The sequence below is a fragment of the Lissotriton vulgaris genome, chromosome 4_1 (genome assembly GCF_964263255.1).
Source record: "Lissotriton vulgaris chromosome 4_1, aLisVul1.2, whole genome shotgun sequence".
NCBI classification, from domain to species: domain Eukaryota; kingdom Metazoa; phylum Chordata; class Amphibia; order Caudata; family Salamandridae; genus Lissotriton; species Lissotriton vulgaris.
Genome location: NC_141691.1, coordinates 1,034,407,277 through 1,034,551,455, shown reverse-complemented (window position 1 = coordinate 1,034,551,455; position 144,179 = coordinate 1,034,407,277).

Here is a 144,179-nt window from a genome sequence, read left to right as displayed (position 1 = left end):
AGGCAGCACAATGCGCCGAGATCCGGATGGCACCGAGGTGGTGCCCAGCAAGTTGCACTAGTGTGGTCATCCTGCAATGCTGCGCCGAAAGACGGCGTGGGGTGCCCGGGGGGAGGCAGCGCAAACGGCCCTCTTCCGCCTCCCCAGGTGGAGGCACCTCATGTGCAGTGCGGTGCCCCTTAGCGTTTCACGCGCCTTCCAGCCGAGTTGCGCCCGCACTTGCTGCTACAGTAGGTCGAAGGCAGCACAACGCGCCGAGATCCGGATGGCACCAAGGTGGTGTCCAGCAAGTTGCCGCACTGGTGTGGCCATCCTACAATGCTGCGCCGAAAGACGGCGTGTCCAGCTGAGTTTCTCCCGCTCTTGCGGTACAGTGACTTGAACGCGCCGAGATCCGGATGGCACCGAGGTGGTGTCCAGCAAGTTGCTGCACTGGTGTGGCCATCCTACAATGCTGCGCCGAAAGACGGCGTGGGGTGCCGGGGGGGGGGGAGAGGCGGCGTAAATGGACCTCTTCCGCCTCCCCAGGTGAAGGCATCTCATCTGCAGTTTGATTTGGTGGATAATCCCCGACCTTCCAGTACATCCACCAATGAAGTGGCAGTGACAGAATCAGAGGCAAGGTAAATGGTTCTAAATCTTCAGAAGAACTTTGGACAAATGAAAATGACATGTTTAACTTGCGGCAAATTAATTTCATGTGGAGAGAGGAGTGTTATTCTAATCAATAGAGCTTATGAACATCATCATAGTCGCTGGTTGGTGGAGACATTTTGACTATATCCCTGACCTGTCCGGCCTCGCCCAAAATGGCCCCGGTATAAATGGGACTCGTAACTCCTTGTTGTGTACTGGTTGCCCAACCTTGATATCACGAGATACGTATGCAGTTTTGAAGCACATGGCGGGCGGGGACGAGAATTGATTGAACATTTTGACATCCCTATTGATATTAAGTTCTGATGTGTTATTGATTACTGTACTATTGAAAGTTCGATTTAACGTCACCCATGGTACTTGTCCGCAAATGTATATCTAGATAATTTTATTGTAACTGGCCCTGTCGTACTTTAATTATAAAATGTACGTCCACTGATTCCGCAAATGTTAGACACCTTAGTTCTTGCAACCTAATGGGTCGCCCGTTACGTTGTTCTACAGTGTAAATGTCCCCTCATCATATACGATTCCAGTTTGCTCCGTGGCCGGCCCAGGTGGTTATAGGCCCGTATTTGTATACTGACATTTTCACAATAAAGGTTTTTAAAACAAAACATGGTATTAGTACTTACATTGGAAAAGTTTTGAATAATAGCCTCTGTTTTCGAATCAGTAAAAGGCAAGTGAAATAAAGCAGTCCAATTACATGACGGTTAAAAGGTATAATACGCAGGAACGCAGTAAAGATAAATGATCAAGGGCTGTTGTGTTTTCTACTCCTGCAACATAAAGTGATCGATAAGAATCTGATATTCAGGCCTATCGGCGACTAAGACAGCAGGCCGAGCCTCTTTTGCTCAACGGCTCCCTCATGGGACGAAGAAACGCCCTTTTTCTCGAAATAGGAATATTTTACTTGCAGGACAGTTGTAAAGTTCCCAGGAAAATACATTAGCCTGGAACATTATAACATATATGTTTAAGAAAAAAAAATGTTCGAAAGCAATGAAAAGCGTTATTATGACCAAGCCTTTCATCATTAGAATAACAAAAGTAAAATGAACCAATGAAAAGTTTTATTAACAAGTCACATGACCTGTTATGCTTATGTTACGCGCTGCGCGCCGCACTCTGGATCGCTTCCGGGAAGCTGCGCCTTGCGCACCGGAGTACTTCCGGGTGCGCTAACGCGGCGCGTCATATGACGCATTACGCGACAACCAGGTCCAGAATATAGTCAAAATGTCTCCACCAACCAGCGGTCGGAACACAACCCCTTTCAGTAGTCCAAAAAGTTCTGTTAAATGACAACAGAAGGGACAGGACTATGCCTCCCCCTTTATCTGCTTGTTTGATCACAATTTCCCCATCGTTTTTCAGTTCATTCAAAGCCGTTTGTTCTTCCCTGGAAACATTTTGGAAGACCATTGAGGGCTCCGTGGACAACAAGCCATGGGATAACATAAGGTAAATAGAAATAAATGTGTGAGTATGGAGTGTGTAATCAGTATCTACAATCAAGCGGCCATATTCTATATACAAGTCTGTACTCGCTTAGCGAATGCGGGATTCGTTAGTAATAAAAGGAAAGATACTGAACTATCGTTTGTGTAAGGTGGATAACAGTTCTTTGGTAACACCCAGGCAATAAGTCTATAACCCGGTAAATGAACCACAGGTTCCATGAGCTGATAGAAGTATAAAGTCGCGTCGCATATTACCAACTAAATAAGACGCACTTTGGCTCCTTAATGCAATGAGCAGACACAGTGAAATCCCTACTGGATATATTAAAGGGGAATACCATAGTCAAACTCCCTTAAGAGAATCAATTTGTATAATACTTACTGTTTACGATGAACACTGGTCTTAGAATGAGTGAGAATTTTGCCAATCAGATCAATACACTAGAGTCTATGTGAAAGGTATGAGTGAGTTAACCTTATAAGACGGTGGTGTGTGTTCAGAAAAGTATTGCCATTTTCCAGTTGCTATACGAAAGAGTGCAGCATCTCAGCACAAGTAGCTCATTGTTTGTGTTTGTCCCACACGTAAAACCCCAATACCCTTGTCTTTTCATGTATTTTACTCATTACAGGTACCTACGGGACCACTAACAGAGAAGGACTAATATATCCTTCTCCAACCACTACACCTGAACATACAATTCTGTTCAATGTCTATAACTAGCACAGAGACGCCTTTGGTCTTGATACATTTCACCTGGTCATGAAGAAAGCCCACTCGACCCAAGCCGGCGAATCAGGGCTGAAACATGTCGACCTTTTAGAACAATAAATATCAGTGTGTGAGATACCTTAATTATCTCAGTACACACACCTTTAATTTTAAACAAAGTCTCGAACCACGGATTTATTAAAGTTGGAAATACAGGGTATACAAGCCTTTTTTAATCCTTTCACAACACTGAACTTCTCTATCACTAATCACTACTGCTGTAACCAAGGGTTATCCTCCTGGTGGAGGTTGCATAACCACTAACCCTATGATTATGCACACACGGGTCTAAGAAGCGGAGAATCAAGACATACCGCTTTCGCTAAACATCAGACACGTGCATGAGGGTTTTTTAATTGGGACAGAAGTACGTTACCTGCAAACCCAAGTTAAAGTGATCCGTTCTCATTTGATTGTTTGGTCTCACTCTTTGGGAAGGAATATGAGCCTAAGATAAGACTAAATTCACAAAGGATCTAATTTTGGATTGTCTATCTCTTGATCACAGTAGTAAAATTCCCTGGCTTGGGCATATACATACCCTTCTGGCACCCTGTAGGGTGCACATTGATAGAAAGAACCCAAAAGCAATTTTAGATTATATTAAAAGAGATCTGAATACAAGTTATATGATTGTTATGGAAGGTGCTAGAGAGGTTGAAGGTAGTCAAAAGCATAGTGTTAATTCCTACTGTGAAATCCTTTCTGTAAGGGGCACACAAACCTATTTAATACAGGTGCAATATATACAACACAGATTTTATTTCACAAGGATTAGGTATGGCACACTTCACTATTTAATAGCATTCCTCAAACAGGAAAAGTGGTGCCATAAACTTCTGAATTGCCAGTGTAACGGAAAGTCCGCCCAATCTACGTTTCACTTTTTACTTTTTTTTGTTTTTATATGGATATCCAGAAATTTATTTAAAACCTCTGTTTTTATCTAAGATGCTTTTTTATTATAAACATGCTTTTTATTTTGTATGTAGCCTGGAAAACCAGAAAATCATGAATGCAGTTATTTTGTATATACAACTGGCATTAAGGACAAGAAAGGTCTATGCACATCTGGACGCACTGTTGTATGAAAAACCAGATGACTGCACATAGTTATGGTACACAAAATATCACTATGCACTTTATATATTTGTATGACAAAGGCTATCCTGCTTCCTCTCCATTGTGTATGAAGATATGGAGACAGAATTATTCTTATACACGTGAACACCTTGCATTTTATGTACCTGAATGCTTATGAATCGATGATCGTACCCTTGGTTGTATATTTTCTTGCTATTGGTCAGAATGCATTTTTGCACTTTTTTGTATTGTAGATCAACATACTGTATGATTATGAAATGTTGATTTTATTTTTTGATTGTATATTTTTAGGTTTTTAAAATTGCAATTGTAACTGTTTCCTCTGAATAGAATGCTTTTATGGTGGTATTATTTACACTGAATAAAGCTAAATTGACTTGACTTGTACCTTTCATAATCTACATTTGGCACTTAAACTTGACATTCAAGGCTGTTTTGATTTAATTATATGCCACTTCACCTTCTTGTGGTATCTTTTTCGTGGCTTCTTTCACTCCTCCACCAGCCATGATCCTTATATACTTTATAATCTTTTTATCATATTTTTTGCCTATTGCATCTATGAAATCTTCAAAGCCTCTATCCATGCAGTCCATCTATTGCCAATATTGTGTATTTTGGCAGTATCAAATGCAGATGATGGTTTTAAGAATGGCACAGCAGTATATACATTTGTGGATAGTAGTGGTCTTTCCGGTGCTTTGTGTGGAATGTGATCAGGCACTGCTTTTCTAGTGCCTTGCGATATTCTTGCTTCAGGATCAGCCTTAATGACGTTTGGTACTTGGATTTTGCCATGGTTCTCCACTGGAGCTCCTTGCTTGGTGGCAATCTAGGGAGTTCTTCTGTGCTCCTAACCAGTAGCTTTGGTGGTGGGCAGCTTTTTTGGGGACAACTCCACTAGCACAAAGCCAACCCTCTTTCCGAGGCCAATCCACAGCACAAGGGGTTATGACTACTCTATTGAGTTGCATCGGTAAGTAGATAACTCTTGTACACTACTAGTCCATGAAAGCAGATATTGTTACTATATTTGGTTGGCTTTGTGATTGAATGTTTCATCACAAACACCTAGTTGATGCTTGCTGCATAGCGCATGAATTTCAGTTTCACTTGTACTGAACTTTTGCTGGGCTCTGCATCGTAACCTAGTTGCATCTGGCATTAGCATTCTTACTCTGTGTAGCCATTGGTATTAATTTGCAAAAGGGCACAGTACCTTTTTTTGTGGTTGTTTCATTCAGTTCTTGGCCACTGACATGTAGACTTTCAATGTTGCTTTCTTTATCATCAAGCATTTTACACAGGCTGGCATTGTGCTGAGAATCCACTGGTGCCAGTGTCAATTCTACACTGCTATTTATTCTAAGATCCTTTTTGTGAAGCTATGATAATGACAGTTCTTCCTTTTCCTTCACCTTCACCAGAAGAGGATTGCTTTGGAAATCCCCTGGATTGGTTTGGCTGTCTTTGATAGGATCCAGGAAATATTGGATTTTCACCACAGAATGAAATGAAAACATATTTATGTATCAGAAAGGGGAAAGTTATGACTACTCTATTTAGTTGCATCGGTAAGTAGATAACCCTTGTACACTACTAGTCCATGAAAGCAGATATTGTTACTATATTTGGTTGGCTTTGTGATTGAATGTTTCATCACAAACACCTAGTTAATGTTTGCTGCATAGCGCATGAATTTCAGTTTCACTTGTACTGAGCTGTTGCTGTGCTCTGCATCGTAACCTAGTTGCATCTGGCGTTAGCATTCTTACTCCGTGTAGCCCATGGTATTAATTTGCAAAAGGGCACAGTACCTTTTGTTGTGGCTGTTTCATTCAGTTCTTGGCCACTGACATGTAGACTTTCAATGTTGCTTTCTTTATCATCAAGCATTGTACACAGGCTGGCATTGTGCTGAGAATCCACTGGTGCCAGTGTCAATTTTACACTTTGACTGAGGCATGGGTAGCGTGCATGAGCAGTTTGCTGGACCATGGCAAACTCTAAGGAAGAACACTTTCAATGTACGGGCTTTGTATCCCCTAACGCATTGCCAATTGTAGTGTCCTACCAGTCCAGGTACTGGCCAATAACTATGCCACAGAGAGTGGTTCTACACATCTGTATTCTGCTGCATGGAAGTCAAAACGCAACATTCTAAGCCTACCTTCAACTCATCCCTCCAATGCTTATGTCACAGGCCTACAGCGTACAGTGGGAACCAAAGAGTTCAAGCATTCTTTTATTTGCAAGACACTACAAACATCACAGACAATCAGCCTCCTTGTCTGTTGCTTCTGAAGAGGGGCACAGGGAGGTATTCAGGTAGAAACCATCCACTGATTAATAAAGTGCATACAAGCCATAACGGGGGATTAGTCTCATTTTTGCTTTCTGCTTTTTGCATGGGTGAACGAAAGGGCTCGTATGCAACAAAGGACTGACAATCTGACCAATTAGTATTGGGCATAATCATACTTTTTGTAGAGAAAATTATATTGTAAGGGGCTATAAATGTGATTGAGCACTTGCATTGAATCATTATGAAATAGCCAGTCCATACTGAATATGAACGGATAGCTGATGTATTAAAACCATGGCAAACCCATGATCTATAAAGCAATCTGTTTCTGCTTAATTGTTTGATGGTAAGGGGTGGGTAATATTTGTATTAAATCTTTCTGACTCTTAAACTGGTATTTATTCTGAGATCCTTTTTGTGAAGCTATGATAATGACAGTTCTTCCTTTTTCTTCACCTTCACCAGAAGAGTCTTGCTTTGGAAATCCCCTGGATTCATGTGAGGCAAGATGGCCACGGACGGGTTGTGCTGAAAGGTCGCACTGAGACCTCTCTCCCGTTATCACCTATGCTAGCCGACTTATGAGTCGATATGACCCCTGATGGCTTCCGAGTGGGTGCGGCAGATATGAGCCTTTTCTTCTGTTAGCGGCATACTAAAAGTCCGGTTTTTGGAAGAGTATCTCTGGCTGAAAGTAAAACTTACCGCTCTGATGAGCTCCCTTGGCGCTAAAAAACAGCGGTCCTGACTTGAGCAGCCCAGCAGAGACGCGCTCAACGTTACTTGGAAAGGCGACTGATAGAGCGGAAGGAAGGCAATCAAAGGAGACTTCATTCCGACAGCCTACCCTGTCCGAGGTTTTCTCCGCTCGTTCCACAGGGCAAAGTGAGGACACTCCAAGCAGGATCAGCGATAACAAGTCGGGTGGTCTGGGCAATGGTGGAGGCATCCTCGAGGTCGCTGCAGACGCAGTGAACGCGTCCCCGGTTGTTGCTAGGCAACCGCCCAGCCGGAGCATGGCGTGCGGTGAGATCAGCGCTTCTGGGCCCCAGGAAGCAGGTCATCTACAGAAGCAGGAAGAAGTAGCTCCTGTCTCAAATTCAGGGGGCGCGGTGCCAGCACTGGTGTGGAGCACACTCAAAGGTGAGAGTGGGAATGCGGATATGCTGAGTGCTATTATGTCACTCGAGGAAGAGCTGCGTGCAACAAAAAACACTAAGGCCACTTGGGGGAGCTCAGTTAGTCTCGCAAACAGTGATCTCTGTACTGCTGAGAGATTAGGAACCCATGTAATGGAGAAGAAAGGGGATGTCGGTTCAGCTGAAGGGGAGCACTTTTATTCACTAAATGAAGATTCTGACTCGGTACAGCCTAGTGAAGAGCCCTCTGAAGAGGAGGATGACGCTGAGGTAGATATTTTGTCAGACTCCAGTTCTTCAGGCACATATATGGGTAATGACACCACCCAAAAGAGAAGGCAGACAAAACCGAGCAGACTAATGATGGGTTCCCCAGGGGGTACCGAGAAGCGGCTCCTCTGGGATTATTCAGCAACCTCTCACACATACCAGGAGGAAGACTCAGCTGGCTCCTCTAAGCACAACGCTCCATTTGATCTCTTGTTTAACATGTTGAAGCAAATGCCGGCTGAGGCTAGAACAGTCAGCCGGAAAGCAAGACAGGACTCTAAAAAAATTCAATTGACCCTAAAGAAAACAAATAAACTCTATGATGACTTAGTGGGGAGAGTAACAGAGGTTGAAGAGAGAACGGGCAAGCTTGAAGATGATCTTGGGAACTGGCAATCCTTTAAGTCAACACAGGAAAAGCTCTCGGAAGACCTCCAGTGGAAAATGGAGGACTTCGAAAATCGCCAGAGGCGTAACTATGTTAGACTGCTGGGTGTGGCTGAGGGGCTGGAGGGGCAAGACACCAGGCGCTTTGTGGTAAATTTACTTGAGGGGGCATTTCCGGAGTCCCAGTGGCAGTGGGACAAGGAGATTCAGAGGGCACATAGGTTCCCCTTCGTGCAAAGGAAAGCGCAAGGAGCAGAAGGAGGTAGTCAAGCATCGCTCCCCAGAGCTATTCTAGTTTATGTAGGGAATTTTTTGTTACGACAAGAAATTATTGACAAGGTAAGGCCCGATAGGAAGAGATCTTTTGAGGGTACTACATTTTTTGCCAGTCCAGATTTTTTTCACGTGACAATCGAAAGAAGGTGGAGGCTGAGGCAGCTGATTTTGCAATTTCAAGCCCTAGGATCAGAGGCCTACTTACTATTTCCTGCCAAACTGAAAGTAGTAACGAATGGGAGAGTCAGAACGTTTCTATCAGATATCAAAGCAATGCAATACATGGAAGAACTGAAAAAATAGGTAGTATAAGGAATAGAGCAGTAGCAAGAGTAGTAGTAGCTGGGGCTTGGTAGGATACCTTTTATTGGATCAGGCTGGGTGGTGCTATGAGTTGATGTGTTGTGATGGGGGAGGGGTGCGACTGTTGCAACCCAGAAACGGTCACACACAGGTCATTTCTGACCTATTTGCCGGTAGTGGGGGGGGGGGGCACACAGGGGAGGGGAAGGCAAGGGCGGGGGAGGGGGCTGGGGTTTTTAAAATGGTTTATTTTGTTGGTTTTTCTGTTGTTATAACGCACATTTTCACTGAGTTTTGGTTACAATATAAGCAGTACGGGCATTGCATAAAGAAAGTAGAATGTTGTTTTCACATCTTTTACACCTTTTCTATTCTAGGATGGTTTATGAGTAGAGACATGTTTGATGTTTTTTAATGTCTTGCAAGATTCTTTCAATTAATGTATGTGGTCTTAACGATGCAAATAAGAGAGTAAAAGTTGCAGGATTGTTGAGAGCTCTCCAACTGGATTTGGTATGTCTCCAGGAGACCCATATTGAGGCTAAGCAAGTATACCTTCTGGACCAGCTAGGTTTTGCAGTCTTAGCAGCCAGTAAACAAGGTACGAAGACAAGAGGGGTGGCAATTTTGGGGAGGAATAGAGATGTGGTGGTACACAGGAAGAAGGAGGACCAATGGGGTAGATGGGCGATAGTGGAAACATGTTTGAAAGGGGCGAGGTTTACTTTGGTCACAATATATGGCTCTACTGATGATGATCCTGATGTTTGGCAGTTTATGGATGTAGAACTGGCCCAGTGGCCGGAACCCATTGTTTGCTGTGGGGATTTCAACATTCATGACCCCGAAAGCTCCTTCACAAGGCCGGGTGGTAGATATGTAGGGAGGAAGAAAAAGACATACTGCGCCTTAGCCAATATGGTGCAACATAATTCTTTAATTGACCATGGGTAAAACAACACCCCTTTTTGGATGGTAGTACCTTGTTTTCTGCCCCTCATAAGATTTTGGTTAGATTGGATTATTTTTTAGTTTCAAACTGTTTAAGTTCTAGTGTGCAAGTCGAAAAACATCCTAGGATTATTTCAGACCACAGCCCCCTGGTGATAATATTTAATATTCCTAGGGCTCAGAGTAGGAACACACAGTGGACTTTTGAACGTGTTTTACTAAAAGATGGGGCTTACCTGAAGCATATGGAAGCTTGGATAAAGTTTTTTTGGGATATAAATAGAGGCTCTGCATCCCCAGGGGCGGTCTGGGACTGCTTTAAGGCCGGCATAAGAGGGGAGACAATGAGTTATATGCTGGCAAAACGAAAAAGGGAAAGAAATAAGATTGAAGAAGCTCGACAAAGGCTAATTGTAGAGGAAGGAAAATTAGTTATAGCCATAAGACAGAATGTTATGTTATGTTATGTTATGTTATTTGCATTTTAATGCGCGCAGCTGCTCCAGCGAAGGAGCGTCCTGGCGCAGGGAAAGGTAAACACAACACAACACTTGGACCAGTAACAAACAGAGCAATAAAAGCAAGAAACATTTAAAACAGGAAGGTTTTCAAAGCCCTACGAAAAGATAGTAAATCATTCGAGAGGCGGATTTCCAAGGGGAGCGCATTCCAGAGGGTTGCAGCTTTTACGCGGAAGGAGCGACCTCCCATCCGACTAAGTCTAAAGCGGGGGACAACCACCAAGGACTGTCCAAAGGATCGTAGTGAGCGGGTGGGAACGTAGGGAGAGATCAGTGTGTTGAGTATCCCGGGTGCCAGCTCTCTCAAGATTTTAAAAACCAGGCAAAGAGCCTTGAATTGAATACGCTTGCTTATCGGGAGCCAGTGCAGGGACCGCAGAGTGTTGGAGGTGGGACAGGTTCGAGGCAGACCGACCACCGCCCTAGCCGCCGCGTTCTGGACTCGCTGTAAGCGAAGGATCTCGGCTTGGTTCGCTCCTAAAAGGAGTGAGCTGGCGTAGTCCAGCCGCGAGATGATCATTGCTTGAATGACCAGCTGTCTAGTAGGAGCATCAAAGAATCGCAACAGGGGTCTTAGCCCGCGTAATACTCCGAAACAGCAGGCCGCCACTCTCTTCGTGTGAGTCACGAAGCTTAGCGTGTGGTCCAGCCATACTCCCAGATTCCTGAGTTCCAGGACAGGGGCCGGCGCTGATCCCAGCTCCGGAGGCCACCATTCGTCCCCCCAGTGGTCCACTTCCTTGCCAACGATCATCACCTCAGTTTTTGTCGCGTTCAGCTGGAGGCAGTTGTTATTCATCCAGCTGGCCACCTCTCTCAGTCCGCTACGGAACCTGAGGGCATCCTGTTTGGCATCCCCGCTGATCGTAACCGCCAGCTGAGTGTCATCAGCATAGGAGACCATGGTTAGGCCCCATTGCTTGACGACCTCAGCCAGCGGCTGCACGTACAGATTAAAAAGCGTGGGACTCAGCGAGGAGCCCTGAGGGACCCCCAGGTCCAAAGGATGGTGCTTGGACTGAAATGGAGGGGTGGCAACGCAGAAGGAGCGATCACTAAGGAAGGAGCGGAACCACTGCAGAGCTGAACCACAGATGCCAATGTCCTGCAGGCGGTGTAGCAAGATGCGATGGGAAACAGTGTCAAAGGCAGCGCTCAGGTCTAATAAAATAAGCGCTGCCGTTTGACCTGCATCGAGCACACTCCGCAGATGCTCAACCATTGCCAGAAGGGCCGTCTCAGTGCTGTGGCCAGCACGAAACCCATTCTGCGTGGGATCCAGGACATTCACTAGGGTCATATGCTCCGTGAGGGCCCGATTTACATGGGCCTCCATAACCTTGGCCGGCCAAGGGAGCAAAGATATTGGGCGGTAGTTTTCTGGTCTCGACGGATCCAAAGATGGTTTTTTTAGGATCGGGGAAACCACCGCTTGCTTCCATTTGGTGGGGACCAGGCCAGAGGTCAGGGAGAGGTTAATCAGAGAGCACACTGCTGTGCGTCCCTGAAAGGCAACATCCCTGAAAAGAGCGGATCTTACCGGGTCTGCAGGCGATCCCGACTTGACTCGCAGGGCCCACTTAGCAAACTCCTCATTGGAGTTGGTAGGAAGGGAGTGCAACGGCGGACAGCTGCCGGAACCGCTCCAAGGAATCACTGGAGTCAGTGTGCTCGGAAACGCCTGGTAGATTTTCCTGACTTTGTCCAGAAAGAAGGTGGCTAGGGCTTCACAGTGGGCGGTGGAACTGTCCGACTGTGGGGGAACTCTCTTAGCCATCAGGTCTTTTATGGTTTTGAAGATGGTTTTGGTCGGATTGAGGCTATTTCGGAATTCGGCTGCGTAAAACGCCGCACGGGCCCTACATATAGCTCGATGGTAAAGCTTAACTAGGGCCAGGTAGCTGGATTTCTTGTCGGCATCGTACGACTTACGCCATTCCCTTTCTGCCCGTCTGCAAGAGGACTTCATTGCCCGCAGCGCACTGTCATACCAGGGGCTAGCCTGCCGGGAACTGGACTTGCTGGAGATGATAGGTACCAGGACGTCCAGCGCCCTGGTGATCCAGTTACAAAACCGGTCATAGCCCGAGGTGGCATCCAGCAGGGGGCCTAGAGGCTCAGCACCCATAATGCGGTGAAGGTCCTCTAACCTGAGTTTGTTCCAGTGGCGTCGGGGTATCCGCAAAGGGGGAGGTATAGTGGGGTTGGCAGGAAGGGGAAGCCAGGCAGATACCAGATGGTGGTCAGACCATATCACAGGATCAACCGTCACAATCCGGACATCCGAAAGGGTCGTAAAAAACGGGTCAAGAGTGTGACCGGCCACGTGTGTAGGCTGAGAAACAAGCTGGGTCAACTGCAAGGCCTCTAAGTCGGCCAAAAAACCACTGATGGCCGGAGACTCTCGCCTATCAAAGTGGAGATTCAGGTCGCCCAAGATGGAAAAGTTAGCACAACCACTAGCCAATAGGCTCACAGCCTCCGGAAAGGCACCTCTAAAAGCTACATCGCTGCCTGGGGGGCGATAAACAACCATCCCTGACAGCGAGAACTGAGGGCTGATAGAAACCTTAAACAGCGCACTCTCACATCCAGCGATCTGCAAGGCCGTCCAGGAACATGTGAAGGCGGATTTGATAAAAAGGGCGATCCCTCCACCTCTGGAATGCCGGTTAGATCTGAAACATAGATAGCCCGGAGGACAGGCAAGATTGACTATAGCGTCATCACTGTCTTGTAACCAGGTTTCAGTTACCGCCAGCAGATCTGGTGTCTTATCCAGGATAAGATCAGCCACAGACAAGTGGTGTTTCACTAGAGATCTGGTGTTCAGATTTAAAAATCGTAGACCAGATCCCAGACTGCCAGGCGGCGGAGGGAGACCGGGAGGAGCACGTGGGGCGGGGGGAGTGGCAAGCTCGCGAATGCCTACAGGCTGGTCCAATGACCATCTGTTACATGCACACTGACACGGGCCACACAACGGGTGGTAGGGTGTGGCAAAGCAGCGTGGGAGAGTTTCTCTGATGGCAAGAAGCGAGGCACCGGAATAAGCAATCATCCTGATAAGCCAAAGATAAAGGCACCCAGATATACACACAGTAGAGATATGACATAAAATCCCCGGCGTACCGCGCGTACTTAGCGCGGACGGGCGCAGACGGGCAGACTCTGGCTCGACTCCGGCGCGAGTCAGGCGCTACCGCTGCGCGAGCAGAGTGAGCTTTAAATAGCAGCTCACCTGGGCTACAGAAAGCGCTAGAGCGCTCGAGCAAATGGCACAGAAGGCGGAGACCACCCCGAGATGGCGACCAAGCGCCACGAGGAGGCTACCAGAAACAGTGAAAATCCGCGAAAAAAGCGGTGGGGGCACAATTTAAAATGCAAGTATGTGGCCAAATAAAGTAAAATAATAAAACGAGTCACATATGCAGAGTTACTACACAAGTCAAAACGAGCGTTTTAAAACAGGTAAATAAGCGGAACTCGCTTAAATGCTAAATGCTAGCCAATACAGCGCGCATGCAGGCACCTTTCCCAAGAGTAAGTAGAGGGAGAGCTCGCCTTAAATAGCAGCTCACCTGGGCTACAGAAAGCGCTAGAGCGCTCGAGCAAATGGCACAGAAGGCGGAGACCACCCCAAGATGGCGACCAAGCGCCACGAGGAGGCTACCAGAATGCCTATTTGGAGCCCTTCCTGCTTAAAATGATAGCCCTCAAAGGGGATGCTATAGAAGGCCTCAGTAGCAAAGCAGCTTAGAATTATTTGGTAAAAAAACAGGAAGTATATGAACTGATCGAGAGGGTCGACCACATTTTGGCAGTGAGAACCAGGCAGCGGACAGCTGCAACTGATATAAAGGAGATCTTAGATTTACAGGGGACATCTGTTACAGAGTCAGACCAGATAAGGGAAGTCTTTAGGAAATTTTATGAAGATTTATATTCCGTGGGTGATGCAACAAGCCAAAATGAGATAGATAGTTATCTTTGCGATATACCTTCCCCCTCTTTGTCCATTGAGGAGAAGGAGGCCTTTGATGCCCCACTGCGTATGGATGAGTTGATTGGAGCCTTGGGCAGCCTCCCCTCTGGGAAAGCAACTGGGCCAGACCAAATCCCGGTGGAATTTTATAAAGTGTTTCAGAATGTTTTGTTGGTCGATATGTTTGACATTATGATACATACACGAAGGGGTGGGCTACCGCCACAGTCCTGGGGCGGTGCGGATATTATCGTTATTGCAAAAAAAGGGAAGCCCGTAATACATCCTGGTTCATATAGACCTATCACTCTGATGAACTCAGATGTTAAAATATATTCAAAAATGTTGGCAAAAAGGCTTGCAGGGAGTATTGAACACTTGATTAGCTCTTCACAACCTGGGAAGGGCACGACCCAGCATGTTAGAATGGTTGTGACTGTGTGTGACGCTGCAGGGGGCCTGGGCGACCCTGTCTCGGCACTCTTTTTAGATGCCGAAAAGGCCTTTGACAGGGTCGCCTGGGAATTCCTATGGGTAGTATTGAGGTGGAGTGGGATTGGTGAAGGCTTTATAACAGCTATACAAGCATTGTATAATGATCCCACCGCAAAAATGAGAGGAAACAGGGGGCATTCGGAGGCGGTTAAAATCCTAAGGGGAACGAGGCAAGGGCGTCCCTCATCCCCATTACTTTTTGCTCTGTATCTGGAGACACTATTACGCACATTAGAAAGAAATGAACGAATCCCACCAATGAAATTAAATAGCTACACAATTAAATCTTTAGCTTACGCCGACGATGTGGCTATACTAACTCCGGATCCAGATTTAGCCATTAGGGGGGTGGAAATAGAAGCCCATCTGTTTGGCCAAGTCTCGGGCTATAGCTTAAATAAGTCCAAGACGCAAATTGTTAGAAATCACTTCAGTAGGGTGGTCGGCTCTGCAACATAGTTGGGGATTTTAATTACTACGAACTTGGACACCGTGGTTGAGATTAATATAGCGCTGTTACTGGCTAAAGTTAAAAAAGATTTAGAGAGGATGAATAATCTCCATCTTTCGTTAGTAGGGTGCACAAATGTTTTAAAAATGTCGATTTTACCTAAGTTTCTTTATTTATTTAGATCGATTCCCCTGTTTTTTTAGGCCAAATGGTTTAACATTTTGGAAAGCACCCTAAATAGGTTTATATGGTCTCATGGAAGAACTCGGAGGGCGTACAGATATATGTCTCTACCAAGAGAAAGAGGGGGTTGGGGTGCGCCAGATTTTAGGTTGTAATATTTGGCAGCTGCACTGCACCATATGCAGGGTCTGATTGGACGGGGTGGTTTGCTACAGAAAACAACAACCATGTCTACAGAAATATATGCTGTAGTGTTAGGGCAAGAGACAGAAAATTGCTTTTTATATTACACCGAGTTAGGTCATCTCAGAAGGAAACAGTCAAAGACTATTAGTGCTGCGCTAAAAATATGGAACGCCTTTCTAAAAAAGTCGGGCTTGGGTAGATACAACAGGTATATTAAATTATACAATAATAAATCCTTTCCTCCAGAAATCTTTTCTGACTCTGTAATGGCGGCTTGGGAGGTTAAACGGATAAGACAGATAGGCGACTTAAGGAATCTGGAGGGAATAATACAGTTTGGGGATTTGGTAAGCAGATATAGATAGAAGAGATTTTTTTAAGTATTTACAGGTTATGAGTTTATTGATTAATAAGCAGGGGGGCACAGTGGGATATAATTGTAATGATTTCATGGAGAATATTATTAGTGGCGGGGAGTTTACGATTAGGACAGGATACGCATCTTTAGTAAGTGGCAAATTGGATGACATGCATATAAGTGGACAGAGAATCTAGAGGCTGAACCTGAAGCCTTTAAAGAGTCATTGGATCTGGGCCGCACTATTTTGTGCTCAGCCCTGCTTCAATCCCAGCATTAAAAGACATTATATTCGCTCTACCATACGCCAGCGAGGATTGCTAAATGGGGGAGTTCTGACGGAACGACTTGTCCTAGGTGCAATTCCCCTGATGCAGATATGGTCCACATGTTTGCTACCTGTCCACAGCTGCATACCTTAATTAAGGACATAGAAGGTTTCCTGGATAGGTCATTAGGAATACAGATAACCTTAACCCCGATCTGGATTTTGTTGGGAATTGGATCAGTAGGAAGTAATTTTGCACAGGCTGATTGCTTGTTTGTAGTCATGTCAGTTTTCAGATTAACACTAGCAAGGGCTTGGCTGGACAAGACCCCCCCGGCGATGCAAACATGGCTGGCGAATGTAATAGCAGCATATAATTTAGAGAAACCTATTTATGCTAGGAAGGAAAGGGCAGGGAGAGCCCTAGGAGTAAGAATTTGGGAGCCTTTAGCTCTCTGGAGGGACGGGATAGGGTAAAAGTCTATCTTTAGGATTTCCCTCAATCTGCGATGATGTTTTAAAATATGGGGTTCTATGAATAATGAAAAGCATAATGTCTCTTTTTGATTTTTCTTTTGCCTTTTTGTTTTCTTTTTCTTTGGTAAACTGCTTGGCTGTAAAAATATACTGAATTTTTATGTATGTGGAGTAAACAGCTATAGAATGTATAATGTGTGTTATTAAAAGTATAATAAAAACAGAAGAAAAAAAAAGGAAATCCCCTGGATTGGTTTGGCTGTCTTTGATAGGATCCAGGAAATATTGGATTTTCACCACAAAATGAAATGAAAACATATTTATTTATCAGAAAGGGGAAAGTTGATTAAATGAAACACATTACCAAAAGCTTTTCATTGTGTCAAGCAGCAAGAATAATTTTTGTTAAAGCCAGCCATGTCTTTAGACTCAGAATCGGATGTGTGTTCCCTTTCCATTTTTGCCCTTGCTCCCCTTTGTTCCTCTTTGTTCTCTTTAGTTCTTAATTACAAAGATAACTCTTTTTGGGGTTCGGTTAGTGCCAACCCACTCAACACCTAACTCCTTATGGCAGTTCTGTTGATTTACATTGTCCAGTAAGTGCTGGATAATTAGCAACTGGAACACCACCTTCTCCTGACCCATACAATAAGTCTCATTGCAGTACTCCTTCTTCTCTACTGCTTCCTCCAACTTCTGGATTCACCTTGTGTCTTTCTTCTCTTCCTTGAATTGCAACTGCCTTAAACTACTGTAGTACAGAGGAGATACACATTGTATAGTTATAAGCTGGTTTATCGATATAGCAAAGGGAGAACAAGCATACATGTATTTCCTGATAACTCTTCCAACCAATTGTCACCACCATCATGGTTCTATGGTCAGAACCTAAACCATGTCAGTAGCTGTGATATCCATCCCACAACACTATAATTTAGCAACACCACACACCTCCCCCTTTACAATAAGCAAACAACAACAGAAAAAACATAAAACATAGAATCACTGTATATCATACATAAAGAAAAATTGCAGAGGTAACACATAATACAACAAAGCATGAGTATAACATTAGCATGAGTATAATATTACCCCATCACAAAATCCTTTAAATTCACCGGAAATTCCACAGCCCTTCCTGACAGAGTAGCTCTAGGATTACCAGCAATGGCTACATCTTCTTTTGAAACTTTAATAGACCATGCTGTGGGTGGAAGATTGTTCCTGTTCTCCACAGTACTAGTAGATGTACTTATGTTTAAGGGTGGGATTCCATTCCATTCTGTGAGAGGGTGAAGATCCATTTCTGAATACCCCATACTCCTCCTCTTTCCACAACCATGGTTTGGAACTTCCAGAATCACCACTATTCCATGACAACATTTTATTGCATTTCGAAAGTTTGCTAAACTGCCAAACCTTCCCATTGCTTAGCTTGGCTGAACAAAAATACACGTTACTAACTGAGAATGGTTCAGAGAAGTCACTGTCACCCTTCTTTGCTCCTTTGTCCAGCTTAATACATACCCAATCACCTTCCTTTAGCGCAAACTCCTTAACACAATTCCTTTTATCATAATATTTTTTGTAAGTTTGATGTGCTTCTTCTAGGGTGGCTCTAACAGCTTCAGGTGGCCACGTATTCAGACTTCGGGAGACCCTGTGAGACATCCAAATAGACTTATCTTTTGTGAAGGGTTCACGTCCCTTTAAGTTTTTAATGGGCCTATAGCCTATTATTGTTTGTGTTTTTCTGTACACCAATACAAGTTCATCAAGTTCACCTTCCCAGTTTTTACCCTCATTGATTGCAACCTTATTATATCTCTATATGGCGTCAGTCATTCCTGGTGGGATGATACATCGGTTTCTTCTTTACTTTAATATCATTCCTCAAAAGGAAATTGCTTACTTTCTCGGCTGTGAATAGTGGACCGTTATCACTCAAGAGTGATTTGGGAATCCCTTCCCTCACAAATGTTCTCTCAAGGAAGGGAACAATACATTCAGCATCCATTTGTCAAGACTCTCACAATTCAGGCGATTTAGACTAAGGGCCTGAATTTGATGCAGTTAGGAAGGCCTGCTAACAGCATTTGCTTTGTCAAACTCTGATCGGGAATGTGTCTTTCAAACCGACTCTGAAAGGTTTCCAACCAACCGAATATGATGCAAGTTAGGCTTTAGGAATATCCCAATTGAAACCCAACAACATTTGGAATGACCAAGCCGTAAGGGGAATAATTGTACGTCTCCAAGGGCCACATTTCCAAACGACCGAGTACGATGTTGGATTTGAACTGCCTTTCTGAATCGTGCCGTCTAACTCAAATCAGCAGTTGGAATCAGAGTTTGGGCGCCCCTAGTGGGCACCCCTGCACCTGGAGCCTTTCCAATCGGGCCCATGGGTCCTCCCTTACCAGCCATGCACAGTGTGGCAGGCATCAGGGGGTGCCCGCCAGAGGTTGCCCAATTTTTCCCAGACACCTCCTTTCTTCAATGGGAGCAAGGTACAGATTCCCCCTTACCAACAAAAACTAGACCTAAAATATTAACGGCTAAAATTTCCCATGGGTTAGATGAAACTTTGCTAAAGCCCAAAGGTCATTTAAATACTATTTGGATTTATCTGCAGTAACGCAATGTTCACAATCCCTAACACATTTTTCCATTTCAGAGTCAATACCTGGCCACCAGTCAGAAACCTTTACTTTCTTTTTGGACTTAACAATTCCTAGGTGGCCTTCATACACTATCCCTAGAATTCTTTAAGAGAGTGCTTGTGGTAGTACTACTCTGTTTCCTCTTAGTTAGAGATCCGTAATTCTTCCTTAAGAACCCAAAATGTTTTACATTCTTTAGTCAATTTGCACTTATTAGGCCATACCTGTTAAACAGACTCCATCACCTTTTCCAAAACCATGTAATTTTCATAACCAGTCACCCATTCACTTTCCAAGATGGCACAATTATCACTGTCCACACTGGCTACGCTATAGCCATCCCATTCATTGATTTCCTCTCCTTTTCTTTGTGATGGCAATCTACCTAAATAGTCTGCTAATTTGTTTTTTCTGCCAGGAAAATACTAGGGTTTGGCGTAGTTCGCAAAGTAGCGCTAAGCAAAGCTACGCAAAGTGCACTTCGCGCTACCCGTAGCACTATGCGAACTGCGTAGTAGCCTGTTCGCACTCTGCAAGATGCTGCTTTCAATGATTGCACAGTGCACACAAGTAACCGGCACTGTGCAATCATTGAAAACGGCATCTTGCACAGTGCGAGCTGTAGTTTTCTGCCGCTCGAGTAGATTTTTACTCGAGCTGCAACTTTCTCAACACGGTTGTTTCTCAACGCGAGCGGTGAGAAACCTGGCCTCCCCGCGTTGAGAATCTAACTGGGAGGTTTATTTTGTTATGTTATGTTATTGAGTTTTATATAGCGCACAGCTGCCCCAGCAATGGGGCGTCCCGGCGCTTGCAGCTAAGAGGAATAACACATACAACAGCCTAGAACCGTAACAGCTGTCTAGCAACCAGAAACTACACTAAAGGAAAGAGAAAAGTTTTGATAGCTTTCCTAAAGGCAAACAGGCAGTCTATGCCACGAATTTGTTCAGGCAAAGAGTTCCACATTCTAGCAGCAAGGCAGCGGAAAGAACGCCCACCCGCACGGCAGAGCTTAACCCGTGGGATGACAACCAGATGTTGTCCCGCCGAACGAAGCCGCCGGAAAGGAACATAAGGGGTGAGCAGAATGCTCAATAAGTCAGGACTAGCAGATTTCACTATCTTAAAGGATAAACACAGTGTCTTACAATGAATCCGCTTCTTCATAGGAAGCCAATGCCGCCTGCGGATGGTGCCAGCAACAGGCAGAATTCTGGCTGCAGCATTTTGAACACGTTGCATCCAAAGTATTTCAGCCTTATTTGCCCCCAAAGGAAGGGAGCTGGTACAATCCAGGTGGGATAGAATGGTCGCCTGTACAATCAGCTGTCGTAATGGCGGATCAAAAAACTTCAGAAGGGGCCTAAGACCCAGCAGAAGGCCAAAGCACGCAGCGGCTACTTTCCTTGTATGGGCCTGAAAACTGAGAGATGAATCCATTCAGACCCCAAGATTTTTAACCACTGCCTTAGGCATGGGGATAACACCCAGAGCAGTCGGCCACCAATTCTCGCTCCACAGACTAGCGTTCTTCCCAACCAACAAAACCTCAGTTTTGTTTGCATTTAGTTGCAAGCAATTGGTAGCCATCCATTCGGCTACAGTCGTGATCCCTTCTCTGAATCTAGAGGCAATCGGAGAGGACTCTTCAGCCAAGGTAACAATAAGTGGCGTGTCATCCGCATATTAGACCATAGTAAGGTCCCACTGTCTGGCGAAAGCAGCCAAAAGCCCCGGAGTACCCCCTGATCGATGGAATGGGTCTGAGAGAGGATCAGGAGTCGGACACTCAGAAAGATCTTTCAGTCAAAAAAGATCTAAACCATTCCAAAGCTGACCCAAAAACCCCAGCTTCCTCTAGCCCCTGAAGTAGGATGCCATGCAATACCGTATCAAAGGCGGCACTGAGGTCGAACAAGAACAGAGCCGCACTTTGACCAGCATCAAGAATAGACCGCAGGTGTTCAGTAGTGGCCAGAAGAGCCATTTCCTACTATGACCCGGTCGAAACCCATTCTCAGATGGATCCAGAATATTGTTAGAGTTCATAATCTGAGTTAGCACGCTGATGACATGTGCTTCTGCAATCTTAGCCACCCAAGGAAGGAGAGACATGGGTCTAAAATGTTCAGGTTTAGTTGAATCCAGCGTGGGTTTTTTAAGAATGGGAGAAACCCATGCCTGTTTCCCTAGTGCTGGGACAATAGCAGTGAAAAAGAGGAGTTGATTATTTGACAGAGCGGAACCCGAAAAAATCGAAAGTGACTCCCTAAATGGCGTTGGCCTCAAAGGGTCAGAAGGAGAGCAAGTTTTAATTTTGCCACTCAGCCGAGTGAACTCCTCCTCAGACATGCTCGGAATGGCTGCCAAGGTCGAGCGAGACCCACTTTCTGAAGACAAGGAGATGGGATAGGAGGAGACTTGTGTAAAAGATTGATAGATGGTACGAACTTTTTCCATGAAAAAGGTCGCTAACTCGTCACACTGCCATGCGGACGATATAACAGGCCTCGTAGCTTTCCTATTCCAAAAATCTTTGAGAATCTTAAAAATGAATTTTGCTGGATTAGGACTCGACATGACTCGTTTATTTTCCACACTCGTGATCGGCAACTTGATGTTGCTGATCGCGAACGAGGAAAAAGTCTCGCCGGGATGTCATTTTGCTTGCTCGCTGTCGCCAACTTGACGTTGAGGACCGCGAGCAAGCAAAAAATGACCGCAGCACTACGCTACGCTACACTACGATTGTGTGCCCTGTGCTACGTGCAATTCGCATAGTGCAAAGTAGCGGAAACTTCGCAATCTACGCGAGCGTAGCGTAGTGCTTTGCCCAGGGTTACAAAATACTGAACTTCGTATGCATAGTCAGGAAGTTGAAGAGCCATCCTGGCCATGTGAGGAGTGGCCTTAGCCAAACCATCAGTAGTTATTAACTTAACTAATGGTTTGTGATCCGTGTGTAAGGTAAATTAAAAGCCCCATAAGAATTGCCTAAATATTCCCGGTCTCCCACACACAGGCTAGCAACTCTCTTTCAATGATAACGTTTTTTATTTCTGGTGATGCCAGGGAATGAGAAGCAAAGGATACCATACTTTTAAACCCATTGCTGGTAATTTGACAAAACAGCTTCCCACTGGCATTGGTGGTCAGAATTGCCCGAGCTTGGGGTCAAAGCCTTGTAATGAAATTTTTGCACAAATTTCATCTTTGATCCTCTTGAATTATTTTGGCACCGCTTCACTCCACTCAAAACTCTGCTGAGCTTTCCAGTCACGTTAAATTATACGTTATTGTCACAAAATGCCTTACAATTTAGAGGTTAACCCTGAGAGTCCTAAGTATGACATTTCCTCCTCTTTATATGTGGGGGCCGGAGCATCCCTGATGGATTCTGTAATTTCCCTCTTTTGAAACATCTCCTTCCCGCTAACCTCATGACCTAAAAATGTCCTAGACTGTCTGCAAAAATTGCATTTTTCTAATTCAGCAATTGATCCATATACCTTCAACTTCACTAACACCTTGATAAGCTTGATGGGTATCACAGAGCAATTCCTATCTGCAACCAGAGGGTGACCGGCTACATTAGATATTGCATGATTTGTATGTTCCAAGGAGCACACTTCTGTATTTGTCTGTAGGTCATCTTTATGAGGCAGGACATGGCTCATTGGCTCGATGGGGGATACACATATGCGCTTATTAGGGGATCTACTTCCGTGGTTAACAAATGTGAGGTTAGTCAGTCCTGACTATCTAGGTCGGATAAAGGCGAGAACCTATTGGGCAAGGTTAAAAAGGAAGCATTATTTGTCAAAGGTCTAGGAACCGGCCTATAGAAGTAGCTCAATGGCAATGTGCAGATGTGTGTGCACTTTAAAAGTAAAGGCTTCCTGTGCCCTCTGCAGTATTCTGACCATGGACGGGCTGTGAAAGTTAATCACTATGCAGTCCTCCTCAATATTATTTGGTGACACACCCACTCACCCAACTCTTCTAACCATAATGATGTTATGCATATCTGACATCTTAAATCTCCTGTGTTTGGATAGCCAATCCAAAAATGTGTTCCGCAATTGTAGCAAGGTTTCTCACTGTTCTTTCTTGAGATTTGGTACCCCGCCAACACTAAAAGGTATGGGCAAGCCTCTTGTGGTAATCCCAAAACCTCCACATTAGCGTCATTGTGACCCTTTCTCATAGTATTCTAAAAACCATAGCCCCTCTCTAGGTGCTCTCTAGGCAAGCTAAAAGCTAAGTCAGACAGACTAATAAAGGGCAGGTTCTGAGAGGTCCCGGTATATTATGTACGTTGGTAACCTGAAGCTGATTTCCTGGTGCTTCATTAGGTTTAGATACAAGAAGATCCTTAACTTTGCTGCAGGTTAAACATGTTACACAAGAATTGCCAGTTGGAACACCTGTAGACATTACTGGTAATGAAATCAGAGAATCGGGCCCTGTGCCAACATCTGGACCCGTAGGGTGCACCCCCGCAATAGCAACATTCATCGAAGATTCCCTTTGACAACACATATTATTCATCGCAGTTTCCAAATGATCTAAGCAATCTCAGAGGAAGGTGAAGTTCCTATCTAATAATTCCTTAAACCGTGCAAAAGCAGTGTCCAGGGCAGCATCTATTGTGGTGTCAAGAGTAGCATCTCCGGGGGGACTCACTCTTAATAGAACTTCTCTAACACCTTGAAACAGTTACTGTCATGTTCATCCTTGCTCTTCCCCAAAATCAAAAGAATCGTCCTGGAAGTAGGCTACCTCAGGAAGGTCTCTCAAAAGTTTGTGAAACAGCCTCTGAAAGACTGCAGCCAGAGGCATGCAGACAAATCTAAAACACCCCATGCGTGTTATAAAGGCAGTCAGGTTCCTACTCTCTGGATGTAGGGTCACTTAGTGGTAGGCCAATATTAAGCCGATTGTGGAAAATTATGTGACTCCTTTGGTCATAGTAAGCAACTCTCTGATCTTGGGCAAGTGAATTTGGTCAACTATGATGTTCTTATTCAAATCTCTAAGGTCAACACACAACCTTATCTCCCACTGACTATCCTAGCAACCACCAATATGCAAGCCACTCTGCGCTATCTATATGTTACATTGTTCACTTCCTTTCTAAAGTTTCCAATGCACAGGCAACTTTATCCCTGACACTTAAGAGTGTGTTCCCGACCTTTTGGAAAGTCAGTCCAGGACCTTCCGTAAGCACTATTTTATGTATGAAGTTCTTCAATTTGCCAACCTTGCCGGAAAAAACTTCAGGGAATCTCCTCTTCAATTTCTCTACAAGAGCCAGTTCTGATTCCTCAATATTAATACAGAGGGTCCTACTTCATCAGCATAGAATTTTCTAACAGATTCCTTGCCCTTAAACTCAAAGGGTAACACCATGTTGCCAAGCATGGGAATTCTTGCACCCATGAATTTAAGTGGATGCATGTCTGTTTCCTTCAAATGATCGCCTAATGCATCAGTAAATCTTTCTTCCCACACTATTTTGTTAATAATAGAGTAGGGCTCGCCTGAAACAGCAACAATTGCAATTTTGCCTCCACCGGTAGGCATATTACACATGGGTTTGTTCTTGGGTACCATGCCTAAATTTAATACTGGACACTCAACAAACCCTCAGTTTCATTTGAATTATCCTTATCTGAGTGATTGGAATGTGCTTTGTCTGATATCAATTTAAAACTCTATAACTTCATTACTCCTGCATACCTTAGCATAATGTCCCAGGACCCCAACAAAACAAACATTTGGCTTTGAGGGCACGAACATTCCTGTCCCTAGCAAGGTGATTCTTACTACCACACCTAAAACTGTCAAACTTCTTAACCCTAGAAGGCCCTTTTTTTCTGTTTTGCCCCATTACTTTCCTTGCCTTTATTAGTTCACCCATCTGAAATTTTTCATACTGACACATTCTCCCTCTCTTTAGGGGCATATGCAGTAGAAGCTGCTGCTGCATCCTTGGCACATCTCCTAGGGGGTTCGCTCTTTTTAACAATGACAATGATGTCTTTAAGAGATGAATCAACATTTGCCCAAACCATTTTTTGAAAATTTGAATAATTGGTATGCATGGTAATTTGTTCACAGATAAATCCATCATAAAATGTGGCAAACGTACAAAAAATTGCTAGTCTTTTGAGTGCAGACACATAATCCTCAATAAGTTCAGATCTGCCTTGTTTTCTCTGAATGAAATTATATTTATCCATGACTGCACATACAGCTGACTGATAATGAGTGTCAAGGTCCTCCAAGAAGAAACACACCCTGTCCGCCTCCTTTCCTGGTCTTTTTTTCCATCTGGTTAAACACTCATAACCCTTCTGGTCCCAGACTATGTAAGAAAATCTTCTTCTTTCTGGAAGAAGAACATTTTTCTAATCCTTCATCCTCTGTGGTTGAGGTGTAATTGAGAAAATATTCTTTCTACTCTGGCCATTTCATTTGAGATTCCCCCGGACAGGGTGGAAATGGCAGGGGTGGAGTGATAAAAAACATTTGGACACACAAAACTGTAACTGCTTAATAAAAATGTCCTTCATTCATAATCTAACAACAGTAATAGGAAGAGTGCAATGCAACACTTCACTCTATAGTCCAATAGTGTATGTATCACTGATATCTATTGTACCCATTTGATAGAAATCCAAAAGGGTGTCAACACAAGTGGGTATCACAGTAGCATACTATTCAACAAATTATGTGTGAGTATTACCATTAAATCCTTGCACAAAAGGTGTGCATATCACCTCTCACATAGCCGACATGCAGCACTTAGTATGCAAAACACCACTATGTTTCCTGTGCAGGCTTGCTGCAATGCGTGTCACTGCTATGTTCATGGAAGATCCGGCCTTAATGTGTGCCACACTTCAATTGGTGTGTGTATAAAGGCTATTTTGCTATATGCTCTGCAGGTACGCATGGTGTGCGTATCACCGTCAACTGCTTGGATTACGTTGCGCAATGAAGCAATGCTGGCCACATGCTGCAACAGGTGTGTATGTCACCACTAACTGCACCTCTAACCACAGTAGAAGAGAGCTCCCCGATGCTATGTAGAGTCATCCAAGTCTGCAAGTATGGTTTAACAAGGCTCTTAAGATGGCCCTAAGACGCAACATAAAACTTGCTTACATACAGATTGCCAGACTTCACACAATACTCCCAAGATGGCCACTAACTGTGACATCACAAGTTGCACTTGGTCGCACGTTGTACATAATATCTCTTCAGTGACATATGGGAATGCTCACGCTGAGCTCTCCACTGTGCAATAGTTCACATTTGGTTTGCGAGACCCAAAACTGACAATCGCTTGCTCTGCCCCTAAACTTTACCACCAAAAAATACAGGAGGGGTGTACCTGGACAGTACAGGAAGTCCCCAGCATAAGCCGTCTCACCAACGGGAGGAGGATGCTTTCAAGTTGGAACGCTCACAGAGAAATCTCTGTCTGCCGAACCGAATCTCCAAGACTAGTTTGCAGGTGAGTTCTGCATGGTACACAACTTGACGGCAATTTATAGTGATGAGGCCACACAAATTGTGTACTTACAAACTGGTTTATTGGGAAGGCAAACGGAGAGCAGCATACACGTCTTCCCTAATCAATGTCCTAGCCAACTGTCACCATCCTCATGGTTTCATGGTGAGAACCTACATTAACCATGTCAACAGCTGGGACATCCACAACATAATAACATTATAACCTAGCAACTCTACAACTACATCAGTGCATTTTGGCTTCCTTTTTGAAGACCGTTGAGTTCAAAATCTCTGGATTAATTTTCCTTTTCTGATAGGGGTCTAACGTCTATGACAGGATTGTCTCCATAACCCTTGTTTGCAGGGTCATAGTGAAAGTTACCCACATGTTCTGGAATGCAGGCAGATGGAATAACAGGTGTAATAGGCAAAGAGATGTAAGATAGGTCTGATTAGGATGCTGGTAGCACTGACATGCTCAAGGATTCTGTATTATAGATAATCGTTAGATCCAAGAATAACCAGCATTATGTCTGGACACACACTGTCTCATTGAAACTTAAACTCTGCATATTGTTAAGGAAGTGTTAGTCTGGGATCCCAGATTGGCTTAGGTAGGTACCTTAGGCCAAGGAGAGACCCGCATTCCTACATCAGAGAAAGGAAGGTCACCTTTTAAGATATCCCCGCTCACTCCCTCGGTAGCTTTGCACAAGCAGCAGGCTTATCTTCAAGGCAAATGTGTAAAGTATTCTCAACCACGCTCAAAATATCCAATGATGACACCACAAATAGATTCCACACGAGTTTTAAAAAACGAGTATAAACTTTATGTAAAAAGATATTACGAGAAGACCACACATTATAAAACCAACATATGAGGTTGTGTAATATTTCTCCTGGCCAGTTGTTAGGCCAGCCAACCCTTGTAAGTTCTGGCAATGTCAATGAGCACTTCTAAACATTCTTTTGTACTCCTAATATCATGTCACACAGTTTGTAATGCTAGAATCAGGTACTTTTGCAATGTAAAAATACTGTAATGCGTACCGTAGCAATCACACACTCTGCAATGCAAAGAATGCAATGCATAACGCAACAATCAGGCACTTTGCAAGGTAAAATAATGCAATGCATAATACAACCACCAGATATGTTGTTCTGCAAAAATAAGGCAATGTGTATACACTCATCAGGTAATTTGTTATGCAGAAATAATGCAAGGCGCATTACGCCAATCAGGTAGTTCGTTATGCAGAAACAAGCCAAGGCGTCATACGACAATCAGCGTAGTTCGTTATACAGAAATGATGCAATGTGTAATACATCAGTCAGGTACTCCGTTCTGCAGAAATGGACTACTATGTAGTACACTCAGGCCCGACCACCGGGTCTTAGGCGGTCTCTCCGCCTCTCTTTCTGACTTGCAGTCAGCTTCTCACAGTTGCCCCAATCCACGGTACGATGTAATCCCAAAGTGTAGCTTTGCACTCCGGCCCCTGTACCACCCCTTCCTTGGCAATAAGGGCCACAATACGAGCCAAAGCAGAGGCTCGTGCTACCAACACAAGAGAGAGGCCAAGAGCGTCTCCCTCCGAGCCTGCGCCCCTCCCCGCCCCAGGAGTCGACACTCTTTACTTGGGGGCGCAAACTCACTCTCCTCTCTTCATCCTGCGGCTGGGCCTCCAATGCAGCTTTGTGAAATGGCAGCGGCGGCTCGGGCGGCAACTCAGCCCTTCCGGGACTGCCGGTCCGGGCCGCTTCATTTACCAAGATCTCTGGCTGCCACAAGGCACACACACACAGCATTGCTGTGTCTTCCTTCACTCCGGGTGCACGCTCACTGGGCACTCCACACTCAGGTCTCAGGCTGCACAATGATCACACGCACAGCATCACTGAGACTCACTTTACTCCGGTGCACATGATAACAAGGCAAATCCTCACAAAGGTCTCACAGTGAACAAAGCACACGCTCACAGCGTCAATGAGACTCACTTGGATCCCAGTGCACATGATAACAAGGCAAATGCTCACAAAGGTCTCCCAGTGCACAACGCACCAGCACACAGTGGCAATGAGACTCACTTGGTTTCCGGTGCACACGATCACTGGACAATACTCACAAAGGGGTTCAGGCTGCACAAAGCAGACGCACACAGTGTCACTGTTCCTTGCTTAGTTTCTAGGTGCTCCTGTTTACAGGCCGACCCTCATGAAGGTCTCAGGCTGCACAAAGCACAAGCACACAGCGTCGCTGCGACTCACTTGGACTCCAGGCGCTCACGATCACAGGGCAGTTCTTACGAGGGCCTCAGACCGCAACATGCACGCTCACACATCACAGCTGAGACTTTCCTGGACACTTTTGTTTACCTGTGCTTCTGAACAGAGAGCCAGCTCACCTCAGGCCCTTGGGGATGTTACTTCAGGGCACAGCAGACAGCAAAGTCCTTCAAGCAGGGGTACACAGTAGACAGCAAAGTCCCTTTCGTGTTTCCTTGGTTGAAACAGCAAACTGCAGGCCAGCCCCAGATCACACAGCAAGGATCAGTCCTAAACTTCAGTCTCGTCAGTTATTTCTTCCTTGGCAAAGGTCCTCTTGACCACAAAGTAGCTCCAGTCTTGTTCACACTTGATCAAGCCATTCTCCAAAGTTCAGAGGCTTCAGCTCTCATAGTTATATCCCTCAAATGCTTTGAAGTTATTGCATTTCAGGGGGCCCTGTTCAAACCAGGTCTGAGGGCCTCCCTGCCATTGACACCTTTCTTCCTTAGATCAGTGGGGGTCTGGATTCTCAATTACTCAGCAGAAGATGAACCAATTGTTTTATAGCAGCAACCCAGGCCTCTTCACCTCTAGGGGCTTTTCCTCCCCCTACACTCCAGATGCAGGTCAGCCTGTTGCTGTCTCACCTCCTCCCCTGGGTCAAGACATTCTCCAGATCCTTTCGCTTTCAAATCCAGACAGTCAATGCACAGCTAGGCAGAGACACACAGAAATGTCAGAGCACTAAAACTCAGCCACTTCTAAAAGAGTGGCGTCTGAGCACACAATACAGAAACAACCTACTTAAAAAGATGTGTTATTACATTGTGAGTTCAGGCATACTAAACTTCACCTTTCCATCTTAAGCCTTTGGGAAGATAGGCTGGACAACATATTACACAGCCTTCCCATTCTGTCCTATGGGCAAGATGGCCTTTCAACAGTGAAAAACAAAATGGAGATTATTTCACTGTTAGGACATTACACATACCTTAGTACATGTCCTACCTTTCATATGCACTGCGCCATGTACCCTAGACCTACCAATTGGGGTGTCTGATGCGCCTAGAAAGGGAAGAGTAAGGTCTGGCACGTATGTGCACTTGACAGAACAACATGACAGTTTAACAAACTGCCTGCAGGCCTGAGTTCCCTTTTTAAGGCTACTTGTGTGGGTGGCACAAATAGTGCTGCAGACCCACTAGTAGCATTTGCATTACCAACCCTGGGACACATAGTGCGCTTTACTAGGGTCTTTACTTAGTAAGGCAAACCAATTAACATTACTTTATACAGGGGACACTTACACTTTTTAGTTTAGCAGTGGCAAAGTTTTCAAAGCATCTAAGTTGGCAACACCATGTCAGATAAAAATGTAGGGGAAAACAAAAAGTTTAGGGACTTTAGCCAAAAACGGCCAAGTCTTACAGGAAGTCTGTTGCTTGTCTTGACCATGGCTTATCAACATAAATTCCAAAGAAACCCACTATCAGGATTTTCGTGCAGCGGTCTACATAGGACTAGCAAGTTTAGGAAATTATTTCAAGACCAAGGATGTACATAATTAAGGATGATTACTATTTGCATTAATAAACAAACTGCTCTGTTTGAATATTCATTGAACAGCTACACAGTCCAAAAATGGGAATAGGACTTCTGAAAGTTCTGCACAGTTTAATTCAGTAAATTGAACTAGTCCAGCCTGCAACCTTCTGCACCAGTGCATCATTATGAGGTCTGCTGGAAGGAGGTAGATAGTTCTGTTAGCCCAGCTATGGAACTGTTAATTTTTAGACAGTAAATGTGAAGTATGCTTTTTGTTCAAGTGTGTTTTGAAGGGATTTACTTTGGAGTTAGAAAGGATATCCATTGGTACAGAGATCTAGAGTACAATGTTAGACAACACTGAAGCTGTGTCAATTCAGAATGTGGATCAAAATATGTACTTAGACAGCAGGAGTGTTTTGGGAGTTGACAGTTTGTTGGAGGGAAGAGTAAGGGGTTCCTTGAGTAGTGGTCTGTAATGAATGAAACAAACGAGTATTGGATATTGGACTTGATAACAAGCTGCACTTAAAGTTGCATCTGCAGTCTATGAAACAAAACTTCTGTGATATTCCATCACTAAAAGATAATGGAAAGACAGACAGGGCAATGTACGTAACCTCAAAATGCCATGCTCCAATCAATGGCAAAGCATGACTACCACATGAAATCACAATGTTGAAGGGAGCATATGCAAAGCACACTCCTTCTTAGTACTTCTTATTCTAATGTTTTAAAATAATTGATAATGTGATGCCTTCACATAGCTAAAGCTGTCTGTAGCTAAACCTGTAGTAACACCTAAGGAGGACAAACATTTGGCTGGCATAAACCTGTAATAACAACTAAGGAGGACAAACATGTGGCTGGCATATGTTTCTAGGAAAAAATATTATGAAGGATTAAGCACAAACTGCCCCAAATGTTAAAGCAAGGCTTGCTATTCTATGGGTCAACAAATGTAAAAACAGGGCTTGCTATTATATAGGTCAATGGCTTAGTGGCCAAGTGGTTACATGTTTCCTTGCATTTTGGATGTTATGCCTTTTGGCTATTTGATGAAGGAGCTCTTTAGGCTAGCTTAGCATACTTCACCAGTTGGGATCCAAGTTATTATTATAGCTGGCACCATGATATTGCAATGTTTGTGGGCTGTGTTTTGGGTGTGGTCTGAATAGGTTTCAGACTTAAGTAGGAGTGTTATGGGACTGGAGCAGCACAATTTAAACTCCATCCTTACATGTCACAGAGATGCAATTATGTATATGCATTTGATATTATAACCACAGTGTGGTTACATTTTATTTACATAAGGGAAGCATGTAATAGCATTACTGAAATGTTTTTACTGTACAAACTAGAGATTTCTGTTTGAGTGTGCACAAATGTTTAGTTTCAACATGAATTATGCCTTCTTGATTATGTTTTATAATTACTCTTTCATTTACATTGCATCTGCAAACATGTATTATTTTGCTCGCTCTTTGCAATTCATTTCAAGTTACACAAGTGCATGGATAACCATGTATTTGACATCAACAATAAATGTTGATTTAAGTTAGCCTGATTACAGGCCTATGTTGAAATGCTTTTTGGTTTGCCAGAATGTTTTCCCTTTTCCCTTATAGTTTCATTATCATGATTCACATTAGCTAGTGAATGGTTTATTGTCTGTATTCGATGGCTGACAGAGAAGCCTGGGAGAGACTTGGCAGTGAATGTGGAGGAACAATGGTCAAAACAAGCTTTCTGTTCACCGTGTACCAGAATAACAAGATGTTAAAGGCTGAGAATGGCAGCCTTAGTCTGAAGCATTGGTAACTTACAGCCATGTTGCAGAAAAACATAAATAGAGATTTTATTTTATATTAGTGGTGTGAGCCAGAGATTAATATGTTAAATCTCATGTTTATTTGTAATAGTGCTCATGTAGTTGTGTGAGAGGGTGGTTGGAGTTAGGCATTAGGAGGAGATCTATTTTAGACTTTGAGAGGTGCAGACGTCTCTGCTTGCCCTATTCTTGCAAGCGTGAATCTTTATGCTAAGCACTTATTTCCTTTTACTTTGGACTTCTACTGTAGTCTGATCATGCTGACAACTATTTCTTATTTGCTCCTGAATTAGAAACCATTGCTCGATAATTTTACCTTTGACCCATGTTAGAGTAGACAAGGACAGTTTCTTTTTGGAACACCTGTTCACTTTTATTTGCTGTAATATGCTTGTGGCCGTCACTATTCTGCATCTTATTTTATTATATCTCAAACAACTGAAATATTTGACTTTGTCTATTGTGCTAAAGTACTCATTGAATCTGCATATGGTGTGTGTATTGACTGTATTGATTGGTAATCCAAATATAATCTTTTTATCATAATCATTGATTCCTGGTCCTCATTGTGGAGTCACATTGGCATCACAAGTTAAATTGTACTTTTGATTTTTTCTTAATTACAGAGCTTCACATCAGCTATAAAGGTCCAGAGTGTCTTTGAGTAAAATCTTAGACAACTTGACTGAGAGATCACATTAGACCAGGATGTCCCAGCAGTCCCAAAATATAAATTGCAGAAGATTGTCTGACATACAAGTGGAGTCCAAAATCTTATTTACAAAAATACAACTCCATAGGAGTTAATAATAGAAAATCTATTCTAAAATAGGATTGTATTTTGTAAACAATATTTAGAACATTTTGTTGATGTGAGGCAATATGTCTGACAATATTATTCTGTGTCAATGTGTGCTATATTTGTTCTAGTGCAAATGAAGGTGATGGGATGAGGTTTCTGTGTTTAGATCTGAGTGGGCTTGTTTAAATAGCTGTCAAACATATGTGCAATGAATTGTTTGCTTGAGAAATTAACTTTGGGTCCTAAGCCCTCTTTAGGTAAGACCTAGGCTTGTTTCAATTACTTTTACGGGAGATTGTGCTTGGCAAGAATTCAGGACTAGAGCGCTGGACCTTTATGAAGTTAACCTTTTCGCAGTACCTGAATGTCATCCCCTGTAACCCAAGATAACCTTTAAGCAGATTGGGAGTAAAGGCATCTCACGGGTTTACAGGTTGATAATATTCAATTCCCTCAACCCCTTTTTGAACCATAGGGAAAAATGGAAGGTGTAGCTCAGGTAATTTATTCGATGATGAATAGAGGGGGAAAAAATGGTACCTCGTCTCCTGCCCATCTTGGAATGCCTTAGATTATTACAATTTAAATATTTACACAGAGTTTATTTCCATCCTTCTAGATGGTGGTAGATGATAAAGCTAAGTCTACTGTATGTATACGCTGTAAGAATTCTCGGGGTACATTCCAACATACTGTCTGTTGTTGTTCAGTTATCTCACAGTATTGATTGAGGGTACATGACTGTTTGTAGGGTGTGGTGGACCAGGATTTTCCCCCAATTCCAACATAGCATTGTTAGCAATAATTAACGCAATGCATGGATGGATTATTTGTTGTGATAGATCTCGAGGTCACGAGATAAGTTATAGCAAGAAAATGGAAAAGCACTAACTTGAAATAATGAAGAGGTGGACCAATGTGCCTTGACAGAAGAAAATATGTCCAAGGCTAGTGGCTGCCTGGTTTGAAATCGCACATAAAAAAAAATGGAAAAAAATGAATTCAGAACTAGAAGGTATTAGGGTGACGTTTTTTCCATTAGCCAGTAAATGAACGTGGTGGGTAGTTAAAATGAAATGCGTAGTCCTTATTGACGGGTACTTTTCCATTCATAACCTTGCAGGTGCAACATTGGGTGGTCACCTCAAGAGGGGTAAAATAGTAGTATTGATGCCACAATTATGCCAGATGCATGGGTTTAATACTTCTCTAGCTTAAATAGCAGTGAGGAAGAGCACTACTGCATTTTAAAACATAGTGACAAGCAAATGGGTCCGGGACATCTAGAGCTGTCGCCTCCGACTTTCGAGGAAGGTAAAAAAGTTTTCAATCAACCTATAAAGAACAAGGTATCTGGCGCAGATGGTGTCCTCGTTGACCTTTTCCTGGCGAATCCTGTCCTCTGGCTCCCACTGCTGACTAATATTTTAGACTCTTTAGCTTCCGAGGGCCCCCCAAAATCAGGGGCCACAGTGATCGTAGTATCCAGTTTTAAAAAAGGGGACAGGTCTGACCTGAGGTGTTGTCGCCCAATCTCGTTAATTGATTGAACATGTAAATTGATGATCGTAAACACCAGAGAGTATTTATTTACAAAAAATAGCAAAGAACTCTGTCAAAAGAGTGGTCAGGTAAGACAGTCACCAAACCCCCATCAGTGCTCCATGCAAATGTATTCACTGTGCCACAGACGAACTGTGAAAATACCAAGATGACAAAAGGAACCCTCAGGCACCCACTCAAGGCAGGTAGCCGTTTATCTTCATTGGGTTCCTAAGGTTAGTGCGTGTGAAATTACATCAAACCAAAAAATATATTAAGTGCAGATTAAAATGAGTATAGATCACTCCCTCAACCAACACTTTAAATGGAGAGGTGATTCGAACTCAGTTAAAACCAATGTGTGAAGGCGGACATACGGAGTTAAGTAACTTTGAACCCCTTGTCCTAAAAAACGGTCGACATGTTTCAGCTATTTGGTCATTTACGACCCAGCATTCCTCAGGACCAAAAAATCTAAAAAACTCACCACACGAGGCAGTACACCCCCTATCGTGTCTACTCACGGTGGATGGACATTCACATAAACGCGTTCATTACCAACTTGTGTACTATCTGTTGGTAGGCGTCTTGTGCATTACCTCTGTTCATAGAGGTTTATGGAATTTGTTTGGATTCCCACTTTTGTCTCATGTAAAATGAAAATCCGGCACTCTCTTTTTGATTTCTCTATTTTCAAATGCATGACTTCATGAGTCCGTGGTGGGGGACATCTTCACGACAGCATTGGTGTGCTGGCGACTCCCTGCGTAAACACCTAATTTCGGCTCACCATGGCTTGAAAAGTTATATTAAGCAAGGGCATGTTGATGTTCCGAAGATAGGCACCAGAAATCTTCCAGTGCTACTCTATGCCGATCATTGTGTGTTGATGTCTAGAACTGGTGTGGATCTGCAAACGCTAGTTACAAGATTCAATGATTTTATGTCTGATCTGAGTCTCAAGACCAATATGACCAAGTCTCACACCATGGTGGTAGGCAGTCCCCCCTTTCAAAATCATGTTTTATTACTAATGATAGGATGTCTTATGTTCTAACTTTTTCATTCTTAGGTATCTCTTTTGACCAGAAAGATACTTGGCATAATTTGGTCGAAACCAGGGTTAGCAGCTTCAATCAAAATTTGGAGGCTTTATTTAGGTTTACAAAGAAATTAGGATCCAGACCCATTTTTTCAATAATTAACATCTATAAGGCTCACTCATGTTCTGTAACCTTGTATATGGGGCTGGAGTATGGGGCTTTTGCAAGCTGTCTTGCCTGCAGGCTGTGGAGAACAACTTCCTTAGACGACTGATGACAGTCCCAAGTAGTCTCCCAATTATTTTTTGTCATAAAGAACTTGGTATACCTCCTTTAACCCACTGTATACAAATTGCTCCAACATTGCTATGGCATTCAGTATGGGCAAAAGATGAGCCAGCCCTAAATCATGCAATAATACTAATAATCACCCTTTATGTTTTTATGAGGGCCAGCATGTCACCCTAGGTGACCTGCAAATCACAACAGCGTACACACAGTTGAAAAACTTCAAATAACTTGAAAGTCCTTCATATGGTTAGAATTTGTTGCATTATTCTGCTGGGGTGTGCCATATTTAGACAACCCTCCCTAGTGCTTTAATTGAGAACAGAATGTATGTCTATCAATTTAATGTATTCCATCACTTTGAATTTCTTAAGAACTGTAACGCTAATTTTTGGTTTGCTAATGCGCATTATACTTTGTAGAAAGTGCTTCAACTAAATAATTAGAATTCTTAGTCTTCTATTATAAAAGGATTTATCTACATGAATAAGGGAATTAGCTGCAATGTTCTTAAAAGTCTCTGGAAATCAGGAATTAATTACCAGGAATAATGATGCCTGCCTCTTCTGCATATTTGACTCTAGAGCACGCATTTATAAAGTAAAAGCGGCACCCATAAACATTTTTTGAGAAATGCTGCCATACTACAAACCAACAAATCAAATCACAACCACATTTTATTACATTACTCAGGAGTGCTAATTTGCATAGGGTAGTCAAAGATGTGCTAATAAAAATGCTGTTAATTACAATAGCACGAATCTTTATTTGGATGGTTATAAAAAGTATTACTGCCAACCTAATGCAGAGAAAGCTGAAAAAAACAACACAAGCGGAAAATGGAAAGCTAAACCATGGCAGGTGCATTCTTTATTCTCTACAAAAATGTATTTGAAAAGAAGGCTTACATAAAAAGTAAGTTGACTAAAGTATGTAGTCAAGTAAAATGTATGGTTTTAAGATTATACTGACTTATCAGCTGCAACTCACCACTTGGAACGGGTCACAGATTGCATCATACACAGAGACGTTTTAAGGCATGGGCAAATTGGGCTTCGGCCCAGGGTCCCAGCCTTTCAGGTGTGCCCCTGATAGAGTCAGCTCTGTTCTGCAGACTCTTGCCCTGATGACTTTGAATAATTCTTAAACAGATTGATTCAAATACCGTTTCCTTTACTTTATTTTTAATACATAAAAAGTAAGTTGAGTGAAGGATGTAGTCAAGTAGAATGCATGGTTTTAAGATTAACTCTGACTTATCAGCCGCAACTCACCACTTAGAACTGGTCACAGATTGCATCATACACAGAGATGTTTTAAGGCATGGGCAATTGGGCTTCAGCCCAGATTCCCAGTCTTTCAGGTGTGCCCCTGATAGAGTCAGCTCTGTTCTGCAGACTCTTGCCCTGATGGCCTTGAATAATTCTTGAACAGATTGTTTTAAATACTGTTTCCTTTAATTTATTTTTAATATGGATGATGTGTTATAGTCTATTGCAGACATTTTGCAGAGAAATGTTGCATTTTTTTTAATGCAACATCCATAAACAAAAGCTTCTTTTAGATCACAATAGAACCTCAAGTATGAGAAATCGGAGGGTGTCACAGGGTGTTACAGAGATTATTTGTAACAATATTAGTGAACTGCTGCCGAGTTACAATATGGAAAACGCAGGTCACTATCCCTGAATATTAGATGCAAACACATTTAGAATTGGGACAACTACGCCTGTGAACTGTCAGTGACGTGGCCAAAGAAGGCATGAAAGAGCTGAAATTGAATCATAATTTCAAACATGTTCTGAACAGGGCCCCCAAAAAGCATTGCGCTAGGACCCCAAAAAAACTGAAGATGTCCCTGATCACACTCTTTTGAGGTCACACATTAGGCGTCCCACTACCTATTTCCTGTGCATAAATTATACCCATGAAATGAAATAAAAAGTTGCCTCAGTAGAAGCATAATTTTAGGTTAATATTAGCTCTTTTCTTTGAGTACCAGTACACTCAGCGATTACTTGGACAGCAAAAGTTACATTTATTGACTATGTACCCGCTTTTAATATTTGAGCCTCTTAGCATAGCAGATCAGAAACCTTTAAGAGGTGCTCTGGTTCCACACTCCAAATACCTGCACACTTAAAGCTGTTTAACGAGTTGTAAAGTACTGTTGGAGTACAAACTCTTCAGCTGGAAACATAGGCACAGTGTGGGAGCACGCAATCAGTATGAGTTGCCTTCATTTCATAAATGGAGAACTACATTTCAAAATAACAAGGATATGAGTGAACATTAATTACTTTGTGCAACAATACTTCTTAGGACAAATAGGCATGGTAAGTGGGGACGCTATTCTTGTATATGGCAATGCATATTGTGTGTTCACAAACCTCACATCCCTGATCAGAGACCTTTACTCACCTGGCTACTGGGCTGGCAAAAGGTAGGTGTATAGCTATAGTGATTGTTCACCCTAAGTGTGCCTTGAGATGGTTAGGGGTAAGTGGCATGCATAAGAGAACCCTTCATTTGCAGACATGTTTTTATGGTGGTAGGGTAATATATGAGGCTGAAAGTACCCTTCCAGCAACTGCAATAGTTAGTGGCCAGTGGACTGTTAGCTAGCAAAAAGGGCACTGATCAGGAGTTCAAACAATAAGTTATCTGGAAGAGCAGATTCATGTCACCTGCTTCCAGTCTACCAGATGGGTCTTAGGACAGGGATTAAAGTCAGGAGTCCTTTAGACTTCTGGAGGTAATTAGAGAGAGCAAAGGTACATTATGGGAACATCTAGAGTAAAAGGATGGAGCAGGCTCACCAGCCTTAATGAGTGAAGGAGAGGGAAGGGAGCCTGTCCTGAACGCAGATTTCATTTCATTCTGAATTTGTTCTCCTGGCAGATATCTGTGTTGACCTTAAGCCTTCAATTTAGACTTAGTGCATTGACTGCCCTACACCGGTTCTTCCAGGAAACTGGGATATGGGTCTAATCTATGCAGCAGTTCACTCTCTCCTGATACATTTATTGACACTCTTAGTAGCAGGCTGTTAAGTTGTTCCTTGTTCTCCACAACCCTCACCTTGGCATAACCACAAGACTTTCAGGACTTATTTCCTATCATTATGGAGAGTGGAGCGTTAGCAGCAGGTATAGTCTCTTCCTTACACTGGTGTAGCAGGTGTCCTCAGTTGTAGAGTCAACGAGTGGACAAAGTAGTGAAAGAGGACATCCGTATGTATCCTCAGTTTGCCTAGCTTGGCCACTAAGATGTTCACAACTCTTTAGATTTTGGGGTGTTCCTCATAGTCCTTAAGAGCATGTTCCTAGTTCGATCAGACCATCAGGAGGGACTGCTACTCTCTTGTCTTCTCCTGGGACTGGTGACAACTTACTCAGGAAGATGTGGAAAGACTCCAGTGAGGGAGTCCACATCAGGTGTTTGGCATCACTTTGGCATGGAAATTGTAGCTAAGTCAATGGGCTCCAGTTTGCTACCTGAGCTCACCCAATAGAGTCATCTTTATGAAATGGAACAGGAGATGTGTATGTGAGAGTCCCCTTGTCCAAGATGGATATCAGACATTCTTAGACCAACATAAAGAAGGTCTTTCTCTTGACGATTTCATATAGGACTGTAGAGTGCTCTAGTCATCAATTCAACACATGGGACTAACATACAACTGCACACACATATTTAACATAATTGCATGAATGTGCTGGACATCATAAAGGCAAAGGACTCTACTGTAGAGACTGAGCAGACTGAACAGTGGCCATACTCTCAATGGTTTTGGATTATCATTAATAACCTGGGGTACTACCCACTGTGCTGGACATATGCTTGATGGGATATTTTCCAATAACCCCGATATTGGCTAGCCAACATCCTTTCTAAGCATGGGCGGAAAATCCGTTACGCTCGCGGATTTTCGGTAAAGTCGCAATCCGCGAACGCTCGCGAATTTACCGAAAATCCGCAAATTCGCACGCAGCGGATTTTTTTTTCTTGGTGATACAATTTTGCGGCGCACGGCGTTTACTTACCCTCATTCAGCGTTTGCTGAGTTGTTTTTCTCGATATTTTGCGAGTGCTGTGTCATTTTGGATCTTGCTGTGGGATCCCGCGGGAATTTGGCGAGCGCGATTACGTCATCGCGGCTTGCCAACTTGCACAGCGAGAGTTTGTCAACGCGAGTATGCCGTGATCACGTATCGCTGGACTTCGCAATTGCGACCTTGTAGATGCGGCGAGCAGCAACAATCTTGCACTCGCGAAAATACAAAATTTGCAATTCTGCACAAGAAATCCACCAGCAAGCAGCATAAACCTTCTGGAAATGATGATTTTTATCTGAATAACTCCTCAGGTTGACATTTGCCTGCACTTTTTTTGCGAGGAGTCCATTTTGGGGAAGGGGGGGAGGAAGGAAGTGCCCCACAGTCTTCAACTTCCTGTTCCTGTCCAGCAGGCTCCTGCCAGTACTTTGTCCATCTCCTGGTCACTTTTCATTTGGATCTGGAGCTGGAAGGATTACTTTTTGTGGATGCTGCTGGATATTTGGATTTTAAGCCTTTTTGACTTTCTTTGGATCACTTTTGGATTAGAAATTTCACAAGTAAGTTTGTTTGGGGCATTACAGTTGCTGCAACTACAATTTTGGAATTTTCGATTTGTGGGCTGTTTTGGGGCCTTTTGCCCAGGGGTACTCAGTGGTGGGTGGACTGAGTCTTTCTGTGGGGTGTTTTGAATTTAAACATCATGGAGGGGCTGGATGGCTTGGGATTGTGCTGATTTTTCTGTGATTTTCGTTTTTTTGGCCTGTTGTTGTGGCCTTTTCACCAGGGGTAGTGAGTGTTGCATGGGCCTAGTCTTTCTGTGGGGTGTCTTGAATTTAAACATCATGGAGGGCCTAGATGGTTTGTGATTGTGCTGATTTTTCTGTGATTTTCGTTTTTTTGGCCTGTTGTTGTGGCCTTTTCACCAGGGGTAGTGAGTGTTGCATGGGCCTAGTCTTTCTGTGGGGTGTTTTGAATTTAAACATCATGGAGGGCCTGGATGGTTTGGGATTGTGCTGATTTTTCAGTGTTTTTCGATTTTTTGGGGTGTTCATGGGGACAGGCCATGTGGGTGGGGGCCATTTTGAGTGTTGGTACAGGCAGGCCATGTGCTGGGGGGCAAGTGGTCATTTTGAATACAGGCAGTGTTGTTAGGCCTGCAACTATTTTGCCTAGTTTTCAACCTTTATTCCCAGGGGTAGTGAGTGTTGCATGGGCCTAGTCTTTCTGTGGGGTGTCTTGAATTTAAACATCATGGAGGGCCTGGATGGTTTGGGATTGTGCTGATTTTTCTGTGATTTTTTTCGTTTTTTTGACCTGTTGTTGTGGCCTTTTCACCAGGGGTAGTGAGTGTTGCATGGGCCTAGTGTTTCTGTGGGGCGTCTTGAATTTAAACATCATGGAGGGCCTGGATGGTTTGGGATTGTGCTGATTTTTCTGTGATTTTCGTTTTTTTGGCCTGTTGTTGTGGCCTTTTCACCAGGGGTAGTGTGTGTTGCATGGGCCTAGTCTTTCTGTGGGGCGTCTTGAATTTAAACATCATGGAGGGCCTGGATGGTTTGGGATTGTGCTGATTTTTCTGTGTTTTTCGATTTTTTGGGGTGTTCATGGGGACAGGCCATGTGGGTGGGGGCCATTTTGAGTGCTGGTACAGGCAGGCCATGTGCTGGGAGGCAAGTGGCCATTTTGAATGCAGGCAGTGTTGTTAGGCCTGCCACCATTTTGCCTAGTTTTCAACCTTTATGCCCAGGGGTAGTGAGCGTTGCATGGGACTAGTCTTTCTGTGAGGTGTCTTGAATTTAAACATCATGGAGGGCCTGGATGGTTTGGGATTGTGCTGATTTTTCTGTGATTTTCGTTTTTTTGGCCTGTAGTTGTGGCCTTTTCACCAGGGGTAGTGAGTGTTGCATGGGCCTAGTCTTTCTGTGGGGTGTCTTGAATTTAAACATCATGGAGGGCATGTAATTGTGCTGATTTTGCTGTGTTTTTTCGATTTTTTTGGGGTGTATAACTGAACTGATGTTCCTCTGTCTTCCATTGCTTTTAGGTGCACAAGACTCAAGAGAACCACCAGTGCCAGGAAGAAGTGTGTGTGCAGCATAACGTCACGCGACGTCACGTCTGGCCACAGACAACTCTGCAACTCGTGCAACTGCGGCCTGCTGTTCTGACCTGCTCTGAAGAAGATGGCCCCAAAAAAAGTTCCCCTTAGCTCCTCTATCAAGAAAGTTGCCAGTAAGGAGCAGAAGAAGCAAGTTACCAAGGAGGCTGGTGTGCCGGCCGCCACGTTTTTTGGGAGTAAAAAAAAAAGTACGCCTGCAGCAGCAGCGGGATCTGCTGGGGACCAAGCTGGGAGCAGCACCCCCGCTCCATTGGGCTCAGTGCCGCCACCACCACGCCAACTTAAGTCCAATCCCTTGAGTGCTGCAGAGGCAGTCAGTGTACTTCTTCAATCACTATCGACCAGTGATGTTGGCTCATCGCAAGAAAGTAGCAGCAATGTCCCTGAATCAACACAGGTTGTTGTAACTCATCTGACAAGTGTTGAACAACCACAGCCGCAACAACAACCACATGTGCAAGTACAAGCCCAAGTACTTGTGGAAGGAGAGGCAGCGCAAGGAGATGCGAAAGCAGAGGTACATGGAGGGTCACAAGTGCCCACAATAGTTGTTCCTCCCGAAGTAGGGGCACATCAGGAAATCGACAATCAAGGAGAGGTATCATTTGAGGAAGCCACTCCTCCTGATGATAATTCATTGTCTTCCACACCCCTAGCAAAGAAGAGATCAAGGGTGAGGTCTACATCTTTTTCAAGCCCACCTCCTTCTGATGATACGGATTTAAATTGGGAGCCATCACTGCCGTCTGAGAGTGAGGCACACCATGATCTGACAAAGGTAGTTAAGCGTAAAAGGAAGGTCGTCGAAAGACTCATAGTTATGGAGTGTGATGAGGCTCAACAAGAAGTGGCGGATACTCCTGCCGATGAAGACTCTCACGACGACGAGGCAGTCATCATAAAGGTCACTGCAGCCCCAGCGGGCATGCAGCAAAAAGACATTTTGGCCCTAGCCCGAGAAGCTGCTGAGCATGATGATGTTGTCAACGAGGAGGCAATGGAAGAAACACCACAATCATTGGAGTTAACTAGTACACCAACACCTACTGCTTCCATATTTCTTACTCACCAGAAGGGACCTCCATCCACCTCGACCTCAATTAGTGGTGGTGAAAGTGCAAAACGTACTGAAGTTCGGCAATCCACATCCTCCACTTCATCTGGCATTAGCAGCAGGACCACCACCACCAGTATCGCCGCCTCCTCCGACCCCCAAAGACATTTCAAGTCCGCAGTTTGGGACTTCTTTAGTGTTTGCCCAAAAAAGGAAAACCTCGCCATTTGTAGCATTTGTAAGTTGGCAGTTAGTCGTGGTAAGTTTGGTTCCAACTATGGTACCGGAGGCCAGAGAGGTCATCTTGAAAGGAAGCACGCTGTCCAATGGTTTGCGCACCTACAGGCGATCAAGGCAGCCCGAATTGCACATAATGCTGTTTCATCTGATGATGATGAGGAGGAAGAAGACGTGTCAAACACTTCACTTACACCCAGTACCCCTGTCAGCAGCACACCCTATGTGAGCCACACTAAGAGTGTGGGAGAGAGTGAGACACCAATGCAAAAAAGTTCATCAGCAAGCGTAACTGGGTCGAAGAAATCATCATCATCATCCCGTAAATGCTTGGTCCAGGGCAACATTAAAAAGATGTTGTTTACAGAAACGCAATATGAATGCAACCACCCACTGACGCGTCTGTATAACACTAAGCTGGCTAAAATGCTAGCTCTGGACCTTCTCCCTTTTTCTTTTGTAGAAGGGGTTGGTTTTCTAGAATTAGTGGCAGCGCTCTGCCCTAAATGGAAGGATCCTAGCCGGTTCTATTTTGCAAGAGTTGCGGTTCCGGCACTACATGAAGATGTACTGGAGGTTATTGGGGCAGCTTTGCAGAAGAGTGCTGTTCACACTATACATCTGACAAAAGACATGTGGACCAGTGGCGCAGGCGCTGATTACATGTGCATCACTGCACACTGGGTCTCTTTTTCAGGGGTTAAAGCAAAGCTAAACGCAGGTGTTGACCCGGACCAAGTTTTTAAAGCTGCTCGGAAACATGCAACACTGGCCATGTTTGGTTTGGAGAAACGTCACACTGCACAAAACATTTTGGATGAGTTTAACACAAAGGTCCTTGACTGGCTGTCCCCAAAAAACCGCCAGATTGGTTATGTTTCCACGGATAATGGCGCCAATGTAGTTAAGGCCATGGAGCTGGGTCAGTATTTCAGAGTGCCGTGTTTGGCGCACTGTATAAACCTGGTTGTCAAAAAATTCTTGAGTGATAAAGACAGTCTAGCGTACGAGGTAGTGGACACCTGCCGAAAAATGTGCAACGATTTCAGCCATTCATTTAAGGCCCGGAAGCATCTGAGGAGCCTGCTACATGAAAGTCGAATGCCAGTGAAAGCACTCATCCAGGAGGTGGCAACACGTTGGAACTCAACCTTCTACATGCTTGAGCGTCTGTATGAGCAGTATACGGTACTCGATCACTATTTCTTAAAACAGGGTACAGCTCAGAAGGACCTGAGGAAGGGTGCGGCGCAATGGATCATAGTTAAAAGCCTGACATGCATGCTTCGTCCTTATGAGGTCTTCACGCGTGCAGTCAGCAAGAAGGACTGTAATTTGGGAAAAGCTATCCCATTGTTGTACATGCTGGAGCACCAACTGAAGGAGGTGTCTTCTGTGTTTCAAAAAGATGAAAAAAACCAACACCCTTTTGTTTTGGGGGAGAAAATATTAGAGCGCCTACAAGGTGATGAACGTCTTAAAATGATCCACTCAGACCAGCATTACATTTGTGCTACTATTCTGGATCCACGCTACAAAAAGGCGCTGGCAGGCCGAGCATTCTTTCCTTTTGCTGATGAAGATGTTACAAAGTACAAACGTTGGCTAGCCTTGTCAGCCAAGAGGTTTGAAAGAGAATGGCAGAAAATTGAAGGAAAAGGCAGTACATCAGCAGCAGCATCTGCAGGCCATCCCCAGTCAAAACAATCCACTTCTGCACCTGTGGCTGTGGCACAAGTGACCTCTCAGCCGTTAAAGACACCGGCAACCGGATCATCTGCACCAGACACAACAGTAACATTGGATGCTGAAGAGGAATGGCTAAGTCGGCTTGGGTTTGGTTCTCAAAAGGTCACAGCAAAAGCTAAGCAAAGTGGAGAAACCTTGGAGGACCTTGAGTCGATGGTGCAGGACTATCTGCATGACTCAACAGAGGTCTATGTTAATGCTGACCCATTGGCGTATTGGCATGGGAAAAAAGAATTGTGGCCACAGCTCTCCAACCTGGCTTTAAACTACTTGTCTTGCCCACTCGCAAGCGTGTCTTCTGAACATGTTTTCAGTGCTGCTGGTGGCATTGTAACTCCCAAACGGAGCCGCCTCTTGCCCAAAAATGTGGAGAGGTTAACAATGATCAAGATGAATCAGCACCTCATACCACCAGATAACAGAGTACGAGAAAGCACGCCGGATGAAGACGAGGTGGACAGCAACGTAGATGAGGGAATTTCTTCTCTGTCAGGTGACACTGAGCTCACCCTGCCTGAATTTGCAGAGTATGATGACGAAGTCTTATTCTTATTCCTGGACCCTGACACCGAGCCCTGAAAATGAGACAATGAATCAATAACTTTCTTTTTGGTCCTTATTCACTTTTATTCCTGTGTGTCTGTCTTTCTTTGTTGTGCACAGTTAATATAATTCAAACTTTAATCACCTAATCACAAAAACAAGCCCATCAGCAGAACTGTCTTCACTTGTTTGCTTATTGATTTGAAGGTGCCGCAGTCTGCATTCCTCAGGTTCACAAGTTCAGAAGAACATGCTCCTCTATCCTCCTCCTCCAGACTCCTATTTCCATCAAAGCAGAGGGCTGGATAACGCCCAATGAAGAAAGACTCAGCACTTGTGTTGGTGTTCTACTTCTTTGTGGGTGAGTTGACGGCTCTGGGGCCATTGCTGGGAAGCTCCAATACCGGATAAAAGTAGTTTGGACCAAATCGGAGGTGGAATTTTTTTTTTGTTTTTGCTGACTTGCTTGCCTTTGAGGTGCTCTTTGGGGGTGTTCCGGGTGTTTGTGGGTGAGTTTTGGGGTCTGGGAGCACTGCTGGGACACTCTAATCTTGATTGCATTTGCTTTTCAGGAAATCCGTGGTGGAAAACTGGAGTTATGGCCTAGCTGCACAGTGCATTTGGACCGAAGGCCGAGAAATATTGTAAGTATGAGATTTTCCTTTTGGGCTGTTTGGGGGTGTTGTGATTTTGGCGGGTGGGTTGGCGGGTCTTGGGGCATTCCTGGGAAGGTCTAATACCGGATAGAAGTGGTTGGGACAAAATCCACACTGATTTTTTTTAATGCTTTTTCTGACATTTTGCTCAATGTAGCATTTTCGGGGGCCTGTTTGGGGGGCTTCCTGGTGTTTGTGGGTAGGTTTCGGGGTCTGGGAGCACTGCTGGCTATGGAAACTTTAGTTTGCAAGAGGTTTGAAGCAAATCCATGGTGGGCAGAGGAGAGTTAGGGCCTAGCTTCAGAGCGCGCGCGGAGTGATTTGGGAAATTGGCAAAAAAATAACTAAGTCCCCATTTTTGTACTTTTGCTTTTTGGCTGTTTGGGGGTCTTCTACTCGTTTTCTCCTGGGTTGACGGCTCTGGGGCCATTGCTGGGAAGCTCTAATACCGGATAAAAGTGGTTTGGACCAAATCGGAGGTGGAAATTTGTATGTGTTTTTGCTGACTTGCTTGCCTTTGAGGTGCTCTTTGGGGGGGTTCCGGGTGTTTTTGGGTGAGTTTTGGGGTCTGGGAGCACTGCTGGGACAGTCTAATCTTGATTGCATTTGCTTTTCAGGAAATCCGTGGTGGAAAACTGGAGTTGTGGCCTAGCTGCACACCGCGTTTGTACAGAAGGCAGAGAAATATTATAAGTATGAGATTTTCCTTTTGGGCTGTTTGGGGGTGTCGTGCTTTTTGGCGGGTGGGTTGGCGGGTCTTGGGGCATTTCTGGGAAGGTCTAATACGGGATAGAAGTGGTTGGGACAAAATCCATGCTGATTTTTTTTGTTGCTATTTCTGACATTTTGCTCAATGTAGCGTTTTCGGGGGCCTGTTTAGGGGGCTTCCTGGTGTTTGTGGGTGGGTTTCTGGGTCTGGGAGCACTGCTGGCTATGGATACTTTAGTTTGCAATAGGTTTGAAGCAAATCCATTGTGGCAGAGGGGAGTTAGGGCCTAGCTGCAGAGCGTGCGCGGAGTGATTTGGGAAATTGGCAAAGAAATGACTGTCCCCATTTTTGTACTTTTGCTTTTTGGCTGTTTGGGGGTCTTCTACTCGTTTTCTCCTGGGTTGACGGCTCTGGGGCCATTGCTGGGAATCTCTAATACCGCATAAAAGTGGTTTGGACCAAATCGGAGGTGGAAATTTTTTTGTGTTTTTGCTGACTTGCTTGCCTTTGAGGTGCTCTTTTGGGGGGTTCCGGGTGTTTTTGGGTGAGTTTTAGGGTCTGGGAGCACTGCTGGGACAGTCTAATCTTGATTGCATTTGCTTTTCAGGAAATCCGTGTTGGAAAACTGGAGTTGTGGCCTAGCTGCACAGCGCGTTTGGACAGAAGGTCGAGAAATATTGTAAGTATGAGATTTTCCTTTTGGGCTGTTTGGGGGTGTTGTGCTTTTTGGCGGGTGGGTTGGCGGGTCTTGGGGCATTCCTGTGTAGGTCTAATACCGGATAGAAGTGGTTGGGACAAAATCCACGCAGATTTTTTTGTTGCTATTTCTGACATTTTGCTCAATGTAGCGTTTTCGGGGGCCTGTTTAGGGGGCTTCCTGGTGTTTGTGGGTGGGTTTCGGGGTCTGGGAGCACTGCTGGCTACGGATACTTTAGTATGCAATATGTTTGAAGCAAATCCATGGTGGCAGAGGGGAGTTAGGGCCTAGCTGCAGAGCGCGCGCGGAGTGATTTGGGAAATTGGCAAAAAAATGACTAAGTCCCCATTTTTGTACTTTTGCTTTTTGGCTGTTTGGGGGTCTTCTACTCATTTTCTCCTGGGTTGACGGCTCTCGGGCCATTGCTGGGAAGCTCTAATACCGGATAAAAGTGGTTTGGACCAAATCGGAGGCGAAAATTGTTTTGTGTTTTTGCTGACTTGCTTGCCTTTGAGGTGCTCTTTGGGGAGGTTCCGGGTGTTTGTGGGTGAGTTTTGGGGTCTGGGAGCACTGCTGGGACAGTCTAATCTTGATTGCATTTGCTTTTCAGGAAATACGTGGTGGAAAACTGGAGTTATGGCCTAGCTGCACAGCGCGTTTGGATCGAAGGCCGAGAAATATTGTAAGTATGAGATTTTCCTTTTGGGCTGTTTGGGGGTGTTGTCCTTTTTGGCGGGTGGGTTGGCGGGTCTTGGGGCATTCCTGGGAAGGTCTAATACCGGATAGAAGTGGTTGGGACAAAATCCATAAGGAAAAGCCTTTTGGCACTTTTTGTAACTTAGGGTTCGTTAGGGTTAGCCCTAGCAACAGGATTGCATGTGTTTTGGGGTGTTCTAGATTTTTGCAACTGAGTTCTGGGGTCTTAGAGCACTCGTGAGAATGTGTAATTTTGGTTGCAAGTCATTTGAAGAAAATCCATGGTGGGAAAGGGGGGATTTGGCATAGTTAAAGAAAGCCTCTGCCACTATTCTTAACTTAGGGCTCGTTAGGGTTAGCAGTATTTCTATTGCATGTGTTTGGGTGGGGGGTTTTCGAGTCTTGGAGCGATGCTGGCTATGGATACTTTTGCTTGCTTGCAAGTGGTTTGAATACAATCCACGGTGGGAAAAGGGGTATTTGGGCCTACTTTTACTTTCGAAGTACGTTTTGTCACCAGTTTTCTGCTAGGCCTCGTTTTTTGAGATCTGATTGGGGGTCTTCTACATTTTTGCGACTGACTTTAGTAAGGGTCTGGGTGGGAGCACTGCTGGGAAGATCTCATTTTGTTCTAAAACACAGTTTACAGTACACCTAGCTTGAGGGGAAAGATCCGCTAAATTAATTTGCCCATACTTATTTATCCTTCAAAAGGTGACTCAGACAGAGTACGCACTTTCAAAAATATTGTACTGTCTATTAGGAAAATCAAAGTGTGACTTTTTGCACTACACAGCGTACATACCTTATATTTATTTATCAGTGCTGTTTTTCGTTCAATAATTACAGGCCGGGTTTCAGTCTGTGCAATGGGGAAAAAAGGATAGAGTCAGGCTTCACATTAGCGAGCCGCAATTCAGCATCCGCCAGGCAGGCAGTGGACAGGGTGTCTTCTGGTCACCAACATTGATGGACGAAGCGTCAGCTGGAATGGAGGAGTGCCGCTAATAAGAGGAATTGTTTGCTGCATGCAACTTACTTACCAAATTCAACAGGAGGACAACTACAACAACATACAGACAGATACAGTATCCATTCTTTTCTTCTATGAGTGTGACAGCATTTCTTGTATTTCTCTCTGCTTCTAAATTGATCCCTACAGCCATTCTATAAGTTTTACTTTGGCTATTTTTAAACCTAATTTAATGTATCCCTGTACTGTCGCATTCTGTCATTCACGGTTGTCGAAAGTACTACTTACTTTTCAGTAACAATGCATTCAGTAGTGCATGCACTTCCTTTATGTCACGTAAAAGATTTATGGTTAGCTTTGTACCAAAAAATTTCTTTATGTTCAATTATTGTTTCTCCATGCTGATTTTTTTTTTCTCTCAACAAAACCTACCCAAAAAGAAACCCCCATTCCCATCCATTTTACAAACCCTAACCCTCTTCCCCCGGGCTGTGCGGTTTTGCTTGATGTGTGACTAAATGACATCAATAATCCCACACACTTGCTGGGGAGGATAAGGTCATAGCAACAGGCTGGTGAAGGAATCCGAGGATATATTCTAGACTTACTCAGCTTCAGTACTATTTCTTTTAGTAGTAGCCAATGTCAAAGAAATCCTAGACAAGTACAAGTTATACTATCAATACTTTACCATTTGTTAGGCTACATTGTGGCACTGTTCTAGTCTAGTGTACTGTCACCTGCTATATTCTCTATCGTACCGTTGTAATACTACTGTAAGGACAAACCAGGTTTCATTTTCTTTTTTTCCATAGCCATGCAACTGCCACTGTGTCACACCACTAGTACCACCGCAATGAGGAGGAAATTTCATCCGCCCTGGATTGTCAACCTTAATCACCATTTCTCGTGGAGCCAGCCCTGGGCCTAGCCCTACTTAAAAACACAAATTACAGGTAAGATAAGCGTTTGGTTGGAGGTAGTATAATGGAGTATTAGGAGAGACGAGAGATTGACGGTAGTACTACTAAAGTCCTAGGACTATTCAGGAAAACAAACTTACTGTTAAACCCCCACCCACCAGACTCAAAAGCAGTAAAAAACAGGTATGGTCAGATAAAGTTTCAAAAAGTATATTTTTATAGCCCTAACAAAATAATCTCCCGCAAGACCCTCCCTAACCCCAACGATTGTCCTTCAAAAATCCCCCAAAAACCCAACTCCCAATTCCCACCCCCCAAAAGTCTCTAAAAAAGGGGCAAGGGACACTACGGCAGGGTGCTGTTGCCTTTAGCGGCCAGGGCATCATGCTCCTTGCGGAAGGGTGGCATGGTCGAAGCGGAGGCCCTCCACCAAGTTCGTATAGCTTAGGACCTCCTGCTCCAGGTAGGACACACTGAGGGATAAGCGGCGCCGGCGTGCCTTGCAAATCCTGTGGGGGCAGCTGCTGTCTTTGCTGCTCGGCGGTGGCATTTGGCTTTGGTAGCCCGGCTCCGTACCACTGGAGCACTGCGCTGGCTGGCAGCCCGTGGGGGCACGGAGGAGGATGCAGCTGTCCCAGTGGATGTTGTTGTACTACCAGACTGTGTCTCTTCCTCATCCAGGGCCACCAGCCGCCGATATTCAGCGACAGTGGCATCCAGCCTCCGTTGCCGGGCCATTCAAGTCAGCTCCCTCCTCCTTGATGGTCTGTTGGATTTGGAAGGAGCAACTATATGAAGAAAGAAAGACATGGTCTGTAACCAATGCTCCTTAAGATTAACACAAAATGATTGAGCAGAAAGTTGTGTCACAGTACAAGTAGCAAATTGAAAGCACAGTACATAACTATTGAGGACAGTATCTATGTAACCTCCGACTTCTTCATCCTTGCTCTAACATTAGTGGGAGTTTAAGGAACAAATTCTACGAGCACTATGGACTTCCATTACAGTCGACTATGACAGTACACCAGTCTTCTTCTTCTCTCTTGTTTAGGAAAATTGGTACGTTATCTTATGCAAGCCGGCATAATGCCAGCGCAGTGAACTTGCACCCGAGAAAAACAGATGCACATCATGATGAGTGAGACAGACTTGTGTTACTGTACCGGTCCAGTACATGCAGGTGGTGAAGCTATTACTTTTCTATTACGGGTGGCACTGAGAAAACTCTGTTAAAAGGGCTACTGCTTAATTAATTTAGCTTTCACCCTATAGTGCAAATGAGTATTAGAGAAGGAAAATGAAGAAGCTAAATAATCTGATTATCTATCACTTCACATGGGATGTATTTGATGACATATGGGATGACTTTAGGTGCTTTGTTTATTATTGAGTGAACAGTGATACACCCACACATGAATGACGTACTACTACTAAACTAAAGGTATTAAGAGAGGTAGGGAGTGTCCTCCATAATAACCGGATATATGCTGTGCTTGCAGTTGCAATACAAACTACTGCTACTATTCATGGTAGTATTTGGACAAAATTACAACTTCTTTTCCTTGCCTTTCCTACACTGGAACGGACGTGCGGGTGCGGTGTTACATGCTCTTCAAAGTAACACTTAGTTCATCCAGTGACCATCTACTCTCTCTACATACACATATGCTATCTAAGAGTCAGATAGTACCATGATCCAGGCATCCATCCATTCAAAGTATATGCACACATACAGTTTCTGTTTCACCCACCCAGGCTGTTCTCCTTCCACCCATCCTTGCTTCATCATTCACCCAGCCATGCACCATACCATATTCTTTCCTTCCCAGCCACCTCGGGGACCAAGCAAACACATATCATTCTTCTTTGCCAGTCATCATTACATTTCTCGTCCTTCCACACTTACTTACACCCTTCTTTTGCTTTTTGTTCATCCCATCCATCAAGTTCATCTCAGATCTGATTGGGATTCTTCTCGCCAAAAACTTCACAGCTAAGTCGAAGTACATTTAGAGGAGGCTACTACCTGGTTGATTTATAATACACCTTTGCAGAAAGCACACTCTGCAGTCTTCAATCTCAATAAGTAAGGAATATATAGCTTACCTCTGCCCGCCACCACCGTGTTATCCCTCACAGAATTGTCTGGCACTTCCACCGCCTCCTCCCCAGAGTTGTCCTCGTCCAATGCCACCACCACCTCCGCGCTGGCCCCGCCTCCAGATGTTCCACCTACAAAGTACATTTAATAATGTTAGAATACACCACTCACTACTATATAATATTTGGTCTAGGAGGAAGAAAGAAATGTGAAAAAGACAGAATACAATTTAATAATTTGTGACTGTCTACTCTAAAGTAAAAATGTCCATTTTTCCAGGGAAGGCTGTTGTCTTGCTGCCATTTTTGGCACAACTGATGAATGCTTGCTTTTTATTTTTAACACGCACCACTTTTTCTCCTAACAGACAGAAGCTTGACTTCTAAGAACATGAGCAGGATCAAGTTCAAACCAGGTGAGAGCTCGGCTCGACCACAAGAAATATGTCCAATTAATCGTCAGCACTAAGCACTTTTCCATTTTCAGTTAAACGTTTACTTTTATGACAAACTTGATTTTAATAAATGTGTTTACTTTTAATAAAGCTTTTAAACTTAAATAGACTCTGTGGTTTTTGGTCCTCCAGACTAGAGTGGATGAGCTAAAGGTTTTGGAATTTTCGCAAGCATGAGTCCGTGCCTCTGACATCATTGGGGATCAATCATCGGTGACTTTGGGAGCTAAATGACTCTGCTACACTATCTAGTCAGTAAGTAGATTGGGGGTTCAACTACAAAGTATGTTATCACTGAGGTATGTGGAAAGTCTAACAGCACCTATTATAATTGATAAGCTAAGCAATGCATTATTTAGTGTCCATAGCTCTGTTTGTGCAGATTTGTCCCTGCAACAGTAGTAGAATGGATTGTCCTCCTATCCAAACCAAAAGTAAAGTAGTATCTTATTCTTTCTTGGTGGTCATTCACCTTTTTATTGTTGGCAATTGTCAAAGCATAAACATTTAGAAGACTTGAAAAGACATTATGGACAATCCCAGAGGACTGCACTCAGTGATAGAGCTATTGCTGACTAGAATGGGAGTCCAATGGAATTGCCAAATGTGCAATCTTAGTTAGCTACACAGACAGACTAATAAGAATAATCTAGTAATACCACACAGAGTCATAGTCGAGGCAGGATAAGAATTTAGATCCAGTCTACAAGAAGATCAAAGACGATTTAGAAAAAATCGAATGAGGAACACTCGGAAAAAATAAGTACTCTATATTAAAATTAAAACTTACTGGGGCCAGCAAAGGAGCCCTCGCCTGCCCGATCCTGGCCTGCATCCTGAACAGCACCCTCCTCCTCCTCCTGTGTCCTCCTCTTGCCCCTGGGGGGAGCTGATGTACAACATGAAAGAAAGAAAAACAGAAAACATGGATGATATTTGTCAACCAAATCAAACATTTCAAAAGAACTAACAAAATATTTTGGCGAAATAGCAAATAGACAACTATTCCACGGGATATATTATTGACCAATCTCATGTGGTCTACTACGTTATTAGTATTGCTTGATTGGCGGACCGTCGAATTGGAAACTTCTTATGTAACTCACTAAACAAAGTACTAAAAAGGTTTGCCTAGGATTGGCAGGCAGCAGTCCGCAGCACGCGAAGTGACAGACAAAGTCCATAGTGATTGCAGATCAGCGACAACACTAAAGTTTCCTACTACATTAACCAGTCATTAAAATACTCAAACTATCAACCCACCACCACTATTTCTTCTTATCGCCATGTGTACAAAGGAAGAACTGGACTTGAGTCTGTAGGGGCTGATTTAGAAGCCCCTTGCGGCTCTTTTGCTCCATTGTTGCGTGACATTTGTGACGCAGCTGCAGCACAAAAGATGCGCAATGGTGCGGCGTACATTAACATTGTGACACATATGGGAGATGCATCACGTTGTAAAGCCCTGCGCCATCAGGGGGCGTTCCAGCGCAAGGGAGGGTGTTCCTGCGCAGGAACGCATCCTAAAAGTGGCTGAGGGAAATCTACAAGATTTCAATCACTCACTTTAACGACAATGATGCGTGACTCAAACCCTGCGCCTGCTTGAAGCAGACATACGGCTTGACGCAGCATTGGGGAGATAGGGCACCCCAGAGCATTGATGGAGCTGCGCCATCGTTGCGACGCAACTCCAGCAATGCGCCGCCTTTACGGCACAGATGCGTAACGCTTTGGTGACGTTTTGGGCCCATGGTGCGCCGCATTGTAAATACGGCGCACCATGGGTGATGGTGGCGTGGCGCACAATTACTGGCGCATCCCTGCTACCTTGCAGGGATGCGCCGGTAATAAAAAATCTGAACCTTAGTGTGTAGCATTACGCAGTTCTTTAAACTACACTCATACATAATTTCACAGGCCAATGAAATGAACACAAAATCGAAAACAAATAAGCATAGTAGCAACACTACTGAGAAGGAGAGCAGTGCACCTGAAATGCACAGACGATTTTGAAATATAATTTACCTACAATGTAATGAGCAGCATTATTGTTCTTGGTAAAAAACAAAAATTTGCAATATGATAACACACAGCAGGAGAAAACAGAGTAGTAAAGAAATAGCTACTACTACTCACCAAGCCCGGGGATCTCAAGGCAAAGCAGGTCGAGCAGATCTCGTTCACGGTCCAGGACATCCGTCCAGCGGTGGGTGGCCTAGTTGTAGGTGCGCCAGACCCGAGAGTGGTGGTACATGGCCCGGCACACCTTCTCCCACCGCTTCCGGCGCTCCCGGATCCCGTACCCGACACTGATTCTGCCGCCTGCCATGATGGTCCTGGGGAGGCGGCGCTGAACATAAAAAATGAGTGTGGCCACCTCCTCCGGGCTAAAGATCTCCCGGGGTACAACCTGCTCCCCACTCAAATGCCCGCACGGGAGCCGGGCATGGGGTGCGGGACCCTTCCCCTTCTCGGGATGCTTCCCGGCTCCCTTCACCATGGTCTGGGCGGAAAGGAATAAAGAAAATAGAATAGGGAAGAGAAGAAAAGAAAAGAGTTTAAAAAAGTCATTTAAAACTAACCAAAAGTAGCAGTAAACACAAAAATATAGGGCTGGAAAAATAGAGGGATAGATAATAAGTAAAATAGATAAAAAAAACTTCAAACAAGCAAAGGATGGCAGAGATTTAGAGAGGATACAAAAAGCATGCCCAGAACCATAGCAATGAATGAGAAACAAGATGGCCGCGCCCGTTCACGACCGTGCGGGTAAGTTCGCGCGAGATTTTCCTCGCGAACACTCGTGAAATTGTACTTGCGAGCCGCACACTTTGCGAGATTACACTTCGCGCCCGGAAACGGAAATACGTCATGCAAACAAGACCGCGAGGGTAACTTCGCGCCTTGCGCTACAAGCGGCTCGCGAAAACGCACAAAACCTTGCAAACTAACACGCCGCAAAAAAACAAATTGCATATTCGCACAAATTTGCGGCTTCCGAATCCGATCTCGCGCGTGTTCGCGCCCCGCGAATCCCGTGAAATTGCAGAAAAACGAGTTTTGCAAAACTGAAAGCACTCGGAAGGTAAAAGAGTTCAAACTCATCATTAGTAACCATTCCCTGTAGTGCTTCCTGACTGGGGCCCCTCCAGAGTTCAGTTGCTAGTTGCAACAATTGTATGACCCTGCTCTGACCCTCACAGCAGGCTCATAGAATAGCTACAAGTAGGCCACAAAGGTCCTGGAAAAAAAAATTGCACTGCAACAGAAAGCAAATTACTGATAAGGAAGCAGGTGCCAGACCTGGAATTTTAAAACAGTGACACATTAATAAACTAACCCCAAATTAATTCATGTCAGTTGAAACAGGGCAGGTGTGCTTGCTTTCCCCCCCATAATCTACAGTGATGATGAACCAGAGGGTGGCATTGATGTAACAGAGGGTGGCATGGGTGAAACAGAGGGTGGCAGTGGTGAAACAGAGGGTGCTGGGACCCTGTGATGATGAACCAGATGTACAAACAACATAGTCGCGACCGTTGCAAGCCGACAAGTAAGTTCGCGATTGCGAACTGGTACCAAACCCTCGCGAACTGGCAGAAACCCTTGCGAACACAAAAAAAAAAATCCGCAAATTCGTGAAAATTCGCGGATTTTGCAGATTGCGAGTTCGCAAATTCGCAAAATTCGCGAATGCCAGATTCGCAAAATTCGCCCATGCTTAATCCTTTCCTTTGACTTGGTCAGATCACTATGCAGTGAACTGGCAGATATTGCTCCAGGACAAATTTGTAGGTGCATCCATGAATCAAATGTCTCTAAGTAGAGCCCGGCTTTTAGAATATAATTCCATACTCATGTCCTCATCTCCAGAACAAGTCAACAGTGTGAAACAGATGACGGGGAATGGTACTAATTGAATCAGTTGCACATTGGATATCATGGCTACAGTAGAACAAACGTATGTTATCAAAAAGGCATCTCAACCATGGTATGACAAGACACTTAAGATCAAAAGTGTCTCAGGTAAGAATGGAAGTGGTGTAAAAACAATGAGTCTGATTAGAAGGCTAATTATAAACTAAGATTAGTTGAACATAAAAAAACTTTTCATAGCAGGAAAATCAGCTTACTATGCAGAGTCAATTAAATCACTTGTGATGCCAACAAAACCATTTTTCAAATCATAAAAATGAGAGTGCCCTCAATAAATAATTCTGAAGCCAACAGCTAGCAATTTTGTGATTCCCTATTCTGTGTCCTTCAAGAGAAGGATACATATATCTTTAACAAGATTAACATCAGCAATTTGATTGCTCAATCAAAAAAATGCAGTCCTCTAAGTCAGATACAGGGAGCACAGGGCTTATGATCTTTGAGGCTCTCTCAGCAGAGCAAATTATTACATCAATCAAATCTGGCTCCACTCAAAACCTGTGCCGATCAAAAATAGTGCACATAACAACACAGCAAATAGCAGTGCACTTAGCTGATATTTTTACAGCAATGTTCAAAGAGGCTGTTTTCCTTGCCATTGGAAATCAGCTTCAGTCCTTCCACTCCTAAAAAGGCCAACCATATTGCCATAAATCTCAACAACTATCGTCCGATCTCTAGGCTCCCATATGCTGCCATGCTAGTGGGAAAACTGATGAACGAGCAGGTAGCCTAGTTCATTGACAACAAACATCTCCTTGACAACACCCAGTTCGGTTTGGGGGAAAATCACAGCACAGAATCTGTGCTGGTGGCGGCAACAGTTGTGGTTCAGGCCTAAAATTTCTTAGTTAGAATTTATATGGAATGTGTTTGCATAGTAATAAAAATGTATAATTTTAAAGTTATTAATAAATATTTATTTATGATTCTTTTTTACAGATACTGTTTATCATCATTAAAAAAAAGTTATCATGCCAGAGAAAAAAAGAAGAAGAAAAGCTCAGAAGAAAGATACTTACTTGAACAAGAGTCACCCACAAGTTTTGGAAGACCAACATAATGTGTCTAAAAAGAGAAAAATTTCTGGTGAGACCACAAAGGATTTCATAAAAAGTATTACTAGATTCAGAAAAAAAATGAAATGTTGAAATAAGTGAAAATGTTCCAAACACAGAAAAAAGTGCAAAGATTAGGAGAGGAAAAAAGGGCAATGTACATACAATGGATACAACTTATAGTAAAAGAAGAGAAAATCAATATAAAGAAATGCCCCAAAAAATATTTTACAACAGAGTAGTCCATAATTTACTTAAACATACAAAGAAATGTAGAAAGAGAACACTATTTTATAAAAAGAAGAAGCATATCAAATCCAGTGTTGAAAAGGCTTTTAAAGTAAAGAGGAGATTATTCATTTTAGTATTAAAGAGAATTCTATCACTAGATAAACAAATCCATTTAATGAAGGCCAAAAGGAAGAGGAAAAGAGTAATCAACAAAAGTAATGTTTGTGATATTTTCTTAGGGCAATGGAAACACAGTTCAAGGTCTGAGCCTTTTTTTAATGAAGGGAGTTATTTACAGAGCAATGATTTGTTGCATGCAGTTGACACCAGTGGTTGAGCTTATGAGGTTAAAGATGGTTGTCCAATTGAGAAAGAGCAAATGATTCCTAGAAATGCAGAAGAAGTGATAGCTGATGAAGTTCCAGGCAGATGTCCTAAATCCCCAGTGTACACTTGGGATTATAGTAGTATTTGTAGTGTACGACAAGAATCTATTGATAAATTACGCAATTTCTTACAAGAATATTGTAAAATAAGTATTAAACAAAAGATTAAGGTGTTGCAAGGACTAGACCCTTGCAGAGTGAGAAAACATACTGGTTTGCAAGGTCATTTTCTGGCTTGTCTTTCTAGTAAAGTATGTCAAAGTGTTTTTCACCATTCCAGGATGTTGTCAGTACATCGTACTCAAATGTAGAAGTTAGTGAGAAGATTGTATTATGTAAAAAGTCTAGCACTAAAGTTAAATGAGTTGAACAGTGCTCTTTTGCGAGGGTCAGTATCAGATGTGAAAAATGTTTGTGATGATATTGACTTTTGTTACTTTGGTCCTGAAGAAGAGAGTGAAGAAACTCAGACATTAATAGAAGAAAATGGTGTAGAGAATGTTGAACATAGTTGTACAAAAGATTTTGAAAATGAAATTACAAAGTTTAAGGTGATTTCAGGTGAAAGGCCAAATTTTTCTTGTATTTGTTGTCGCCGAACTCACTACAAAAATCATGCTAGGAGTGTTGACCTGTATTTATAAAGTGAAAAAGAAAATAATGATATGTGGAAAGAATTTGCAACCTTTTTGCTGGTAGAGAATTGTTTTGATTTGGGTTCTGATCAGCGTATTTGTAAATATTGTTATAACAAATTAGATGAGAATATAATGCCCGCTAGAGCTGTTCATATTAATTTAGAGGTGGTTGCTATTCCTCCAGAATTGATAGATTTAAACACCTATGAGTCTATTCTTACTCAATGTGTGCATCCGTTTCAGGCTATTGTTTCTATGGAGCCTAAAACAGGTAAATTGCCTCCTTCAGATTTACAAAGAGGAATAAAAGAAAGAGTTAGATTTAAAGAAAAACATTGAAGCTATTGGTATAGAGAGTGTAGAAAGTGAACCATGAAATATTCTTGTTAATGGTGTGCCGACTAAGAATAGGAAAATCTGGCAGGAGTCTGTGGATGTTAGGAAAGTGCAAAAGGCAACATTGTATTTGATAAAGAACAATACATACTATGAGGGTGTTTATAGGGGAGAAGAAGAAATAGTTGCAGCAGAAGATACTGAAACGTCAAGTGGACAAATTGAAAAAGTGGATATGTTAAGATGTGAAGAAATCTATGAACCTTACAGTGTGCATCCACTTCATTCAAAAGAAGTGGCGGGGAACACTATTGATTTGTTCCAAAAGAAAAAAGCAAAAGGAACTCTCATGAATGGTTTGGAAGAGAGCTTGGAAGCTCGTTGTTTTCCACAGTTGTTCCCAACAGGAAAAAGAGGACGATATGATGAACGTCCTTTGCAGATTCCTGCATCTGAATATCGAACAACAAGATTATATGCAGAAGATCCAAGATTTTGACAATGTATCCTTTATATATTTCATCTTTTGTTTGAAAGTTTCTTGTCTGGACTTTCACATGCAGTGAATCATATTCTAAAAACTGGAATACATCTGCAAAATGTATCTGCAAAAGATTTTATGGATAAAGTGCACCAGAGAGATGATCATCTAGAATCTCAGCTCATTAATTTAATGGCATGTCAGCGTGGGACTAATGAATATTGGTACCGTCGTCATGGACAACTGAAATGTATGCTATGGAAGTTAGGAATTCCAGCATGGTTCCTTACCCTAAGCTGCGCTGAGTACGCTTGGGATGATTTGCTAGAATTTCTTCGAGAGGCAATTCCAATATAAAAAATATTGAATACAAGACACCTGGAGAATTGTGCTCTTTGGATCCTGTTAATGAATGCAGGTATTTCAATGATAGATTTGAGGGTATGATGTCTTTTATCTGCAATAAAAAAATCCTCCTCTAGGAGAAGTTGTGGATTTCTTTTGGAGAAAGGAGTATCAAGCAAGAGGCGCTCCTCATATACATATGCTGTTATGGATTAAGGATGCTCCCAAATTTTGAACAGATGCAGATGATACTGTTTTGAGTGATGTCACTGACCATGTCATGAATGATGTAATATGTGACATCATCAGCAGTGGATTGCGGGTGCGCGATATATAGTTATTGCAACTAACTATATATGCGAATTTCAATGGTTTTGTGCGAGTAAATTAAGGTTTTGTAAATGCGAATCCCTAACTATATATGGTCTATAACCTATGGTTTTTTCAGTGAATTTCAATGGTTTGTTAATAGCAAATATCAAAAGCTGTAAAATGTCAAGTACGTGGTAGGTAAAAACATTTTCGTATTTATGCACGCTGATGTGCTTTGAACGCTGCCCCCCCCCTCCCCCCATCTCTTTTCTTTTAGGAGTATTCTCTCTTTGCAGATAGTGAAGGGTAGTTAACGTAAGCCTTTGCCCCCGTTGTAACCCGTCGTGCCTGCTTCCCTCTACATTTGATTGATTGTTATCCAAGCATTTACTGTTTTAGAATTGGGTGCTCTCATGCTGACGCCAGCTTCAATCTGAAACATCCAGAAACACTGTAGACTACCAATTCGATCAGTTCCGGTGGAGCCCCAACGTGACCCGGTAGAGAAGAACTTGCCCTCCCCTCTGACTGATTGTTCTTGTTGCCTGTCCCTTCTCTTGTCATTTAACAGAACTTTTTGGACTGCTGAAAGGGGTTGTATTCCGACCGCTGGTTGGTGGAGACATTTCGACTATATTCTGGACCTGCGTTGTCGCGTAATGCGTCATATGACGCGCCGTGTTAGCGCACCCGGAAGTGCTCCGGTGCGCAAAGCGCAGCTTCCTGGAAACGATCCATAGCGCGGCGCGCAGCGCGTAACGTAAGCATAACAGGTCATGTGACTTGTTAATAAAACTTTTCATTGGTTCATTTTACTTTTGTTATTCTAATGATGAAAGGCTTGGTCATATGACCTAAAAATAACACTTTTCCTTGCTTTCGAACATTTTTTTTTTCCCAAATGATGAAAGCCCCACCTTTTTTTTTTCTCACTCTGACTTGTAAAGCAAAGGACCCAGATGCATTTACAGTTTATCACTAACAATGTTCCAGGGTAATGTATTTTCCCGGGAAATTTACAACTGTCCTGCAAGTAAAATATTCCTTTTTCGAGAAAAAGGGCGTTTCTTCATCCCATGAGGGAGCCGTTGAGCAAAAGAGGCTCGGCCTGCTGTCTTAGTCGCTGATAGGCATGAATATCAGATTCTTATCGATCACTTTATGTTGCAGGAGTAGAAAACACAACAGCCCTCGACCATTTTTCTTTACTGCGTTCCTGCGTATTATACCTTTTAACAGTCATGTAAATGGACTGCTTTATTTCACTTGCCTTTTACTGATTCGAAAACAGTGGCTATTATTCAAATCTTTACCAATGTAGGTACTACTACCATGTTTTTTTTTAAAAACCTTTATTGTGAAAATGTCAGTATACAAATACGGGCCAATAACCACGTGGGCCGGCCACGGAGCAAACTGGAATCGTATATGATGAGGGCACATTTACACTGTAGAAGAACGTAACGGGCGACCCATTAGATTGCAAGAACTAAGGTGTCTAACATTTGCGGAATCGGTGGACGTACATTTTATAATTAAAGTACGACAGGGCCAGTTACAATAAAATTATCTAGATATACATTTGCGGGCAAGTACCATGGGTGACGTTAATTCGAACTTTCAATAGTACAGTAATCAATAACACATCAGAACTTAATATCAATAGGGATGTCAAAATGTTCAATCAATTCTCCTCCCCACCCGCCATGTGCTTCAAAACTGCATACGTATCTCGTGATATCAAGGTTGGGCAACCAGTACACAACAAGGAGTTACGAGTCCCATTTATACCGGCGCCATTTTGGGCGAGGCCGGGCAGGTCCAGGATATAGTCAAAATGTCTCCACCAACCAGCGGTCGGACCAGAACCATTTTTGGCAGTCCAAAAATGTTCCGTTAAATGACAACAGAAGAAATAGGCAACAAGAACAATCAGTCAAAAGAGGGGACGCTTTCGTGAATGGGGCCCATGCCCTAGCAGGCAAGCGTCCGAGTTCCAAGGTGTCCCAGAGCCATTTTAGTGGACCAGGCCCAAATCCAAAGAGCTGGCCGCCATTTTGAGAGTCTTGTTGCAGCCGGCTATCGCTGCACCACAAGAATAGCCGCAATTCAGCTAGATGGCGGGTGAGTCACTGTACCGCAAAAGCGGGCGGAACTCAGCTGAAAGGCGAGTGAAACGCTAAGAGGTACCCCACTGCAGATGAGGTGCCTCCACCTGGGGAGGAGGGAGAGGCCCGTTTGCGCTGCGGTCTTTGGGCGCAGCATTGTAGGATGGCCACACCAGTGAAACTTGCTGGACACCACCTCGGTGCCATCCGGATCTCGGCGCGTTCGAGTCACTGTACCGCAAGAGCGGGAGAAACTCAGCTGGACACGCCGTCTTTCGGCGCAGCATTGTAGGATGGCCACACCAGTGCGGCAACTTGCTGGACACCACCTCGGTGCCATCCGGATCTCAGCGCGTTGTGCTGCCTTCGGCGTACTGTAGCAGCAAGAGTGACCGCAACTCAGCTGGACACGCCGTCTTTCGGCGCAGCATTGTAGGATGGCCACACCAGTGCGGCAACTTGCTGGACACCACCTCGGTGCCATCCGGATCTCGGCGCGTTCGAGTCACTGTACCGCAAGAGCGGGAGAAACTCAGCTGGACACGCCGTCTTTCGGCGCAGGATTGTAGGATGGCCACACCAGTGCGGCAACTTGCTGGACACCACCTCGGTGCCATCCGGATCTCAGCGCGCTGTGCTGCCTTCGGCCTACTGTAGCAGCAAGTGCGGGCGCAACTCGGCTGGACAGCGTGTGAAACGCTAAGGGGCGCCGCACTGCAGATGAGGTACCTCCACCTGGGGAGGCGGAAGAGGGCCGTTTGCGCCCCCTCCCCCCGGGCACCCCACGCCGTCTTTCGGCGCAGCATTGTAGGATGGCCACACCAGTGCAACTTGCTGGACACCACCTCGGTGCCATCCGGATCTCGGTGCGTTGTGCTGCCTTCGGCCTATTCGCACATCGGTCCGCTACTGACGCCGCCTCATGGGCCAACGGATTTTGTACGCTTTTTATAGCCCAAAGCTGCATAACAGGTCATGTGACTTGTTTATAAAACTTTTCATTGGTTCATTTTACTTTTGGTTTCCTAATGATGGAAGACTTGATCTTATGACCTAAAAATAACACTTTTCATTGGATTAAAACATTTTTTTTTCCCAAACGATGAAAGACCCACCTTTTTTTTTCTCACTCGGCACGGCAATCAAAAAAGGTTCCGTTAGATGACAACAGAGGGGACAGGCAACAAGAACCATCACTCAAAAAAGGGAAGGGCAAGTTCTTCCCTACCGGGTCACGTTGGGGCTCCACCGGAACTCATCGAATTGATAGTCTACAGTGTTTCTGGATGTTTCAGACTGAAGCTGGCGTCAGCATGAGAGCACCACCATCTCGTAGCTCCGTCGTGGCCATTCCGCAAGCAATCATGGCAGACGATCCCCACCGGAAGCCTGCGGGAGTCGGGGTCCCCCAAGACTTTTGTAGAATCTTCAAGGCTGAGGGGACGCTTTCGAGAATGGAGCCCAAGCCCTAGCAGACAAGCGTCCGAGTTCCAAGGTGTCCCAGGGCCATTTTAGTGGACCAGGCCCAAATCCGAAGAGCCGGCCGCCATTTTAAGAGTCCTGTGGCAGCCGCCTATCGCTGCACCGCAAGAGTGGGCGCAACTCAACTACATGGTGAGCGAGACGCTGTAGCCGCAAGAGCGGGCGGTAAACAGCTGAATGGCGGATGAGGCACAGTGTAGCAAAAGCGGGCGGAATGGCAACTGAAACGGTAAAGGGGCGCCCCACTACAGCAGACAATCCTCCACCTGGGGAGGCCCGTTCACGCCGCCTCCCCCCCCCCCCAGGGGCGCCCCATGCCGTTTTACGGAGCAGCATTCTAGGATACCAAAACCAGTGCGGCTACTTACTGGACATCACCTGGGTGCCGTCCAGATCTCAGCGCGCTCTGCTGCCTTGGGACTATTCGCACAACAGACCGCTACTGACGAGGCACAGTGCAGCAAAAGCGGGCGGAAAACCGCTGAATGGCAAGTGAAACGCTAAAGGGGCGCCCCACTACAACAGACGAGCCTCCACCTGGGGAGGCCCGTTCACGCCGCCTCCCTCCCCCCCCCCCCGGGGCGCCCCACGCCGTTTTTCGGAGCAGCATTGTAGGATACCAAAACCAGTGCGGCACCCAGGTGACATCACCTGGGTGCCGTCCAGAACTCAGCATGTTGTGCTGCCTTGGGACTATTCGCACAACAGACCGCTACAGACCATTGTTGCTTCTGTTTTAAAAAAATTTTTTTAACGTGTTTACTGTTTTTGTTGCGTTGTATATATTTATAAGTTATTAAAGTGTTATAATCCTACTACTTTGTTGGAGTGCTATATATTTTTAATGTGACACATAATTGTGAAGACTTTGATATACAAAAAGGCATGCCTGGAATCTTCCGCTTCAGGCTCGGTCCCACACACCCTCACAGTGAGAATCCCCTCCCCAATCACAATACAGGATGGTTATCAGATAGTAGGAACGCGTGTGGTGTGACGGATCTCATCGGGTGGGGGCCTTGATCTACTGTAACTCCTTTGAAGAGGGGTGATTCTTTACAGTTGAGGCCACAAACTACATCCGCAGGGCTACGTGATAGCCTGGGACCGGCCTGGACAATCGGACACAGAGGAAGAGGAATGTCAGAGGGTGCGGTAGTGAATAGGGTGAAAGGGTGGTGTCGGGCGGGCACAGGGTGTGATTCTCAGGGAAGAGCAGCGCAGATGGGGGGAGGTTTATGGCCCATGCATAAGACAGAGAGCGGGGGTGACCAGTGCGTGGGGGAGATGCTTGCGAGGGTGGGGAGCCATGCTGAGGATCGGCGGCGTGCAGAGAGTGGGTCTGGTCAAGGCATCTAAAATGGCTGCCGTGCACGACAAAAGTGTGGCATTGGAAAAAAAGCAAGATGGCGCAGACAATGTTTATCAATACGAATTAATTTATAACAATTATTTTTAACAGTATATTTACTCGCAGTGTCAAAATGGCGGTCAACACTTCCTGATTTCCTTCGAATCGAACGTTAACAGACGTCACGATCGGCGTCGTGCAGAGAGTGGGTCTGGTCAAGGCATCTAAAATGGCTGCCGTGCACGACAAAAGTGTGGCATTGGAAAAAAAGCAAGATGGCGCAGACAATGTTTATCAATACGGATTAATTTATAACAATTATTTTTAACTATATATTTACTCGGAGTGTCAAAATGGCGGTCAACACTTCCTGATTTCCTTCGAATCGAACGTTAACAGACGTCACGCAGCAAAAAAAAAAAAAACGCTCACGCGCAGCCGCTGGAAGACAAGTATCAACATATATGAGCATCCTCAGCCACCCTCAGAAAACATAGGGGGTCAGGATACGTCTCCCGTACCCCCTTATACCCATTTCTCACATTGTTTTTCCTCCATCTTGTAATTTAATTAAATCGAAACACAAAATGGCGAATTGCCATTTCGCGTCCCGGTTCACTACCCGGTTCGCGATCCGGAAAGCGCTTCTACCGCAAAAAATCAATATTTTTTTATTTGCCCCACGGGACCCTTTAATAACCCCAACATCATTCCTAGGGGGTCAAGAAGGGTCTACCTTGACCCCTTTCATTAAATTCCCCCTTCGTTTTTCTCCTCCTCTTGTCTCTCGATCCTACCGAGAGACAAGATGGCGGCCGCTCCGGACTGTTTAGAATGTTGACAGACACCGGAGAGCCAATCAGCTTCGCTACGCAAAGTTCCATTACGCGAAAAGTTCGCGAACCGGTGCGCTATCCGGGACGCTGTCACAGATATATCTGTTTTTTAAAACGTTAATTTCTCAAAATCCACTGGAGCACATATATTGAGACCCAGCAAAGGCACATCGGGCTAACAGTCCCTACCATTTTGCCAAGTTTCCTGCAAATCCATTCAGCCTTTCGAGCTAAAAGTGAGGCCAAACGCCCTATGGAAAACTCAATGTTAAAAACGCGTTTTGGGACCCCCCTTTTTTCTCGGCCCCCCTTGACGAAACCCCCCCAAATTTTCAGGGGCTGCTCAGAAACAAAATGTGCCATTTTCCTGAAGATTTCAGCCAATTCCGTCCTCAAACGCCAAAGTTATTAGACATAAAATTTTCAAAAGTCCCATAGAGAAAAAATCCTAACTATATATATGGCGACCGCCAGTAGGTAATATATATATATATATATATATATGTATTTTCAATCTTTTATTATTGCCGTTTTTGTACTAGCCTTGCGGCATTGGGAAGAGTATTTAATGCACATATCACTTTAAGCGCAATGCCACTCCTACTTTTTTGTGTACTTAAGACCCTTGTTTGTTTCAACTAACGTCATGTGATCAAGCCTCGTTTGGGAGGTGAAACGCGTTATGGCGGATGGCTGGTGTGATTAATAAATAAATCACCGAGAAATTGGCACGAAATCTGGGCTCACTCTCGTTATTCTTGGATAAACTGTGGAAAAAGAATGGCGTTTTCCTAATCTAATTGTACCAAGGAGCGTTCGTGGTACGAGTGAAAGCCCCTCCGCGAACCTTGGGCGTGGAGCAGCAGGAAGCTGGAATCCCGTAACCCGGAATTGGAATCTCTACTCCGGTAGGAGGAAGCTGCCTGAGCCCCTGCGAGAGAGCACACGTACTTATCCGGGCAAAAGGAGTCGCAGTGGACCTGGCAAAGTGCGGGGGGAGCTGTCGATAGCCGAGCCCAGGTAGGACAGCTGTTGAAATTCGCAGTGGGGAATGTGCCAAGCGGCAAGCGCTAGGAACTGTCAAACAGCGCTTTATCCGCTTGTTTTCTTCGGTGTTATATCACTCATACACCAGAACTAGCCAACATGTCTGTCGTCGTGTTGAAACGCAGGGAGGAGGATGCGGGCCACATGTTTGTGGAAAATCCAGAGGGTTCGATAACATCTACATCTGCCACTGGGGGTGCCGTGGGAGGTACCGATAGTCCTAACATCAAGGAAACATTTCGCAAATTGGAGCGACTGATGAAACGAGAACAGTCTAAGTGGTGGGAGCATACTTCCCTTTCTAAATACCTCGATGTCAAGCGGGTTCCGCGGGGTTTGAGAAGCACTCTAGCCCCGAGCTATGAGAACCCAGACCCAGCGATGTTGGCCGAATGGGCGGATACAAACCTGGAATACTCCGCTCGTTTAATGGCAATACTGGCAAAATACGCTGACAGCGATAGAAAGAAATTACAAGTGGAAATTGAAATAGTGGAGGCGGAGTTAACAACAATGGGTGTAACAGAACAAACTACGAAATTACGAGAGGAAATGATGATAAGGCTGGCTAAGGAAGAGGAAATAATTAAAAAAAGAAAAGCCTTCAAGTTTGAAAGAGACAGGCTGGACTACCTACATGGCCAAATTTTTACCTTTGCTCGCCGCTTTGATACCATAAAAGCACAAGTGGGTAAAAACAACCCAAAGACAAGGCAAGAGGCAACAGCATCTGCCTCATCCACTGATCTAAGTTCAGCGGCAGAAAGTGATTTTGATAATGAGCAAAGAAGGAGAAAAAACTTACAAGAGGGGTTTACCAAATTATCGCCGGCACAAGAGGTAAATTGCCTCTGCGAGAGCCGTCGAGACACCCTGAGATCAAAATCGAAGGTAAACCCCCAACAAAACGCCAGAGGGCAAATTTCAAACGCCTCCAACGCCGGAAATGCAACGAGAGGAAATACGGCCGGAGGAAAGAGGGGCGACCGGGGAAAGGGGGGAAATTGGAACAGGTTTCAAGCCCAACCATCAACGTCAGCACAACAATTGTAAATTTGACAGACATTACCCTGAGTGACAAGGAGAAACAAATCCTAAGCTTGGGTTTGTCTTACTGCCCCCCTAGCAATATGAATTATGCAAACCTCAGAATGGACACTTTTCGCTTCATTAGAAAACTTAAACTGAGCAAATATCACCGTACGCATCCGTACAGAGAACGTGACATCTTGGTGGCAGCCAGCCCGACACTACACTCAGTTGGAGCGGACACAACATTCAATGAGTTATGGAGTTTGCAGCAAGAGGGGCTTTCTGACACACAATCCCAGCAAACTGACAGGGATAGGAATGGCATTCCAATATCCACACCGTTCAAAAAGAAGTCAACCTTTTTTCCAATTATGACCCACGATAATATAGATCTTTACCAAGACTTTATCATCAAAGATTTGAAGAAACTGTACACAGTCACAAACAAAAAATACGCTGTTTTGAGTAGACAAAATAAACGCTATAACAGCCTCATAAAGAAACTCAAGGCCAACAAGAACATTATTGTGAAACAGGCGGACAAAGGGGGGAATATCGTCTTATGGCATCGGGACGATTATATAAAAGAAGCAGAATCACAGCTTAGTGACCTGGACTGCTATAAAAAGAGCAACCTCATTGTAATCAAAACTGCCTGGTCTGAGTTGAATTCCAAACTGGTGGCTTGGAAAAGTGCAGGTTTAATCTCAAATGACGAATTTAAATTCCTCAAAAAAGATTGTCCCGTTATAACAACATTATATTTATTGCCAAAGGTCCACAAGAACATATCTTCACCACCAGGTAGACCAATACTTTCGGCAATAAATAGTGCAACTGAAAACATCTCCAAGTACATAGACTTTTTTCTAAAGGAATGGGTATTAACATTACCATCTTAAGTAAAAGACACCACAGACTTCATTTGCAAGCTCAATAACCTGGTATGGAAGGATGAATATATCTTAATGACTTTGGATGTCACTGCCTTATACACCTCCATTAGACATCGGGATGGGATTAAGGCAGTTGAATATTACCTGTCAAAACGACCAGATTTATGTACTAATCATAATCGTATGCTTTTGGACATGCTAAGACTCTGTCTAGAACAGAACAATTTCCTTTTCAATGGGCAGACATACCAACAGCTGAGAGGGGTCGCTATGGGGGCCTGCTTCTCCCCAAGTTTTGTGTGCCTACATATGGGGCTATGGGAGGAGCGGGTCCTTGTGGGCACATACGGTGATATTATGAACTCACATGTTGTACTATATTTAAGATACATTGACGACCTTTTTTTCGTTTGGAAAGGTGTGAAATCTGATGCAGAGAAATTTGTGGAACAATTGAATGTTAACTCATATAATCTACAATTTACCTCTCATGTAGATGAAATCACTGTAAACTTTCTAGACGTCCAAATCTACATTGAAAATCATCAATTGCAAACCAGGTTACACAGAAAGGACACAGCAGGCAACACAGTGCTCCATGCCGCTAGTCAGCATCCCCGCCACTTAATCAATAGCATCCCCTATGGGGAGATGCTAAGAATGAGAAGGATTTGTAGCACGGAGGCTAACTTCAAAATATCACAACAGGAATGCAGGAAACGCTTTTTGGAAAGGGGCTACAATGATAATATTCTCGAGGCAGCCATAAGAAAGACCAATTCCATCACTAGAGAGGCAGCTCTAACACCTAAGAGCAAAGAATCTACAGATAATCCGAATAGCCTGCATGTTAACTCTAGAGTTATAGTTCCCTTTTGCCAGCAGCATTCAGAGATTAAAAAGATTTTCCTTAAAAACTGGAATCTGATAAGGGGAGATCCCATAATTGGCAGCGATGTCTCACCCAGACCTGAGATTACTTTTCGCAAATCCCCATCAATGGAGAATGCACTAGTGAGCAATACTCTTGAAACCATGATATCAGGGACATGGGAAGCCCTGAGTACCGGCTTTAGAAAATGTGCTTTCTGCAAAGCATGCAAATTTGGAGTAAATAAAACCCATTACATCAGTCCCTTTAGAGAACATCCGATTCCCATCACGAAAAGACTGACGTGCAAGATGGAGTTTGTTGTTTATGTGCTACAATGCCCATGTGGCTTGTGCTATGTGGGCAGTACTCGACCGGTGGCACATAAACGCATTCTCCAGCACATTAGAGCTATAATCAGCAAGGATCAAGCATACACTGTGGCACGCCACTTTGAGGCGATGCATAACAGTGACCCCAGTGTTTTACAGTATTACCTAGTGGATATGGTCTTGCCTCTTAAACGGGGGGGAGATAGAGAGGGTAAACTTCGTCTCCTTGAGACAAGATACATTCTAGAAATGAATAGCAAGAGTCCAGCTGGACTGAATGATCGAGAGGACCTTTACACTTGTCTCAAGAACCAGTAAACCCCAATATCCATCATCAAGATTCCATCTCCCTACACATATGCCACTATAATTTGGGTGCATAACATTCTTGATCTGTAATTTTCAGGACAACATGACCGTCCCAGTCATTCCCAGTTGTAGGATGTTTTTCCACTTATTTTCTGTAACTGTATGATATTTATATCAGTACCACCAAATATTATCTACCTTTAAGTGGGAATTTAACCCTCTAGGTTCCCTATTACTTCCTCCTCTTTTGTCTGTGAAACAATAATTTTCTTTTTAATTGTTCTTAATTATTAGGCAACACGGGCACTTTATTTATGTTCTTAAACAAATTCTAATTCACAGCTGCCAGCAAGGGTCTCACACATTAACTAAAGTTTAGTGCTCACCCTAATATTCTGTAACATACAACGGCACAAGGTTTCTTATGTCTTCACTCTTATCCAAGATTAATTGAATTACTTGAATGATTCTTAAGTCTAAGTCAAAACATGAATGCACATGCATTTAGAGGTTCCTAGATTAGACGTATGTATGACCAGACTTATGTGTACATATGTAAATATTGATTCAGTGTATATAGATAGATGGATTGGAAAAATATATATTTTTGTAGCACATCTTTTTGTATATAAAATTGTATATATGTAGTATAATAATTATATATATATATATATATATATATATATATATTTTTGATAGCTCGATTTTGTAAAGGTTGTTACAATGAACTTTTTTTGGATATTGAGTGATTTGATTGGCGAATCAAATTATGCAGTAATGCTATGAAATGCACCTTATACCGTTGAACATCAATGAATTTGAATTGAATACGTTGGGCACTTGCCCTCAATTCTGTATTTTCAATCTTTTATTATTGCCGTTTTTTGTACTAGCCTTGCGGCATTGGGAAGAGTATTTAATGCACATATCACTTTAAGCGCAATGCCGCTCCTACTTTTTTGTGTACTTAAGACCCTTGTTTGTTTCAACTAACGTCATGTGATCAAGCCTCGTTTGGGAGGTGAAACGCGTTATGGCGGATGGCTGGTGTGATTAATAAATAAATCACTGAGAAATTGGCACGAAATCTGGGCTCACTCTCGTTATTCTTGGATAAACTGTGGAAAAAAAATGGCGTTTTCCTAATATATATATATATATGTATATATATATATAACCTACTGGCAGTCGCCTGTAGGTAGTTATTATTCGGACCTAGTTTCCATAGGAAATCCCCAACATTCTATTTGGAATAACTTTGGCGAAGGTCGAGGGATCTTCGCGAAATTCTCAAAGAAGATGGCCTGCTTGCTCTGCTCCTTCCCTGAAAGTTTTGAGGTGATTTGTGAAGTGGGGGCCAAGAAAAAGGGGGTCCTAAAATGTGTTTTCCCCATGCAAATTTCCATAGGGACCTTTATGTGAGGCTACAGCCCGAACTGCTGAACGGAATTACACCAAATTTGGCAAAAAGGTAGAGTTTGTTTCGCAGATTACGCTTTCTCTTGAATGGTGTAAATCCGTTCAGTAGTTTCTTAGACAATCAAAAGTTAAATCATAGACATATTGGCGAAGTTGTACTGTACGCGTACCGTCCGGGGACAGTACGCATACCATTACGAGCACGAGCTGCATGCTAATTGGCTGTAAACTGTCTGTCAACATTCCAATCCAGGAAGTGTTGGCAGCCATCTTGTGCCTCAGTAGAACCGAGGCACAAGAAAACAGAAAAAGAAAGGCAAAAATGCGAAAAGGGGGCAGGGTAGAAACACCATGCCCCCCTAGGCCTGCTTATGGGGTCCCACAAGGACCCCCAAGGAGAAAATGTATTCTATTTTATTTTTTTTAAAATGCGGCATACGCGTAGAGTACGCATACATCGTGAAAAAGAAAAAAAAATCAAAGTTTGCTTTATTGATAATTAGCCCCTGGGGGGCCAAATCCTGGGGCAATGCTTTTATTATTATTATGGGGCCTGGAGGGGCCCCCCAGCCCCGGGGACCGCCACCCCCGGGGGTTTAGCGATATGTATGCAAGGTGGCTCATGGACCCACAGCAGCCCCGGGGACCGCCACCGTGTGGGGGGGCTTCTTTTTTGAAAAAACATTTTTTGAAACCTGTGTGGGGGGCTCAAGCCCCCCCACAGGCTCCGGGGACCGCCACCTCCCCGGGGCTCTAATATTCAAAATAGGGGAGTCCATAACGGACCCCCAGCCCCGAGGACTACCGCCCCTGGGACTTTTCAATGTTGGGAGAGGGGCCACGTGGCCCCCCCTCCAGGAGCCTATTGGTGGCCCTGGGGACGTAAACCCCCAGGGCCGGCTCCTGCAGTGACTCTCAGTGCCTACCCCCGGGACACTGCTGTTTGCTATGGTAGGGCAGGAGCCTCGCGGTTCCCGCCCTACCATAGCAAACTGCTTTCCTATTTGGAAGAGTGAGCAGGAAACCCGCTATCTCTTTCAAATAGGTAAGCAAATTGCTTTTCATCAGGGGGAGCAACATGTAAGCTGCTCTCTCTGACGAAAAGCGATGCCGGCTCCCGAAGGATGCGGAGAGCCGGCTGGGACCGTGGGGGCGTTGGGGCTCCTCCCACGGTCCCCAACATTTTATCTGAGCCCCGGGGGATGGGGTCCCCGGGGATCATAAATATCAGTGATAGGGGCTATTATTTTTTACTGTAAATTTACAGTATGCGTAGCAAGCGCGGCCTGACGACATATTGTGCAAGGTTCCTAAGTCGTCCCGTTTGCGTACCTAGGGAAGAAAAAGAAAAATATTTTTCAGATATTTATCAAGTTTATGTGTTTATAGGTTGGGTGGCTCTAAAAAGAGCACTTTTGTTTATTGGGAGATTTTAGTACCTACACAAGTAAGTACAGATGCAGAGTCTAAAGTTCAAGAGGAAGACTCTGTTCCCCTCATCTGTAAAATGTACACCATCTCTCCTATAGATGTCATGCATATTGAAACGCAGATTGTTATTGTAAATGGATCCCATTCTATAGTCTCGGAGAAAAGCAGAAACAGATTTATTCACATGTTTCCTAGCTTTCTCAATCTGTGGACAAAATTGATTGGACCAGTTCCAATTCTGCCTTTGGCATTTATTAGAATAGACAAATTCTAATTCTAAAAAAAAAGTGACAACAGTTCTGTAAAGGTGTCCTTCATAAACATTTCCAGACCTACCCCAGTCAAAGTGCCTAGGTCATTGCCACCACAGTGCACAATTATGAGGTCAGGGTGTTAGAGATGTAAAAAGGATTTAACCAATGGCATCAATATGTGCCACTTTAACCCTCTCTGTCCAATCCATTTAACGTCTACATTTGGTAAACCTAGGTCTTTGTGAAATCCTTTCTGTTCTGTGTACCTTTGACTACAGAAAATATAGCTGTGTCCCAAAATCTACACTCTAAGCATCTTAAAGAGAGGTCTGGATGCACTCAGATGGTCTCTGTAAATGAAATGGCAGTTTGAAAAATAAGATTTTTCCAAAATGGTGGATAAGTGGAGTTTTAAAAAAAACAAAGAAATGATTGGTTGTTTGAAAACATTTTACACAGAAAACTAGGGTGCAATTTTCTGTTTTTTAAAAGCCTGATATTTATTGGTTAACAAAAAGTGATAGAAAAGAACGTTACTTAAGGTAAGCTGCTATATTGACAAGTCAAGCACACTTGCTGTTTTTATTTGCAACTTTGTTTGATTAACTTTTCACCTGTATGCTTAGTTAAATGTTCCCTGAAGTGTTTCTATGGTAATAGGCAGAATGTGGAATGGGGGTAGGGTTGAAAGTTTTGTCAGTTGGAAAGAGTTCAAAAGTTCAAGCAATAGAAAAGTGTGTTTCGTTTTGATTTAATGTGGGAATAAATGTGATTTGTTATTTATTTGTATATGTGTGTAGATGGAGTGTGTAGATTGACAGGAAGAGTTTGATATTTGCTATAGGACTTCCTGACCCCCTAGGAATGCTCAGGGGGTTTGACAATGATCCCCAAATCAAAATCTTTTTTTTAAATCACGGGATACGCATAGGGTACGCGTACGCCGTGAAAAAGAAAAAAAACAAAGTCTGCATTATTGCTAATTGGCCCCCGGGGAGCAAAATCCCAGGGGCAATGTTTCTATTTATAATGGGGGCCCAGAGGGCCCCCCCAGCCCCAGGGACCACTACCCCCGGGGCTTTAACGATATGTATACAGGGGCTCACGGGCTCACGCCCCCCCACAGCCCCAGGGACCGCCACCTCCCCAGGGCTGTAATATTCAAAATAGGGGGGTCTGTGATGGACCCCCCAGCCCCAGGTACCACCACCCCCGGGGCTTTTCAATGTTAGGAGGGGGCCACGCAGCCCCCCTCCTGGAGCCTTGTGGTGGGCCTGGGGACCGCCACTCCCCAGGGCCGGCTCCAGCAGTGTCCCAGGGTACCTACCCCTGGGACACTGCTGTTTGCTATGGTAGGGCGGGAGCCTCGTGGTTCCCGCCCTACCATAGCAAACAGCTTTCCTATTTGGAAGAGAGAGCAGGAAACCTGCTCTCTCTTTTAAATAGGAAAGCATATTGCTTTTCGTCAGGGGGAGCAGCATGTAAGCTGCTCTCTCTGACAAAAGCAATGCCGGCTCCTGAAGGACGTGGGGAGCCTGCTGGGACCGTGGGAGTGTTGGGGCTCCCCCCACGGTCCCCAACGTTTTATTTGAGCCACGGGGGATGGGGTCCCCAGGGATAATAAAAATTAGTGATAGGGCCTATTTTTTTTTACTGTCAATTTACAGTATGCCTACCAAGCGCGGCCGGGCGACGTATCGTGCGAGGTTCCTAAGTCGTCCCTTACGCGTACCTAAGCAAGAAAAGAATAAAAAAATATGTTTTAAAGATATCTATCAAGCTTATGTGTTTAGAAGTCGGTTGGTTCTAACAAGAGCTTTTCTCTTTATTGGTACTTATAAGTAAGTACCTTTTGCAGAGTCTAAACTTGTTGAGGAGAAGTGTTTTACAGTGTGCTGAACTTTTGACCCCTGTGGACAGTTGACTTTTACATGATCTGTTGGGGGTAGGGTTCAAAGTTATGTCAGTTGGAAAGGGTTCAAATGTTCAACCAATAGAAATGTGTGTTTGGTTTTGAATTAATGTGTGAAGCAATTTGATTTGTTATTAACATGTATATATGTGTAAATTGAGAGGGAAAATGTGCCATTTTCTGGTTTTGCTGTGAACACTGAAGTAGAGAGATTCTGTATAAGAATATCTGCTGTGTGAGTGGAATTCTTCTTAATCTACAAATCAATTTGAAAGGTGAGTTGATAACTTGTGAGGGAATGTATGTAGTGTAGTTTTTTTTTGTACGAGTAATGTGTTATCCTTCTAAAGTGTGTAGAATCACATTCTGAGTTTGTTTGCATTTGGATAAATATTGTGATAAAAACATTTGGTAAGTTCATGTGTTTAGTGAGCCAGCTTTGTGCAATAAAGTGCAATACTAAAAAATGTAGAATGTGTGCAGTCAATTTTTCAGTTGTAGAGTAGTTAATAGTGTTGCTTGCTTAGAATTAGGCTTGTGTTCTAAATCTACAATGTTCCTGTCAGTATACATACACTACTGTAAATTATCTGGGATATATTTATAAGCCTCTTGTGCGTCTTTGTGCTGCCATTTTGTTACTTTTTTGATGCAATGTTCACACAAATAATGCAGCAAATTGTTTATGTATTTGCAAAATGACTCATGGTTGTACAGTAAAATGCAGTAATTATATTTCTGTAATGTGTGCACTCATATTAGCCCTTCAGGAGTAATTAATTGTGTTTGTTTTCTAGAATCAGACTTGTGTTCTAAATCTACAATTTCCCAGTCAGTATATATACACTGCTTCAAACACTCTCAGGAAGATTTACAAGCCCCTTGCGCCTTTTTGTTGTTCTATTGTGTCACTTTTTTGATGTAATATTGACAAAATAAATGCAACAAATTGCTTATGTAATTGCAAAATGAGTCAGGGTTGTCCACTGAAATGTAGCAGTTATATACATGGAATGTGTGCAGTCACTTAACCGTTTCTAGACTAGCAAATGTGTTTTGGAAAAATGCAAGTTGTCATATTTTTTGTCTATATTCACACTGTGCGTTTGTGTGCATTTAGCAATAATATTCGCCCCTTTTTCCACATTCCCTCTCTTTCTCCTTATACTCCCTCCTCTCCTAATATTCCTCTCTCTCTCCTCATACTCCCCCCTCTCCTCATACTTCCCCCTCTCTCCTCTTACTCTTTCCCTCTCTCCTCATACTCCCTTTCTCCTCATATTTCCCTCTCTCCTCATACTCCCCCTCTCAGTCCGCATACTCCCCCTCTCTCCTGATATTCTCTCTCGCTCCTCATTCACCCCCTCTCTCCTCATACTCCCCCTGTCCTCATACTCCCTCCTCTCTCCTCTTACTCCTCCCTCTCTCCTCATACCCCCTCAGTCCTCATACTTCTCCCATCTCTTCATACTGCTCCCTCTTTCCTCATAATCCCCCTCTATCCTCATACTCCCCCCTCTCCTCATACTCCCCCTCTCCCTTCATACTCCTCCCACTCTTCATATTCCCTCTTTTCCTCATACTCCCCCTCTCCTCCTATTCCCCCCTCTCCTTATACTTCTTACTGTCTCCTCATACTACCCCCTCTCTTCTTATACACCCCCTCTCTCCTTATATCCTCTTTTCTCCATGTACTTACCCCTCTCTCCTCATACTCCCTCCTCTCTCCTCATACACACTCCTCTCTCCTTATACTCCCCCTTTCTCCTCATACTTGCCCCTCTTTCCACATACTGCTCCCTCTCTCCTCATATTCCCCCTCTCTATCCTTATAATCCCTCCTGTCACCTGATATTTTCCTCTCTCTCCTCATACTCCCTCCTCTCTCCTCATACACACTCCTCTCTCCTATACTCCCCCTTTCTCCTCATACTTGCCCCTCTTTCCACATACTGCTCCCTCTCTCCTCATATTCCCCCTCTCTATCCTTATAATCCCTCCTTTCACCTGATATTCTGCTCTCTCTCCTCATACTCCCTCCTCTCCTCATATTTTCCCCCTCTCCTCTTACTCTTCCCTCTCTCCTCATACTCCATTTCTCCTCATATTCCCCATTCTTCTCATACTTCCCTCTCTGTTCTCATACTCCCTCGTCTCTTCTCTTACTCCTCCCTCTCTCCTCATACCCCCCTCCCTCCTCATACTTCCCCATCACTTCATACAACACACACCAAGCACAGGGGTTTGAGGCTATATGAAATTGCACCTATCCACTGGTGTCACTCGAATATCTGAGAATTTTAGGTGCTAAGGACAGGAGATCCAGACCCCTAGGTCTCCCTGAGACTAAAAAGTCTCAAACAACACAATTTGACACAATGTCCAGCACTCTATAAATGTATGGAGATGATCTATTTCTTTATCGCATAGTGGCAAATTAAACAATAATTATCAAAAAGCACCATATAATTACAACATTTCAATCATTCCATCCAAGTAAGTTAGGAGTCTTCAATAGTTGGGTAGTCAGGTCCTTTATTCTGTTCAAAATGCTATCTCCATAAAAACAATGTTGTAGCCAGTGCCTACGCGTTTCGTCCAACCGGACTTCTTCAGGGCTACAAATAACACATATATATACATTATTTACAGTTTTAGATATTTTTTACACATCATAACAACATATACATTTTTACCAAATTTAAAACCAATTTTTACTATCAAATACTAAAAGTCACAAAAAACACAACATTTCATTGCATATCAAGATCAGATAGAAGACTCCATTGAAGACCACTTTTCTTACGGAATTAATAATAAGTTCGTTATGATTTGGGACTATAGAGATTGTGTATATCTTGTCATTGTGGACACATTCACTTATCAGAATTTCTTTGGGTACGGTGGGCAAAACAGAACCTGTTATTAAAGATGAAATAATCAGTGGGAATAGTAACACACATGCTAAGTTGGGCATTTACAGACTCCATCAGAACAAACGCCACTTTTTTTTGAGCAGAATAACACTTTTCCAAATTGAGCTTTGTATTCCCCTTCGATAGAATTGGCCAGTGATATATTTTGGTGACCAAAGAACATTATTAAAAATTCTGTCTTTATACTGTGCACATTACTTTATAGATATCTCAACATACATTCATAAATGAATGAATGTATGTTGAGATATCTATAAAGTAATGTGCACAGTATAAAGACAGAATTTTTAATAATGTTCTTTGGTCACCAAAATATATCACTGGCCAATTCTATCGAAGGGGAATACAAAGCTCAATTTGGAAAAGTGTTATTCTGCTAAAAAAAAAGTGGCGTTTGTTCTGATGGAGTCTGTAAATGCCCAACTTAGCATGTGTGTTACTATTCCCACTGATTATTTCATCTTTAATAACAGGTTCTGTTTTGCCCACCGTACCCAAAGAAATTGTGATAAGTGAATGTGTCCACAATGACAAGATATACACAATCTCTATAGTCCCAAATCATAACGAACTTATTATTAATTCCGTAAGAAAAGTGGTCTTCAATGGAGTCTTCTATCTGATCTTGATATGCAATGAAATGTTGTGTTTTTTGTGACTTTTAGTATTTGATAGTAAAAATTGGTTTTAAATTTGGTAAAAATGTATATGTTGTTCTGATGTGTAAAAAATATCTAAAACTGTAAATAATGTATATATATGTGTTATTTGTAGCCCTGAAGAAGTCCGGTTGGACAAAACGCGTAGGCACTGGCTACAACATTGTTTTTATGGAGATAGCATTTTGAACAGAATAAAGGACCTGACTACCCAACTATTGAAGACTCCTAACTTACTTGGATGGAATGATTGAAATGTTGTAATTATATGGTGCTTTTTGATAATTATTGTTTAATTTGCCACTATGCGATAAAGAAATAGATCATCTCCATACATTTATAGAGTGCTGGACATTGTGTCAAATTCCCCATCACTTCATACTGCTCCCTCTTTCCTCATAATACCCCCTCTCTCCTCATACTCACCACTCTCCTCATATTCCCCCTCTCCCTTCATACTCTTCCCTCTCCTCATATTCCCCCCTCTCCTCATATTCCTTTCTCTCTTCAGACTCCCCCCTCTCTTCATATTCCCAATTTTCCTCATACTCCCCCCTCTCCTCCTATTTCCCTCTCCTTATACTTCTTACTGTCTCCTCATACTACCCCCTCTTCTTGTATACCCCTGCTCTCCTTAAATACCTCTTTTCTCCAAATTCGTACCCCTCTCCCCTCATACTCCCTCCTCTCTCCTCATACACACTCCTCTCTCCTTATAATCCCCCTTTCTCCGCATACTTGCCCCTTTTTCCACATACTCCTCTCTCTCCTCACACTCTCCCTCTCTCTCCTTATACACCCCCTCTCTCCTGATATTCTCCCTCTTTACTCATTCTCACCTCCCTCTCCTCATACTCCTCCCTGTCCTGATACTCCCCAGTGTCCTCATACTCCCCCTCTCTCCTCTTCCTCCTCCCTCTCTCCTCATGCTCCCCCTTCTCCTCATATTCCCCCTGTCCTTATACCCCCCTCTCTGTCCTCATACTCCCCCTCTCTCCTCATATTCCTCCTCTCTCCTCATTCTCCCCTCTCTCTCCTTATAGTCCCCCCTGTCATCATAATCCCCCTTATCTCCTCTTACTCCTCCCTCTCTCCTCATACTCCCCCTTCTCCTCATATTCCTCCCTGTCCTCATACTTCCCCTCTCTATGTTCATACTCCGCTGTCTCTCCTCATATTCCTCTCTCTCCTCATTCTCCCCCTCTCTCCTCATACTCCCCCTTCTTCTCATACTGCCTCCTCTGTCCCCTTACTCCTCCCTTTCGCCTCGTACTTCCCCTTTAACAAGTACCCAGTTAGTATACATACACTACTGCATACACTTTGGGGCAAATTTACAAGCCCTTTGCATCTCTTTGTTGTTGTATTGTGTCACTTTTTTGATGTAATGTTGGCAAAAATAAGGAAGCAAATTGCATATGTATTTGCAAAATGAGTCAGGGTTGTCCACTGAAATGTAGTAGTTATATACATGCAATGTGTGTAGTCACTTAACCGTTTTAGAGTAGTAAATGTCTTTTGGTAAAATGCATGGTCACATATTTTTGTCTAGAATCTCACTGTGCGTCGGTGTACATTTAGGAATTATACTCGCCCCTTTTTCCATATTCTCCCCCTCTCTCCTCATACTCCCCCCTCTCTCCTCATACACACCCCTCTCTCCTAATACTTCCATTCTCTCCTCACACTCCCCCTCTCTCTCCTCATACTCTCCCTTCTCTCCTCATACTCCCACCTCTCTCCTCGTACCACCTTCACTCCTCATACTCCTCCATCTCCTCATACTCCTCCCTCGCTCCTCATAGTACCCCCTCTCTCCTAATACACCCCCTCTCTTCTTATACTTCCCTTTTCTCCACATTCGCCCCCTCTCTTTTCATACTCTGCCTTCTCTCCTCATACTCCCCCCTCTCTCCTCTTACTCCTCCTTCTCTCCTCATACTCCCCCTTCTTCTCCTATTCCCACTGTCCTCACATTCCCCCTCTCTGTCCTCATACTCCCTCCTCTCTCCTTATATTCCTCCTCTCTCCTCATTCTCCCCTCTCTCCTTATACTCCTCCCTGCCATCATAATCTCCCCTCTCTCCTCTTACTGCTCCCTCTCTCCTCAAACTCCCCCTTCTACTCATTTCCCCTCCTGTCCTCATACTCTCCCTCTCTGTCTTCATAATCCCCCTTCTCTCCACATATTCCTCCCCTCTCCTTATTCTCCCCCTCTCTCCTCATACTCCCCCTTCTCTTCATACTCCCTCCTCTCTCCGCTTCCTCCTCCCTCTCTCCTCAAATTTCCCCATTAACAATGCCCCAGTCAATATACATACCCTGCTGCATACACTCTGGGGCAAGCCCCTTGCGCCTCTTTGTTGTTCTATTGTGCCACTTTTTTGATGTACTGTTGGTAAAAATATTGCAGCAAATCGTATATGTATTTGCAAAATGAGTCAGGGTTGTCCACTGAAATGTAGTAGTTATGTAAATGTAAATGTGTTTCGATTTATATAGAGCAACACTTTAACCCAGGGGTCTCAAGGCGCTTGCTTAGGGAACCCGTCCTGGTATTCCCCTGTGAGATACCCAGGCCGGGTATCCACAAGGTGAAAGCCAGGCATCCCGCCGCGAGGGGCCGTAGTGGACATTAAGCAAGCTATTGCCCAGAGTCGCAGAGTGTGACCCCGTGAGTCGAGTAGGCACCGGAGCGAGAATTGTCAACTCCGTGGAATTTTGAGCCCGAGACCCGCCGAGGCGGGGAATCGAACCCTGGTCCACGGCCGATCTCAGCTTCCGGGTCTGCCGCCACTAACCACTGAGCCACGCACACATGGAATGTGTGCAGTCACTTAACCGTTTTAGAGTAGTAAATGTCTTTTGGTAAAATGCATGGTCACCCATTTTTTGTCATGAATCGCACTGTGCTCCGGTGTACATTTAGGAATTATACTCGCCCCTTTTTCCATATTCTCCCCCTCTCTCCTCATACTCCCCCCTCTATCCTCTTACACACCCCTCTCTCCTTATATTTCCCTTCTCTCCACATATTCCTACCCTCTCCTTATTCTCCCCCTCTCTCCTCATACTCCCCCTTCTCTTCATACTCCCTCCTCTCTCCGCTTCCTCCTCCCTCTCTCCTCAAATTTCCCCATTAACAATGCCCCAGTCAATATACATACCCTGCTGCATACACTCTGGGGCAGATTTACAAGCCCCTTGCTCCTCTTTGTTGTTCTATTGTGTCACTTTTTTGATGTAATGTTGGTAAAAATATTGCAGCAAATCGCATATGTATTTGTAAAATGAGTCAGGGTTGTCCACTGAAATGTAGTAGTTATATACATGGAATGTGTGCAGTCACTTAACCGTTTTAGAGTAGTAAATGTCTTTTGGTAAAATGCATGGTCACACATTTTTTGTCATGAATCGCACTGTGCTCCGGTGTACATTTAGGAATTATACTCGCCCCTTTTTCCATATTCTCCCCCTCTCTCCTCATACTCCCCCCTCTATCCTCTTACACACCCCTCTCTCCTTATATTTCCCTTCTCTCCACATATTCCTACCCTCTCCTTATTCTCCCCCTCTCTCCTCATACTCCCCCTTCTCTTCATACTCCCTCCTCTCTCCGCTTCCTCCTCCCTCTCTCCTCAAATTTCCCCATTAACAATGCCCCAGTCAATATACATACCCTGCTGCATACACTCTGGGGCAGATTTACAAGCCCCTTGCGCCTCTTTGTTGTTCTATTGTTTGATGTAATGTTGGTAAAAATATTGCAGCAAATCGCATATGTATTTGTAAAATGAGTCAGGGTTGTCCACTGAAATGTAGTAGTTATATACATGGAATGTGTGCAGTCACTTAACCGTTTTAGAGTAGTAAATGTCTTTTGGTAAAATGCATGGTCGCATATTTTTTGTCTAGAATTGCACTGTGCGTCGGTGTACATTTAGGAATTATACTCGCCCCTTTTTCCATATTCTCCCCCTCTCTCCTCATACTCCCCCTCTCTCCTCTTACACACCCCTCTCTCCTTATATTTCCCTTCTCTCCTCACACTCCCCCTCTCTCTCCTCATACTATCCCTTCTCTCCTCATACTCCCACCTCTCTCCTTGTACCACCTTCACTCCTCATACTCCTCCATCTCCTCATACTCCTCCCTCTCTCCTCATAGGACCCCCTCTCTCCTAATACACCCCCTCTCTTCTTATACTTCCCTTTTCTCCACATTTGCCCCCTCTCTGCTCATACTCAGCCTTCTCTCCTCATACACACCCCTCTCTCCTTATACTCCTCTTTTCTCCTTATACTTGCCCCTCTTTTTCCATACTCCCCCCTCTTTCCTCATACTCCTTCTCTCTCTTCTCATACTCCCCCTCTCTCCTCACATTCCCCCACTCTCTCCTTATACTCCCTCCTCTCACCTGATATTCCCCTCTCTCTCCTCATATTACCCCCTCTCCTCATATTTCACCCTCTCTCCTTTTACTCTTCCCTCTCTCCTCATATTCCCCCCTCTCCTCATACTCTCCCTCTCTGGTCTCATATTCCCTCATTTCTCCTCATATTTCCCCCTCTCTCCTCATACTACCCCCTGTCCTCAAACTCCCTCCTCTTACTCCTCCTCTCTCCTCATACCCCCCTTAATTCTCATACGTCCTCCATCTCTTCATACTCCTCCCTTTCTCCTCATGATACCCTATCTTTCCTCATACTCACTCCTCTCCTCATACTCCTCCTCTCCCCTCATACTCCCCCCTCTCCTCATACTCCCCCTCTCCTCTTATTTCCTCCTCTCCTCATACTCCCCGTCTCCCCTAATACTCCCTCCTCTCTTCATATTCCTCCTTTTCCTCATACTACCCCCTCTCCTCACATTCCCCTCTCTCCTCATACTTCTTACTGTCTCCTCATACTATCCTCTCTCTCCTTATACACCCACTCTCTCCTTTATATTCCTCTTTTTTCCACATTCTTCCCCCTCTCTCCTCATACTCCCTCCTCATAGACATTCCTCTCTCCTTATACTCCCCCTTTCTCCTCATAATCGCCCCTCTTTCTACATACTCCCCCCTCTCTCCAGACACTCTCCCTCTCTCTCCTTATACTCCCCCCTCTCTCCTGATATCCCCCCTCTTTCCTCATTCCCTCATTCTCACCTCTCTCTCCTCATACTCCCCCTTGTCCTCATGCTCCCCCTGTCCTGATACTCCCCCTCTCTCCTCTTACTCCTCCCTCTCTCCTCATACTACCCCTTCTCCTCATATTCCCCCCTGTCCTCATATTCCCCGTCTCCTCATACTTCTTACTGTCTCCTCATACTTCCCCCTCTCTCCTTATACACCCCTTCTCTCCTTATATTCCTCTTTTCTCCACATTCCTCCCCCTCTCTACATATTCCCTCCTCTCTCTTCATGCACACTCCTCTCGCTTTATACTCCCCCTTTCTCCTCATAGTTGCCTCTCTTTCCACATACTCCCCCTTCTCTCCTCATACTCCTCTCTCTCTCCTCATATCCGCTCTCTCCTCACACTCTCCCTCTCTCTCCTTATACTCCCTCTCTCTCCTGATATTCCCCCTCTTTCCTCATTCTCACCTCTCTCTCCTCATACTCCCCCCTGTCCTCATACTCCCCCCTCTCTCCTCTTACTCCTCCCTCTCTCCTCATACTCCCCCTTGTTCTCATATTCCCACTGTCCTCACATTCCCCCTCTCTGTCCGCATACTCCCTCCTCTCTCCTTATATTCCTCCTCTCTCCTCATTCTCCCCTCTCTCCTTATACTTCTCCCTGTCATCATAATCTCCCCTCTCTCCTCTTACTGCTCCCACTCTCCTCATACTCCCCCTTCTCCTCATTTCCCCTCCTGTCTTCATACTCTCCCTCTCTGTCTTCATAATCCCCCTTCTCTCCACATATCCCTCCTCTCTCCTTATTCTCCCCCCTCTCTCCTCATACTCCCCCTTCTATTCATACTCCCTCCTCTCTCCGCTTCCTCCTCCCTCTCTCCTCAAATTTCTCCATTAACAATGCCCCAGTAGGTATACATACCCTGCTGCATACACCCTGGGGCAGATTTACAAGCCCCTTGCGCCTCTTTGTTGTTCTATTGTGTCACTTTTTTGATGTAATGTTGGTAAAAATAATGCAGAAAAATGCATATGTATTTGCAAAATGAGTCAGGGTTGACTACTGAAATGTAGTAGTTATATACATGGAATGTGTGCAGTCACTTAACTGTTTTGGAGTAGCAAATGTGGTTTGGTAAAATGCATGGTCTTATATTTGTTGTCTAGAATCATACTGTGCCTCTGTGTACATTTAGGAATTATACTCGCCCCTTTTTCCATACTCTCCCCCCTCTCTCCTCATATTTCCCCTTTTCTCCTCATACCCACCTCTCTCTCCTTATACTTCCCCTCTCTCCTCACACTCCCCCTCTCTCTCCTCATACTCTCCCTTCTCTCCTTATACTCCCACCTCTCTCCTCATACTTCCCCCTCTCTCCTTATACTCTCCCCTCTACTCATACTCCCCCTCTGCCCTCATACTTACCGTCTGTTCATACTGCCCCCTCTCCTTATATTTCCTCCTCTCGTCATACTCCCCCCTCTCACCTCATACCCCTTCACTCCTCATACTATCACATCTGCTCTTACTGCTCCCTCTCTCCTCATACTCCACCCTCTATCCTCATACACCCCCTCTCTACTTATGCTCCCCTTTTCTCCACATTCTCCTTCCTCTCTTCTCATACTCTCCCCTCTCTCCTCATACACACCCCTCTTTCCCTATACTCCTCTTTTCTCCTCATACTCGCCCCTCTTTCCACATATTCCCCCCTCTCTCTTCATATTCCTCCTCTCTCTCCTCATACTCCCCTTTCTCTCCTCATACTCTCCACTCTCCTCATACTCCCCCTCTCTCCTCATACTCCACCGTCTCCTTATACTCTCCCCTCTCCTCATATTTCCCCTTCTCCTCATAGTCCCCCCACTCTCCTAATATCCCTTCTCTCCTTATACTCCCACCTTTCTCCTCATATTCCCCCTCTCTTCTTATACTCTCCCCCTCCTCATACTCACCCTCTCCCCTCATACTCCCCGTCTCCTCATACTCCCCCCTCTCCTCATATTTCCCCCTCTCGTCATATTCCCCCCTCTCCTCATTCCCCCTTCACTCCTCATACTCCCCCATCTCCTCATACTCCTTCCTCTCTCCTCATAGTACTCCCTCTCTCCTCATACACCCCCTCTATCCTTATACTCCCCTTTTCTCCACATTATCCCCCCTCTCTTCTCATACTCTCCCCTCTCTCCTTATACACACCCCTCTCTCCTTATACTCCCCTTTTCTCCTCATACTCATCCCTCTTTCCACATACTCCCCCCTCTCTCTTTATACTCCTCCTTTCTCTCCTCATACTTCCCCCTCTCTCCTCACACTCCCCTTTCTCTTCTTATACTCCTTCCTCTCTACTGATACTCTCCTATCTCTCCTCATACTCTCTCCTCTTCTCATACTTCCTCCTCTCTCATCTTATTCTTCCCTCTCTCCTCACACTCCCCCTTCTCCTCATATTCCCCCCTCTCCTCATACTTCCCCTCTCTGTCGTCATACTCCCCCCCTTTCTCCTCATATTCCCCCTCTCTCATCATTCTCCCCCCTCTCTCCTCATATTCCCCCCTGTCCTCATACTCCCTCTTCTCTCCTCTTAGTCCTCCCTCTCTCCTCATACGTCCCCCTCTCCTCATACTCTGCCCTCTCCTCATACTCCTCCCTCTCTCCTCATATCCCCGTCTCTCTTCATACTCTCCCCATCTCCTTACAGTCCTGCCTCTCTCCTCATGCTCCATCCTCTCTCCTCATACTATCCCCTCTCTCCTCATATACCCCTTCTCTCCTTATACTCCCCCTGTCTCCACATTCCCCCCTCTCCTCATACTTCCCCCTCTCTCCTTATACTCCTCCTCCCTCCTCATACTTGCCCCTATCTCCACATATACCCCCTCACTCCTCATACTTCCCCCATCTCTTCATACTCCTCCCTCTGTCCTCATAATCCCTCCTCTCTCAGCACACTCCCCCTCTCCTCTTACTCCCCTTTCTCCTTATACTCCCCGTCTCCACTCATACTTCCCCTCTCCTCATACTCTCCTCTCTCCTCATATTCCCTCCTCTTCTCATACTCCCCCTCTCTCCTCCTACTCCCCACTCTCCTTATATTCCCTCCTCTCCTCATACTGCCCCCTCTCTCCTCATATACCCCTCTCTCCTTATATTTCTCTTTTCTCCTCATTCTCCCCCTCTTTCCTCATACTCCCTCCTCTCTCCTCATACACACTCCTCTTTCCTTATACTCCCATTTTTTCATCATACTCGCCCCTCGTTCAACATACTCCTTTCTCTCTCCTCACACTCTCCTTCTCTCTCCTTATACTCCCCTTCTCTCCTGATATTCCGCCATGTCTCCTCATTCTCCAATCTCTCTCCTCATATTCACCCCTATCCTCATACTCCCCCTCTCTCCTCTTACTCCACCCTCTCTCCTCATTCGTCCCCTTCTCCTCATATTCCCCCTCTCTTCTCATACTCCACCCTCTTTCGTCATACACACCCCTCTCAAAGTCAAAGTCAAAAAGATTTTATTTGTGATGGTACTCTACCGAGGACCACAAATATAACATACGATAAAAATAAACTTTACATATGATTATTACATCAATAATTAGAATAAATCTAACATAGATTTAAAAAATTTGTACAAATTATAGCATACAAATTCGTTCAGGGGCTTTATAACTGTTGTTAAAATTTCTTTTTCCTTATTTAACCTGCAGGATCTGTAAATCGGTGTAATATACTGAGCACGAGCTGCTACAACTTTAGAGTTAGGGCAAACGAATATTAGATGCTCCACAGTCTGCTCACCCCCTAGACATAGCAAACATAAGTTTGAGTGATCTCCGGGTAACCATTTTGATTTATAAACTTGTACAGGTAAGATCCCGGCTCGATACATGAAGATTACCCTCCTTGCACTATGTGAGAGACAAAAAGAGATATATGGCTGTATACGTTTATACTCTATGACTGTAGTAAATGGTTTGAATGTTTTTAGCCTGCAGCTATGAGCATAGTCCAAGTCGTAACTTACCCTAGGTGTAAAACATTTGAGAAAGAGTTTTAGTTGTGACACGGACCAAGTCTGCAGGATTTCGATAGAGATTTCAGCCATTTGGAGCGCCACAGACATGTTCTCAGAAAAAGTTTGTTTAACTATATCTGTGCCGAAAGTCTCTTTTTGTAGTAGAAATCTTAGAGTTCCCTCCGTGGCATGAAGTAGCTGGTACGCCCATCTAATTATGTTTGCCACGGCAGTGGCAAAGGCGCTGGTAATTCCAAATTCCAGCCTCAGGACCTGAACTGGAGTAGCTTTTGGGACCTTCATTATTTTTTTCAGGATTTTTCCCTCCTGACGGTCCATAAAGCCCCATTGTTGGATTGGAATATGTTCTGTAGCATAAGACAGAACCGCTGGTATTTTTGCCCTGTATATTTTTAATAGTGAGGAAAAATGCCTGCTCCCCGTGGCGTTGTAAAATCTCGTTAGTGCTCCTGCGTGCAAGTCAGATTTTTTTATTAACTTTTCGGTATGCTTTGTATTTGATAGATTCTTGGAAAGAATCCTTCCGAGGTAGATATATTCTTTCTCTTCGTCGACCTTTTCCTCTCCTAGCTTCCAATTATATTTGACACTTTTCTTCCTCCCAGAAAAGGCCACAACTTTGGTTTTCCTTACATTCGGGATTAAGAAATTGTCATTTGAGTACTTGAACAGGATGTCCAGAGATTTTTGTAAACCATATGGTGTAAGGTCGAATAGGACTATATCGTCCGCATAAAGCAGCAGGTGAACTCTTTGTTGATTAATTTTTGGGGGCAGGCTAGGGCCCCTTTGCAGTTGGTTTGGTAAATCGTGGAGATATAGCGAGAACAACATTGGAGCTAGTAGACAACCTTGTTTAAGGCCGTTTTCGGTGGCTATTATTTTCGTTAGTCCTTTTTGGCCTCCCATTTGAACACGACACCATGTTGTTGTGTGGAGACTTATTATTGCCTGTAGCAGGTGATCGTTGATTCCCAGACTCCTCAGTTTTTTCCACAATGTGGGCCGATCCACTCGGTCGAATGCTGTCGAGTAATCTATGAAAGCCATATAGACCGTCTGTTTTCTTCGTGTGACGTATTTGTCCAACAAAAACTGGATGATTGCAATGTTGTCCGTCACAGAGTGTTTGGGTCTGAACCCTGCCTGGAACATGGGTATCAAACCCATCGAGAAAGCCCAGTTTTTTAATTGCAATAGTACCTCTGCTGCGAATATTTTCCCGGTTGCGTCCATTAGGGCAATTTGGCGGTAGTTGCCTGCTACCGTTTTGCAACCTTTTTTGTGGATAGGGATAATAGTGCTCCCTTGCCATGATTTAGGAACCTGACCAGTGATGAAAATATAGTTAAAAAGTGGGGTAAGAAAAAGGCTCCACTCCCTAGAATTTGTTTGTATGGCCTTTATAGGGATTTGGTCGGGTCCAAAGGCTCCTGAGCTTCTTGCCCTCCGAATGTGGGTTTCGACCATTATTGTCGTAGTTTTTGGGATTATTTTCTCAATAACTTTTACCTTTACCTTATCTGGGCTATTTGTTTGTAGTTTGCCCAAATTTTTTTTATAAAGTTCTGTCAGGTAAATTTCCCACTCTTTCGGAGGAACAGGTACTGCTTGTAATTTCTTTTTTGTCCCGGATAACTTGGCTATTATGGACCAGTAGGTTCTTTGGTTTGGTTCTTTGGCAGCAATTTGTAATTCTACCCAATTACGATCTTCAAGGGATTTCCTCTCACGTGTTTTTTCTCTCCTAAGTTGATTTTTCAGTTTATTGATTTCTTTCTTTTTAGTGGGAGAGAAATGTGAGTATTGGGCACGTATCAATTTATTTATGGTTTTCTTTGTCATTGAGTTCCCTGTTTTATTATTAGTTTTCCTTTTTCGGGTTATAATAGTACTTTGCAGGTTCCTTTCGGTTATTACCTCCTTAAGTTCAATGAGCATGGTCTCAAAGTTTTCAATAGGGTCATCAGAGAATAAATTCCTTAAAAACTGTTGATGTTCAACCAGATTTGTCATTTTACTCAGTGAGGAAGGATTCCAGAAAATACGTCTCTGCTCGCTGCTTACCAGAGTTTCCTTTCTGCCGAGGGTCATCAAGCCTTCTTCTGCAGACGGAGCCAACCAACTGGTTGCAAGTTGCATGACGGCATGATCGCTTTCAGGAGTAAAATTGGAGCACAAATGGAGCATTGTTTCGTGTTGGTCTTTACCACAAATAATATAGTCTAGAATAGATGGTCTCCCATTTCCCTGTCTTGTGTACGCTGCCGGGATATCGCCTTCCACGTTCCCGTTAAGGATTATTCCGTTTATGGTGAGCAGTACTGTTAACAGTGTTTTCCCTCTTTTATTAGATCGAATATCATTGGGGAATTGAGGGTTTACATGTTCCATGCTTTCTTCTTCCAGGATTTTTCCCCATTTTTTTAATTCTGTGTTGGAAATTTTCCCATTGAAGTCTCCCATAATTATATAGGGTGAGGATATATGGGTATCAATTACTTGTGTGATAATTTGCAAGGTCTCGTCAAATAAGTTGTCATGGTTTTTTCCTGGTGGAGCATATATGTTGAAAAGCAGAGTTGGTTTAGTTGTGATCTGATTGAAGGCTTTCATAGATAGTTTCATACATTGCACATTCTCACTTTTAGTTTCCACTATCTCTTGTGCCCACAAGTATTCCTCTCTTATTAACAGAGCCAGTCCCCCTTTGGCATGGCCCCGGTTTGAGGCTTTAGCGCAGATACTATACGTATAGAAACCTTTTTGAGAAATGGGCTCTGTTGCCCAAGTTTCTTGCAAGGTCAGTATATCCGGCTGATTTCTGAGGACTTCTTTCATTTTTTTCGTTGTTCTACCAGCGATGTTCCACGATATAATCTTAAGACCTTGGCTAAACAGGGTGTTTTAGATGGTTAGAACCTTTGTTATAGTTTAGAATCCCAGGAAGCCAGGTCCATGAGTTCTCCATTTTATTTTCTGCACATTTATCCTTTGATTCCATATGCCACACTTCCCTTTCCCCTTTTTTTACTCGGATTTTCAATATTTCTTCTCCCGGTTCCATATCTCTATTTTTTATACCCTCTGTATGTCTTGAAGTCCCCGAGGTTCTTTGTCCCTCGTTCGATTGCAGGGTAGAGAAAAGGATCGTGTTATTATTGAAGGTTGGATGTTTTTTGTTTCCTTTAGGCTCAACCTTTTCTATTACATCATAACCGAATCGGTATATTAACTCTTTCTCCCTCAAGATTAAACTTGGTATCACTGGAGACCAGAACGAGACTGTTGCGGTTTTGTTTTGACCTCGTGTTGGAAATGATACTAGGTCAATGTCACTGCTTGTCATAGATTGAAGAGGTATTATGTTCTGTAAAAGGTGTAGAATCCTACTTCTGTTAAGAGGGATGTTGTCAGTAGGAAATAGTTCTACAAATTGCATTATCTTAGATTGTGTGGCGTTCCTGTATTCATTTTCCTTTTCAGAAAAGATTCTTTCTGCGGTTTCGTCTGTTATCGTAGAAGCAGAGTTTACAGGGAAATATACATCCGCCTTTGGGTTCAAGGATTTCTTTCTGTCTATGGTAGTTCCGTTAGGGAGTTCTTCTTTTTTATTCCTACACGGAGTACTCTTCTCGTCGTCTTTCTCTTGTAATTCTTTTTGTGGCATTGTGAATTTTTGAAATTTCAGTTTACGTGCTTGCTTTTTATGAATCCTTCTCATAGGTTTTTTCTTCCTTTTATTTTTTGCCTTTAGCGTAACATCCTTAGTTGAGTTTGGTGTCGTTTCTCCTGGGGATATTTCAGGTTTGATCTCAGCATTAGATGTCTCGCCTTCGTTTTCAGAGTCGTTGTCGGGTCTTTCCGGTCCCGTTTTTTTATTGAAAATCGGGAAATGTTTTTCTTTCTTTCGAAGATTTTCTCTAAACAGATGTTTCAATGAAAATAAAGTGGAATCATTAAGATTTTCCTTTTTTTCCTTTTTAATGGTTAATTTGAAGTCATCATGTGATGTCTGAGTAGATGAGTGACAGATGGTTTGCTTGCTATCTTTTACTTGTTGCCCGTTGGCATCCTCTGGTTTTCCTTCTATGTTTTTAGAGGACTCCTTTTTTCTTTTCTCTTCAACTAAAAATTTCAAAATACCAATTTGTACATCCAAGGTTTGGTCAGAGTTCTCGAGGATGTTACCTAAGAAGGAGAGAACTGATTCGAGAATTTCTTGTAATGTGAAAAAAGCCTTGGATAAGGGAATAGAAGATTTTTCAGGAATATTGCTTTCTATTAAGAAGGGGTCTAAATAGGAATCTTGATCATGTATAGAAAGTTTTTTTGAATCTGTATTTGTTAACTTTAACTCTGGACTGTTTTCTCCTATTTTTTGATTGGGAGTACATGAGTCTTTTAGTATTTGAAGGCTCCCGTTGCCCTTTATCAAGAAAATGTCAGAGATCACACTTTTTTGTTCTGCTGTGTTATTTAACATACTCAGGTCTCCTGTTTTGTGTACACCCTCCTGGTTTTTTATAGGCGTTGATGATTTCACCGTGGTAGGATTGGAATTTTCAGGTTGTTGTTTTCTTGTTACGATTGGAGACTTATTGTTAAACACAATGTCACTGACATTGTGAGACAGATGGGGGGATGCCAATAAACAAGATCGATCTTCCAAGGTTCCTGGTATTATATTTTCTATGGCAGACATTGTTTTTTCCGGTTTCTTTTTTGCCGATAGTGACGAGAAATATTCACTGATTGCTGGGGTGAGGCTGATGCGGCCAGGTGTAATCCCTTTATCAGCGGATTTTTTAACGGCTTCCTCCGTCCCCATTCGTTTCATAAAGATTGTTCGTGAACGCAATTTCTTTAGACCCATTTGTGAGGGACAACCACGAATATCGCAACACGGGACGTGAGAGAAGATTGTTACCTTTCTTAGATGTTTTAACTCTCTACGATGGTCACTTTTTGTTGGTATTAGAGGACGTAGATGTTAGAGAGGTGACCCGTCCCGTCCTCAGTCGTCCCCGGACGGCCACAGACGGTCCCGCCCTTGTCCCGGGCTTCTCCCGGCGCTCCCGCGCGCTCCCGCGCAGCGGGAGTTGTGATTCCTTTTTAGGGGTTGTACCGAGGGGGCGTGGCCGGCAGGGAGAGGAGCCCAGCTGGAGACGGGCGCGCGGAGACTCCTGGACAATGGAGTCCTCCGCTCTACCTCGCAGCCCTGCCGGTGTCGGTGAAGATGGAAGATGATGCCCCAAACAGCAGACTGCCTCTACCACGATGCGGGACCCGCGGAGCGGGTCCGGCGAGGAGTGGGAGGCAAAGGGAAGGTTGAAGCAGGAGATTCGCAGGCAAGTGCACAGAGCGCGGCGTCACTGTGAGAAGTCCGATGTAGGAGCCTTGGAGTGCTCGTTAAGTCCTGGTGTGGTGGGGGCGCGGCCGGCAGGGAGAGGAGCCCAGCTGGAGACGGGCGCGCGGAGACTCCTGGACAATGGAGTCCTCCGCTCTACCTCGCAGCCCTGCCGGTGTCGGTGAAGATGGAAGATGATGCCCCAAACAGCAGACTGCCTCTACCACGATGCGGGACCCGCGGAGCGGGTCCGGCGAGGAGTGGGAGGCAAAGGGAAGGTTGAAGCAGGAGATTCGCAGGCAAGTGCACAGAGCGCGGCGTCACTGTGAGAAGTCCGATGTAGGAGCCTTGGAGTGCTCGTTAAGTCCTGGTGTGGTGGGGGCGCGGCCGGCAGGGAGAGGAGCCCAGCTGGAGACGGGCGCGCGGAGACTCCTGGACAATGGAGTCCTCCGCTCTACCTCGCAGCCCTGCCGGTGTCGGTGAAGATGGAAGATGATGCCCCAAACAGCAGACTGCCTCTACCACGATGCGGGACCCGCGGAGCGGGTCCGGCGAGGAGTGGGAGGCAAAGGGAAGGTTGAAGCAGGAGATTCGCAGGCAAGTGCACAGAGCGCGGCGTCACTGTGAGAAGTCCGATGTAGGAGCCTTGGAGTGCTCGTTAAGTCCTGGTGTGGTGGGGGCGCGGCCGGCAGGGAGAGGAGCCCAGCTGGAGACGGGCGCGCGGAGACTCCTGGACAATGGAGTCCTCCGCTCTACCTCGCAGCCCTGCCGGTGTCGGTGAAGATGGAAGATGATGCCCCAAACAGCAGACTGCCTCTACCACGATGCGGGACCCGCGGAGCGGGTCCGGCGAGGAGTGGGAGGCAAAGGGAAGGTTGAAGCAGGAGATTCGCAGGCAAGTGCACAGAGCGCGGCGTCACTGTGAGAAGTCCGATGTAGGAGCCTTGGAGTGCTCGTTAAGTCCTGGTGTGGTGGGGGCGCGGCCGGCAGGGAGAGGAGCCCAGCTGGAGACGGGCGCGCGGAGACTCCTGGACAATGGAGTCCTCCGCTCTACCTCGCAGCCCTGCCGGTGTCGGTGAAGATGGAAGATGATGCCCCAAACAGCAGACTGCCTCTACCACGATGCGGGACCCGCGGAGCGGGTCCGGCGAGGAGTGGGAGGCAAAGGGAAGGTTGAAGCAGGAGATTCGCAGGCAAGTGCACAGAGCGCGGCGTCACTGTGAGAAGTCCGATGTAGGAGCCTTGGAGTGCTCGTTAAGTCCTGGTGTGGTGGGGGCGCGGCCGGCAGGGAGAGGAGCCCAGCTGGAGACGGGCGCGCGGAGACTCCTGGACAATGGAGTCCTCCGCTCTACCTCGCAGCCCTGCCGGTGTCGGTGAAGATGGAAGATGATGCCCCAAACAGCAGACTGCCTCTACCACGATGCGGGACCCGCGGAGCGGGTCCGGCGAGGAGTGGGAGGCAAAGGGAAGGTTGAAGCAGGAGATTCGCAGGCAAGTGCACAGAGCGCGGCGTCACTGTGAGAAGTCCGATGTAGGAGCCTTGGAGTGCTCGTTAAGTCCTGGTGTGGTGGGGGCGCGGCCGGCAGGGAGAGGAGCCCAGCTGGAGACGGGCGCGCGGAGACTCCTGGACAATGGAGTCCTCCGCTCTACCTCGCAGCCCTGCCGGTGTCGGTGAAGATGGAAGATGATGCCCCAAACAGCAGACTGCCTCTACCACGATGCGGGACCCGCGGAGCGGGTCCGGCGAGGAGTGGGAGGCAAAGGGAAGGTTGAAGCAGGAGATTCGCAGGCAAGTGCACAGAGCGCGGCGTCACTGTGAGAAGTCCGATGTAGGAGCCTTGGAGTGCTCGTTAAGTCCTGGTGTGGTGGGGGCGCGGCCGGCAGGGAGAGGAGCCCAGCTGGAGACGGGCGCGCGGAGACTCCTGGACAATGGAGTCCTCCGCTCTACCTCGCAGCCCTGCCGGTGTCGGTGAAGATGGAAGATGATGCCCCAAACAGCAGACTGCCTCTACCACGATGCGGGACCCGCGGAGCGGGTCCGGCGAGGAGTGGGAGGCAAAGGGAAGGTTGAAGCAGGAGATTCGCAGGCAAGTGCACAGAGCGCGGCGTCACTGTGAGAAGTCCGATGTAGGAGCCTTGGAGTGCTCGTTAAGTCCTGGTGTGGTGGGGGCGCGGCCGGCAGGGAGAGGAGCCCAGCTGGAGACGGGCGCGCGGAGACTCCTGGACAATGGAGTCCTCCGCTCTACCTCGCAGCCCTGCCGGTGTCGGTGAAGATGGAAGATGATGCCCCAAACAGCAGACTGCCTCTACCACGATGCAGGACCCGCGGAGCGGGTCCGGCGAGGAGTGGGAGGCAAAGGGAAGGTTGAAGCAGGAGATTCGCAGGCAAGTGCACAGAGCGCGGCGTCACTGTGAGAAGTCCGATGTAGGAGCCTTGGAGTGCTCGTTAAGTCCTGGTGTGGTGGGGGCGCGGCCGGCAGGGAGAGGAGCCCAGCTGGAGACGGGCGCGCGGAGACTCCTGGACAATGGAGTCCTCCGCTCTACCTCGCAGCCCTGCCGGTGTCGGTGAAGATGGAAGATGATGCCCCAAACAGCAGACTGCCTCTACCACGATGCGGGACCCGCGGAGCGGGTCCGGCGAGGAGTGGGAGGCAAAGGGAAGGTTGAAGCAGGAGATTCGCAGGCAAGTGCACAGAGCGCGGCGTCACTGTGAGAAGTCCGATGTAGGAGCCTTGGAGTGCTCGTTAAGTCCTGGTGTGGTGGGGGCGCGGCCGGCAGGGAGAGGAGCCCAGCTGGAGACGGGCGCGCGGAGACTCCTGGACAATGGAGTCCTCCGCTCTACCTCGCAGCCCTGCCGGTGTCGGTGAAGATGGAAGATGATGCCCCAAACAGCAGACTGCCTCTACCACGATGCGGGACCCGCGGAGCGGGTCCGGCGAGGAGTGGGAGGCAAAGGGAAGGTTGAAGCAGGAGATTCGCAGGCAAGTGCACAGAGCGCGGCGTCACTGTCTCTCCTTATACACACCGGTGTCTCCTTATACTCCCCTCTTTTTCCTCATTCTCCCCCTCTCTCTTCATATTCTCCCCTCTTTCCTCATACTCCTCATCTGTCCTCATACACTGAAGCACTTATAAATTCAGTCAGGCACTCTCCTTACAGAAGTGTAATCGTTTAGTCAGTACTCAAGTATTGATGCAGTGAATTAGGCCTTAGCAGATGAACTGCTTCAATCCCTTATCCGGTATATATGCATTCTTCTATCCATGTGCAATCTTGTGTTTCACATCTTCAATTCTCCATTCCTTATCCTTATGCTTCCATCAAACTCTCTGTGACTGTTCTTGCACTATTGTAGTGACCCATTTAGCAGTCTGTGATAATTTTTTCAGTGCACTAACACTCGAGCACTTATAAATTCAGTCAGGTACTCTCCATACAGAACTGTAATCATTTAGTCAGTTCTCAAGTACTGATGCAGTGAAGTAGGCTTTAGGACATGAACTGCTTCAAACCCCTATCCAGTATATATGCATTCTTTTATTGCATTCTTCTTTTCATCTGCACACTTGTGTTTCACAGCTTCAATTCTCCATTCTGTATTTTTATCCTTCCACCAAACACTCTGTGACTGTTCTTGCAGTACTGTAGTGACCCATTTAGCAGTCTGTGATAATCCATTCACTGCAGTAATACTCAGGCCTTAGGAGATGAACTGCTTTAAACCCCTATCCAGTACATATGCATTCTTCTATCCACCTGCACACTTGTGTTTCACATATTCAATTCTCTATTCTGTATGGTTATCCTTCCACCAAACACTCTGTGACTGTTCTTGCAATACGGTAGTGACTTATTTAGCAATCTGTGATAATCCTTTCACTGCACTAATACTCAAGCACTTATAAATTCAGCCAGGCACACTTTTTACAGATTTGTAAAATGTAGTCAATACCCAAGTACTGATGCAGTGCTGTAGGCCTTAGGCCATGGACTGTTTCAAACCCCTATCCAATATATATGTATTCTTCTATCAACCTGTACACTGTGCTTTATACCTTCAATTCTCCATTCTGTAGGCTTATACTTCCACCAAACACTCTGTGACTGTTCTTGCAGTACTGTAGTGACCAATTTAGCAGTCTGTGGTAATCCATTCACTGCACTAACACTGAAGCATTTATACATTCAGTCAGGCAATCTCCTTACAGAACTGTAATTATTTAGTCAGTATCCAAGTACTGATGCATTGAAGTAGGCCTTAGGCCATGGACTGCTTCAAACCCCTATACACTGTGCATGCAGTCTTCTATGTACCTGCAAACCTGTCTTTTATACCTTCAGTTCTGCTGTTATATTATGTGTTTCCCCTTATACTGTTCTAGTGATGCATTTAGTAGCATGTACTAATCCATTCACTGCTGAAAAGTTCAGCTATTGATACATCCATTAAGGTATTCTTCCAGATGTAGTTCTTGAAAGTTTTATGCAGTATGTATTCACTTCTGTTATCAGTTACACAGTAAGGGGCAGATGTATCAAGTGTTTTGCATGTCGCAAAAGCTGCGAATCTCTATTTTTCAGCGTTTGCGACATGCAAAAAAGAAATTGGCATGTATGAAAGAATTCGCATCGCACATTAGGAATTCGCATGTTTGCGAATTCCTAATGTGCGAGAATGGAAAAATCGCAGAATATTTAGCGAATTCCGATTGTGCATTGTCGCATAAGTGCGAAATTCGCAAGGATATGTAAGAAAAATTCGCAAATTGCGATTTTGCCTATTTTGCACATTAAGGAATCGCTATTAACACCAGGTAGAAGCAGGTGGTAAAAAAAAAACCTATAAATGAACACCCAGAATGCATTTTCACTGTTTCCAAAATGGCGGGACTGTACCTGATTGCCAGGAGGATGCGCATCCAAGCTCTTGGCCAGAGAAGACAACGGCAGGAAAGGATATTCCGATTACGCATTACGCTGTTCCAGCAGACACAGGAGGAGATATATGAAAAATACAGGCTACATCCTCACAGCATTCTTGACCTCATTACTGAATTGAAACCATTTTTGACACACCCAACTGCCAGAACACAATCCATACCAACACATGTGCAGGTATTGTGCTCACTGCACCTTTTGGCTTCTGGCTCCTTTCAAACAGTAATAGCAGAGGTTGGTGGAGTCTCACAGAGTGCCCTATCACGTTTTTTCCATGTCTTCTTGGATGCAATGATCAGTAGACTTCAACATCATATATATTTCTCTAATACACATCAAGCCATACAGGAAGCCAAGTTGGATTTCTATCAAATTGCAAGATTTCCACATGTGATTGGATGCATAGATGGAACCCATATAGCCATCACCCCACCAGCAGCCATTGAATATGTATTCCGCAACAGAAAAAACTACCACTCACTGAACATCCAGGTCATATGCAGCGCTACATACATAATCCAGGACATTGTGGCAAAGTTTCCAGGGAGTACACATGACTCTTACATCTTCAGACATAGTGCAATACATAGACGTCTCAGTGCTGGTCAGTTTGGAGATGGATACCTGCTGGGTAAGTAATACTCATCCATCCTCCCTTCCACCCAACCAATGTAATGGAACTCTGAGTCACTTTTTCCTCTCTAACTTGCAGGTGATAGTGCCTACGCAGTGCGTGATTTCATACTCACCCCATACTTGAATCCTGCAAATGCAAGTGAAAGACGCTACAACAGGGCACACCGGTCCACACGTGGGGTAATAGAACGTACATTTGGAATTCTGAAAAGCCGTTTCAGACGCATACACAAAAGTGGAGGTGCATTGCAATACAATCCAGAGACATGTTGCAAAATAGTGACAGCATGTGCAATGCTGCATAACATTGCAATCCGCAAAGGCACAGAAATTGAAGTGAGTGACTCAGACACATCTGATGATGATGATGATAACCCTCCCAAGAATGGCAGTGGCAGGAGTAGGAGCCATGGCTGGTCGTCAAAGGAGGGCAGAGATTACACGTAACTATTTTTAGGTGAGAAAAAAAACTAAACACCATTTTCACTTTGCTATTGTTCTTTTATTCAGAACATGCAAACAGTGCTATATGTATGTTAAATTATTTGTAATCATTGTGATTTTACATATCCATACTGCTAAAACCAAACAAAAAATAGTATCTATGCATGACTGCTGCATGGGTACTTCAACATGGTAAGTCATTTTTTCCGTTGGCGGCTGCCAGCATGTTGCTCAAGTGGAGGCATGGCCTCTTGCTCTGCTCCAGTAGTGGAACGCCTTCCACTCCTGCGTTGCACCATGATGTTTGTTGGTGTGGGGTTGTTGTTACTCCTACTGGAGTTGTCCTCGCTTTCTCCCGAGCACAGGAGGGCCCTTGCACCTGAGTGGGTTGTTTGCATACTTTCCAGTACCAATGTCATATTGTTCACACTCTGTCCAACAGAACGTGTGCAATCACTCAATTCACGCTGCATGTTCACACTGCGACGTGTGAAGTTGCTGGTGACTGCACATAGCATGTTGATGGCTTTGGTGTAGGTGTGCATTGTGTCCTGCGCAGCCTGTGCAGCCCTGTTCCGTGCCTCCTCTGTGTTGACAAGTGTCAGGCAAAGTTTATCTATGGCATCAGCCATGCGTTCCTGGTTCTTGTTGGATTTGACTAGCTGCCTATTGATAGATCTCAGTGCCTTATGTTGAAGGCGTTGTACCTCAAGCATGTTGTGCTCAAGGCCTGCAAACACTGTCACTACTTCACTCTGTCCTGTGTTATTTACAGATGGCTCAATACGGAATGCACGTGCCCTCCTTGGACTTTGTGATGGCTGTTGTGCATCTTGGGAGGACACAGTGACTGTCTCATTGGACACTGCTTCAACATCTGAGTTTTCATCCTCTCCCATTGGTTGTAAAAGTAGAACTCGTCGGTGCTTCCTTTGTATGGTCACAGGGGCATTAGTGACTTCATTGTCTATATCTGACATCACATGGGGAGGTGACAATTCTACATCATTGTCAGTCCTGTCCTCACTGGTATGTCCTGTGAATGTAGAGTGCAAAATATGAATTTGTGTTCATGACAAAATAAAAATTCTCATGGCAGAGTATTACTTGTACTGCACTGTTTCAGCATTACGAAGTCCCACTTTAAAAAGTTATATAAGTGACTATGATTGAGAGTGTTACTATGTCAATGGGACTACCACTGCCAAAATGCATTGCTGTGTTCTTGTTTCACAGTGTTAATGGACTAATGGTAATCTTACATGCAGTGCACACACACACACACATTCTTTGTACACACACATGGGTGCACTTTCAAATCCTCTTACCTTGTGCAGTTGCTGTGGGTTCTGAGCTGTCTATGTTAGTCACTCCACTCACACTTTCAGTTGTCAGTGTGGATTCTATCAGTTCCTCACGGGGTGTGGGTTTGTCCACCACGGAAGTTCCACCACCTGTCAGGTTGGCATCTTTGATCCTCTCCGCAAGTCTTTCTTTGGATCTGAGTCTCATGTCATACCACCTTTTTTTGATTTCATCAATGGAGCGAGTGGTGACTCCTACAGAGTGGACTTTCTCCTGGATCTCCAGCCATATTTTTCTTTTCCTGGAGTCAGGTACCTTAAAAGATTTTTTCCCAAAGAGGTCCTCATGGTTACACACCATTTCTTCTATTAGCACTTCTTGCTCCTTTTCTGAAAACTTCTGCTTTCTTTTTTTCTTTTCAATTGGCTGCTCCTCCTGTGCCTTCTGTGACTCCATAGCTGAACAAACAGGTCTGCTCTGCCTCAGCACACTCTTCCAACTGCCACTGGGTGTGGCTCTGGGTAGCAGGTGCAAGCAATCACTGGTACTTCCTGCTTGTGATGTCATCAACTTGTTCCAGGATTGCATGATTCCCGTTTTTGCGAATTCCTAAAATGCGAAAATCGCAAATATGCGAATCGCACATTTCTCGCATTATTTTCTGTGAGTTTTAAGGAATCGCTATTTTTTCGCAATATTTTTGTTACATACCATTTTGCGATTCCGAAATTGCGATTCGCAACAAATCGCTATTACGGACTCGCAAAATGTTTTTTTGATACATCTGCCCCTTGTTTTTTATACTTAGTCATTTCACATTGTATTTATTTAGTAATAGAATAGAATATTTCATTTATTTATTTTGATAATGTTATATATATTTTTATAACAGATTCTATTTATCAACACTAAAAGAAATTTATCATGCCTTCAAAAAGTGAAAAGAGGAAACAACATAATAAAGCTTATAATTTAAAGAGAAGTCATCCACAAGATTTACCTGAACAACAATGTTGTGAACAAAAAGATAAAACTCCTGGTAAGACAACCAAAGTTTTATTTGAAGAAGTTATCGAACACTAGGAGTAGTGTCGACAATGTGAAAAATACAAACAGTGGATCTGCAACAAAAAAGAAAAATGAGAAAAATGAAAAACGATGGGAAATCATCTTCTAAACAAACACTGTATAGTAAAAGGAGGAAGAATCAATTTCAGGAAATTAGAAAAAGAATGTTTTATAATAGAGTTGTTTTAAATTTGATGAAGGATATTAAGAAATGTAAAAGAAAAACAGCATTTTATAAGAAGAAACGTATAGAAAATATAGTTGAGAAGGCTTTTGAATTGAAAAAGAAGTTGTTTATTTTAGTAATCAATAGAATTCGATCACTATATAAGCCAATCCATTTAATGAAGGCCAAAGGTAATTGGAGAAGAGTAATTAACAGACGTAATTTTTCTGATTTTTTTGGGGTAAATGGAAACATAGTTCAAGTTCTGAGCCTTTTTTTAATGAAGAGACTTATTTTCAGAGTAATGATTTGTTGCATGCAGTTGACACTAGTGGTTGTGCTTATGAGGTTAGAAATGGTTGTCCTATTGAGAAAGAGAAAATTGTTCCTAGAAATGCAGAAGAGATGTTAGCTCATGAAGTGTTAGGGAGACCTCCCAAAGCTCCAGTGTACACTTGGAATCGCAGTAGTATTTGTAGTGTACGGCAGGAATCTATTGATTTATTTTTTACGCAATTTCTTAACTTTCTATACTAAGAAAAGTGTGAAACAAAAGATTCAAATGTTGCAAGGACTAGACCCTTGCAGAGTGAGAGAAAAAATACTGGTTTGCAAGGTCATTCTCTTGCTTCTCTTTCTAAAAAAGTATGTTGAAGTGTTTTTCACCATTTCAGGATGTTAGCAGTACATCATACTCAAATGATGAAATTAGTCAGAACATTTTATTATGCAAAAAGTCCAGCACTAATGTTAAAAAAGTTGAACAGTGCTCTTTTGCGTGGATCTGTATCAGATGTAATGAACGTTTGCGAAGAAATTCGGGTTAGTTACTTTGGTCCTGGGGAAGACAGTGCAGAAACTGATACATTAATAGAAGGAAATGTGAAAGAGAATGAACCACATTGTAGTACAGAAAGTTTTGAGCAAGAAATTATGAAGTTTAAGGTGATTTCAGGTGAAAGGCCAAATTATTCTTGTATTTGTTGTCGACGAACTCATTATAAAAATCAGACCAGGACTGTTGATCTGTATTTAAAAAGTGAAAAGGAAAATAATAATGAGTGGAAGGAATTTGCAACCTATTTGTTGGTAGAGAATTGTTTTTATTTGGGTTCTGATCAGCGTATTTGTAAATATTGTTATAAAAAATTAGACGAGGGGGGCGTGGCCAAGATGGCAACGGAGTAAGACGTGCCTGCGAGCTCCTCCGGCACCCCGAGCCATTCATAGCCTTGTATAGCTGAATTGGGGCGATTTCAGCTCCGGAATTGGCTTTCCTGGGGTCACTGAGGTGCCCTGAATGCGTTTGAGCCTTCTCCCGTCGAGCTACGACCTGGAACGGCGGACTTAGCAGAGGTGTCGAAGTGGTGACGCACGAGCGCTGGAGCGGCCTACAGAGCCTCGCCTGGTTTGCATCGACTCTTAACAAGGGGGGACTCTGGACCTCAGCAAGTTGTATAGTGTAACGCTTGCACTGCGAGACCCCCCGACTGGGATTGTCACAAGCCCACCCAGCACCTCTGTGATCTATCTGGCTAACGGCGCATGAGCGGAGGTGACGAGGAGGCGCCGACCTGTCTAGCGGCTGCTGGACAGCGCAGAAGATTGTGAGAAGAAGAGCTGCGGACTTCCCTATAACCTTTTATACCCTGGGGGCGATCCAACGGGCGTTGAGAGACACGGCGAGTGCTGCCTTCTGATTGCCCCGGCCTCCTGGTGCCGACGATGCGGTGACCGCGGAAGGTGTGAGGTAGCGCGGCTTGATATCTCCGGACGCTCCGGGAGGTCGCGAAGAGCCCAGAGGCTGGCTGAGGTGCCTCATCATGGCGACGAGGAATCGCATGAATAGACCTGGGAAGGACGGCTCTGGGAAAGATTCATCCGGATCGCCCCCCGGCTCTAGCAAGTCCCCGGCCAAGGACGACGGGGAGGGCCTAGTCATGAAGGCCTTTTTGATTGAACTTTTTGCGTCTATCAAAGAAGACATCACAGAACTGAAGTCGCAGCTGGCCTCCGATCTGCCTGAGGTCCGTCGAGATGTGGATGGCATCGGGGAGCGGGTGGCGACCCTGGAGGAACATGATCTGGGCCTCACTGGTGACGTCCATCAACTGCAGCAGGACATGCTCCGGCTACGTGAGCAGAACTTAGATCTTTAGGCCCACTGCGAGGATTTGGAAAATAGGTCCCGCCGTAATAACATTCGGATCCGAGCGGTACCCTGGGAAGGAGAAGGTGAGGACCTACGGGAGTATGTGGAGGCCCTGTTTCTGCAAATTCTGGGGGAGGACGACCTTTCGGAGGTTCGCATGGACAGAGTGCATCGGGTTGGGCTGCCACGCGGCACGCGCTCACCACCGCCGGACATTCCGGTTTGTGTCCATGATTTCCAATTGAAAGAGAAAATCCTACGGAAAGCAAGGGACACCAACAACTTGCAATTTCGAGGGCACAACCCTCACCTTTTTCAGGACCTGGCGGCTTCCACACTGCAAAAGAGACGGGATTTCCGCCCGATCACGGCTTTCCTGCAGGAGCACGGGGTGTCCTACTCCTGGGGTCACCCCTTTCGGCTCATCTTCAGATGGCAGAACAGACTAATGCAAGTGAGATCTCTGGCAGCCGCCAAGGAACTTCTAGGCATGGAGGAAGCAGCCGCATCGGCGGGCGCCAGCGCCTCCCCGAGAAGACGTCGTCGTTCCCGCTCACCGGCGTGGCAGAGAGTGGGCCGACATGGTGCGGCGGAAGGTCCGACTCCATCAGTGAGCCAAAGTGAGAGGGGAGAGGTTTTGGCTTCGGTGGCCCTGGTGACTGAGTCGAGCCGGGTGGACAGCTCTTCAGCAACCTAGGGTCCCTCGACAGCGGCCCGTGGGGCCTTGGGAGCTCTACCATCTCAGGTACATTGAAGGACCGTGCTCCACTGGAGGGTTACCCCGACCCTGACTTCGAGGGGGGCATTACCCGGGTCTTCTACCCCCGACCCTTATGGTCATGTCCGACTTTCTTTGTTCTCTTTCTAGTTCTAGCTCTGAATCTTTCTTTTTCTGTATATTGTTTTGAGGCTCCTTTGGATTGGGGAAGGGTTGTTTTGGAGTGGGCTCAGTGGTGGCGGCTGGGGATTTGGTATGTCTGCGAGTGTGTGTGGTTTGCTTCTAGCACTTCGGGGGCACTATGTGGAGCGGGGGGGAGGGTACTGACTGAATGATGCCAGTTACGGTAGGCTCATGGAATGTTAAAGGCCTTAATTCTCCTCAAAAGCGTCAGAAAGTGTGGAAATACATTCTTGATCATCATTTAGATGTGGTGAGACTCCAGGAAACGCATTTGGCCCGTAACGACAAATCCAGGCTCAAGCATAGGCAATACCCACTGATTTATAAATCCTCTGCCCCCACTAAGCACCGGGGGGTGGCTCTCTTGTTCCGCTCCACACTTCAGTTTCAACCCATGGGGGTGCGACGTGATAAGGAGGGAAGATGGCTGATGGTGAAGGGGATGCTCCTTGGTAAGCTTTGTACTTGGGTTGTTCTCTACGCACCAAACACGGGCCAGAATAGGTTCCTTGAGGCCTTCATGAGAGAGGTGGGGGATTTTGGGGAGGGAGCATTGATAGTAATGGGAGATTTCAATTTGGTTTGGGACAAAGGTCTTGATTGCTCGCACCAGCAAAGGACGGAGGCGGGCCTCTTCTCCCCAGAGTTGCGCGACGCCATGGACAGTCTGGGTCTTATTGATAGCTGGCGTGCCCTCCACCCCCACACTAGGGATTACACGTTCTATTCCCATGTTCACCATACGTATTCACGTCTCGATCACATTTTTTTAAATCAGTCCTTACAGGGGGACTTGCGGGACAGTAGAATATTTCCGCTCGCTGTATCAGATCACAGTCTTTTAGCAACATGCTTGACTTGGGCCCCGGAGATGTCCCCACACCGCAAATGGTACTTCCCTATCTCCCTTACACGTGATGAGGAATCTTGCAAAAAACTTAGGGCAGCCATTGGCGAATTTTTTGAGCTCAGCAAAGCTGGGGACACCTCGGTTTTCACCCAATGGGACGCCTTCAAGGCGATGACACGGGGCACATGCATTGCGTTGAACTCCGCCCTGAACAAGCTTAGGCGCGAGGAAAGGGAGGCGCTGGAGGCGGAGCTGGCAACACTCGAAACTGCGCATAAACAGAATCATTCTCGAAAGTCGCTTCGCCCTCTTACTGCAGTGCGGGGTAAACTCAGGGCCCACTATAATAATCGGGCAGAGTATACCCTCTTGCGCTTACGGCGCCTTTCTTATGCTCAGGGCAACAAAGTGGGGAAACATCTGGCTAGGCAGCTCAGTGATAAACGTGAGAGGGAATATGTGGGTGGCATCCGGGCGCCCTCCGGCGCCATGAAACATAGGGACGCGGCCAAAGCGGAGCTTTTCGGTGACTTTTATGCCACCCTATACTCGGCAGACAACCTGGCGCCTGCGGAGCAGCAGGAATATTTAGGGGCGCACCCACTTCCGCAGGTTTCCAAGGAGTGGAATGAGCTTTTGGAGGCCCCCTTCACTAGAGAGGAGGTGTTGTCCGCCATTAAGTCCCTTAAACCAGTTAAGGCGCCTGGCCCAGACGGCTTTACCGCTCCCTTCTATCAAACATTTGCTTTTGAGCTGGGGGATTTTTTGGTGACACTTTTCAATGGTATGAGGGAGGCGGGCCAAACTAGGGGCACCATGGCGGAAGCAATGATTTCGATCATCCCCAAAGCCGGGAAGGATCCCTCTAAATGTGAGTCATACCGGCCTATAGCCCTGTTAAACATGGATGCTAAATTATACTCCTCTATACTGGCTGCCCGACTCCAGGACCTCATGCCTGCTCTTATTCACCCCGATCAATCGGGATTCATAAAAGGTCGCCAGACCCACGACAACACCAGAAGGCTGATTCATCTGATCGAGAAGGCCAATCGCTTTAAGATCCCGGCGGTCTTGGTGGGCCTTGACTCTGAAAAGGCGTTCGACCGGGTGGATTGGAATTTCCTCTTTAGTACCTTGAAGGCCTTTGTTTTTTCACCCAAATTCATCGATATGCTTCGGGCCAACTACCATGGTCCTCGTTCGAGGGTTATGGTGAATGGCCATGTTTCACCCTTTTTTGCACATTCCCGGGGTACGAGGCAGGGCTGCCCCCTATCTCCCCTACTCTTTGGGATCAGCATCGAGCCCCTGGCCCTTAGGGTATGGGAGTACCCGGATATTGTTGGTCTCCCCTTTTTTGGGGAGCAGCATAAAATATCTCTCTTTGCTGATGACGTCCTGTTGTCCCTAGCGGATCCGGGGAACTCCCTTCCACGGGTGCAAGAAGTGCTCTCTCAGTTCGAAACGGTTGCGGGCTTTCGGGTCAATCCCGGCAAGTCATACATCCTCAATCCCACGCTGCCGCCCGCTGAGGTGGAACGCATCCGACTGCTCACGCTCCTGTCATGGTCCAGCTCCACCATACAGTATCTTGGGGTCAGGCTGACCTCATCTCTGGCCACCTTGTATGCGGCCAACTTCCCCCCTCTGCTGACCCAGATACAGACCGAGCTTAATCGATGGAAGCCTATGTTCATTTCGTGGATCGGTCGCGTTCATGCCATTAAAATGACGCTGCTCCCAAGCTCTTGTACCTGTTCCAAGCACTCCCTATCACCTTAGAGGGGGATTTTTTTAGGCGCATTAAATCCATGATTCTACGATATATCTGGCAGGGAGGCCGCGCTAGACTTTCCTATCTTACGCTGCGTCAGCCCCTGAGGAGGGGTCGGGTCGGCCTCCCGGACATGCACCTCTATTATAAGGCGGCGCAACTCTGAGTGCTGGCTGAGTGGACCCAAATGGAGTCGGAGAAGCACTGGTTACATATGGACAGGAGTGTGGCAGGGAGATCGATATGGGACCTGGTTTGGAAGGCAAAGGGGGATCGGTCTCGTAACGCCTACATTAGCACTCCTACGAGTACCACTTTGAAGGTCTGGGACTCGGTCTCTGGCGATGAGCGGTGGACCTCCTTCCCGTCCCCCTTCACACCTATCCACTTTAACCCGGCCTTTCTGCCGGCTTTTGTTGAGGGCCCCTTTGATGGGTGGAGGGCGGGGGGTTGCCACGCACTCACACACTTGTTTCACGGGTATGAACCGCTCACCTTCCATATTTGCATGCGTGATTACGCGTTGCTACCCTCCGAGCGTTATCGACATGCCCAACTACTTCACTGGGCGTTGTCACCGGAGGTGCGTGATGCAGCAACGAGGCCTCCCACAGATTTTGAATCATATATCACCCGCGCAACGTCTATGAAGGGGGTGAACTCATTCCTCTACGATCTTCTCTTGACTACTGCTATTTCGCCTTGCCCTCGATACATGGGTCTGTGGGAAGAGCACTTAGGGCGAGACATCTCCGACGAGGAATGGGCTCACCTCTGGTGCGATTTACACAAATTCAATCATTCTATTGATCTTAGGGAGGCCCATATGAAAACTATGCTGGATTGGTATCTTTACCCGACCCGATTGAAAAAGATATTCCCCACTGCGTCGGATAGATGTTGGCGAGGCTGTGGGTTCCTTGGGGATTTTTGCCATATTTGGTGGGACTGCCCTATCATACGCCCCTACTGGGAGGAGATACTGTCTTATATCAAGGACATGCTGGGTTACCCGATTCCGGACTCCATAGGCTTCATACTCCTGGGTCTTCACGACCCGCTTCTGGAGCATCAGACCAAGGCGGATAAACAAATCCTTTGGCTCTGCATAGGTGCGGCCAAGTTGACCTTGGCTGCGGCTTGGAAGAAGAAGGAGGCCCCTGCACTTTCCCTCTGGTTTGCTAAGTTGTGGAAGCTTTTGAGTATGGAACGTATGGCTGATGTTTTCAGAGGTGACTTTAAGAACTTCATCTTTAGGTGGGGCCCGTTAGTCCGCTTTCTTTCTCGAGGCTTGCCTTCGGCGGTCTGTCCACCCACCTTACGTGCACTACATTTGTTTCAGGTGTGAAGAATGTTTGAGTGAATGCCTGCTGCTGGTCTGCCACCACTGGGGGTGAGGGGGGTTGATGGGGGGATTTGGTTTGTTTGTTTTGAGGGGGGATGGGCTTTTCCGTTCTACCTCGCTGCCATGTCTATCTTGTGGCCAAGACACATGGAGGTGCGACCTGAACTGTCAGAACAAGTCTCTGACTTGGACAGCTTTTGCCAGGAGCCGATGTGGATTGACGCCCTTCTGAGGTTCCTCGTTGGGCACAGCGCTGTTGGCTGGCGGACTTTGTGACTTATCCGTACTAAGGTTGCCGCGTTGTACAAATCTTTGACACTGATATTGCTTCTTGGCCATGTGGAGTCAGCTCCTGCGAGGGCTCTTATTGCATTTCGTATGATTCTATTCCTTCTCTCTTCTACTATTTCTTCCTTTCTCTATTCTCAATAAAAATATCTTTAACAAAAAAAAAGAAATTTGACGAGAACAAAATGCCTGTAGAGCTGTGCATAAAAATCTTGAGTTGGTAAATATTCCTTCTGAACTGATGGATTTAAATACCTATGAGTTTATTCTTATTCAGTGTGTGCATCCATTTCAGGCTATTGTTCCTATGGAGCCTAAGACAGGGAAATTGCCTCCTTCAGATTTACAGAGAGGATTAAAGGAAAGAGTTGTATATTTGCCTCTAGATTTAAAGAAAAATATTGAAACAATTGGTGTTGAAAATGTAGAAGATGAACCTTTAGTTATTCTTGTTAATGGCGTTCCTACTAAGAGTAAGAAAATCTGGTAAGAATTAGTGGATGTTAGGAAAGTGAAAAAGGCAACATTGTATCTGGTAAAAAATAATCAATACTATAAAAATGTGTATGTGGGAGAAGAAGAAAGAACTGTAGAAGAAGATTGTGACTCGTCATCTGGACAAATTGAAAAAGGGGATGTGTCCAGAACTGAAGAAATCTACGAACATTACAGTGTTCATCCACTTTATTACAAAGAAGTGATGGGGAATACTATAGAGTTATTCCAAATGAAAGAAGCAAAGGGAAGTCCCATTAGTGTAGGGAAGAAAGCTTGGAAGCTTGTTGTTTCCCTCAGTTGTTTCCAACAGGAAAAGGAGGACGATATGATGACCGACCTGTGCAGATTGCCGCATCTGAATACCGGACATCAAGATTGTATGCAGAAGATCTAAGATTTCGACAATGTATTCCATATTTGTTTCATCTTTTGTTTGAGAGTGACTTGTCTGGACTTTCTTATGCAGTCAACCATATATTGAAAACAGGTGTACATCTGCAAAATGTTTCGGCAAAGGAATTTATGGATAACGTACAGCAGAAAGATAATGTTTTGGAATCTCAGCTGAATAATCTCATAGCATATCAGCGTGGTCCTAATGAGTACTGGTACCGTTGTCGTGGAGTACTTAAATGTATGCTATGGAACGTAGGAACTCCTACATGGTTCCTTACTCTAAGCTGTGCTGAATATGCTTGGGATGATTTACTTCAATTTCTTCGAGAGGCAAATTCAAATATATTAAATATTGAATACAAGCCACCTTGAAAATTGTGCTCTTTGGATCCAGTTAATGTATGCAGGTATTGTAATCATAGATTTGAAGGTATGATGTATTTTATCACCAATAAAAAAATCCTCCTCTTGGAGAGGTTCTGGATTTCTTTTGGAGAAAGGAGTATCAAGCGAGAGGTGCTCCTCACATACATATGCTAATATGGATCAAAGATGCCCCCAAATTTGTAACAGATTCGGATGATACTGTGTTGTCTTTCATTGAAGAATATGCTACATGTGCTATACCCAAAAGCACAGAAGAAAATGAGTTAAGACAACAAGTCTTACGATTCCAAAGCCATCGTTGTGGGAAATACTTTCGTCAAAAGTACAAATCTAAGGACAAATTCTACACCAAATGTCGTTTTGGATTTCCACGTCTTGTAATATTGAAAGGAAGAGTGAACCGTTTTATGTCATGTCTGCGACCTACTATCACAAGAAAGTCTCCAAAAAATACCTACAACCTAAGAAGAAATGAAGATTCAAAATACATAAAGAACTACAACCCAGTTATTTTGTCCATGTGGAATGCTAACATGGATATTCAATACGTTGCGGACAATTCCATTGTTGTTGCTCGATATGTAAACGACAATATATGGGTGGAAAGACATCCTTTGCCCATAATTAATGAGATGCTAAGCACCATGGGTCCAGCTAAATACTTCAGTGTGATTGATCTGTCCATGGCATATCACCAAATTGAACTCCATCCAGAATCGAGGCCCCTCATGGCGTTCATCACCCCATTAGGAGCTCACATGTTCAAACAGATGCCTTTTGGCAGCCATCTTCCAGGAAGCGATGGAGAATTTACTGGAAGGAGTAAAGAACACCATGTGTTTCCAGGACAACATCTTCGTTTATGGGCAAACCGAGGAAGAACATGATGGGGTCGTGAGACAGGTGTTCAGCAGACTTATGGAGGCCGGCCTGACTGTGAAGAAGGAGAAATGTAAAATAAAAGTGAAGGAAGTGGAGTACTTAGGCCACAAGATCACGGAAGTTGGCTTCAGACCGAAGGGCACTTTAATCCAAGCTGTGATGGAAGCACCTAGCCCCAAGAACATAGAAGAACTAAGGTCCTTCTTAGGACTTTTAGAGTATATGTCAAAATACGTGGACAATTTTGCGGCCAAGTGTGAGCCCATGAGGGAATTGATGAAGAAAAACAAGGATTTCCAATGGAGCAAAGAGCACGATGCTGTGGTAAAATCACTTAAAGAGGAATTGGTAACCTCCCCAGCATTCGGAACATTTGATGCATCAAAGAAAACCATGCTAGCTACAGGTGCTTCTAACAAGGGCCTGGGTGCAACACTCATACAAAACGATGGAAAGAGGAGAAAATCATTGCGTTTGCATCACGGCGTCTCACAAACCCAGAACGGAACTACTCCGTCATTGAAAGGGAGGCCCTGGCCTGTTTCTGGGCTGTCAGACATTTCAAGTTTTTCTTGTGGGGTTTAAGGTTCTCCATCCGAACCGATCATAAACCCCTCACCTTCATCTTTTCCGTGAAGGGATTGGATAATTGTACACCTCGCATCAGCAGGTGGATCTTGGGGCTGGAGCACTATAATTTTAAAGTGGAGTATGTGCCAGGAAAAGAGAATAAAATTGTGGATTTCCTGTCAAAGTCACCATTACCGGAAGTGGAGGAAAAAGAAGAAGCCCTCGACAGTCCTATCCTAATGACGGAAACACCTGCTATCACGGAAGAGGAATGGGAAAAAGAGACAAAAGATGACAAAGAAATAAATGTGCTGAAGGAGTACTTGGAAAAAGGATGGCCGAGCAAAAAGAGTGAACTCAAAGCTAGCATTGAAGAGTTTTGAGAAATGAACTAAGTTTCATAAAAGGCAGAATCTATCGTAATCAGAGAGTGATTCCTCCCAAAGGCCTCAGGAAGAAGGTCATTGACTTGGCACATGAAGGTCACCTAGGGCGCAGCCTTACTAAAGTCAGAGTCAGATCCAGTTTCTGGTTCCCCAGGATGGATGCCATGGCTGAACAAGCCGTAAAGGATTATGGGGCGTGCGCTAAAAGCGACAAGTCTAAAGCAGTTCAGAAAGCACCGTTATCTCCAGTGGAAGTGCCAACCAAACCATGGAGCAAGCTGGCCATGGACATTATCGGGCCCATGCAAGAACTGGGAGAGAGGAGAAGATTCATACTGGTGTTGATTGATTACACAACCCATTGGATCAAACAGAAGTTTGTCCACTCCGTCACCACAAGGACTGTGGTTGAGTTCTTGAATGGAGTATTTGTTGAAGAGGGCATTCCAGTGATGTTAGTAACAGATAACGGAGTGCAATTTTGCTAGGAAGAGATGAGTGCATTTCTCCAGGGTTTGGACATCAAACATGAGACCACTGCCTTATATTGCTCTAAAGTCAATGGTCTAGTTGAGCGAGCAAACAGAGTCATAAAAGAACATATCCAATTGGCAGCAACCAACGGGCATGATATAGAAGAGTCCCTTAGAAGGTGTCTGTGGGCGTATCACACCTCCCCTAGTAAGGTCACAGGCATTTCACCCTTTGTAGCACTACGTGGGCGAGAACCCTGCACCAAGTTGAATCCTAGTTGGCTGAGTGGGGGAGAGCCCAGGGTAGTGGACCTGGAGGCAAGGGCAGAGAAAGTCCAACTCCACCAAGATAGTTACAAAGGGTGGTATGACACTAAGCACGGGGTGAAGGATTCAAAGTGGGAGGTAGGGGAAAGGGTACAAGCCAGAAAGAACATCAAAGTAGGAGCTACCCAGAGTAAATATTACATGCCTTGTAAAATTGTTAAAGTGCTTAAGAATGTGGTCCAACTTGAGAATGGCCAATGGTGGAGCTTTGGCAAGAGCGTAAAGGCGCATGAGTAATGTTCTGTGTTCTATTTTTCTCCTTTTATGGTGCCATGGTACAGTCCTATCCCCATGTGGGATCCTGTTCCTTTTTCTGTGCCACCATATGGAAAGGAGATGTGTTGTAATGAATTTCCTAAATGGTATGTTCCATCCACCCCTTCCCCTATGACCCAGTTGGTATGCCCTATCCTGAAGCTTGCCATGGAATGTTGAGACACTCTCCAGTGAGGAGAGTGGATGGTTAATAAACAGACCTGCTTTTATCTTATCCTGGTCTCTGGAGATTTATCTTTTCAACACTAACATCCTACATAGCAAAATCGGAAAAGACTGAATTAAAGGAAATGTCGGAGGAGATTTCCCATGAGAAGAGTCTAAGTAAGAAATTATATAGTTACAGTTTGAAGTTATTATCTCATCGAGAAATTGGAGCGTATGAATGCTCGGATCGCTTATCATCTGCAAGTCTATACTCCAAATCTAGACGAATCATTCGGGTGAGTCTAGGTCTTGCTGCAACACGAAATCGAGTACTTAAATCTGTACAAGAAATTGAATATTTAGCTGAAAAAGAGCCAGAAAGTACAGATGTTGTGAAAACAAATATGTTGGATACATATTATCCAAATAGAAGTCATCATCTTGAGAACATTTGTCTCTATGAAGTGCTGCAAAACTATATTTTTAAACAGAATATTACAGAAAACATCAGTAATGGTATATATGCCGTGATTGGTTCTGAACGATGTTTGGTGAAACAAAGAAAAGGATATTTGCTTAATCACTGTAAACTGACTTGTGAAACTCCTGACAAAAGGGAATTTTACTATTTAGCTCTTTTGCAACTCTTCAAGCCGGGGCATTCAGAATTGGAATTACTTGGAGATTTTGAGAGCTATGATGATTTGTTCAACGCAACTAAAGATACTATACAATGTCCTGTTTTTGCTAATTATGTGAAAATGTTGAATGACGAAATTGAGCAAGAAGCTACAATTGCAGCTGAGATTGCAAGAGACAGTTCTCAAGACAGTCAAACTTCTGCTCCATTGAGTCGGGATCCACTAGGAGAACCAATTGTTCAAAATGAAGCAGCAACTGCCGGGATGAGGTTGAAACAGCAATGTATCAAGCTCAAGAAGATCTAACAAAGTTAGGAAACTTGGAAGAACAAAAAAATGTTGAGCAGAAACAAATATATGACCAAGTGAGAGAACAGATTGACCATGGATTACTTCATGAAAAGAAAGAGTGCTCTTGCTCATCATTTCAACCTATCCGAATGTACGTGAGTGAACAAGCTGGAACAGGAAAAAAAATAATTTGTTAAAGTAATTACAACTATCTACAGAAAACAACTGAGTCACATTTATCTTGTGTTGTCACTGCTCCAACTAGGTTGGCAGCCCACAATATTAATGGAATTACTTTACATCTTTTGTTAATGCTACCAGTAGAGCATGAAAACAAATTGGAATATCACAAGCTATAAGGAGAAGCTTGTTGTGAAGTTTCAAGAGTCTTGAAGAAAATGAAACTTCTCATTATTGATGAGGTAAGCATGGTATCAAACTTAATTCTTGCCTTTGTGCATTTAAGAATGCAGCAGATTCTTAAAAAAGAGTATGATGTATTATTTGGAGGACACCACTTCATCGTTTTTGGAGATCTACTACAACTTACTCCTGTAAAAGGAAAACCAGTGTTTAAAACACTGGTGAATGAAGATACCAGAAAGTCTTTGGGGAGCATTGGAAATGTTAACATTTGGTCATATTTTGAGTATAAGGAACTTATTTCAAATATGCGACAGGCAAATGATGCTGATTATGGAACTATTCTTCAAGATATAAGAATTGGAAAAGTGACTGAACATGGCAAACAAGCTTTACAGAGATGATTACTTTCCAATTTGTTTCCAAATAAAAATATTGTTCCTGAGAAAATATATATGAGAATTGCAGAAAACAAATATGTAATCTGCTGTTTCAGTATTTTAGTGAGCCATACAGCAGTATGTGCTTATCTATACACTGTGCTAAAAGTGAAGCAGAAATACATTCAGCTCAATACTCTCCTTGCAGAACTGTAATCATTCATTCAGTACCTAAGTACTCATGCAGCAAAGTAGACCTTTGGGTATGGACTGCTTCAAACCCCTATAAAAACAAATATATATATATATTTAACTACAATCAATTAGAATTCACAAAATATAAATTCAACGTGTGTCTATTGAAACCTAATTACTAATGGCGATATACCTGGAGTAGAATATAATTCTCTAACATTTCTTTAGGGTTTCTTTCCTTCTCTCTTCTTCTCTATATCTCCTTCTCATTTTTCTTTCTCTTTCTAATCTTTTTTTGGTTTTGATTGATATGCACATTTAAACACTTCTAAAAAGGAGCAGACAACCATGCTTACAACTTCACTATGCTGCCCCTTCAGCGGCAGCAAGGGATAGAGGGGTGCTCCCCCCTGTGGGCCTTTCAGATGGGGGGGGCGGTTGGGTGGGTTCAAACTCTTTGGGTGGGAAGGGGCTAAAAAAGGGAAAAAAACTATTGTAAGGGGGAAAAGGGGGAAAAACACACAAAAAGATGCAACAATACTATTGAATCTATTACTCGAAGGAGATTGTACAATATTAATATAAGACATGACATTTCTTGGATGCATGGTTTGGAACGTTGCCGGTCTTAATAATAAATGTAAAAGAAAATTGGTACAAGAAGAAATGGATCTATACAAACCACATATGGCATTTATTACAGAAACGCATATTAGATATCACGATTGCAAACTGCTATCACAAATGGGCTATGACCCTGTTGTTTGTTCTACCATGGGTGAACCAATTCGAGGAGTTGCTATTCTAAAACAAAAATGGCTAAAAATGAATGTTATTAAAACTGCTGGCGATGATAAAGGCAGGTGGGCAATTGCTCAATTACAATTTAACCAAAAATGCTATGTATTTTGTATTATCTATGGACCAAATGTTGATATTCCCAAACTGTATGAAAAATTGACTATTGAGCTACTTGATTGGGAAGGGGAATTGTTAATAATGGGAGATTTTAACTGTGTTATGAACTATGCTATAGATTCTACAAGCAAAGGAACTAGAAATAGAATGACTAAAGTGAGATCTGCTATAGAGGAATTAGCCAGGGTGCACAATCTACAAGATGCTTGGCGCACTAAACATCCTACCATTCCCGGCTTTACTTTTTATTCATCCCGCATCAAACCCTTTCTAGAATCAACATGGTATGGACCACAGCTAACATTCTAAAAAATTATGAAGTAGAGATCTGCCCTAAAGTCACCTCAGATCTCAATCCAATACTGTTTGAATTTAAAATTCTGGACTCCAAACAAACTACCCGGCAATTCACATTTCCCAGATATCTACTTACTGACCCTAAATTCATCCTTGGTATTAAGAATCACATACAGGAATATACATCATTGAATATCAATTCTACCACTCTTAACTATGTATGGGATGCATGTAAATGTAGCATTAGAGGCTACGCACAACAATATATCCTTCAGGATAATGCTGAAAAGCGAGGGGTAGTAAAATCTGTCACCTCTAATATCCTAATAGCTGAACAACAACTTTCAGATGCCATTATTCAAGGCAAAACAGACACCAAAGATCTAAGTTTAATATTAGTTTCATTAAGAGCAGCATTAACAACGGTTTAGCGATCACTTCATGGAACATGGCCGGGAAAACTATAAACAAAATGAATGAAGCTATTAAAAATCAGCCTTACATTTTGGCTTTGCAGGAAACCTGGGCAACAAAATCTTTTGGTCAGAAGGGCTATTATGTCTATGATATTCCTGCCAAAGCTACAAACCGGGGCCATGCAAAGGGTGGACTGGCAATTTTGGTAAGTGAGGAATACCTATGGGATCAAGAAGTTGTTAAATCTAACTCTGAAAATTTTCAATGTATCAAGGTTTCGTTGAAGACACATAATCTCGATCCAAAAAAGGCTTTCTTAATTTTTAACATGTATGCCCCACCTGGCGCCAACCAAGATGCCACTTTCGCTGACACCATGGATGCTATTACAAAGATAATCGAAGATCGAGCAAATATGTCATTTTTAATAATGGGGGACCTGAATGGAAAAATTTCAAACGTTGAGATCAGAAAGTGGGCAAATGTATATGAAGATGAAAAACTAGAATTGTCCATTCCGAAATTTCCCAAGGGTAAAACTTCAGACAAGAGAGGAAAACTGTTGCTATCGTATTTGCCAAATTTAAATGGGACAATTTTAAATGGCAACGTGGAAGGAGACATTCCGGCCTCTTTTACAAGAAGAGGAAATGGAGCCCCATCAATAATTGACTACATAATTTGTGGCCTGGAGCTAGTGGAGACAGTATCACATCTGAGTATTATTTTTTCAGATGAAAGTGATCACGCTCGTTTGCATTTAAAAACAGATTGGTCGGTTTATCCTTCCTCGACAAATCATATCACGTTCCAAAATAGCACAGTAGAAGTCAATAAAAATCAGCGACGGATATTTTGGAATTCAGCAACTCTGGACAATATTACTGCAATGATTACATATTCTCAACTTTTATCTAGCATCCATTCTGCTGACCTAATTACAAATTTTTAATGTATTATCAATGAACTTAAGAGTACTCTCATTGGTGTGTTAAGACAAAATACAACCAGAATTAACAAGAAGCACAATAATAGTATAATCAGGAAAATGCTCAAGAAACTTATCCGAGCACAATACTTGAAATTTTCTCCCTTAATTCAACAGGACATCAACAAACTAAAAAATCAATTGAGAAGAGAAAAGTACAGACGCAAAACAATATTGCAGGATAGGAACTGGGTAGATATCCAAATTGCTGCAAAAAAACACAATCAACGAAAGTACTGGTCCTTAATTGCTAAACTGACCGGAACAAAAAAGAAACTACAAGCCATACCAGTCCCACCTCAGGAATGGGAAAATTATCTGACTGAATTATACAAGGAAAACCTAAATGAATCTGATAGTAAACACTTGGATATTGGTATGGAAAAGAAATCTTCTCTGATAGCATATACCACAGTATTTTCCATAGAAATGCACATAAAAAAAGCAAGAAGTACCGCTGCGTCAGGTCCAGACCAAATTCCCATTAAGGTCTTGCAAGCGAATCCAAAGGAGTGGAGTCAGATGTTACTACTGCTCTTCAATCATATTTTTAAAACTGGGAGAATACCTAAGTCATGGCAGGGGAGTACTATAATTCCTATCTACAAAAAGGGAAGCAAAACCGCTGCTGCTAACTACCGACAAATAGCGTTGATGGACGCCACTGGGAAAATCTTCGCTGCAGAGGTACTGGATAGATTAAAAGATTGGGCTTTCTTGCAAGGTTTAATACCTATGTACCAAGCAGGTTTTCGACCTAATCATTCTGTTATTGACAATATTTCCATTCTCCAGACTATTTTAGACAAATACACTGTACGAAATTCACAGCCAGTGTACGCAGCATTTATTGACTATTCTACTGCTTTCGATCGCGTAGATAGACCTACACTGTGGAAAAAGTTAAGGAGAATGGGAATTCCAGAATATTTGCTACAGGTTATAATTAATCTTCATACCAATACTTGGTCGCAGGTGCAAATGGGTAGTGAAAAAGGACTAACAAAATCAATCGGAACGGCTAACGGGCTAAAACAAGGATGCCTTTTAGCACCGATATTATTTTCACTATATCTTAGCGATTTACCATCTCAACTGCAACTAAGTTCGAGTTTGCCTCCTAAGATTGCCTCACAAAGTGTACATGCTCTGCTATATGCAGATGACATAGTAATGTTGGACCTTACGCCCTTTGGCTTACAAAAGCTCCTAGACATCTTAAATGAATACTCAAAAGACCATTTTTTAATTCCAAACTTAACTAACACCAAAGTGGTAGCTTTTTCTTGTAAGAAACAAAGCGTTAAATACTGCTGGAAGCTTGATGGGGTAAAAGTAGAAGAAGTGGACTAATATACCTACCTCGGCAGGATCTTCACAAAGAACTTACAAAATACAAAACAGATAAATAACTTAAAAAGAAAATCCGATATACATGCCGGGGCTCTTTCTAGACTGTACTCTGCAACAGGAAACAGGCACTTCTCCACATTGTTAAAAGTGTACAGAGTAAAAATTCCTTCGGTTTTATCTTATGCTACTGAGAACATTCCAATTAAACAATGGTCATATATGGACCTAAATGTAAGGGAACATTTTGAAAAAAATCCTGAAGGTCTCAAAATCAACACCAGTTCAAGCCCTTAGACTTGAATTCTCATTAACAAGCTCTTATGCTACAGCCGTAGCCAATGTCATCAGATGGGCTTATCATATTCTGCATGCAAAGGAAGGAACTTTGCGCTCTTTGCTAAAGACTGAGACCTTTGAAACTGATGCGACAAAGCTCACTTTTTATAGGAACATGACAGCGGCATTTGAAATTGCTAAACTTAGCAAAGATATTTTGATCACCTGGTCTACTTCTCAATTGAAACTTTTTTTAAAAATGTTTTACACCTAGATTGAGCTTCGATCTCGATTTTGCTCATTGCAGTAAGCTAACTACGTATAAACTTTATACTGAAACATTGGAATACAAGCAAGTTCAGCCATATTTAGGGTTTACACTCACCCATGGTGCAAGAAGGGTAATAACAATGTTACGCTTAGGTATTTTACCGGTGCTAACTTTTACTACTAGATGGTCACCAGATGGATCTCCGAAATGCACATTCTGTCAAGGAGGCGATCAGAACATTGAGCATATCTTATTCGTATGTCCCCATCCAAATATTGTTGTAGCAAGGTCAAGATATCTTGACCCGATATATACCAAATGTAGAATTACGAAAGTAAAAAATCTGCTACTAGTGTGTAAACAACCACCCAACGAATGGGTTTGTTATAACTTTTATAAATTTCTAAAATGTTCTCTGACGTTATATTAACTACTGTTGATCTTATTTTTTATGTAAACTGTTTCAAATTTGTGGTCCTCAGTTGAGTACCAAAACAAATAAAAATGTATTTGATTTGAAGAGCAGCATTAAAGAAGTCTCTTACTGAAAAATATAGTTGTAAAATGCACAAATATAAGCTCTCACAATATGAAGGGGGAGACAGGATTGGAAAAATTTTAGCTTACAAAGTAGCCGACAAGAAGGCCAAAACTACTATAAAGACAATAAAAGGACTAGATTCTAAAAACTACAATGAACCAGAGCAGATTTTGGAACAATTTGCCAAATATTATTGCCATCTTTATACCCCAGAGAACACACCTACTCTAGAAGCAATAGAACTATATTTAGAAACACACAAATCCGAAATAATGGATAAATAAATAACTAATCAACTCGGTACTAAAATCTCCACTGAGGAAATAAGCAAAGCTATACAATCGCTTCCCCTGGGTAAGGCCGCAGGCGAAGACTGTCTACCCCTGGAGATCTATAAGATCTGTGAACAAGAACTACTCCCTCTATTCCAACAGGTGATAGACTATATTGGGGAATCAGGAAGTGCTCCTATTTCATGGTGCACTGCTAAAATAATCTTCTTTTTAAAAAAAAAACAAAGCACCGGAAGAACAGGGATCATACAGACCAATTTCATTAATCAATACCGATGCAAAAAATTTTGCCAAAATACTTGCCAACGGTCTCACCCCTATAATGCCCGACCTGGTTACTTGCCAACAACATGGATTCATGGTGGGGAGAGACACCACTGCTCACATTAACACCGCAGTAACTGCTTTTGATGTTGCATCTACCACTCTTGCCCCACTCGGAATGGTCATGCTAGATGCAGAGAAAGCATTTGACCGAGTGGGGTGGGAGTATCTATGGGCAACATTAAAATCAACTGGCAGGGGCGTGGCCAAGATGGCGGCGGAGTAGGACGCCTTTTCGTGCCGCTCCGGCGCTGATCCAACACAGCATCTAACAGCACGATTTCGGGGGTGCCCACGAGCCCCTACGGTGGCGGAGACGTTCGCCTAGCAGAGCGGCGGACGTTGGTGGGGTCACCGAGGCGGTGTGACCTTGGGAGCACCTGCGAGAGCGTCCGCAACCCGCGGCCTGTGAGACCCCGGGCTTTCCAGCCATCGCGGCCCGGCGTGGTCGAAGGGCGGGGCCCTAAATCCGCCTGCAGGCACTGGAGCAGACGGAAGGCTGTTCGGACCAGAGCTTGGACGAGGGAGGTCCTGACGACGAGACCCGGCTCATACCCCACCACACCTGGGGGGAGGTGGGGCACTGACCCCTGGCCAAGCAGTGACACTTGAACGACCGGTGGCGCCTTACTATCGCCATCGACCGGCCCTCCCCTTGCGGGTGGCGCCAGCGGCCTGCTTGAACTTTCGTAGCCCCGGGCCTGGTCGCAGCACGGAGCCGGACGGCGGCGGGGCCCAGGAGTGATTCTATCGCTTATTGGAGAGCGGAGGCTCGGAGGGCCGAGGCGGAGGGTCACCGGTTCCCTGGGATTCCCGCCTGGGTTGCGGGAGACGCTCCCGGGTCGAGTGCCTGGGTGCGGGGGGCCTGGAAACGCTTGGAGGCGACGGAGGGGACCGAGCACTTGATCCGCCTGCAGGCCCCGCTACTTCCCTTGGCCACGTGGGGCCGACACAGGGCGCGGTGAGCCGCCATGTCTACGGTGCAGCGAAAACGAAACCAGGGGAAGGACAAGGCCTCCCAACAACCGGCCTCCCCTGGAGCAAGTGGGAGCTGAATCTCTCCGCATCAGATCAGGCACTGGAACTGAGCTATAATACAACAGAGCAAGGATCCGCAACGGTCTTGATACCAGAGACCGCAGTAAGCACATCACAAACCGCCAAAAAACTTTATCAACCCAAAATATTCACAAAGTTTGAATTCCTAAAGGATGCGGGTGCAGCAATATTCTCGAGTAACAGGCACCTGTCCGGTCTGCAAAAACCACTGCTTCCGGCTGTCTTGGTATCAGCATGCCCTTCGCCACCACTGCTTGCACCCGAAGGCCCGTTGACACAAGGTGGCCCTTCTTCGGATCCTGCGCAGGGCAGCACCGCGGGGCACAGGAGTGCTAGCACTGCTCTGGAGACCTCAAGCGAGAGAAGGAAGTCTTCTAACTCCGCTGCCTACAACCAGAAGATTCAGCTGGTTTGGTCCTTCGCAGTCAGGAAAACATCTTATCACCCCCACTAGATGACCTCAAAGTCAACCTGAATGAGAAACTCATTTTAGCCCAAATACCCGCTGACAAACTAGACAGCTGTCCCACTGAAAGGGCTCCTGGGGCAGGCCTACAGACATCAGCATCAGTTCCAGCAAAAGAAACCGCACCATGTTCGGAGCTGGACTTGCAATTGAAGAGCCTTACTCATAGTACACCCTTGAGAGGGAGCACAAAGCCAATCCCTCGAGGGTGACCCTGCGTCCCCTGACGGCAGTGAGGGGCAAGTTGAAGGCGCACTATACGAATAGGGCTGAACTCACCCTATTGCGGCTGGGTCGGCACTCCTACTCTGGGGGTAACAAGATTGGCAGACACCTGGCCCGGCAATTGAAAGATAAGAGGGAGCATGAATACGTGGGTGGGATTAGGGACACAGCGGGAGTGCTCCATCACAATGACGGGGCGAAGGCTGATGTCTTTGGCCGCTTCTACGCCGCGTTGTACAAGGGGGAAGAGCTGGACACTGCTGAACAGCGTGCATTCCTACAGCGCTTGTCGCTTCCGCAGGTATCAGGGGCCTGGAACGATTTACTTGATGCTCCGATCACGAGGGAGGAGGTCCTCGCTGCCATCAAAAACCTGAAATTACACAAAGCCCCCGGCCCCGATGGGTTCACCGCTGTCTTTTATCAGACCTATGCGACTGAGGTGTGTGACTTCCTGGTCGCCCTCTTTAACGACATGGTTGGATCTGGGGTGAATTCTGGGACCCTTGCGGAGGCGGTGATCACGGTCCTGCCGAAGCCAGGGAAGGACCCAGAGCAGTGTGCCTCTTACCGCCCCATAGCCTTGCTCAACATAGACGCAAAGCTCTACTCGGCTATTTTAGCGAGCCGCCTGCAGGACCTGCTGCCGTCGATTATCCATGCGGATCAGTCTGGCTTCATTAAAGGCCGCCAGACGCATGATAACACTAGGAGGGTAATCCACCTTATAGAGAAGGCGGACAGGTTCCGCATCCCGGCGGTCTTGGTGGGGCTGGATGCGGAGAAGGCCTTCGACCGAGTGGACTGGGGCTTTCTTTTCCACACGTTACGTGCATTTGGTTTTTCTGATCGCTTCATCGCGATGGTGAGAGCCAACTTTTGCAGCCCGCGATCCCGGGTGGCGGTGAACGGCCATTTGTCGGCCTTCTTCCAGCACTCACGGGGCACTAGGCAGGGGTGTCCCCTCTCGCCCTTGCTGTTTGCACTCAGTATTGAACCTCTGGCGCTGGCTATCCGGGAGCATGAAGGGGTGAAGGGCATCCCGTTCACTGGGGAACAGCACAAGATCACCCTTTTTGCGGACGATGTCCTCTTGTCGGTGGCCGACCCCGCTAACTCTCTCCCGTGTGTGCGTGATATATTGCTGGAATTTGAGGCGGTGGCCGGCTTCAAGGTTAACTATGGCAAGTCGCATGTCCTGAACCTGACCCTATCTCAGGCCGAGGTGGCTCGGGTGAAGGCGACGACACCGTTGGCCTGGGCCTCGGAATCCCTGCTTTACCTAGGGGTTCACCTCACTCCTACGGTTGGCGGCCTCTTCGCGGCCAACTTCCCGCCCCTTATGGCCAAATCGCGCGCGGATCTGGAGAAGTGGAAGCCTAAATTCCTCTCCTGGTTAGGACGAGTACACGCTGTCAAGATGGTCCTTCTCCCCAAGTATCTATACCTATTCCAGGCCTTACCAATCCCACTGCCCTCCACTTTTTTTAGCCACCTCAAGTCGATGATGTTGAAATTTGTCTGGCAGGGTGGTCGGGCGCGGCTTTCGTTTACGCTCCTGCGACGCCTGCGGAATGAAGGGGGGGTAGGCCTTCCGGACTTCAACCTCTACTACAAGGCGGCCCAACTTAGAGTTATGGTGGAGTGGTCACAGCAGTTCTCGGACAAACACTGGCTACACATGGACCGGAGTGTGGTAGGCCGGTCCATCTGGGACCTTGCATGGAAGCCGAAGCGGGACCGCCCGGTTAACGCGTATATTAGTACCCCCACGGGGACTACGCTGAAAGTTTGAGACACACTGGCTGGCGATGGGAGGTGGACGACCTTTCCATCCCCATTCACTCCATTGCATTTTAATCCAGAGTTCCCTCCGGCGCTCGCCGAGGGCCCCTTTGACGGTTGGAGGGAGGGGGGATGCCGGGCGTTACTTCACTTGTTCCATGGCCCCGATCCCCTGACGTTTGAGAACTGCATGCGGGACTACCAAGTGCTGCCAGGGGAAAGGTATCGGCATTTGCAACTGCTACATTGGGCCACTTCGCCCGCGGTGCGGGAGGCGGCGACGAGACCTTTATCCGAGTTTGAGGCCTTTCTCCTGAAGACCTCGGCCATGAAGGGGACCATCTCCTTTCTATATCAGCTGCTGCTCCGCTCGGCCCTTTCCCCTAGACCGCGCTACATGGAGCAATGGGAGGAGATGGTGGGGAGAGATATCACCGACGGAGAATGGTCGGCGCTTTGGAAGGACATGACGCAGTTTAATCACTCCATACTCCTGAGGGAGGCGCATTTCAAAACTCTTACGCAATGGTACATGGTCCCGGCTCGACTGCATCGCATTTTCCCAGCGGCCACGGACAGGTGTTGGAGGGGTTGTGGCCTTCTGGGGGACTTCCGCCACATTTGGTGGGATTGCCCGATCATTAAGCCCTTCTGGGTCGAGATCTTGTCCCATATTAAGGACATTCTGCAGTACCCTGTCGATGACTCCCCTGAATTCATGCTGCTGGGTTTGAGAGACCCCGGCCTGGAACACCAATCACGAGCCGATAAAAAGATCTTATGGCTGTGTCTCGGCGCGGCCAAGCTCACGTTAGCCTCGGCCTGGAAACGGAAGGAGGCCCCGGCGGTTTCCCTTTGGCACTCTAGACTGTGGAGACTCTTGAGTCTCGAGAGAATGGCGGATATATTTATAGGCAAATACAAAAACTTCAAGCACGAGTGGGGCCCCTTGGTGACCTTTCTTTCTGCGGGCTTGCCCTCGGCTGTGTGCCCAGCATCGTTAAGGAATTTACACTTATTTCAGCTTTAGAGTATGCTTGTTGGATGAATGTGGTTTGCGAGCGGCGACGTCACGGGGGGGGGAGTTCTTGGGGGGAAGGGTGGGTTGCTACATTGGGACAGTTACATCGCTGAGATGAGGCTTAATTGAACACTGGAGCGCTCCTGGACTATTTGCTGGCTGCACTACTTGAGCTACCCCTTGGTGGGGGACTGATCCGGGACTGCCGACATTACCAGCAACTGAAGACTTTTTGTTTTGCTGCTCTGCCTCATCTTCCTTTTAAGCCTTCCCACTGTGTGGGACCTTCTACGCGCCCAATGTGGTACCTTTTGTTTATTGTTATTTTTTCTCTGTCTGCAAAATAAAAAATTTTACAAAAAAAAAAAATCAACTGGCATACAGGGTCAATATCTGGGATGGATCCAATCTCTATATGAGACACCAACAGCTATAGTTAGCTATCTTGGAAATAACTCGGATAGCTTCCTAATAAAAAGGGGCACTAGACAAGGGTGCCCTCTATCACCACTGCTATTCGCTCTAGCCTTCGAACCTTTCCTAAATGCACTAACAGTTCAGGAGCATATTACCCCAATAGAACATGAAGGCAAATGCTTAAAAATCACCGCCTTCGCTGATGACATCGCCATATACACCACTGACCTGGTACAAGCTATACCCAACATAATCAAGGAAGCCAGCGATTTTAGCGATGTCTCAGGCTATCGGCTAAATATTAATAAAACTCAAGTGATAGCAAACTACCAACCTTTGCATCCAATAATAGGGCTATGCTCCAATGCTACCTATTTAGGGGTAAAACTTACCTCTAATATCGACAAAATTATCCCAATAAACTATGATCCTCTACTTAAAGATATTACATTTACACTCAAAAATTGGCATTAAATCCCACTTAGCCTGATCGGACGCATTAACATAATCAAAATGAAGATAATACCTAAAATACTTTCCTTTTTCCGATCTATCCCGCTACAACTAAACAAATCATACATCAAGAAAATAGAAAGCATCTGTAGCAACTACATCTGGGGATACAAAAAAGCCCGTAGGTCAATGACAGCACTTAAATTATCAATCGAAAAAGGGGGACTAAATTTTCCAGATCTTAAAATCTACTTCTGTGCCATCTTTATTCAACGCATACGTAGCATCTTATCCAAAGAAGCTCCTCTATTCTACCACCAATTTATGCTAGGGCCACAAAGCAATCAGTTTTTTTTCCGGATACATGATCCAAATTACTACAAGAGAGTAAATTAAAGACTGCTAGAGCAATCAAAAGAATTTGGAAACAAATTATGGTCATCGATAAAATATCTTTATTTAATGCCGAATTGCCAATATGGGGGAACCCAGGGATGCCAAACATTTTCTCCGACTGCGCTTGTGCCCAATGGATAGATCAGGGTATAAACACCTTAGGAGATCTCTACAGTCCGGAAGGTTTCCTAAGCTTTCATACACTAAAATTTCTCTATAAAATCAAAGATACTTCATATTTAAAATACATGCAGATACAAGACTTCTTGATTATTAAAATGAAAATTGAAACAGTTGAGCGATCAGACATTCTCCAATGTATCTATTTGAATTACACTAAATCTCTCATTAGCAAAAGCTACACTCTCTTAAATAAAGGACAAGTGGGTAACTGCGGGGAAAATGGCGGACAAATGGACCAACAGGCTGGGTATTAATATTAATCCTAGCCAGATTGTGAACTCACTTAAACAATTAAATCGAGTGGTGCATTCTTCAAATCTAAGGCTACAATTCTATAGGACAATCACCCAAATATATTACACACCAAAAAGAATCTCTAGCTGGACTTCTGGCAATATTTCTAATGAACTGACTAAATGTTTAAAATGTAATAAAGAAGCGGCTGGTATAGAACATATGCTCTATCACTGCCCGAAACTCTCGATTTTTTGGCTAGGAATAACCGATGTTCTTAACAAAAAACACATAATATCACCGCTCTCTCCGCCCACTTAGTTCTGTTAGATATACAAGATACCAGTAATAATCTTAACGACTTACCGACTTACTAACAATAATATTTGCTTGTGCCAGATTGTCTATTGCGCGGACTTGGATATCAACAGAACCCCCAAGTGTTATGGAATGGTGGTATCTAATGCATGAAATACATACCATGGAGCTTTCATTGGCAAAACTAAGAGGCCCAAAAGCACTGAAAGGAAGGGAAAAAATAGGGGGGACATTTATGGACTAAACAGAGGATTTTATTGTGTGACCGGCATGCTAACCTTTCTTTTAGTTTATCTTTTTGCTATGTTTTAGAAGCTTGTGAATATTTACTTTGCAATCTCCTGTCTCTTTCTTTTTTTTTTTCTTTCTCTAAACATAAAGACTTAAACGGTATAGATAACCATATATATATGTACAACTAATGTGATTTCATTATTTTGTTTATTTCTCCTCTTGCAATAAATAAAAACAATTTAAAAAAAAAGGGTATGGACTGCTTCAAACCCCTATAGACTATGTATGTACTCTTCTATGCACCTGAAAACTTGTCTTTTAAACCTTCAATTGCCCAGTCTGTATCCTTATACTTCCTCCGAACACTCTGCCACAGCTGTTTCAGTATTTTAGTGAGCCATACAGCAGTATGTGCTTATCTATACACTGCGCTAAAAGTGAAGCAGTTATACATTCAGCCAGACACTGTCCTTGCAGAACTGTAATTATTCAGTCAGTACCCAAGTACTCATGCAGCAAAGTAGGCCTTAGGGCAAGAACTGCTTCAAACCCCTATAAACTATGCATGCACTCTTCTATGCAACTGCAAACTTGTATTTTAAACCTTTAATTACCCAGTCTGTATCCTTACACTTCCTCCAAACACTCTGCCATTGCTGTTTCAGTATTGTAGTGAGCCGGACAGCTGTATGTGCTTATCTATACACTGTGCTAAAAGAGAAGCAGTTATACATTAAGCTCCACAGTCTCCTTGCAGAACTGTAATCATTCAGTCAGTACTTAAGTACTCATGCAGCAAAGTAGGCCTTAGGGCATGGACTGCTTCAAACCCCTATAGACTATGCATGCACTCTTCTATGCAACTGCAAACTAGTCTTCTAAACCTTCAATTGCGTAGTCTGTATCCTTACAGTTCCACTAAACACTCTGCCACTGCTGTTTCAGTATTGTAGTGAGGCATTCAGCAGTATGTGCTTATCTATACGCTGTGCTAAAAGTGAAGCAGTTATACATTCAGCCAGAAGACACTCTCCTTGCAGAACTGTAATCATTCAATCAGCACTCAAGTAGTCATGCAGCAAAGTAGGCCTTAGGGCATGGACTACTTCAAACCCCTATAGACTATGCATGCAATCTTCTGTGCACCTGCAAACTTGTCTTTTAAACCTTATATTGCCCAGTCTGTATCCTTACACTTCCTCCAAAACTTCTTCCACTGCTGTTTCGGTATTGTAGTGAGCCATGCAACAGTATGTGCTTATCTATACACTGTGCTAAAAGTGAGGCAGTTATACATTCAGCTCGACACTCTCCTTGGAGAAGTGTATTTATTCAATCAGTGCCCAAGTACTCATGCAGTAAAGTAGGCCTTAGGGCATGGACTGCTTTAAACACCTATAAACTATGCATGCACTCTTCTATGCACATGCAAACTTGTCTTTTAAACCTTCCATTGGCCAGTCTGTGTCTTTACACTCCCTCCAAACACTCTGCCACTGCTGTTTCAGTATTGTAGTGAGCCACACAGCAGCATGTGCTTATTTATACACTGTGCTAAAAGTGAAGCAGGTATACATTTAGCTCGACACTCTCCTTACAGAACTGTAATCATTCAGTCAGTACCAAGTAGTCATTCATCAAAGTAGGCCTTAGGGCATGGACTGCTTCAAACCCCTATAGACTATGCATGCACTCCTCTATGCACCTGCAAACTTGTCTTTTAAACCTTTAATTACCCAGTCTGCATCCTTACACTTTGTCCAAAAACTCTGCCACTGCTGTTTCAGTATTGTAGTGAGTCATACAGCAGTATGTGCTTATCTATTCACTGTGCTAAAAGTTAAGCAGTTATAGATTCAGCTCGGGAATCTCCCTGCAGAAGTGGATTTATACAGTCAGTACCTAAGTACTCATGCAGCAAAGTAAACTTAGGGTACGGACTGCTTCAAACCCTTATAGACTACGCATGCACTCTTCTATGCAGCTGCAAACTTGACTTTTAAACCTTCAAGTGCCCAGTCTGTATCCTTACAGTTCCCCTAAACACTCTGCCACTGCTGTTTCAGTATTTTAATAAGCCATACAGCAGTATGTGCTTATCTATACACTGTGCTAAAAGTGAAGCAACTATACATTGAGCGCGACACTCTCCTTGCAGAACTGTAATCATTTAGTCAGTACCTAACTACTCATCCAGCAAAGCAGACCTTAGGGTATGGACTGCTTCAAACACCTAAAGACTATGCATGCACTCTTCTATTCACCTGCAAACTAGTCTTTTAAGTCTTCAATTGCCCAGTCTGTATCCTTACAATTCCACTAAACACTCTGCCACTGCTGTTTCAAAATTGTAGTGAGGCATTCAGCAGTATGTGCTTATCTGTGCACTGTGCTAAAACTGAAGCAGTTATACATTCAGCTCGACAATCTCCTTGCAGAAGTGTATTTATTCAGTCAGTACCTAAGTACTCATGCAGCAAAATAGACCTTAGGGTATGGACTGCTTCAAACACCTATAGACTATGCATGCACTCTTCTATGCACCTGCAAACTTGTCTTTTAAGTCTTCAATTGCCCAGTCTGTATCCTTACAGTTCCACTAAACACTCTGCCACTGCTGTTTCAGTATTTTAGTGAGGCATTCAGCTATATGTGCTTATCTATGCACTGTGCTAAAAGTAAAGCAGTTATACATTCAGCTAGACACTCTGATTGCAGAAGTGTAATTATTCAGTCAGTACCCAAGTACTCATGCAGTAAAGTAGGGCTTAGGACATGGACTGCTTCAAACTCCTATTTACTATGCATGTACTCTTCTATGCACCTGAAAACTTGTCTTTTAAACCTGCAATTGCCCAGTCTGTATCCTTACAGTTCCACGAAACACTCTGACACTGCTGTTTCAGTATTGTAGTGAGCCATACACAGTATGTGCTTTCCTATACACTGGGCTAAAAGTGAAGCAGTTAGACATTCAGCTTGACACTCTCCTTGCCGAACTGTAATCATTCAGTTAGTACCTAAGTACTCATGCAGCTAAGTAGACCTTAGGGTATGGACTGCTTCAAACCCCTATAGACTATGCAGGCACTCTTCTATGCACCTGCAAACTTGTCTTTTAAACCTTCAATTGCCCAGTCTTTATCCTTACAGTTCCACTAAACGCTGACACTGCTGTTTCAGTATTGTACTGAGGCATTCAGCAGTATGTGCTTATCTATGCACTCTGCTAAAAGTGAAGCAGTTATAAATTCAGCCAGACACTGTGCTTGCAGAACTGTAATTATTCAGTTAGTACCCAAGTAGTCATGCAGCCAAGAAGGCCTTAGGGCATGGACTGCTTCGAATTCCTATAGACTATGCATGCAGTGTTCTATGCACCTGCAAACTTATCTTTTAAACCTTGAATTGCCCAGTCTTTACACTCCCTCCAAACACTCTGCCACTGCTGTTTCAGTATTGTAGTGAGCCATACAGCAGTATGTGCTTATCTATACACTGTGCTAAAAGTGGAGCAGTTATACATTCAACTCGACACTCTCCTTGAAGAACTGTAATAATTCTGTCAGTACCTCTTATAGACTATGCATGCACTCTTCTATGCACCTGCAAACTTCTTTTAAATCTTCAATTGCCTAGCCTGTACCCTTACAGTTCCACTAAACACTGACACTGATGCTTCAGTATTGTACTGAGGCATTCAGCAGTATGTGCTTATCTATGCACTGTGCTAAAAGTGAAGCAGTTATACATTCAGCTAGACACTCTCCTTGCAGAAGTGTAATTATTCAGTCAGTACCCAGGTTCTCATGCAGTAAAGTAGGCCTTAGGACATGGACTGCTTCAAACTCCTATTTACTATGCATGCACTCTTCTGTGCACCTAGAAACTTGTCTTTTAAACCTTCAATTACCCAGTCTGCATCCTTATACTTCCTCCGAAAACTCTGCCACAGCTGTTTCAGTATTTTAGTGAGTCATACAACAGTATGTGCTTATCTATACACTGTGCTAAAAGTGAAGCAGAAATACATTCAGCTCAACACTCTCCTTGCAGAACTGTAATCATTCAGTCAGTGCCTAAGTACTCATGCAGCAAGGTGGACCTTAGGGTATGGGCTGCTTCAAACCCCTATAGACTATGCATGCACTCTTCTATGCACCTGCAAACTTGTCTTTTAAACCTTCAATTGCCCAGTCTGTATCCTTACACTTCCTCCAAACATTCTGCCACTGCTGTTTCAGTATTTGTAACGACCAGATTTTTAGACCAGATATCACCAGCTCACCAAGACACCACCAATCCAGCCGAAACCTAACCATCTCCCTTCCCAGAGCCTACTTACCAAAGTACCTAGGTACCTTCCTGGGGATGGGGAATTAGCAATATACAAGCTCATATCATCAAAAACACCACTAAATCTATAGGATTACTAGGAATACTCACTAATTACTAAGGAATTCCATATTCTACACCACACTCATACCTTATAGTCTCGCGGTAACTTAGGCCCAGACTATGCTACCCTCCTACTCATAGTGAAGGGGGCAGTTCTGATTACTTACCATTACACACTGACCACAATCAGTGCTCACACAAGCCACAATCCTGTAGGTATATACATTGACCACAATCAATGCTCTCATTAATGCCACTCTCTCTAGCAGCAATCTCACTACGCACCGTATCCTCCCGGTGCTCTCACTTCCGTCTCACAAGCCGCAATCCTGCGGGTATACACATTGATCACAATCAATGCTCTCACTAATGCCACTCAATCTCTGTCCTATGAATACCTTCAGCTCTCTCTTCTGTTGGGAGGTTTCTCTATATATATCTAATATCTACTGGGAATGTAATAATATATATTATGTGGTAGATAGACAGTTCAATCCTCTCACACAAGAATGGTCAAATTACAATATGCAAAGGTTATTCTCTGATATAAGTGCTCCCTGCTCCCTTGCTCAGTTACCACTTACCCGGACAGGAAACGCATCCGTCCACATAACAGCATCTGACTAGAAGAAAGGTTAACTTTGCCAAACAAATAACAGTTACACAATGGTTCACTAAGAACTGGGGTCCCTTTATTACACAATAGCAAATTATAACATCACAATAACTAGCAATCTAGACATAGCCTGAAAAGTAAAGGGGAATAGACACATCTAAAGAATACATAAAGCTTTATTACTAACACATCCACATATAGCTGACAGGAACTGTAGATAGCTAAAAAGGGAAATAATGGATTATAACAGGACTGCACACCGCTGAAAGAAAAGGGATTAATCATTGCAACAATACAGTAGGGAATATATCCTAGGAGATAAAGGAAAAGATTAATGTATATATATATATATATATATATATATATATATATATATATATATATATATATATAGGCACTAATATAACAGGACAGATATCGCCTGATTATTATGAAGTCTTGTTCTAGCTGTCATCTGGGTCCTTCTCTCGTCTGTGCCTTGGCTCATCTCAGATTCTCCCCTGCACTCTTGGACACACATCTGCGTCAATCACTCTGCGCTGGATTCCTCTCTCCCACGAACTGTCTTCACCTTCCAACTTCAGTCTAATGATATAGTTTCTGCCGCTCTGATAACCCTCTGATCCACTAGCTTCTTCACTCTGTCTGATTGTTCCAGCTCCAATGTCCAACTCTCTCCAGCTGCTCCCACAGACTAATCCACGACATAACTTCAGTCTATTCCAAAAGGTATCACTCCAAACTCCAGCTGATAACTGCCTGCTTCAACTGATCTCTTATGATGTAACTTCATTCTGTCTCCAAAGCATCTTACTCCAACTGCAAAGCAACTTATTCTGACCAGCTACTTCTGATCACAACTCCTTCTGACAAGTAACTGCTTCTGACTGCAACTGCTTCTGACTGCTTTCTTCAGCTCCAAAAACCATCTGCACGCTCTCATTCCAAGATTCATCTGACCGCTCTCTTCAGCTCCAAAGACCATCTGAACACTCTGTCTCTCTGTACTTTGCTAATATGGAATGCTCTCTCCTCATGGAAATTTCCAACAGAAACTACCTCCCACCAAATTCCTGTGCCAGCTCCAAGGCTCTTCGCGCAACCGCAGTGGCCGTCTGCATGTTACGTCTGGACCCAAGAGACAAACACATGTTATGTTATGTTATGTTATGTTATGTTATGTTATGTTATGTTATGTTATGTTATGTTATGTTATGTTATGGACATTTATTGCGCGCACAGCTGCTCCAGCGAAGGAGCGTCCCGGCGCCTGACAAGGTAACAACATAACACAAGCTTAAAAGAGTAAACTAAATGGGAGAAACAGATCTAAGGAAACAAGAAGGTCTTAGCAGCCCTACGAAATGAGAACAAGTCGGCAAGGGTACGTATCTCCAAGGGGAGGGCGTTCCACAAGGCTGCAGCACGTACACGGAATGAACGACCACCGGCGCGACTACGCTTGAACCGTGGGACTACTGCCAGTTCAAGGTCCGATGAGAGTAGTGAGCGACCTGGAACGTAGGGAGACAACAGGTTCAAGAGAATCTGGGCAGGGGAGCCCTTGAGGATCTTGTGGGACAAACAGAGCACTTTAAATTGAATCCTCTGCTTAATCGGAAGCCAATGAAGAGAGCGCAAGGTATTGGAAACGGAACAAAACCTGGGTAAGCCTACGACTGCTCTAGCAGCCGCATTTTGCACGCATTCTTTCGATAAGAACCAGTCTCCGCTGGTTTTCCCTTAGCACACAACAGGCTTAACTATAAACATTACCTTTACCCTGCAAGCTCCTCAGTCAGCAGAGGAAAAAAGCAAAATGGAGTCTCTCTGGTTCTGGGCCTTGTAGGCCTAAAAAGGATGAAATAGACACTTAGCTCTATACACAAACCCTACCAATAGGTAATATAAAGTAAGAACTGCAGGATCCACCCTCTACTATAGGTAGAATGACAAAAGGACACATAATTATGTCAAAGCCAATAGGCAATAGATGGATTAGAGTCAGGAATAAGGGATCTATCATCATATAAAGCGGCTATCCTCTAGTTTATTCTTCCAGGTCTGAAAAGAGGCCTGAAAAGGACCAAAACAAGCTAAGAATAGGGATCTAGGATGTTAGCAAGCTAAAGTCACCATCACTCAGAAATAGAGCCAAAAACCCGGTCACTACAGTATTGTAGTGAGCCATACAGCAGTATGTGCTTATCTATACACTGTGCTAAAAGTAAAACAGTTATACATTCAGCCAGACACTCTCCTTGCAGAACTGTAATCATTCAGTCAGTACCCAAGTAGTCATGCAGCAAAGTAGGCCTTAGGGCATGGACTGCTTCAAACCCCTATAGACTATGCGTGCACTCTTCTTTGCACCTGCACACTTGTCTTTTAAACCTTCAATTGCCCAGTCTGTATCCTTACACTCCCTCCAAACACTCTGCCACTACTGTTTCAGTATTGTAGTGAGCCATACAGCAGTATGTTCTTATCTATAAAATGTGCTAAAAATGAAGCAGTTATACATTCAGCTCGACACTCTCCTTGCAGAACTGTAATCATTCAGTCAGTACCTAAGTACTCATGTAGCAAAGTAGGCCTTAGGACATGGACTGCTTCAAACCCCTATAGACTATGCATGCACTCTTCTATGTACCTGCAAACTTGTCTTTTAAACCTTCAATTGCCCAGTCTATATCCTTACAGTTCCACTAAACAGTGACACTGCTGTTTCAGTATTGTAGTGAGGCATTCAGCAGTATGTGCTTATCTATGCACTGTGCTAAAAGTGAAACAGTTATACATTCAGCTAGACACTCTACGTGCAGAAGTGTAATCATTGAGTCAGAACCAAAGTACTAAAGCAGCTAAGTAGACCTTAGGGTATGGACTGCTTCAAACCCCTAAAGACAATGCATGCATTCTTCTTTGCACCTGCAAACTTGTCTTTTAAACCTTCGATTGCCAAGTCTGTATCCTTACACTCCCTCCAAACACTCTGCCACTGCTGTTTCAGTATTGTAGTGAGGCATTCAGAAGTATGTGCTTATTTATGCACTGTGCTAAAAGTGAAGCAGTTATACATTCAGCCAGACACTCTCCTTGCAGAACTGTAAATATTCAGTCAGTACCCAAGTTGTCATGCAGCAAAGTAGGCCTTAGGGCATGGACTGCTTCAAACCCTTATAGACTATGCATGCACTCTTCTATGCACCTGCAAACGTGTCTTTTAAGCCTTCAATTGCTGAGTCTGTATCCTTACAGTTCCACTAAACACTCTGCCACTGCTGTGTCAGTATTTTAGTGAGACATACAACAGTATGTGCTTATCTATACACTCTGCTAAAAGTGAAGCAGTTATACATTCAGCTCGACACTCTCCTTGCAGAACTGTAACCATTCAGTCAGTACCTAAGTACTCATGCAGCTAAGTAGACCTTAGGGTATGGAATGCTTCAAACTCCTATTTATTATGCACCTGAAAACTTGTCTTTTAAACCTTTAATTATCCAGTCTGTATCCTTACACTTCCTCTAAACACTGTACCACTGCTGTTTCAATATTGTAGTGAGCCATACAGCTGTATGTGCGTATCTATACACAGAGCTAAAGGTGAAGCAGTTATACATTCAGCCAGACACTCTCCTTGCAGAACTGTAATCATTCAGTCAGTACCCAAGTAGTCATGCGGCAAAGTAGTCCTTAGGGCGTGGACTGTTACATAACCCTATAGACTATGCATGCACTCTTCTATGCACCTGCAAACTTGTCTTTTAAACGTTAAATTTCCCAGTCTGTATCCTTCCAGTTCCACTAAACACTCTGACACTGCAGTTTCCGTCTTGTAGTGAGGCATTCAGCAGTATGTGCTTATCTATGCACTGTGCTAAAAGTAAAGCAGGTATACATTCAGCTAGACGCTCTCCTTGCACAAGTGTAATTATTCAGTCAGTACCCAAGTACTCATGCAGTAAAGTAGGCCTTACGGCATGGACTGCTTCAAACTCCTAATTACCTTGCATTTACTCTTCAATGCACCTGAAAACCTGTCTTTTAAACCTATAATTACCCAGTCTGTATCCTTACACTCCCTCCAAACATTCTCCCACTGCTGTTTCAGTGTTGTAGAGAGCCATACAGCAGTATGTGCTTATCTATACACTGTGCTAAAAGTGAAGGTGTTATACATTCAGCCAGACACTCTCCTTGCAGAACTGTAATCATTCAGTCAGTACCCAAGTAGTCATGCAGCAAAGTAGGTCTTAGTGCATGGACTGCTTCAAACCCCTGTAGACTCTGCATGCACTCTTCTATGCACCAGCAAACTTGTTATAAACCTTTAATTGCTGAGTCTGTATCCTTACACTACCCCCAAACATTCTGCTACTGCTGTTTCAGTATTGTAGTGAGCCATACAGCAGTATGTTCTTATCTATAAAATGTGCTAAAAATGAAGCAGTTATACATTCAGCTCGACACTCTCCTTGCAGAACTGTAATCATTCAGTCAGTACCTAAGTACTCATGTAGCAAAGTAGGCCTTAGGACATGGACTGCTCCAAACCCCTATAGACTATGCATGCACTCTTCTATGTACCTGCAAACTTGTCTTTTAAACCTTCAATTGCCCAGTCTGTATCCTTACAGTTCCACTAAACAGTGACACTGCTGTTTCAGTATTGTAGTGAGGCATTCAGCAGTATGTGCTTATCTATGCACTGTGCTAAAAGTGAAACAGTTATACATTCAGCTAGACACTCTACGTGCAGAAGTGTAATCATTGAGTCAGAACCAAAGTACTAAAGCAGCTAAGTAGACCTTAGGGTATGGACTGCTTCAAACCCCTAAAGACAATGCATGCATTCTTCTTTGCACCTGCAAACGTGTCTTTTAAACCTTCGATTGCCAAGTCTGTATCCTTACACTCCCTCCAAACACTCTGCCACTGCTGTTTCAGTATTGTAGTGAGGCATTCAGAAGTATGTGCTTATTTATGCACTGTGCTAAAAGTGAAGCAGTTATACATTCAGCCAGACACTCTCCTTGCAGAACTGTAAATATTCAGTCAGTACCCAAGTTGTCATGCAGCAAAGTAGGCCTTAGGGCATGGACTGCTTCAAACCCCTATAGACTATGCATGCACTCTTCTATGCACCTGCAAACGTGTCTTTTAAACCTTCAATTGCTGAGTCTGTATCCTTACAGTTCCACTAAACACTCTGCCACTGCTGTTTCAGTATTTTAGTGAGACATACAACAGTATGTGCTTATCTATACACTCTGCTAAAAGTGAAGCAGTTATACATTCAGCTCGACACTCTCCTTGCAGAACTGTAACCATTCAGTCAGTACCTAAGTACTCATGCAGCTAAGTAGACCTTAGGGTATGGAATGCTTCAAACTCCTATTTATTATGCACCTGAAAACTTGTCTTTTAAACCTTTAATTACCCAGTCTGTATCCTTACACTTCCTCTAAACACTGTACCACTGCTGTTTCAATATTGTAGTGAGCCATACAGCTGTATGTGCGTATCTATACACAGAGCTAAAGGTGAAGCAGTTATACATTCAGCCAGACACTCTCCTTGCAGAACTGTAATCATTCAGTCAGTACCCAAGTAGTCATGCGGCAAAGTAGTCCTTAGGGCGTGGACTGTTACATAACCCTATAGACTATGCATGCACTCTTCTATGCACCTGCAAACTTGTCTTTTAAACGTTAAATTTCCCAGTCTGTATCCTTCCAGTTCCACTAAACACTCTGACACTGCTGTTTCCGTCTTGTAGTGAGGCATTCAGCAGTATGTGCTTATCTATGCACTGTGCTAAAAGTGAAGCAGGTATACATTCAGCTAGACACTCTCCTTGCACAAGTGTAATTATTCAGTCAGTACCCAAGTACTCATGCAGTAAAGTAGGCCTTACGGCATGGACTGCTTCAAACTCCTAATTACCTTGCATTTACTCTTCAATGCACCTGAAAACCTGTCTTTTAAACCTATAATTACCCAGTCTGTATCCTTACACTCCCTCCAAACATTCTCCCACTGCTGTTTCAGTGTTGTAGAGAGCCATACAGCAGTATCTGCTTATCTATACACTGTGCTAAAAGTGAAGGTGTTATACATTCAGCCAGACACTCTCCTTGCAGAACTGTAATCATTCAGTCAGTACCCAAGTAGTCATGCAGCAAAGTAGGTCTTAGTGCATGGACTGCTTCAAACCCCTGTAGACTCTGCATGCACTCTTCTATGCACCAGCAAACTTGTTATAAACCTTTAATTGCTGAGTCTGTATCCTTACACTACCCCCAAACATTCTGCTACTGCTGTTTCAGTATTGAAGTGAGCCATTCAGAAACGCAACGCAGCTCCAGCAATGCTCTGGGAGATCTATGCTCACAATACTATGTCAATCCTTACACCTGCTTCAAGCAGGTGCAGGGTTAAGACGCAGCATGGGCCCAAAAGTGACTAAGTGAAATCTTGTAGATTTAACTCAGCCACTTTTTGGAGGTGTTCCTGCACTGGACCCCTCTCCCCCCCCCCTTTGCAGGAATGTCTCCTTCTGGTACAGGGATTTAGAATGTGCTGCACCTCTCAGATGCATCACATTGTAAATACCACACACCATGGCACATTTTTTGCACCAGCGCTGCAGCACTAAAGTAATGCAACAGCGGTGTAAAAGAGACACAAGGGGGTTGTAGATCTGCCCCTAACACTTACAAATTCACCCAGGCAGTTTCACCAGCAGTGCAAAAGGATGCACAGACTTGTAACATATGTATGCATATATGTTACATTCAAGTGCTTTGGAGGTACTACAGTATACTATCAGTAAACACCTTATAGATTTATGCTGTAGCACTTCCTTATAGTTCTGCACTTTCACTTTCACCATACACTACTAATGTATTCATTCATTCATGTATGCACTACACATTCATTCAATCAAAGTTTTACACACTATCATAGAATATAGCTCTTTTTTTGACCAGTGAGGGTAGTTCTGAAAAGAACAGTTTTTTTGTCTTTTTCGTTTTGTATTTTTTTTATTTCTTTTTTAACAGTTTTTTTTTAAACAAAAAAAAAACTGCAACCAAAAAAAGTGCCCAACAGGAACAAATCAACCCCAAAAAATTAACGTTGTGAGCAACGGTGCTCCCGTTTCCTCCGGATAATCAAGTCAATTGACTGCTCCCCATAACAGAATCTCATTGCAAAATTGGCAATGGATGATTAGATCCGCAAAATCTGGTCGGATATCCAGGTGTGGACTGCTTGCTTGTGGTGGTGGTGCAGTAGAAGTGCTGGGAACAGCCGGTGGAGGGTTGACCCGCAGCCTTTAGGAGCAAGCTCTCGCATAATTACGAGGGTGGAGATTTTTTACATGGCGCACCATGATTGCTGTTCCAAATGAATACTTTTTGCTTTGGTCACCTCTGGAGAGTGTAGTGTCACAGATTTTACACATGACTCTTTGGGGCACTTACCTTTTTTTGTCCTTCGGGAAAGGTGAAAAATTTCCAAATGACAGCCTGTTTCATTTTTTGCCTGAGGCTGCTCTGCAACAAATTCCTTCTGATGAGTGCTCTGAAGAGGATTCCACAAGTGCAGCCATATTGAAGTTGGTTTCTAAAATGACTAGAGCTCCACCGAAGAGATGGTTCTCTTGAGAAAGTCAAAGAAGAATGATTAAAATGGGTGGGGTCTTTCAACATTTGGAACAGGAAGTAGTATGAAACAATCAAATCTGTTCTTTTAAAGTCACATGGCTTCGCGTACGCGCAGGGTGCGCTTACGGTGTGCGTACAGACGACGTACTGCCGCGATTTACGTAATTGCTTTTAAAATTAATATAAGCTTATTAAAAGTTAAAAAAACTATTTTCATGATTATCCCAGATAATGTCTTCCCTTAATATTTACATTAAATGCATAAATATATCTTTTTAAACAATCTGAAACTTTCGCGCAGTACGCATACGGGGCGCCGTACATGACGTCACGCGGAAGCACCGAAGCGAAGCATAACGTCAAAACGTATTCTTAACGTATGCGCGGGTACGCGCATAGTACGATTATCCGTACAAAGGATGGTGCGATCACCATACGCGTACCGTATGATTACCTAAAAAAAAGAAATTGGAAAAAGAAAATATATAGAATTTAATTTTAATATATTGAAAAAAAAAAAATTTATTTTTGAATTTTGTTTTTTATTATTTTACAGTAAAATATATGATGTAACTTAAAAAATAAAATTACTAAAACTAATTATTTTAAAATGTAGGAAATTAGTATAAAAAGAAAGAAATATAAGAATTAATACAATTAAAAATTGTCATTTACAAAACCTTTGAAATTCGCTGAAAAAAACATAGGTTTCAACCACGTTATAGTTAGGAATTAGCATTTAAAAAACCTTGCAAATTTCCTGAAAAAACCATAGGTTTCACACACGTTATAGTTAGGAATTAGCATTTAAAAAACCTTGGAAATTCACTGAAAAAAACATAGGTTTCACACATGTTATAGTTAGATGGACATTTCACTCATACAAAACCATTGATATTCCCCCGTTATAGTTATTTCAGCTAACTATAACTCACGCGCCCACAATCCACTGCTGATGACGTCACATATTACATCACTCATGACATGGTCAGTGACATCACTCATGACATGACTGATGACATCTCAAATGACATCACTCATGACATCACTGATGACATCATCCAGTGTGTCTTTCTGAAAAATAACTATTTTTTATACATGTATATCTAAAGGTTGATGGAAGCAGAAATGGGTAAATAAGTGTCTAAATGGATTTTTTTTTGTAAAATTTATTGAATAACTAACTTTTTCAAAACTGGTGGGGCGCTCCGGTCCGCTCCTATCCTGAAAGTCTTGGGGGGATTCGTGAAGCGGGGGCTGAGAAAAAAGGGGGGTCCCAAAACATGTTTTCCCCATGCAGTTTTCCATAGGTACAGTTCATCGCGGCTACAGCCTAAACAGAAATCCACCAAATTTGTAAAGTTGTAGTCCTTGGTTCATGCCTTTTGCTTATATGGTGTAAATTCGTTCAGCACTTCCTGAGAAAATTACAATTAGAAGTACATATATATCTATGGCCTCGGTGGATCCTCACATCTTGCGCACACTCTAAGTTACGCGCTAATTGACTGTCAAGTGGTTGTCAACATTCGAAACCAGGAAGTGTTGGCAGCCATTTGTGCCTCGGTAGAAGCGAGGTTCTAGAAAATAGTGGGACAAGTGTTCAACATGTATAAAGGGGGCATGTAGGAAGTATTTTGATCATTGATAATATCAAGCGAGGATTTCTCCACCTTCTTCTGTGAAAAAATCTCTGCTCTAGGAAATGAACTTAAATCCTCATCCCACCACAAAAATCAAAAACAGCCAGCTCCACCTCTTCTCTCCACATTGTCCTCTCAAACCTCACCAAAAAACCGAGTGCACTGGTCCAACTTTAATGTCTATGACAATCACTCTATCTTGCAAATTCTTGCCTCCTTAAAACCAAACAATCAAACAATCACTTTAATGATCCTCTCCCCTCTAACTGCCTAGCTGCCGCCTCTCAGGCTATCATCCCTTCCTGGACCTCAATAATCAATGCCTCCCTCCTAAAGGGCTCAATCCCTGATTGGCTAAAGACTGGCTAAGTTGTCCCCATCCTAAAAAAAACACGCTGGAACCTGCTGCTATAGACCCATATCTAACATCCCACCCCTTGCCAAAGTTCTGGAAAAATGTGTGCTACAGCAACTAAGTCTACACATAAACAAATTTCACCTGCTAGATGACTTCCAATCAGGTTTCAGACTTGGGCACAGCACGGAAACCACCCTCCTCCACATTGTGGATGACGCCCTCCAAGCCCTAGACCTAGGCAAAACCTGTCTCCTAATCCTTTCCTATGCCTTTGATACGTTGAACCACAAAATTCTCCTAGAGTGCCTCAAACTCAGGATGGGATTGGTTGCACCGTCCTTGAATGGTTTAGATCCTTCCTCCAAAACCGCTCACAGAGAGTCCTCATTAATGGTGATCTATCCGCCCCCTCGCCGGTTTCTGTTGGAGTCCCCCAAGGATCAACCCTCTCCCCCACCCTCTTCAACCTTTACTTTGAACCTCTCACCGAGGTGCTTCGTGCCACCAACATCTCCTACCTTATGTACGCCAACGATACACAGGTCTATATAAAATCTCTTCCCCTGAGGACATTCTCTCCCTTAACAAGGCCCTGAAGCTGACAGTCCATTGGCTCACTGCCAACCAGCTGAAACTCAATGCAAATAAAACTGAATTTCTTCTGATCTCCCACCCAAACCCAATCCAGACATCCAGGCATGCATCAAGACTTTCACAGTACTAAACATCCCTCCTACCATTGTTGACTCTGCATAATCCCTTGGAATAACCCTTGACGGCAG